We start from the raw sequence: 111,390 nt of genomic DNA, 5'->3' as shown, positions 1-111,390 counted from the left end.
GCATCATCACAACTTCAGTACTCATCACGTCAGCCAGAAAAATGCATGAGTTTCTCTTTTTATTTTGAGTTGGGATTGGATTTTGAGCTTTTACTTCCTAGCATCTGCTTGGGCTCCCTGAATCACTCTTCAAAGACTCTCTAGGACAGCAGTTCTCTGCCCTGTTTGTGATTTGAACCCAGAAGGCGTTTACAACCTGTGTGTGCAGCTACGTGAATGTTGCATCTACACTAGCAAACTGCTTGCAAGGAAAACGTTGCATTTTCCAGAGACCGCAGTCTTCCCTGGAAGCAGATAAGAAATAAACAGACTGAAAAATGGATAAAGCTGCTTACAGGCATTACTCCATGGTCTTTTCCTTGGTATTACCTTTAATTGCAAAGTTCTGGTAACTAACCTACTGAGTCTTTTCCTCTTGTGTCACACTTTTAAGCAGTCAGCAAGTAGGCTGGAGAGGGCAGACCTACACAAACACACTCTTGTACTGGGTCTTCTCTTGTCGTAGGTTCCATCTTTATTCTCTGGCCTGTGCTGGTTCTATGATGGCTAAGACATAGTAATTACTTTTTAATGTATATTTGGGGATGGAGCTGAGTCCAAAATACCTGAAATATTATGAGGACTATGTCTTCTTATGTTTGCTGCAGGTGGAGGGAGTTTCTTTGTTGCTTGCCCCCCTCTTGGAGAACACCAGAAGACTTTGTGTGTGCATGCAGTCGGCCATATGGAGAGCAGGTCTGCAGCAGAATCCAGATGCTTGAGCTGTTTGGCAACACAGTTTTAAGATACCAGAGACCATGAAGAGCATGCCGAGGGAGGAGGGTGGGCACTAAATCCAGTGACCTGGATTAGTAACTCTCTGCCAGCCCAACAGCTTCACCCAATCTCCCTCTGCACATTACTCAGTCACTCAACAAATTTACTTGTGACTGGTGACAGTGAGCAAAAAACTGTTGGGAAATCATTCAGGAAAGGAAGATAAAAACTCAGTAGCTGGCATCTTTATAGCATTTTCCCAGTCTGGATTTGCAGACAATATAACCTAGACCTCAGGCTGTTTGTGTGAAGTAAAAATATGCAGTTATGCCTATTTCATAGATAAGTTGATGGTAAAACTGATTTGTCAGGAAACAGGAGGAAGAGCTCGGAGGAGAACCTCCTCTGCCTGCTTCCTCTCTTCATTTTCAAGCTACACTGTTCTTACAGGAACATTTCTGTGAGGGAAAGGATTTTTCACTGCCAACAGCTATGCAAATATACTTTCAACACCATTCATTTGAAATCTTCTGGCAAAGTTTGTATCTCTATGCAAAGTCAGGGACTGGGAGATTAGGTCTCCAGCTGAATCTGAATGCTAAGATATTCAACAGTGTAGACATACAGTATAATGCACCAGTCAGTAATGAATGAGGAGAGAGCGCCAAAAAAAAGCGGGAATATGTTGTGAGGCAATGCCGCTTAAGTTTATGTACAGAGATATTTTTAATATCTTGGCCTGTCTTCAAGGCAGCTTCCTGCTGGGTCATATGTGGGCTTCCAGCTGTCACGTGAAATATGTTTGTCATTGCATTAGTCATATAGAAAAGGCACCCATTTGTTAGAAACTGAAAAACGGGCTTGGCAGCATGACTAATGTGCCTTTGCAGAAACTTCTGAAATACTCTGCAAGACAAGTGCTCATATGGTTCCTGAACTAAGGCCAGGGAAAGCAGAGAGTGATAAGCGAGGCTGTGAACTTTATACGATATTCAGAGATGGTCTCTGCTGTCAGTACTGGTGTCTGGGTGTTCTTTGCTAATGCTGGGGGTGCTAGTGAAAAAGCTGTGGAAACTTCTGGCTTAAATGCCAGTTTTTTTCTCCAGCTCAAGGCCATGGAAAAAGTCAGATTAATATTGGAGGCATAGAGTTGAATATTTGCTAATGAAACAGGCTTATATTTCTACTAGAACTGTGTACACTGCTAACAAGGATTTATGGTAGAGATTCCTGAATTAGTATTGATCAAGTTAGAATGGGTATCAGTAGCTCTTTGACCCCAATAATATGGGGATCCTCACTGGAATTAAACTTGCTTTGTAGCAGAATTTTTAAGGGAGATTCTTCATTTTTGCTTGAATGCAGTTATTAATTCAGTGTAATTTCACTTGTTTTCCACTCCTGCAAGATAAAATATCTTAAATTCTTTTGTGTAAATCTCCTCTTAACATAAGCTCATAATTATGCTGGTATTTTGAAAAAGTTCTGAACTAATTTGTACCAGGATTGCCAGTTAAGTATCTTTATAACAATCTTTCCCACGTGATCTTAGCAGCTGATATCAAAGTCCTAAGTAATAACACTTTATAGTTCTACAGCTGAATTTTCTTCTAAATTGCCATGTAGCTCTGAGGTTGTTAAATCACATCAAAGGGAAGAAAGACTGTCAGCTAGTCAAAATGATGCAGCATCTTACACATTTTTTACTGGTGTACAGCAGAGATCTGAGGGTGATACCATTTGAGAATATTGGAGAAAAAGCACTGATACTGCAACAGCATCATCAAAGATTTGGGGCTTGTCACTGTTCCTACCACAACAGCTGTTTCATTGCTTAATGCTTGAACTACTCCTGCTGAAAAGGTTGAGGGTTGTACATTAATATCATCATGACAAATAAGAGCACATTATGGCTCAGTGGGGAAGAGGAGGTGGGGAAAGTGAGTGCCTCCTTCTGCCCTTGGCTCTCCAAGCGTGCTGCCAGGTCACTGACTATGGCTGCTGTCCATTAAAGTGCAGAAAATGTGCAAGAGGTTGGAAAGAGGCTCAAAGTGCAACCAGAATGTCAATAATAATTCTGTTATACCCTCACCCCATCACAGCCAGGAGTCCTCCTAAAGTGCCAGCAACATCAGCTGGCATGAAATTCTGTACAGGAGCTGACTGAGGTGGTGCACAGCCATATTCCTCTTATTGTAAAGACTAGGGTTTGGGGGGGAAAAGTTACAACATTTTAAAAGAACCATGAGAGCATTGCCATTTTATATATATATATAATATATGTATATATTTGTGGTTCATTTTGTTTTTTTTCCATGTGGATGCTTATATAGAGTAGGTGCTGATGTTGTTGGTTCCACCTTTTCCCAGGATTTACTCCTGAACAGAGACTTATGGCTCTCTGAGAAGTGTACTTCATGGCAGTGGACATAGAGCACACTGGTTGTGCTGATGAGATGATTAGGTACAGGGAGATTGAATTACTTGCCCAAAGCCAGAAAATCTGTTACTTCTTGAATTGCTGCGATCATCTTCAGTCCTCTTGGAAATGTATTATTTTCCCTTCTCTTGGAAATGCATGTAGAAACATTACAACATTTTATCAGCTTTCCGGAGGTGAAATCACTGATCACTTATACCTGCCTAAAAAGCGATGCAGTTGCAGATGCTCAGAGTGGTTTCCTTACCTGTTTTATTCGTTTGTTGTGAAATTCCTACTGTGAATATTTGAGTCCTTGGATTTTTTTTATTTAGTACCTGAGATGAAGGACAATGAGACACTTTGATTTGAAAATCCATAACACAGCTGGAGCCAGGAGGTTCCACCCCCCTTTCCACCCACCACCACACAAGCCAAGTGCCCGGCTCTGCCAGCTCAATGTTGCTGGTGTCGCTCTTCCCAGTTCTGCAATGTACAAACACCCGGGTGACGTAGCAGGGCAGTGCTGTTTGAACAGTCTCTTCAGTCAAGGATTTTTCTCAAATAAATGGGATGGGAATTAATAGATATGCATGTGAGTTTGATATCACATAGCGTGAGGTGAATAGAAAATGCAGTCTGTTATGGCAGGAACATTTGGAACATATGAGGAGTGGCTAAAGTCACTTGGTTTGTTCAGGTTGGAGAAGAGGAGACTGAGGGGAGACTTCATTGTGGTTACAGCTTCCTCACAAGGGGAGAAGAGAGGCAGGCAAGAAGATGTGCCAGGGGAGGTTTAGGTTGGACATTAGGAGAAGGTTCTTCACCCAGAGGGTGGTGGAGCACTGGAACAGGCTCCCAGGGAGGTGACACGGCCCCAAGCCTGACAATGTTCAAAATGCAATTGGACAATGCCCTCAGACAAGCTTCTCTTTCACTTTGCAGGGTGGATGGAATTGGTAACATCCTGGGAGTGATCTGTGGAAGGAGAGGGGTAAGGGGATGTCCCTGCTTTTTTGTCTCACCTAAAAGATGTTATTTAAAATTCATCACCTACCTAAAGTCTCTCTCTCCACCTTTGCCTTTACTCCATACACTTGTGCCAGTCCTCTGACCCCTCTGCCACTGTAGCCATGGAGCAGTTCTCTCTGCCTGGGTGGACAGACAGTTGCCTCCTCCCATGAAGCAAATGCAATGTCTCATCCATCATGCACTGTGCAAAATTAAGACATCCCTCACTTTTCTTTCATTTATTTCATAATTTCCAGATTGCTTAATACCATCAGTCTGTGTTTTCATCTGACAGCACCTTCCATGCTCTGCTTTCTCAAAATCCCCTGTGAAATCCACCAATTTTGAACAAATTCTTCTTAAACAGTTCACTACTGGAGGAAAGGACTTGTACATTATTCCTAGGGAAGTGCTATCCCTTGTGGAGGCTCAAAGCATGTGGTTTGTGTATCAGACTTCCTAGAACAAGCTTTGAGAAGACCATTGTCCTGGTTTTGTTAAAAACAAGTTTCTCTTTCAGTGAATTTTGCCTGTCAGCTAAAGCCTTCATATTAAATGCATTTTCCTGGAGAACCAGACACATGTATTGGTAAACCTAGCAATGGAATGCAAACTTATTGATAAGCATGGATGGACATCTCGCGAGAGGGGGAACGAGAAACAAGTGACCAAGAAACTGACCAACTGCGTATAACATTCCATTCACGTGAATACTTCATATAAAAGTGCGAGATCACGAGGATCTCGTCCCTTTTCCCTTTTCTCCTTTTTCCTTATGGCTGACATTAGGAGAGGACCTTGCTAGTCATCCCTGCGAACTGAGGCCTAGTGAGAGACTGAATCCAGCTCCGGTTGGCTGCAGAGTCCAGTCCAGGACTTCGGGTGCCAGCTCTGCAGTTGCTGAGACTTTCAAGATTGGTTTTGTATATTTTGTATTATTTTCTCTATTCTTATTAGTAGCATTAGTAAAACATCTTTAATTTTTTCCAACTCTCTTCTCTCTGTCCTTCTTTCCCTCCCGATCGCCTGTCCGTAGTGGAAGGGGGAAGAGGGAGGGGCAAAAGGGGAAAGTGGGGGGGAGAGGGGGTTAACAATACATCTGCCAGGGTTTTATTGTCACCCCGCAATCTTAACCCTCAACAACCATCTAGGTGGAGACAAGGCACTTTCAGTCATGCTTTCATAGACATGGACCATGGTGATTCTTTACAAGCTGGACTAGTCACGATCTCTGTCAGTTCTTGGACATTGTGTCAAAGGGTGAGAGGAGTGACTTTGACCTTGAAGATCTTACTTATAATTCAAGATTTCTTTGGGCTGGATTTTTTCGGGCTGTTTCTCTTCACCTGTGTCATTGGGGGGCTAGGTTCTGGTGTTTCTAATGAGGCTGGTATCTGAGAGCTGGTGTATCTCCGAAACCTGGGGAAGAGGAGATGAAGGAGGAAGCTCCTTCGGCAAGGCAAGAAGGACAGTGAGACCTTAAGGACTCTACATCTCCAGGAGGACTCCTGGCAAGGGAGGCTGAATTGCTGCCTTGGGGATCGCTCCTCTTCCAGAAGCTCTGGCCTCACCACCATCGCGTGGTGGCCAGTCTTAGTGGGTCACACACAGCTGATGAGTACAGCAGTGAATGTCATTTGCCTTTGAGTCCTGGCCAGACACCAGGAATGAAGGACTGGGAACAACAGTAGCGGCGACGGTGTTTGCTTGGGTCTCATGTTACCTTGCTAAGTGCCTGTTGAGGCAAATGTCCCCGGAGTAGCTGTGTGCACGGATTTCTCCAGAGCTGGCTGGACCTAATGACACCTTCATGGGTCGAGGTGAAATCTCAAGCACCAAAAGATTCTTCTTTCAGATGGCTGCCTTCTGAATGGCTTCTGTTTGCAGAGAGATTCCAGCCACATGGAAAATGTGACTTCTCCCAGTATACCTCATCAAAAGGATCAGACGGTTATCAAAATGTTTGAATCTAGAATCAGCTTTGTGCTATATAAAGCAAACTAATATTTTGATAGAAGCATTGGTGTGAATGAAGCTTTAAAATATTTAAAAGTGTTAATATTTTGTTGCATAAGGAAGGGAGTTGTGTGGGTTTGTGGGGTTTTTTGTTGTTTTTTTTTCTTTTTTTTGTGTGTGGTTTTTTGTTTGTTTTGTTTTTTGTTTGTTTGTTTTGTTTTTTTATTTGTTTTGTTTGTGACTTTTTTGTTTGCTTGTTTGTTTTACAATCTCAGGTGGTTTCATGAGGAAGATTCCCTTTGAAGTGTCCAGCTCAGACAGAGAAGAGAGAAATTTTGCTTGGTCTTGCAACATTTCATGAGAAATACTGATTAGCCCTGACATATCAGTCATCCAGTGTGACATGCCAGCCAGTATGTATTTTCTTGCTGATATTGCACCAGCCGCTGCAGTATATAGAAAAATCCCACACAATACCCCTGGCCATGTGGTGGAAGGGAACGCATGGCAACACTTTCATGTTGGGAGTATAATGAGTTTCTTCGCTTTTCCTGGAAGCAGCTCCCAGAAAAGCAACATTAAACAGCAGTATCCAAGTAGCAGTCCTGAAAGCACCAGTGGCTGCTGCAGTGTGGGCTGGGGTGGCTTGGAAGGTCCCTGGTCCCTTCAGGAACCAGGAGGGTTTAGGCTTCTGGGCTGGCCCTCCTGGAGAGGACTGTGTCCTTGTCCCCCATGTCACTGACACAGCAGATTCCACACCTGGTCCAGCTGCTGGAGAGGTTCTGCAAGGACAGCAGCCAGGTGGGAGAGGTGGTAACATCACCTTTCCCTGCACTTGGCACATACAAGCTGTTGATGAACTGTTAATAACTTCTGCACAGTCACCAGGTGTGACAAGGAAGAGCTACTGAACAACCCGGTGTGTTTTAGCAGCTACATTGCTATCTCTCTAGATAATATTTTACTTCTGGTTTAAAATTTTTACTGTCCTTGCATGATGCTACACTGCAATAAACTGTTCTTTCCAGCACTGAAAGTGCTCAGGGAGAAACGTGTAAGAAATTATGGGAAGCAAGTTTCTAAAAATCCTTTAATTTTCAGTTCCTAGAAACTCTGAGCTCTGACAGTGAGCTGTGCTATACATCACTGACACATCAGCCCATTCAAACTGTGCACTTCAGTGAGAAAGAGGTTCTTGTGAAATGTGTGAGAGACTTAGTACTGGGGATTAAAGTCCTCACCTCCTCTGTGAAGCTGACCCATGGGGGCAGCAGCTGTGACATTTTCTTTTCACTTTGCTGATGATGTGCCTGGCTCTGATCTGAGGAAACCTCTTCAAGAGGAGTACAATTCAAGTCACGACTTGGCAAGCCCTTCACTGCATCGGGACTTTGGTTTCCAGGTTCACTCCTGGCAAAACTTGACCTCTCCGCTGTAGACGTGGCAGCCCTCTGGTGTGGGTCAGTTGTGCAAAAGTAGGCCATATGGCATTTTCTAGCGCTCTTGTTTCTCTTTGATTAGCAAGTGTCTCTCTGTGCTTTTCTCTTTTCTCTGCTGAGCTCACCACCCTGTGCTGGGTGTAAACTAGGAAGAAAAAAATTAAGTGCTGGACCAATTTCCTGGCAAAATCCATCTCCCCTGCAGGGTGAAACACTGGAGTATGGGCAGCAGCAATAGTGATTCCTGCTCTGCCAATGGACTCAGCAAGGAGCTGACATTGGAAAGAGGCTTGGGAGGCTGAGTCAAAAGTGAAGAGCCAGAGCTCCTCTGGGCATTGGGGAAACTATAGAATCACAGAATTGACTGGGTTGGAAAAGACCTCAGAGATCATCAAGTCCAGCCCTTGGTCCAACTTCAGTCCATTTACTAGATCATGGCACTAAGTGCCATGTCCAATCTCAGTTTAAAAACCTCCAGGGACAGTGAGTCCACCACCTCCCTGCAGCCTGAAAGAGAAGCAAATGCTTTGTACGTGGTTGAATTTATTTCTGGGCTTCACCACATGTATACACAGTAGGTAATAATTTGTGAGGGTCTGGGCAAAGGTTTAGGGTCAACTGAGTGGGCTAGAAAAGCCAAGGAAAATTCCTTGGCAAGGGCACAAGGAATTTTCCTTGCTGGGAAGGCGGTCTGCTCCATCAGAAGCAGGAAGGGTGCACTGGGATGAGGGAAAGAGGCATCTCAGTTCAAGAAGCACAGGGAACTGCTGGAGAGAGTCCAGTGCAGGGCAACAAAGATGATCAAGGGAGTGGAGCATCTCTCTTATGAGGAAAGGCTGAGGGAGCTGGGTCTCTTTAGTTTGGAGGAGACTGAGGGGTGACCTCATTAATGTTTATAAATATATAAAGGGTGAGTGTCAGGAGGATGGAGCCAGGCTCTTCTCAGTGGCAACCAATGGTAGGACAAGGGGTAATGGGTTCAAAATGGAACACAAGAGGTTCCACTTAAATTTGAGAAGAAACTTCTTCTCAGTGAGGGTGACAGAGCACTGGAACAGGCTGCCCATGGGGGTTGTGGAGTCTCCTTCTCTGGAGACACTTAAAACCTGCCTGGACACATTCCATCTAGGTGTTCCTGCTCCAGCAGGGGGATGGGACTAGATGATCTTTTGAGGTCCTTTCCAATCCCTGACATTCTGTGATTCTGTGATCTCATACAGAGCCACCTGCACCATGTCTCCATGGTGCAGGGCAAAGGTGTCCTCTGGCAAACAAGGGTGTAAGGCTGTCTTCTGCGGTTAATAAGTGCAGTGGGAAATGGCCCCATCACAGCTGGCATTACCCTGCAGGGCACTACCCCTCGTGATTTTCCAAGCAGAAAGGCATTGAGGACAGCAGCTCTGGCACAGCGTTGCTGGGCTTCACGGGATTACTTATTCACTGTGTTCCTGGAACAGCTCCAGGCTTCCTGTCTCTGCCTTGAGTGTACAAATTCATCCAGTATTCACAAGGTTCACAGTCCCCAGAGGCAAGACAAGACAGTAGGAAGGTGCTTCATATTCCAAATCACACTGTCTCCAAAGGACCTGCGGTGCTCTGGAAGGACTGAACTGATATCCTCTCTTCTTCTACCTCCCTAACGCTTAATCAGGGTAATTAAGGCAGCAGAATCAATCTGGATGGATTTCATTGCCGGGGCCATTGGAGGTAAGTACACGAAGGAGTGCTTGTTGATGAAAGCAGGTTGCTGTGTTTCTTTCTTGTTCAGCTAATGGGCAGGTCTCAATGGCAGAGCTGAGAGTTTTTCAATGGGGGCTGCTTGTTAAAAGTGGATTCTTCCTTATAAAGTGGAAAATGTCATCAGAGCAGATTCACAGAGCTACTGGAGAGGCAGAGCTGCAATTTTGTTGGCTGAGGTCATTGCTGCGCAATCTTCTGCAGCCTAATTGCCGCGGGACGGGACAAACTCTGATGGGAAGACACTAAGTGGAACGCGTTGCTGCAGATACAAACTGGCGAGTAATGGCCAGACAGCAAAGCTTTGCGTGTCTGGTGCCAGAAGGTCCTGGCAGACTATCGAGGTCACGACTCTGGGGGGCTGAGAATGTGATTTGTGAGACAGGAGGGGTAGAGGCATCGCTTTTTGTAGTGAGGACAGTCTGAATGAATGACCTTTGGCTTAGTTTAAGTTGCAGCTGTGGAGGTAATTTCAGTGCAGGCGAGCTGCGTGGCAGGCTTTGATCTGGGAGAAAGTAGGTTAGTTATATATAAAAAAAGTAAAAAGAGAAAAGTGTGATTTATTTCTAGACATTTTTAGGGCATTTACCACTCAAACCCAGCGTTGTTTTAAGCAACAAATTTTAGTCACTGGTCTCACTTTTTTTCTGAAATCTTCCCAGATTTAACAGAGTATCGAGTACCAAGACAAAAGCCTTGGAGTTGGCACTGCCAGAAAGGACAGGTAAACCTGCCAGAAGGTTGAGAAGCCCAGCCCAAGCCTGCATGTCAGATCTCACTTTGAGATCTTCTGACATTGGGCAGTTTCCCTCACCAGGAGCAGCCTGTGGTCCTGGTGCAAATGTGAATTCCCTGGGAAGAACCATGATGAGTTTTACACCCTTATTGCTCATCATGCAAAATGTGCAAGTGGGGTGAGGTTCTGGCATCTCAGCAGCATGCAGCCCTGGTGCCAGTTGCTCAAGGTGCTGGACTTCCCAGGGTGCTGGGGGATCCTGCTTGGAAAGGATCCTTCATGGGAGAGGGGAATCTAACCAGCCACTCCATGGCAGCTTTCCCTTCTCCTCCTCTTTCCTTTCTGACTTTAAAGTACCCAGTGGAGATGCTGAGGCTGGCAACAGGACATCCATCTCAGAAGGACTCATCAAACCTCCTCTGAGACCTCCTGTTAATGACTGACCTCATCTCAGCAGGGCAGCAACAGTTGTGTTTGCTCCTTGGACTTCTTTGCTTTTGCTGACACAGTTGTGGTTGAGCCAGTTAAGGATAAACTTCTTTTGCAAGGGAATGTGGAGAGCTGAAAACACAGTTTCAAAGTGGTCGTTCACCTCAGCCTTCATCTCCTGCTCCCATGCAAAGTCGTGATTTGTGTGGTGTCTTGTTGTCTGGGCGCCAGCATCATGTGCCCTGCCATGCAACGAGCATCTCCCATGGGTGCCCTGGAAACAGGCTGACCCTGGGAGGATGCAGGCTGGGGAGCTCCAGCTGGGGCCAAAAATGTCTTTGCTTGTTTTATTGGACTTCACTTGCCCCAGGGGGTCAGAGAGCAAGATTTTCCATCCCATCATCTGTGTCCAGGTTGGAGCTTTCTTAAGAGGGATAATGAATTTTTTCACTGGCAAACAGGAGTGTTTTCTGGGATGCTGTTCCCTGCTGGGAGCTTGCACATAGACATGTGCAAGGTACTTCGGCAGGGCTTCAAGGCCACGGTCCTTACCCCAACACGGAGTGGATTCCAAGGGTGGGACCCTTACAATTACCTGTGACAACTGGAGTAGTTTTGGTCCTGAGCTTATTTCATGGCATGTGTTTGTTAGAGCTGAAGCAGTTCTCACTTTCCCAAGGAGGCTGCAAACTCAGCTGAAGTGCATCAGACAACTCAACAGGCAGCATAAATAGTAACAGTTTCTGTTTAGTCAAATACGTTCTTGTGACCTTGATCTGTTTTCAGAGTGTTTTGCACAAAACATGGCTTAAGCGCCACAGAAAACCAGCAGAGTTGCTGCCCCTTTTGGATGACATGGAATGATCCAGCTTGGCTCAGGCACCTGCACAAGTATTGTGCATCTCCACTGAGCCATTGCTTCTGTGGCCATGGGACAAGCGTAGCATCTTCAGCCAGGGAAACAGTGATTTGCTGTGACCCCAGACGGAAAAATCTTGACAGAAACTTGCTCAGTGACCGTGGAGATTTTCAGTAACCACTAAACGGGGCTGAATGTTGTGGAAAGCAGATCTTCTATAAGGATGTCCTTCTTATGAATAAAGCTGAGCAGGAGATTGGATTAGACACCTTCCGAGGTCTCTTCCAACTTGAATTTTCCTGTGACCCCATGTATATTTCTAGCCCTGCTACTACAGCAGCCCAGGCCATGGCAGGGGATGATTTGACTCTTGTGCCACGTGTGGAGATTGGGGAATGGAAATCTGAGGTTTACCCAGCAGTGACAGAACAGCAGGATCTGCATGGGCTTCTCCTCATCTTACTGCAAGGTTACACACCAGACACATGCCACCCAAGGACAGATAAAATAGTCCTCCTATGGGGGGAACATGCTGTCTCCTTGTCCTTACAGCTAAAGCAGCTTCTGCTGGCCACTGCCAGGGCCATGTTACCAGATGGAGTTCAGATTGTTTAGGATATGGGGCACTTCTTATGTTCCCAGCTCTTCACAAAGTAAAGGTCTTTGGAAGTAGTTGTCTCCCCATCCAGTGCGCAGGCCATGATTCCTGCTTCTCCCTGGGTCTTTCAGCCAGGTGTTTGCCAACAGCTCAGAGCTGTTGCAGCCTGATGGGCTCCATATGGCTGCTGCTGGCTCTCTGCTGTTAACATTGCAGTGGCCACATTGCCAGGATCTCTCCTTTTTTGAATTGCCTGTTTGAAGAGATTGAGTGAAGAGACTGAGTATTCCAGTTTTGTCCTTGTACTCTGTATGTGTGTAGAGGATGCTGCAACCCCCGCACAATACCTGAGAATGTCTCCAATAAAGTAGGCATGAAAAATGCCTTGCTACAACCCAACAAACATGATTCACCTGGTTTTGCCCTTTACTTCCCTCACAGGGGGTGTGGTGTTACTCAGCAGGAGCCCCACAAGATCCTTCTCCCATATTTCATGCTATGCTATACATTGCTGGCCTTGTTCAATTCTGCTGTGCAAACAGGGCATGTGTGGGTCATGCTATCTTTGTCCCAGGCTATTTATACTGTGTGACATTGTGCAGAGCCCTTCTTCGTCAGCCTTTGGTGGACTTGGCTGAGCTCCTCAGCTCTGACAACTTAACTGCTTGGAGTGCTTTGACTCTTAAGGAGTACATTGCATGGCAGGCTGTGGTTGTTCAGAGGTTCAGAGTGGGAATAAAGTGGAAATGTTTGGTTCTTGGAGGACCTAAGGTGAGCAAGAGACTTTAGGACTGAGAAGCAATGTGAGGCAAAACTGCTTTATTTTGCCTATGTTGCTGCTGTTTCTGCATCTTAATGTGTGAACAGGGCACTTTGGAAGGGAGGACACTTCTTGTCAAGCACTGACCCAGATCAGCCTTGGTACCTGATATGCACAAAACAAGGCTTCTACCTTCCTGAGCAGGTGGAACAAGCCAGGACTTAGCTGTGCAAGGCACATGGTGCCCCTGAGTCACCACTGTCTGCTCAGCTTGCATTTGCTGCCCCTAAGGTTCAGAAGTCTGAAACCCATGCGATGCCAAATCCTCTTGGTTGGGACGGGTTCTTGGGCCAGGGGACCTGACCTCTGCGGTCAGCACAGTCACACTGACACTGACTTATGTGCTGCTCTTTGCTGGCTGGCGGGGCCCGTGTCTGCTGTCTGCCTCTGGCTGATGGCCGGGAATCTGTGACAGTGCAGGTGGCCCCGGGTGACCTTGTCCGTTGTCGCTCTCTGTTTGGACCAGAAGCATTGCTCCTTTGAGTTGTATTACCCTGTGTGATCACTCTAGCTGTCTCTCTTCCAACCTGATCTCATTTTGGTTTTGGAATTCTTGGCCCCTTTTTAATCTTCATTGCTATTTATCTGGTAACAGATTTGATAGAGGTTTTTACAGCAGAAACCTCATTTTTCTTCAAGCAAGAGGCTGCTGGTTCTTTTCTTCCGAGTAAAGCACCTTGAGATTGTCTCCTGGTGACTCACACCAGCAGCTGCTGCTTTTTCCAGAAGGCAGTAGAGCTTTCCAGAGCTCCCAAGCAGCCGTGTAATCACACGTGAACATGCCTAGTGAAATGCTCACAGTGACTAATACATTTTAAAGTACCTTTTGCCTGGCTCCCTGAAGGGCTTATCAATCACTTTTATGAACTTGGTCTTCATCTAAATAACTCACATGGATACAGCTCCATCATCCACCAGCCTGAGTTCCTCTCAGATGTCTTAAGCAGGTGATGTACTGGGAGGAAGTGAGCAAGTCAGCTCTCACCATCTGTTGTATCTGCCATCAGATGCATTTAGATTAGAGTTGAGAATGCAGTGGACAAGCAGGGACAGTGGGTGATCTATCTGTTACTTGGCCAAGAGAAGCCCATGTCTGAACTCTTTCACTCTCTGTATCTGCCATTAAGGCATTAACTTTGATTGCATTTCCAACTCCAGCAGCTTTTTTAAGGTTTCAAAGTGAGCTTGGGTGTCAACAGAGGATTGACAACCCCCTCCATCAGGCTGGACATGCTGTCACTGCCGCAGGCAGGGAGTCGCGGTCAGCTGGCGTGTGGGCCGTGCTGCTGAGCACGCTGGCTTTGTGCGTGGCCATCGCTAATCCCTCGCTGCCCCGTAATCCTGCTGAGCCGTGAGCGGCGGAGTGTGAGTGCTGCACCCCGGTGTCACAGCAGCCTGCCATGGCTCAAAGCAACCTTCATTTATGCTCCTCGCTTTGCTCTTGCAGCAGTCTGGTGCACGAAAGAGATGCACCTTAGAGGCTTAGTCCAGCACGGTGCTGTGGGCCCTAACGCCCAATGAATTCCTCACCCAAAGCTCTAGATGTGCTTTGTAAAGTGCAGCCAGCATGTGTCCGGTCCCTGGCGTGCAGGATGCAGCAGAAGTACCTCTCTAGTCCTCAATACTACAAGATTCAAGATTGCTGAGAGCCTGTAATGCCTGAGGACCACCTCTCTTTTGCAGATGTCCTTGTGACTGCTGCTTTTATTCCTTAATATTTCCAAAACAAACTTGGAGGCCCAAAATTGCTCCAGAGGCCCTCTTGTGTGAATGAGGATGCTCTGTACCTCATGTGAGGGTGCTTGGTCATAGTCCAAAGATATTTTACTGCTTCAGCTGAGAGAGAGAACAGTCTGATATCATACAAATCATCTTTTCAGCCTTCCTGCAGTGGTGCTCTCAGCGTTTCCCCAGCCCTGGCTTGTACTGGGGTGTTATTCCTCCTGATTAGTTTTCTGTGACACTTGGATTCCTCTCTGAGAGTGTCTTGGTCACAGAGAGAAATCACAGCATTCTGCTTTGTCATTCTTGGCTCAAACTTCATCGCTGGAGCTTGAAAAAGGCCTGGTGCCAAGCATGGCAGGGCTCCGAAGCTGCATTTTTCTGCTATTCCCTCAATGACTTGCCACAGTGGGGCAAAATGCTCTGTTGCAATGTGCCCTGTTAACCATCTCCAACACACTCTCTGTTTCAGGTGGTCTGAGCACAGCAGTCGGTTATCCGCTGGACACAGTGAAGGTACGGGATGGAGCTTTATTTCTTGACTACGGACTGAAAATGAGCAGGCTCTTTTGCTTTCCCCTCCCCCTTTCTATAAAACTAGTCCCATAGCAATGCTTTCATCTTTGTTAAAATCAACATATTTCACTGTATTTGATTGTGTTGTTTCTCATTTTTTAAAAAAATAAATAATTTGGTTGTGCTATTTTATGGCTAATTATCTGGTTTTCTCCTGTGGCTTTTTGTTTGTTTGTTTTGTTTTGTTTGAATCTAATATGTACATTTTGAAGTTGTCCCTATATTCCTAGGTGAGAATTCAGACCGAGAGGCATTACAATGGGATTTGGCACTGCATTCAGGAAACATACAGGACAGAAAAAGTAAGTGCCTCTCATCAGAGTTGCTGACATCAGTTATGGATGACTTGCTGCAGAGCAGCAGAGCTGTTGGCGGGGGAGGATGAGCAGCAGTTAGTTACACACAACCATTTGTTGGGAGAAAGGTCAGGACAAAATTTAGCTTTGCCAATGAACTGTAAGATGGGAATAAGTTTTGGCTCAACAATGTAGGGGCAGTGTTTTTGGGCAGATGCTTTCCATGCCATTTGCTTTACAAAAAGTTATTTTATCTCTGTTTCCAACTAGATTTGGGGATTTTACAAAGGTGTGTCTGCATCAGTCCTTGCAGTATCGGTGATTTCTTCTGTTTCGTTTGGCACGTACAAAAACTTCCTTTGTACCATCTGCAAGCTGCGATACGGGGCTGCGGATGCAAAACCATCCAAGCTGGATGTTTCTCTTGCTGGAGGTGCTGCCGGTGCGGCCCGGGTAGGTCAACAGCCGAAAGGGAAAACACAACAAGAGATATTGTTCACAGACACAGGAGCCTGAGAAAGCACTGAATGTTTTCTGTCTGGGAGGCCACGGGGGAGCCTGCACAAACCTGGTGGGTTTGTTTTCAGAGGGTTCACACTCTGCCCATGCTGCCCCCTCCCTTGTCGGCTCCGCCGTGTGGCCAAGCTCTGCCAGGCAGCTCATGCCAGATTTGGTTTAGAGTTCCAAAACACCTAAGAACTCATTATTAAGAATGACGTGGACATTGGCAGCAAACACAGAAAAAGGAAGAAAAACAACCTGAGCAGCAAACTTTCCAAGTGGCTCTGACGGTATATTTATATAAGAAAGACGTAACTCAGTGTGTCAGAGCTCAGGCTGGTGCTCTGACAGTGGCTGCACAAGCCCGGCACGGTGTTGCTGTAGCAATGGGCAGTACACAGTGTGGTCTCGCCAGGACTCGAAACTCAGCAGGGCATCACTAAGAAGTGATGTTGCATGGCAAATGTGCATGATCCCAGGACAGGGAAGTGAGGCTGAATCCAGGAGCACTTTCCAATCAGCAGATGGATTTCTGTCAGTATCTGCAGGAAACATGCACCCAGTCACAGACAATCCTCTTACAGAGCAGTCCAGATGGTCGGGTTTCTAGCTCCATTTAACACAGGTTAACATTTTTAAAGTGTTTATGGCCTTGGTTCCAAACACAGATAAATATAAGAGCCTTGATGTATGCTATCCTGTAGCTGAGAACATCCCCTTTCCATGCCCACCAGGTTTAAAAAGTTGTTACAAGTGCTTAATATACCCTGGTGATTTCTGCCTTGCCTTCCACTCCTCATAGTGCACCTCACACAGGTGTTCTGTGGCTGCTGGGTGGGATTTAGCACAGTCAGAGGGGACGAGGCTGGAACTTGCTGTCTTCAGGTAATATTATTGCCTGAAAGTGTGGGAGACAAGGAATTTGCAGGAGAAGGATCAAAACACCGTTTAAACATGAAAGGTTAAAATACCATCCTCTGATGTTACAGGTTTTGTTGATGACCCCTAGTGAAGTGGCTAAAGTTCGCATGCAGACTCAGAGGAACCCACATCCTTCCATTGCATCTCCCCAGCCTGTTTCCGAGCCCAAGTACCGAGGATCTCTGCACTGCCTGAAGGTGATTGCCAAGGAGGAAGGTTTTAGGGGTCTCTACAAGGGCTGCTCTGCATTACTCTGCAGGGATTGCTCCTCTTCTGCAATATATTTCCTTACCTATTCTGCTCTGTGCGACTGGCTCAAACCAGCTGGGAAAGATAAACCAGGTATGTATTGGAAAGCATCTGGCCTTATCTGCAAAAATGGCTTTCCCCCACACTGAGGGAAACCAGGCTCTTAGCAAACATCACCCAGCACCTGTGAAACCTCACCCAGATCTACTCCTCACATGGGGTGCTGTGTGTTTGCTTCCTGGTGTCACGGGGCCGTTTGTGCCCTCCTGGCATATGGATGCCAGCAGCCTGGGAGTGCGGGCTGTGCCAGCATGACCTGGTCCCTCAGCAGCTGCTCCTCTTCCCGTGGGAGGGGTGTTCATGGCACACTCTGGTGCCTGGTATGTGGAAATGAAATCCTCTTCATGCAGAAAAAGGATATGTAACTAGAAATGAAACACGAACGAGCCTTCCAGCAGCCATCACAGAGCATGGATCAGAGTCAGTCCAGAGCTTGAGAATAAATCCCAAGTGCAGAATGTAATGACACTTAAGTTTCCTGGTTGTGATTTGGCTCCAAAAAACAATTATCCACTTTGAGAAAAGACCAAATAGGTGACATTCAGCAAGAGCATCTTCCTGAGAATTATAAAAATAAGTAAATCCAGCTGGAGAAGGTGTGGGTGCTCTCAGGCTGCATCACATCTAGTTTGTGTGGTGTTAAATTAGATGCTGCCTCTGCACGAACCAGTATGGTATCTGCAAAAATGAGTATGCTGTGAAACGGAGAGACCATGCAGTTCGTGTGAGCTCACTGAAAACCTCACAACTGCAAGAGCTGGACAAAATAACAGCTGAAGGACATGAAAGTTAACCAAGTTAGCTAACAAATCTGAGACACCTGCAGTCATATCAGTGCAAGGCTCAAGTTAACTGCTCCTCCCTTCGCTCCTCCAGGTTTACTTGTTGTCCTACTTTCTGGTGGCTTTGCTGGAGTCCTGGCCTGGGGATTAGCTACGCCCATGGATGTCATTAAATCAAGGATGCAAACAGATGAATTAGACCAGCACAAGTACAAAGGTCTCATCCACTGTGCTACAGAAAGTGTGAGAAAGGAGGGTGCAAAAGTGCTTTTCAAAGGACTGGGGTTGAACTGCATTCGTGCCTTTCCTGTGAACATGGTGGTGTTTGTAACGTATGAAGCTGTGCTGAGAGTTACAGATCATTATACAAACAAAAAATAACTTGTGCCACTCTGTTCAAGGGTGTATTTTGTTTAGTTTATTTTGTTGTAACACAATATCCACAATTGCTGATCTCCTTTGATGGGCAGTGTAGGAGGCATAGACATTTCAGCACAAAACTGGTCGGCTGACAGCTTTGTTTTATTCTTATAGGATTACAAACTCATCAGGGAGTCTCAGATTTAGATACAACCTCCCTTTTATCTCATTAATATATTTAAACTGTAGCCACTGCTCAGGCCCTTGAAACACTGGGAAATATTTATGTTCTAAAAAGCTGATAGTGTCATCAGAATTTTTGGTAAAGGATTCATTTTGTTTTTTACTGGCACAGGAAATGATCTTCACAACCAAAGGAAGAGCTGGGGGGAGCTTGTGTAAGTTTTAACACTACCCAGTGCTATTTACACGTAATGCCTGTATTGCATTCCGTGAGTAACTGAACATATTTGTGCTTCAGGCTGCAACTTTTCCTTCCCAGCTGTCAACTATTTATTTTTCATAGAGGTACAAAGTTTCACCAACATGTCAGGTAAAAAAACCCACGCTCACACTGTTGCTTCAGAAGGAAAGTCCCTAAAGCCAGAAATACTTTAATTTGCTCATCCTGCCTCAAGAGCAGCATAAATGTTTTCTGTCTCCATCTTTAATCCCTGGACGGACATCTGGAGCAGACCAGATCCAGCCCCTGTCAGATTCTGTTGCAAAGGCGTTTTCTGGAGGTAAAGAGGAAGATTATATTTTTAAAGGAGTTCTTCAGGGTTGATGCCCATCTGGTCCACAGCCACTTTTACCAGTTGATAGCAAGGCCTTGACTACACTGATAATAATATTGCAGCAGACAGGACTTCTCAGCTATGCTGGACATATAAAAAAGGTTCTTGTATTTAAACGACAGGTGCTACTAGAAAAGAATAAAGGAGACCTCTTCCCCTCCAGAGAAATAGTGGTAAAAAGCTCCAGAACTGTCCTCCTGAAATCTAAGCCTTCAATTGGCTTTTAAAACATGTTCACAGCCATGCTATCAAACCATCATCGTAATTTTTCTCTCAGGAGTTCATCCAACTCTTGCAGTTGAATCACAAGGAAGGTTAAAAGACCAGGCAGGTGCAGAGTATGTCACCTTAAAGGGGAGTGAAATGAAAGACCCAATGCTGAACTGGATTCTCTCCCATAGTGCTTATGGCCTCAGCAACCTACCACCCATGGTTACATCTTGTGGCATCAGCATCAAAGCATTAAACTCCCTTTAGTCAGAAAGTCCTTATAACAGGAGATTTAATTAAGTCCTCAAGATCTGCCCTCATCTCTTTCTACAAGGGACACATTTGATCAAGTATTGTCCCAGCTGGGTAGTGATTTATCCTGGCTCTGCCTGGGTATTTTCTGGAATCAAAGTCCTTCATGCTGTGTTGTTCTCAGCCAACCTTGTTCTCAGGCATTACATCCTCTGAACAGACGCAGTGAAAAATGCCTGCAAATCAGACTAAACAACCATTTATCATTAGGCAGCATTGATACCATCCATGGTCAGCCCAACGTTTGAAAATAAAGTAGCTCAGCTGTCCTAATGGGCTCATACATATTCAGATGACTAAAAATGTCCCCTCCTGTGGATGTAACTGAAATACAACTGGTTTGAAGAAACAGAATTACAGATGAATTGCAAAAATGAGTGGGAACAACTGTGAAGCTAGTGGAGAGGCTGAGAACTGTAAGCCTTCAGGGTATTCAACACCATGTAAAAGTAGGTTCTCATGTGGCCTGAACAAATGCTACATGAGAGGCAAGCTGTATCTTCAGGCAGCTTATTTCAGGAAGGTAACTGCTTTGCAATCCAACCTGCTCTCAAGCCTTTACTGGAAATAGCATATACACAGTATGTGGGTGACAACCTGCCCTAGAGCCAGAAGCCACAGTGAATTCCAACTGATACAAACTACCAAGAGCTACAGGAATTGACTGAGTAAGTACTGTAAAGACAGGTACATAAATATGAACCAATTTTTGTTTAATGACATGACACATTGTATATATTAAGTACTTTACTACAAACATACCAGGCTGGGTGTTCGGCTTCTGGATTTTAGAACTTGATTGCTTTATTTTCTGGTTTCTTTGTATTACCTTGACCTTCAGCTACTCTGATAATCACAGAACTATTTATTCTGATGAATTAGCCCACTGAAGGCCAGCTAACAGAATAAGACACCACATTTGCTCTGCTGATATTGGATTTACATTGCTGTAGGGCCTACAGCTTGTTGTATAGATCATTCCTTTCAGTAACAAAGTTGGTGGCCTTGGGAAAAAAGTTTTCTTTAGAAGGCATATTCTGCTGCATGTTTTCATGTTGCTGATAATTCCTGTTTCCTCTGACAACATTCATCAATATCCTAATAGGCTTCAGCTTCCCTCTTGGTGACTGTGGAAGATCCATGTAAAGCTGCTCAGAACCTGTGCTCTTCAGATAGCAGCAATTGTGGAGTATCATGTTTCCACTTCAGTACTGGTCTTCACGCCAAACCTACTGAAACATCATTGTAAATGGGTCACATTGACCTTTCCCTATTTCTGGGCTGGCTGCTGGATTCTGGAAAATTCAACATCCAGTCTCACCTGAGGCCAGTTAATCTTCAGAAAACTGACCCTTATTAGCTTGCTTTGGAAGCAATCCAAAGTCTACCCGGACTGGGTAGAGTGGGTTACAGGGCACCTTGTGTCACTGCCTGAAAGGCACTGGACATCAGAACAAGGAGCAGCTCCATCAGATGACTAAATCAACACCTAAAAGGCTAAAAAGAGAGGTCAAAACCAGAATATGTGTAAATTAAGCCTTCTAAAAATAAAAAGAGGAAAATCAAATTAGTTTGATACAGACTTTTATCTACATTTTTTATTACAGCAAGATGAACAAAATGAAAACAAATTGAGGAAAACGTAATGAACGTTGCCTGATAACATTCTTACACATTTCACACATGCTTTTGAAGAGTGCCTTAACTTTTAAATACCTCTGGGACACGAATTGTAATTACAACAGATTTAGGAATTTGCCAAGACTCTGAGAAACTGTATCATTTCAGAGCATATTTGTAAGAAACTAACAGTACTTGATTAAGGTGCTTGCTCAGTAAACAAATACTGAATAATTTTGCTATCACTTTCCTTTCTAAATTTTCAAACCACACGTTAATTACTGTCCTATAAAATTACTCCATATGATGCTTAGTTAGAATAGAACATATCACTGCTTCTCCTATAGCATGTTTCCCCTTTCCTGAATAAATCAAATAAGTCCTGCAGGACAGATCTGCATTACGAGTTTGCAAAAGCCCTTTAAAAGTCAATTTAAGTCTTGTTTTTTATGTATAGCTTAAAGATGACAAAGAGTGAACTGCAAGAACAGCAAGGTCACCATTAAAGTCTACAGTAAGCAAGAATTAGTTTATTTACTACTGGATTTAAGACGTAATTTTTCTAAGAATTGCTCCACCACTTAAAACCAAAAGTTTTCTACTGATTGTTAAAGGCTTGTTGACGCTGAGATACTACGTCTGTGGGTTATAGAGATATAGACACAGCCACTGGTAAACATTTACTTTAATACACTTAAATCATTGGCGTTAGATTAGTGATGCCAGCTCACGTCAACCATAAAGAAAAAGGAAAAAGTTAAGCGTTGCTATTTCCAGCACAAGTTTGAAACACCTGCAACAGGACTCAACTTGCCTCGCATTTCAGTCTTTCCTTGGCACTTCACATGGCACCTGGCACACGGTGTTTCCATATCAGCAGCACGAGGTCACGGCCACGGGACACACACGCTGCGTCATGGACCTGCTGTGGCTGGGGAGGCAGTGGCACCGGCTCTGGGCAGCACAAACAGCCCCACACAGTCTCATGTACCAACGGGACGGTCCGAGGGCGACCCAAGTCCATGAGGAATCTCACCCTTGAAATGTCTCCCTCAACCCAAGTGTAACCAGCTGCTTTCAAAAGTTCACAGTCAAATTAAAAATTATTATTATTATTCTTTTAAACAATGCTACAGTCGATACATGTCCACTAGGCCCCACAGTACAGAATCTGTTAAAGTTTAAATCTTTCACACATCATTCAAGTGCCTTCTTTATATTTTTTAATGATTTGCAAAATACCACATATCAAGACCCACCTGTGCTATCAAAGGTGTTTTTATTTGATGTAGGTAAGACTATGTTTGGGCTAGCAACTTTCTATTCCCCATAAATACACGTCAGATCTAACAGTTTTCATTCAGCGCTGCACATATTGAAACGCATTAGCCGATAATTTGAGGTTTTTTTCCATAAATCATAGCATAGACACTGAAGTTCTTTTCAAGAAAGGAGATAATTAAATATCACGAGGTATTTTACAAAGTATAGTTTCTCACTGGAATACATCTTAAAATAAGTACCCTTAGTTTCAATGACCTGGTGCAGCAAACAGAACAGACAGTATCAGAAGTATCCCTGTGTGCAGCAGCAACTTTATTTTCACAGCATGATTTAACACTTGGCATTTTTTTTTCTAACTAGAAACTAAAATACGCATTCCTGCAACATCTTGCACCTGAGAATATAAAGGAAGTTTACAACCTTGTGATAACCTCCTCCCTCCAGAGGAGTCAGACCAGTTGAATATCCACAGAAACAAAAGGACAGTGAGATTTCTGAGACTTGCCCTTAGGTCAAAGAGGAAGACAACAGCAAAACCAGCTTGATATTCCTTCTCCTGTGTTACAGATTTCCATTCTTTCGGTATTGATCCCAGGGTTAAGTCACTGTGTAATCTGCTTTGTAACACTGATTATCTTTTTGTTCCCAGCATGTTCCCAGTAGCCCAAAGGGACATACAGTCTAGTAAACCAAAGTACACAGGACAAAAGAAAATAGAACAACTAGTTATTACTTTGAGATATGACCTCTCACCGACGTATCTAAAACAATTTACAAGTTAGGCTTTATCATTAAAATGGAAGTTTTATTTATATTTTCAACATGAAATACAATAAAATACAGTGTTATGCTGACAGACATGCTTTTCTGCAAGATTAGGCAATGCTGTCTTGTATATTCTGATTTTAAATAGATACGAGTCCTATTTTGAACTTTTCCTGTACTCTGACATTCATTGTAATTGACTCATTGAAAGCAATATTTATAAAGCACTGATTGCAGGCTGTACATAACTAGGGAGTGATGACATACAAGAGAAGACAACAATTCCTTGGTTTTGGTTTATCAAGTGGTAAGTTCCATACATATTTCTTCAAAATTCAAAAGCTAGCTTCCGTGGAGTCATAAATTGCTTCACTACTTCATCTGTAACCTGCTTCCGTCGCTCTTGATGAGCTGCTATCAAGGGCTGCAACGTTTCAATAAGAACCTTCTTCAGCTCCCCTGTGAGCAACTCCCCACTTGTGTATGCCTGTCAAGAAAGTGTTGATTGCTAAATATGGTGCTATATGGAAAAGGACTCAGAGACAAGCATTTCCTTAAAAGCCTGGCCCTAGGAAATACAGATTTGGATGTCTTAAAAATAAGCACACACCTTAGAAGCTCATGTGGTATCACACTGAAAATGTAACTTGCAAAATTGCTCGTTGCCTCTTAAAAGATTGAGGCAGTTGGGCAATTTCATTTGTGACAAGCTTGATGGACTGAAAAAGCCACATTCACAAGAACGTAACTGGGAAATCCTGTAATCATTTGCAGGAAACTGCAAATTTTCCTCCCCAGAATCCTCGTTCAAATAAATAGTCTCTCTAAGCTGTTTTTTGCAATGAAACGTACAAATTATTGTATTTTTCTCTCCTTGCATTTGGGTAAGAGATTAGATGTGATTAAAATAACCTTTTCACAGCAAAGACACTCAGCATCTCTGCTCACACTAGCAGTCATATTCACAACTGGTAACTCAGAGTTAGCAGCTGCCCAGCCCTGCTCATGGGTGGGAAAGAGTAGAAGATTGGAGGAGAGGCTGCAGCTGTTCCCAGGAGGGAAAAGCTGATAAACCAGCGTGACGTGGGTACAACCAAATACAGACACGACCTTCCCAAGAACACGTTTGCATGTTTGGGATTGATGACGGTCACGTAGCTGAAGGAGTGAAATGTCTTGCTACTGCCCCCAGAGACAGAAGTCTGCCAGATAGTTTTAAGGAAAATGCAACTTATATGAAGCAGTTTTCACTTGGAATCAGTGAATAATTTTCTCATAGCTATTGCATTTCTTGTGATGGTAGGAAAAAAACTCAAGAACAAGCTTTTGGCATGAGCTTTTTGAGTTTTGCAGAGTATTTAGGTACCATAAGGAACAGGCAGAGTGTATTATACAATTAAAACCAACACTAATGCTACAGTGGTCTCATTTGAAAAGTAGAGAAGATACTGTCCTACACAGTGTTGGAGATCCTTATCAAAATAAGAGATTTTTTTTTTTCTTTTTAAAAAAAGAAGAGATGATCTGTGAGAAAGAAAAACATTGAAACAAATACAGAGGTCTTAATATTGAAACTTGTAAGGGATGGAGAGTGCAGGAGTAACCACACAATTACCTTCCTGGAGAAGGTTCCCAGGAGGACTTAGTGCCAGCTTTTTCCTCATAGCAGGGAATTAATAATATTATCTTCAACTTGGCTACTCACCTGCTTCAGTTGTTCAAGCCTGTCATCATCTTCTAGGAAGAAAGTCAGGTACATAAAGGACACATCCACATCGCAGTTACCTCCATACTTCCTGTGCTCTTCAATGGTGTCTCTGCCTCCCGAGAAGGCATGCTTGTTAATCTGAAACAGCATCACGATTTTATTGTATAATTTCTACTAAATTCTGTTTCACTATATTGAAAACAGAGGTGTATCACAATCCTTTGAATTCTATATTAAAGGCAAGCTGAAGGGTGAGTGGGGCAAATTAATGCAAAGCCTCAGGACTGAAGCAGGGAGGCAAAAGGTGGTCATTAAAACCCAGCAGGGAAAAATGGCTCCATACATACTGCCCAGACTGCATAACCAGAACAAAAATGAAGCAAAAATTAAAAATAATGCACCCAAGATTCAGTCAAAAAAGTTTTAAGTCCCTTTTGGTGAAGCTGTTGTCTGTTGGACAGAATTTGTGCTTAAAGGAAACGTATTCCATGTAAGAAAAAAGATAATCATCCCAAAAAAGAATGGCATGGAAATTTTGAGGAAATCCTAGAGAGAACCCAGGCTCCTCTTGTTTTCAGAGAAAAGAAAAAGAAGAGAAAGCAAAGTTAAAGAATAAAAAATTCTGGCTAGAATAGCTAAAATTAGACAAGTGCCCAATTGTTCACTCTAAAAATTGAATACTTGCTGACTCACCACCTCTTTTTAAGCACAGCTTCCTATGGGGAGATGAACTGCACTGGTGAACACATCTACCTGCTCATCCCATTCCCAGTAAATTCAGCAGCCACCAGCCTATTTAAAAAATGTATACATGTGTAGAATTCTCAGAGGATATTAACCTTCCTACAAAGCTAAAGAAAATAAAATGCTGGGAAAAAAAAAAATTCTCAATCATTAGATGAGCTTTCATTTGGCTCTTGTGTCTTTTCAGATATCACCATCAACCAGTCAAGAGACACACATGCATATGATGTAGATTTTTTTTTTAGTTCTGGTATATAGGAACTGTTAAATGTTTGCAATTTCTGAACATTTTTATCTGTATAACTGTCCAGTGCTTTTTTGAATCTTTCTAATCACCACGTTACAGACAAATTGTGGCAATGAATTACATACAAAAATGATGCACTGATGAATATCTTCAGAAAATAAACTGCCATCTGTCACAATACATCTATTCTGATTTTATAGGACAGGCTGAATAGCTGTCTCACTATCTGTAAAACTAAGTTTTTACATAGTGTGCTGCACTTCCCTCACCTGTCTCCTTACTAGATTTTGAAAGCCTTTGTATGAATTTTTTTCCATGTTTGTCTTCTTACTAAGGTGAGAGGGACTAAATACGGTATGTCAGGTGAAGGCGCATTACTGTTTATACAAAACGTTTTCTATATGAGTCTAATTTTTACATATTCTGGCACCTATTTGTTGACTGAGGGTTTCCGTGATTTACCTATAATGATGCACTGGTCTATTCCCTGAATTAGTACAGACTTAGAATCTAAATAACAGTTTCTATGAAAACAAGTAAATAACCAAGCTGTAATATGGTGCTGATAGTTGAAATACGAACAGTTTATTAGAATGTTGCCATTCATCTCCCCGGATTTCCCAAAAGTTTCTCAGCCTTTCCCAATATCTAGCAATTTTTCATCTTCTATTACCTGTAAGTTTTGAAACTCATTACGTAGCAATGTATTAGTGATCCGAATAATGCTGTAAGCAGTAATTATTTTGTGTGGCAGCGGCTGTCCTTCATCCATCACCAGAAATCACCTCTCCTACTCTATTTTGTTACTTATTGGCCATAACAATATTTGTTCTTTCACTCAAGCTCTTCTAACCTAAAGTTTCTTTTTCTGATGGGCTTCAGAAGCTGAAACAAGTCTCAGTTTGTCTTCCATTTCTCAATACTTCACATGACGCTCAGAATTTTCTCCTATAGCTTTTAGAATTAGAATTATTTTGTTATTTTTCCAACTAGTTTAAGGATAGCAGAAATAAGACTTATTAACTGGACACAGGACTTCTTGGATCTCTTTGTAGATTACTAGCTACTTGCCAGGAAAAAATGGAAGAATATTACCAATATTACCACTAAGCATGCAACCTCTAGCCTGAAATTTTAAGACTTTTTTTTTTAGAAAAAGCAACTGTGCAACTGTCTGAAACTGGAATTAGTATAATCCAAACACATGAAGAACTCCGATTCACCAGACCAATACTGTTTAATCAGCTTCTACATAAGATAATGAATCACTATGAGATGACTGCAGAAGAATCTGACCTATACATGGTTTTGTCAATCATAAGAGAACTAATTCAAGGCCACCCAGCAGAAACAACATATGCATTTTTTTTTTCTTGCTTTGACAGATAGTTGTTTCATGTCTGGTTATCATGCCTATAAATCCTTTTCCAAAGACAGATTTTTCTTTATTTTTTTAATACCAAAACACAGGTGAACTTTTGTTGAATTAAATCATCTGACACTGGGGAAGAGGGATTTTCCTTTGTGCTGGAAGGGGTGCTAGGAATATACCCAGATAGGAGAAAATACCCCTTCTAAAAAACTTTCATGAAATTCAACATAACATTTGTGAATTGGAGGGAGGAGCACATGGCAGCAGTAGATCTCCAAGCAGCAGCAAAAGTCTGACCTGTGTTGTAACCGACACTGCAATGCTTGGTGCTCCTGGCATGGAGAGGCAGTCAAGAGAAAGAGCTGTTTATTTGATTTACATCATGGACTGTCAGATTTCAAAACTATGGTAACATAATATGTATTTTTAGAGCATCAGCCTCCAGAGGTTTTGTTCTTTCACCAATGCTCTGCAGATATCAGATAAACAAACACAGTGTTTTGTACACTATTCTAGCTAATATTTGTATTGTTAGACTAGCTGGCAAGGCAAAACATATTTGATAGTCTCGCTATATTTGCATGACTCAGTCAATTCCTGAAGGTGCTTTTCAATGAAAAATATGAAAAAAAGATGTAAATATGTTCAAAGAAAACATTTAAAAATTGCCATTGTAACTATGAGGACCACCACTCTTTGTTAAAAAAGCTTTGCACTCTCAGGTTTTGCAGGTTCTTACCTTTGTCTTGATTTGTTTGGGTGTATCGGTGAGGAAGATGGAGGAGTTCGGGTCACTAGCGCTCATTTTTGTCTGTGCTCCTTGCAGGGCTGGGAAGAAGACTGAGTGCATTAAGGCTGGTTTAGGCAACCCAATTCTAGGTGCTACATCTCGGGTCATTCTAAAATAAGGATCCTAGAAAAATATCAACAAAAGCACAGAATAAAGTTGAAAAATGTGAATTAAAAGCTGATTAATGCTGACTTGTTCATGCCTTAACAGGTGGTCTCAAAAAACAAACAAAACTCAAAACCAAACAAATCCAAACCACAAAATGTTCCAGAAGCTACTTCCAATCCAGTTAATCAAGAGAAACAAACAAACAAAATCCCTTTTTTCATTTCCATAGTTTTGCTGTACACTCTGATTCCCTCAATTAATAGGCATATTTGCAAAGATTTCAAATAGTTGTGAAAAATATGCTTAGTAGGCCTGGAGACAGATGCAGATTTAAGATGCAAACTTCTTCCCAAACCATTTAACGACCAGCATAGAATCTGAATTAAATAAATGATCAAGCTGGCAGTGCTGTGCTGCTGATTGGGCTTAAACCAACTGCAATAATATTACTACGTAATTTTGTGGCTGATGAATGTACTTACATCATCTTTCAGTGACTGTCCCTGTGGCTAAAAGAGCTAAAGATTCAGACAGTACAAAATCTGATTACTAGAAACAATGCTCATTCAAAGTAACGACACTACCACTGTAATTTGTAGCCGATGTTGTTCTTCCTTCCTCTCTATATAAATGTGAATTGTTAAGGTTCTGCAATCTTTCTGACAAATGCTTCTTTATTCTTACTGATAGAGCATTTTTCCTATGGTTCAACATAAATCTCTTGTGCTTCAAGTTAAGCTCATTACATCTTGTCCTAGTTACCATGGAGATGGTCAAAAGCTCCCTCCTACCTCCATGTCAGTAAACCTTTGCACAGATTTTACTGTCTTTGCTTTCATACACTCCAGCTCACTGTGAACTGGGTTGAGACCAAGACAGATCCAAGACTGGCAAGAATGAGTAACGCATGAATACATGATTGTTGGGTTAAGCCTTCATCATTTTTAGGACTCTGCACAACACTCTTTTATCTCTTCCAGCTTCTGCCCAAAAGAGGTGCTTGCAAGAATGTTTTACAGATGTTCTAATACCACCATGAAGCTCGAATGGTACATTACAAAAACAAATCCATGAAAACCAAGTTAAGTAAGATGATTTTCTTACCTGATCGATAGCACATGGGATAAGACACTGAATGTTCTCCTTGCCATTGAAGATCTGTGGAAATGATGAACTGAAGGATGGAGCAGCCTGAATAGCAGGAAAGCTGATCTTTCCTAGAAAACATGTTTGGAAATGCTGAGAAGCCAATATGAGCAATGATAAATAAAGGACACTTTTTGAAACATGTAAAATGCACAAGTGAATAATTCGGATACTCACTCAAAGACTAATACCTATCTTTATCAAGCACTGATGTCTTATCTGAGAGAACTTTTTTATCTTTACCTTCTATGATGTCAACAAAACTTCAAATAACACAGAAACTAAGGAAAAGTGGCAGGCTGTGATCGCAAAGGTTCCAGAAAAGGTTCATCAGTCCATACTTTTTCATCACTGAATTATCTACCCATCCCAGAAATACAACTGACTGTATCATCACTCTGAGGTGCTCATTTTTTCCCTCTTTGTGAGAGAATGACTACAGAACTACTTATCAGGCAAGTTCCCCTCTACAATCTTAGAATAATTGCTAAGATGCTTGCTGTACTCCTGAAGCATCTCAGATGTGTCTAGTTTTCTGTTTTAATCATGGGGTCACCAATCTCCTTCCCTGATCAAAACTCTCCCAGAACAGAAAGCAAATAGCAGCTTTTTCCAAACATGTAATGAAGCCCTTATCGCAACACCAATTTGTATTAGAGCGCTGTTAAGTCGGAAGTAGGAATCTGTTCATTGGTCACAGTGAAGGCTGAAAAGCTGTCACTGGCCCAATAAGTAGTCAAAGAATTATGTTAGTGCTCAGGAACACTAAGGTTTTAATGCCATCTTTGACACAATGGTTTTTTTTTGCTAATGCAACAGAAATTTGCAATTGCAGTAAAGTAAATGGAAGACAGAGTTACCCAGCACCTTGATAATCAGGCTTTTGAATGCTCCTTAACTTTTTCACATATGTATATGCATATGTGTATTAATATAACTTTCTGAAGAGAAAAGCTTCTATATAATTGTCTTAGAAATTTCTAGGAGGCATAGTTGACTATAGCTGCAATCACTACTAAAAAAAAAAGGCAAAAAACAAACCAAACAATCCAAAAGACTACTTCTCTATCCTGGGTACGTCAATGCTGGTGTTTTGTACTTTGCTGTTACTATGGCAAAAAAGGTAGATATCATGCAAGAAATTCCACTGTGAAGTGTTTGCTATCCTGAAGCAGCCACAATAACATCCTTTTACAATCAGCCTAGAAACAAGGATCTTCTTATAATTACTTAAATAGTGCTATAGAGAGTAAAAGCAAGCATCACTTCTAGTAACTCATATTGTTTCCTACCAATGCAATCACTGTCTGTAAAGCCAAAGATTCCTTTCACTTGGTTAAATGTCACATGCTTCTGAACTTTGACGATGTTTCTGTAGAATCCACTACTTGTCCTGTCACAAAGAAAGTGGAAAAATAAAAAAAGAAGTCAAGAGCAGAAAAGTAGTTAGAAACATTCACTCCAAAAGCTGAGAATGGCAAAAAACTGCAGGATTAAATCTCAACATTTTTGTCTTTTTATGGCCCATTGAGATGACAATTAGAGAATTATTTACAAAAAAGAACTTTATGTCTTGAAAGTTTAATTTATTCTTCCCTCCTCCCAATATTTACTGCAAACATTTTTTGTCACAATTAACTGTCTAAACCCAGAAATATTTTAATTTAGAAATGGTGCCGAAATGCCTCATGGAGCCTGAAGTTCACTTATCCTTATGCTTATCCATGAACTCAGACAACCTGAATGGATCCTGTCTTCCATATTCCAATCCTCCAAATTCTCATTTTCTACAGACTAAATTCACTGGCTGGACTTCTTCTGCCACCAAATAGAGCAGCAGCATTCCCAAAGCTAAAATAGCTCAGCAACTTCTTCCTTTTTTTATTTCTGCTGAAGAGACGAAGCAAAAGAAACAGCAGTTCTGACATGCCCTTGTTCAGCCACAGGGCAGATGTGTGTTAACGCAACTTTTCAAAGGCAGGAATGTCAGAGGAGTGAGGGGGGAAAAACTGTAGGCCCCACATTCTGAGGGCTGTATATTATACAGTGCATCTCTAAAACATACTGCCCCATCCAAGTCTTTAAGGAAGCTCATCACCCCACATGGAGGAACAAAGCTCACAACTTCAGTTCTGAACTGTGTCATGAAACTACTTCTTTCTGAGAAGGCACTTCCAACAGAAGTTTATTTTTCTTAAATCTTTGAACTCGAAGTTCAAGTAACAATCTTTCATGCTGCATTGCTAAACTGATCGACCACAATAAGTTGCTGAAATGCCTTTTGCTAACACAGATAAAGTGTAAACACATCTCAAAGATTTTGATACCATCTTAAATCAATCTGGAGATTTCTTGGTCACATAGGTATTTTTACAATTTAGCTACTTTAACATATTTTTTCATAATTTAAAATTTAAGCATCACACAAACAAGTATTTGTTCCTATGTTATACAGAAGAATGACAATAGGATAGGCGTAAAATGTTAGCTGAAAAATTAATAACTTTATATTTTAAGAGTTGCAAAACTTGTCTTGAAGCTTTCAGATCTAGATAGATTTATTAAAACGCTGCTGGCTGTCAAAGTTGGAGAGAAAATATAGACATTTTTCATTGCAATATCCTAAAAAGCTTTATACTTACCCCAAATAGTCTAAATCAGAAAATATAAAGGTTTTATTGACGTCAAAACCACATGCAATTATGTCTTTTGCGTTTTCTCTAGCATATTCATATGCCTTCTCAGTTGTCAGGTCCTTCCAAAGGTACTTCTCATCATCAGTTAACTGTATAACTAAAGGAACATCAAATACTTCTTGCAGCCACCTAATAAAAGCAGAAAGATTTTATCTCTAAGTAAGTTAAAATGAAGACATAAGTCACACAGCTAAAATATGTTTATACATTTAAACAAAAGGATGCAAAGAGATCTGTTTGTCTTTTCTTTGTATGCATATGCGGTTATGTTTACGTGAACAGAATAAACATTTCATACAGATTAAAATGGCAGCTGACCTGGAAACAAGACTCACACTTATTATTTCCTGTACGTATGACAGTGGTCACCATTTGCAATGGAAAGAGAATTCAAAGAGACTTTCAGAAAGACACTGAGGTGCTGGAGAGAGTTCAGAGGAGGGCGACAAGGCTGGTGAGGGGCCTGGAGCACAAGTCTGATGAGGAGCAGCTGAGGGAACCGGGGCTGTTCAGTCTGGAGAAAAGGAGGCTGAGGGGAGACCTTATCGCTGTCTGCAACTACCTGAAAGGGGGTTGTAACATGGAGGGTGTTGGTCTCTTCTCCCAAATAGCAAGTGATAGGTCAAGAGGAAATGGCCTCAAGTTGCACAAGGGGAGGTTTGGATTGGATATTAGAAAAAAATTATTCCCAGAAAGGGTTGTCAGACATTGGAACAGGCTGCCCAGGAAAGTGGTGGAGTCATCATCCCCGCAGGTGTTCAAAAGGTGTTTAGATGAGGTTCTTAGGGACATGGTTTAGTGCCAGAGTTAGGTTAGGTTATGGTTGGACTCGATGACCCTGTGGGTCTCTTCCAACCAGAACTATGATTCTATGATTCAGGTCTGAGTCCAATGTCTCTGTTTCCTGCTGCGGCAGGCACTGCAACATAGAGTCGCGTTACTGAGTCTCATCACAAACTTTTTTTAAGAACAAAAATTCTAAGGAGTGCCACAGGGCTAAGGGTGCAAGGAAGAGGGCTTTATGGTGGTGATGCAGGGATTATAACTTTGGTGAAAAGGTAAGATTCCATTGTTTAAATTCATTAATATTCACCTCAAATAAACAGAACTTCTTGCAATGTATCATTTTGGCAGTTACATAAACCACACCCAATATTTCCTTAGGAAAAAAATGTTTTGATTAAAAAAAATGGTAGAAATAACTTACTTTGTGAATATAAATGGGATAAGATGACCAACATGCATTGCCTGAGAGGATGGCCCTCTGCCTGTATAAAGGTAGAAGGACTTCTTCTTTTCATAAGCATCAAGGATTTGGTCCATATCTCTAAAGATAAAACAGAGAAAACATGATGCAACTCTTTAGGAAGAAACATGTACAGCTAAAAGATTCTATTCAAAATTTGAGTGCTTTTAAAGCCAAACCTATATATAAATAAAATATAGTATGTTAAGTATCCTAGAAATAAAAAGGTTTTGTTTGTTCATTTTTTAATTTAAGTGTCTCCTTCAGTCTCTCAGAAAACAACTCAAAGAAAAAAATAAATTAAAAACCAAAACAGAACAAAATGTACAACTTTTAAAATTACTTAATTGGATCATAATTTCTAAGACCCAGTAGCACAGAGCTTGGAATTATTTCCCAGACAGGTTCAAACAACCAGATTGGAATGGTCTCTGGTGGAGGTTGTGTCCTGAATCATGCTCAGGCACTTACTTGAAATGCGCTAGCTGCCTTAGTCCAAAATACCACACATGTTAACAATTCAACAGTGTAGATGACTGGCAAGCTGGTGCTTAAGATTATTCTCTAAGCCTTTTTTATGTAGCAATACAGAGGAATAGGTCCACAGGCCACATGGACCCTTGTTGAAATCACCACATGAGCCCTGGACCTCCCTCCCAGGCCAGTTACTCTGTTCAGCTACTACCACAGTATTGAAACAGAACCTGTACAAAGCAAAGACTTCCCACATTTCTTCAATTTGGGATTAGTGAGGACATATCAGAAACTGATACAAACCTAGTGTTTCAAATGTTGCTGTGGAAATCTGCAGTAGTTGCTAATTTCAGATGACACACTTGCTTTGCCTTGGTGGTCTTCTACTGGTCATAGGTTTCTTCCAGTAATGCTCACAGAAATCCTACCTAATCAGACCCTTTTGAATTTCAAAACACGAAAAAACTCACCTGTGAGAAAAAAAGATTCCTCTACGTAGAAAGCGGTGAGGTTTTTGCCCAATAGCTCTTTCTATTCGATTGATCAGATCTGTGTCAATTTTACTGCTGCCAAACCGAACTATAAAAATAAAACATAATTAAAAAAAAGCATAGCACAGATACAACCAGGTCTCAGATTTACCAAGAACATAGCAATTCAGCCTAGACTAAAAAGGACATCTCCTGGAAGTCTCAGGTAACACGTAAAATGACCAGATTTTCCAGATTCTTGCCAGGAGTCCCAGCGGTCACCTCTGACACCAACTCCATGACAGGAGGTCCAGTCTGCTCACAGCCTGTAGTATTGCTCCACCCATGACTGATTACTCCTGGATAATTTTTCCCTACCTTTTTTCCTCTTATTTCTCTTATGAGGTCATTAAAAACATTTCAGGCTCTCTGTCCACAAGGAATCTGCCTTCCTAAACAGCTTCTGACAAGGACAGTTTTAAAAATATTCCTATTGTGCTTTTGGTCTTCAGTGTTCTAGTCTGTACCAAAAGAGCTTTCAACTCACTGTACATAAAAAAGTCCTGGGAGCTGACATTTTCAAAAGCATCTTTGCATTTGCTGAAAAATTATTATTATGCACTTTTCCTCTTTGCCATTGCCATGTTGTATTTGCATACAGAAAACAAACATCCTACTATTTGTTACACAGTAACTTTAATGACCAGGCCAGTCTCAGAAACTCTTCAAATAGTCATGGCAACTGGGAGAGATTCCTGGGGCCTGGAGGAAAGTGAATGCCACTCCTACCTTGAAGATGGGCAAGAAGAAGGAACTGTGCAACTCCAGGCTGGCCAGCCTCACCCCAATCTCTGGGCATGTGATGGAGCTAATAATCCTGGAAACCATTCCCAAACACTATTAAAACTTGAAGGTAACTGGGAGCAGCGAGTACGGACTTACGAATGGGAAATCATGCAGACCAAATTAATAGCCTTCTACTACCAGCCTAGTAGAGTGAGTAGTAGAGTGAGTCTAGTAGAGTAGTAGTGAGGTGAGAACAGTGGATACTGTTTATCTCAACTTTGGTAAGGCTTTTGACGCCATCTCCCATCTCATAGATAACTGATGAAGTCTGGAATAGATAAGTGGACAGTAAGATGAGCTGAAAACTGGCTGAACTGCCAAGCTCAAAGAGTTGTGACCAGCAGCACAAAGTCCAGCTGAAGCCCAACATTATTTGTGTACACCAGGGGGCTGATACTGGGGCCAACACTGTTTAACATCTTCATGAATGATGTGGATGATGGGACACAGCACCCACACCAGGTTTGGATACCCCAGCTGGTTGTGTTGCCATTCAGAGGGACCTCAGCAGGCTGGAAAAATGGGCTGACAAGAATCTCATGAAGTTCAACAAAAAGGAATGCAAAGTCCTGAAGTGAGGGAGGAGTAACTGGTATAGGCAGGGGGGTAACTCGCTGGAGAGCAGCTTGACAGAGAAAGACCTTGGGGTCCTGGTAGACATGGAATTGAACGTAAGCAAGCAACGCACTTCTTTGGCATTGGAAGGTTAGCAGAAGTATGGGCTGCATTAGGAATAGTGCAGTCGGAATGTCGAGGAGGGTGACCTTCCACTCTGCCCAGCACTGATGAAACACAACCCGTAGCATTAGGTCCCGTTCTGGGTTCCAGTATGAGAAGGACATGGACATACTGAAGTGAATTCACCAAAGGACCATGAAGATGAAGGGCTTAGAGCATCTGTCATTCGAGGAGAGGTTGAGAGAGCTGGAATTGCTGAGCTTGGCAAAGAGAAGGCTCAGGAGGGATCTTATCAATGTGTATAAATATCCAAATAGGGGAGGTGAGGGAGAAGCAAAGACGACAGTACCAGACTTTTCTCAGTGATGCCCAGTGAAAGGACAAGAGGAACAGGCACAATTTGAAATAAAGGAAATTACATTTGAACATAAGAAAAGCCATCATATTGTGCAGATGGACAAATATTGGAACAGGCTGTCCAGGGAGGTCATGGGATCTCCATCCTTGGAGATACTAAAAATCCCACTGGACAAGGTCCTGAGCAACCTGCTCTATTGACTCTGCTTTAAGTAGGGGGTTTGCCCAGATGGTCTCCAAAGATCCTTGCCAACTTAAACCATTTTGTATTAACTGTAATATTCAGTTACCTGAAGGATCAGCATGGTTAACATACAAAACTCTCACTTGTAGCCCTGCTCCTTGCTCATGCTCAAACAAACAAACAAAAAATCCTCCAGGGGTGTTCACATATAGTACTTAGCTAACAGAACCTTTCTTCCCAGAATATCTTCAGGCTGTTTTGTTGTGTAACCATACACTTAAGTGCAGGTCTAGGACAACCATTTGAGAAGTATATCCCTTTCAATTACATAGTGCTTTTTGGTACTTTCATTTGGTCTGTGTTTGAGTAAACAAACACACTGGCAACCTACCCTGGTACAACTAGTAAATAAACAGATTACAGGTGGCAAAAAAATTTCCTTTACTGTAAGACCTATCAGATGTCAAGTTCTTGAACAATACTACTACTTATTTTTAAAAGGGGGAGGATGAGGAGGAAGTTTATCAACAACAAATAGTAATATTTTCACTTCCGGAAGTGGCTAGGCTAGTATTCTCCTCTGAAAAATTTCCAACGCATCACTTAGAACAAGCAAAATGACTCATCCACCAGTTTCCCCATTCTGCTAGCAGTGTAAATAAGTAAAAACCCTTCAGGCTAACCCACCCCTGTATGGTAGATCAAAAGGCCATACATATATACACATACACAAACCATTACTGGAAAAAAGAACATAGCTGTTAGGCTTTAGCATGGCTTTAGAAAATCTATTTACATTGAAGTCATGCTAGTCATTATCAGAAGATCTTGAGATCATGCCAACATAAGTACTGTACTCTTTCCACTTTTCTACAAGACTTAAAACTCCCCTCCCCCAGAAAATAAAAAACCTCCTCCATACCTCCTACACAAGTAACAAGATGAGAGATTTTGTCCATTGCTAGATTTTAACAATTCTCATTCTTCTTTTTCCCCCACCAACATATATCTTCCTTTGTTCAATCCTCCCTTTCCAACATTTTTTTTCTTCTATTAACCTCTGCAGACTAAGCCAATATGCACATACATTTGACACGATCTTATAAAAACATCCCACTGAATTGAAAGAACACTGACACTAGCAACTGATCTCTCAAAAGCAAATATATGGTTATTGACACAGAAGAGTACATGCTCTGCTGTGAGAAACAAGCTGCTAAGCAGACACCAACAATGTACAACAGTTGAAGAATCTTCACTGAGGTACTAAACGTGGATTGAAGATTTACAAGAATTTAGAAAAAGCAAAATAGTAAAAATTAATAAATAGTTCTCTCACCTATTTCTATGTTAGACCCAAGCAAGCTATAAAAAGTGGACTGCAAAACAAATAAGGAAATTAACTAACCCCTGTTTCTTAAATTACAAAACTTTGCAAGTTTTGTAACATTCTTGTAAAAATATTTTCCATTACACACACATTTCTAAAATAAGCTGCACCTTTTTCATCCCAACTAGAACATGGCTGTTTGATAGTGTCTTGTGAAGGAGTTACTACACTTAAAGATTTCTGCATTAGTTTTGGATCAACCCTGCTCTCCCTAATTTGGAACTCAAGGCAGCTGTGGGGAGATAGTATGAAGAGTCCTACAGCCTGGTCAGAATGCCCTGGGCTCCGGCTGTTCTGCATCACAGTCACAGAAGATGCAGATATTCACTCTCGGTATCTTCATTAATAGAACTTCTAGTAACAGCTCTTATGCCAAAAACTAAACTGCGAGTTAAACTTTTATTTTAAATTGAAAAGTTCTTTGCAAAGTATTTAAGTCTTCCATAGGAGATGCCTGCCTTGGACACTTTCAGTTTCTACATCAAATTATTTAACATGCAAATGCTAAAATTAGACATAAATTGAATTATACCTATGATGTTTTTATCAGGATTTGTTATGATTACTTGCTGGTGTTGTGGTTATTAGGATCATTTGACATAAATTTCTTAGTAGCAGTCAAGAAAGAGGTGTACCTATGAGTTTGTCATAATCCACGCCCTTAGCATTTGATGTCTGCACAGTCCAGGGGTCCACAAAATCCTCATCGCCTTCTTTAGTTGTACCATTGTTTATTAGTACAAGATCTCTTGGAGGCAAGCCTGCCTGATAATCTTGCCCTGTTGTTCCTTTATATGACAGTTTTAATGACAATAGCATCCTCACTGCTGCATCAATTTCATCCTGAACAAAGGGAAAAAAAAAAAAAAAAGAAAAAGAGCTGTTTGGTTTAACATACTTAAGATAAACAATTACATTAATGTCCCAACACTTAAAAATCCTGCACCCATGCTTTGACTTGAATTGCATTATTCATAAATTCTAAGTCTTTAGTTACATGTTTGCAGCATCACTGCCAACATTAAAAGAAAAGCAAATAACAGCTGACCGTTTCTAACTGGCAGAATTTAGAGCATCACCACAGTTAACATATTTAAAGCTCCTCTGTCTCACTTTTCAGTTTCTGTCTGAGGAAAAATATGCTTGCCTGCTTTTCACAGGTGTAACAAGCTTAAAGTACACATTTCTCAGATATATAAATATAATATAAATTAGTATCTAATTTACAATGCTATTAGTGGCTCACATTAAAGTAATTTATTCATTACAATTCATTGACAGACTTGAAGACAAATTAGAAGAAAAAGTTCTTTACAACTTTCATCGATATGACCTTTTCAGTACTAAACTATTGTAACATCTCATGCATGCAATAAATGATCAACACTTTGACTCGCAGTTTTCAAGGCTTAGTCTCACAGGCAACACACTAAGCCCAAATGAAAACATAGTGATGACAGAATAGGGAACTTGAAGTTATGGCAAATTACTAAATTAACTAAGGGAGATTAAGCAGGGACTGTCAGTACACTTACAGGAAGACATATTGGGAGACACATGGAGAAAAAGATTTTAATGAAGCATCTAAAACCGGGGAAGAATGCAAGTGATATAAATTTTACTTAAAAACCAAATTCCCTGCATCCTGTCACATAGCATGGCAACTAGCTGGACCAGATTTCTAAGCCTATGACTCTCTGTTCTTACTTCATGAGTAAAAACTTTGCTCTTCCTAGTGTCTACCTGGCTCCAGGTATGTTCCCAGTTCACAAAACTAGACATAAATATTTTTTAAAAAGATTTTTTTCTTACTGCAATACAAAATAAACCTCAGAACAACCATATTCTTCAGTACTCTTAAAGACAGACCTAACTTGAAAAGGGATGGGTTCAAAATGTGAAATGGAAATACCTTTGGTGCTTTTCCTGCTTTCAGTGCTCTGACTTTCTCTCCTTGTTCAGTTACTCTTTCAAACAGCTGAAGTGGACTCAGAGATTTCAAATCACAGTTCAGACTATCTGCCATTTTGCCAGACTTCAAAGGATCTGTTTATTTACAATTCAACTAAATTTAACGTCTTCCAATTCTCCAGCTTGCAGATTCAAAACAGAAGCAGCATCAAGGAGAACTGCAGGGCATAAAAATAGTGATTTATTCTTTTGTGTATATCTTGAAGATTAGATGAACAAAATACGAATATAAAAACGATACTTGCCCCATACCTAATTCTACTCATATCAAATTGATAAACGTGGACAATGACCTTCCGTTTCATACAGAAATGGACTGAGACTGACGAGTACCAAATACATTTAGAGATCACTCTTAATGTTGTTTGTCTATGTACTTAACACTAGATCACCTCCCAAAATCACACTTCTGACAAAATTAAAAGTAATTAAATATCTGCATGATTCAGAATATCTCAGAACAGTTGGCAGAGATTATCTGATTCCTGATTAATGATTTTGCTCTACTTGATACCCTGTCAAATTCGGAATCATTAAATTTTATAACTATCACAGGGAATTATATCTTAATATATGTACTTCAGCTCAAAAACATACAAGAAAAAAGCTTAGTCATGTTCTTTACTGCTTTCCTACAGAGGTTACAAAACACAATGACAATTAGTGAGAAATGCTGCTTTCTAAAGAACAATCAATCCTTGGGTAAGCAATAGGCTGTAAATTTAAGGAACTATTTGTTTCTGAGCAGTACTTAGGAAAAATAGCCCTAGGAGATGGCTTAAGATGACGAGAAAGCTGATGATAATAACAAAGCCATCTTCCTATGTGCAACATGTACTTTGATCACTAGAGCTTCATAGCACAGAGGGCACCTGTGCTTCCACAAATGGGCTTCTCTCCCAGGCTAACATCTATAATGTTGTATACATTAAGAATAACATCATCTGAAAGTTTCTTAGAAATCTATTAATTAACAGCAACTGAGGCTTTGGAAAACCACAACTGCATAGTTTACAGGACGCTAACACAGAAAGTACAGAAACATAAATAATGCTATTAAAATGCTAAGTAGGCATATACCGTCCATTTTCAAATGCATTAAAATAGTTCTCACCCTACATAAGAAATATCTTGATCTCTGTCCCATCAGTTATAATCTAAAATGCTATAAATAAGCTCTGCTGTACTTAATTTTAATGAATGCATTGAACACCTCTTGGTAATTTCCAAGACAGAAAATGCCTGTAAAAGGGACTGCATTAAATTAATTCATACTTCACAACATATGCCTCCCATAAAGATGGCACAGCAATTAATGGTATCCCAGCAATTCCTTCCTCCAGTTTTTCTAAAATAACCTGATAAATTGTCTTCAGTTAATCTCTGATCTAAAACCAGAATTTTATTTATTTCTAGGAAATCCAGTGAATCTGTTTTCAACCTGCCATGAGTGAAAAATAATTTCAACTACAAAGGCAGAATTTCTTATTTTAATAAATCCTTATTTAAAAAAAAAATTCATGCTCAGCAGCTCTTCGTACAAAATGATGAGGTCTTTAGAAGTACTTATGCTCTGAATAATTTTTTTTGGTAAAAATTCAAGCATCATGCTGTTTAAATATTCAGAACTGAGGATAAAAAGACATCAACTTGATTTGAGAAGAGAGTTTTAAAACCATTGTGGTTCTGATTATAGTAAGCTTGCCATATTTACACAGAAGAAAATAAGTGGTGAAAATGGGTAAGGAGGACACCATCTGTCAGAAAAACACAATTGTAAGTGAAACTGAATCTATATCAAATGAATCCATTTGGGATGAACACACCACAACAACAAGGTACACAGAGAAGCAGACAGAGAATTAGAAAATAATTTCATAAAACCTGAGGCTGTTAAAATGAGATAACAGTGCAGATCCTAATGACAAAAGTGAACTAAGGGTGAAGTAAATTTTCCATGAAAACTATCCTTGCAACTTGGTCAGGGTTGTGAAGTGCTGCCTCACAATCTGATGTGGTCGATTTATGCAACAACCCAAGCTATTGTGTAGCTTTTCTGCCAGAGGAAAGTGATGTCATCTTCATGCATAAGCTGATGCTTATTTTACATGCACTGTGTTCAGATGTGACAGTGATAAATGCAATGCAAGCTGAAAGAGTAAATGAGCTTCACGCTGAGTTGCAAACAATGCTGTGTTGGAAACGCAATATTCACCCCAAGCATCCTCTGTCACCCTGTGCCCATGTCCACGAAGAAGAACTCTGTGCCCACATAAAGTCCTATTGATCCGCAAAGGATTATGTTTCTCTGGAGAGACTCCTCAGCATATTATTGATCCACTGCTACACGTGGAGCGTGAATAGATTGAGATTACAAGATACACAACTGAAGTGAATCATAAAAGCTGTTACTAAGAACCATGTTCATTTGGCTCCCTTTTCTCAGCATTAAAGAAAGAAGAAACAAAAGCATATAATAATTGCATTAGCTGTTCAGCAGTATTTCAAAGCCTTCCTTCTACAAAATAATCAGCCTAATCACAACCTTGGTTATATTTACATAGTATATATTTAAACTGCCACAGTAAAAAAGATTCACCTGCCTAGAAAAATTCAGAAGGTTGCTTTGGTAACTTGCTAGTTACCAAAACATATCTATCATTGAGGCTTTATTAGTCAGACAGCTGCAATATTCCCAGATTTCAGCTTCAGTTAAATACCCTGAGAAAGCTGAGAAGTGTACACATCTACTTGCTAATTTAATTCACTTAGTCTACTAACACTGATACCATACTTAGATTACATATAATTGACTAAAAATAAGGCTGACTAATGTATTATCAGTAATACGGAAGTTTTTAGCCTAATCTTGATCCCTTCAAGCTTGACTATTTGCAGGTTGACAGTATTACTTTAAAGAGGTAATTTGAAACATATCAAACAATTCTTTGACATATTCCTACAACTTACTTTTATTCTTTTATTTAGATACTAATGTTTTCCTCTTTTTCATGGGCACAAGATATTTAACTGAAAAAAGTATATAGAGTAAATTCATATGTTCAAAATGTTTACGAAGATTAACACAAATCCTTTCTGTAGGAACATGCTAGTTACATTTACTGGCTTCAAATTTTACAAAATAGAAAAAGGTAAACAAGAATTACTCTGGTGTAGAATGAATTGTGTCTTGGTGTTTTAACTGCATTCCTGAATGTACATTCTTAGTGATAGACTGCTGAAATGTCACAGCCAAGACTGAGCACTCATACTGGGGAGCGGTGAAACAGCAAGACTTTTTAAAAAATTTGGAATATTATAGACTTAAACTGAGCAAAGAAGCCCAGATGAAGGTGCATTTTGTTAAGAAGCAGCAAAAGTAATCTAGTCACTGAAACATGAGATGAGGATACTACAATCATAGAATGCAAAAGGTATTAACTGCTACATAAAAATTATCGCTGTTTACCTCAATACTGTCCTTTTTTGCTTGTGGAATTTAAGCCAGGAATTCAGTAATAAGGCATGTAGGTCTTTATCTTTTGAAACGCACAAATGCAACTGTGAACTGCTTAAAACAAATAACTGGATATCCTGCATTTTATCAGGGCATTTTTTCTTGCCTTCTTATTGGTGTTAGGAAAACTAACAGCCCAAGGCACATTGGGTGCCATATGCAAACAGATGTGGAAGACAAAAATGATACATGGGAACTTGAGAACAGAGTATTAAGACATTTAGGACCAGAGTCTAAGATGAAGTTAAAAGCCAATAACTGTGTGCCTCTTCTATCTACAAAATGCATGGTAACTTGTAATGGGTACTGCTCCAGTGACTGTTTCAGAATATTAAATCATCATGAGACAAAGCTCAAAAATAATCCTTGACATAGGTATCAGAAGAAAATTGTGTTCTCCTTTCTTTCCAGCTGCATGACATACACAGATCGATGATTGTTTTCACTGTTTCCTATCTGCTTGGGTAAGTTAGAGACCTGAGAATCAAAGAACAGGGTTTCACAGTATGTTAAGAAGAGCTCTTTCATTACAAACATTGTGTGAATGTACATCAAGACTTCTAAAGCTAACACTAATACAAAAGCCGCCCCAAATTTTCACGAACAAATGAAATACGGTGAATTTACGTCTAAAACCACACACATTCCTGAAATATTCTTTGCTTCCTGGAAATAAAACAAAAAAATGAGAAGTGAAATTAAAGTAGACAGTATGCACACAGATGTAGGGTTAAACATGCCTTGAGGCGTACTCCAACATACGCTGCATTTTATAGCAGACCCACCTTCCTAGTCACGGTAATCATCAATTTATCTACAAAAATGCAATCGAAGTGTGCAAGATGGTTCCCTGAGACGACAACATGACCATTCAACCACTCTAACGTGAAGAAAGTCCAATATGAATATTTCCTGCACTACTGTTACACATAAAATTAACGAGGACACTGATGTTTCCAACCCCGGGGCCCCGCCGCACTCCCCGGGCAAGGCCGGGCAGAGCCACTCGCCAGCTCCCCCTGCCCGGGCTGGGCCGCACTGACCAGCGGCCGGGCCTGTCCCCGCACCACGTCCCGGGGAAAGCGCCTTACTCTCCCGACGCACTGGCCAGGGAGCCACGGGGCCTGCGGCCCCGTAGGGAGCGGAGGAAAAGCCCCCAAACGCCTGGAAAAGGGAGAGAAAGAACGTGCTCAGCAGGGACCCCCAGCTCCCCGCACCCACCACGGGGCGGCAATGGCCACCCAGTCAAACCCTCTCCCTCCCTCCCGCCCGCCCGCCGCGGTCTCTCCTCATTCCTGGCCCCTCTCGCCACAGCCCTGCCCGGCTGCCCCACCCTCCTCACCACTCCGCTGTCACTGCCATTGCATCACTCTGCAACCGGCACGGCGCTCACAACTCCCGGCTGGGAAACGCTTACCCCCGGAACCATTGCTTCCCACTGTCCTCCCTTCCTCCCTCCACAGACACCAGCCCACCGAAGCGCCCCCAGGCCGCCTGCAAGGCGGGAGAAAGAGCTCCTGCGCTCCCAGCGAGCCTTGACCTGACCTTGCCCGTCCCTGCGGGAGGACGGTGGCACACGGAACTGCTTGAGCGGGACGCCTTGTTTCCACCCGGCGCGCTTGTGAAGGAGGAGCCGCCGGGGGCCGGCGAGTGAGTTCCGGGCTGCGCTGCCGGCGGCGGCTGAGCCGCGCAGGTACCTGCGGAACGGGCGGGGTCGGGCGGCCCCGCTGCCGGGAGAGCGGTGGCGGCGGCGGCGGCAGCAGCGCCGAGGTGGAGGTGGCCCCGCGAATGGCATGGGTTGCCCGGGCGGGGAGTGCGATGTCCCCGCTGCCGGGGAAGGGGGAGGAAGCGGCCTCGGTGCCCGGGTCCTGCGGCGGGTCGGGTTTGGGGTCCCCTCGCTGTGGCGCTGGGAGCGGCCCGGAGGAGCGTGTGGAATCCCGGCGGGGCGGCCGGCAGCGCTGTCCTGGGCCGTGTCACAGCCCAGGTGACATTTACCGTCCCCGGGCGGGCGGGGGCGCTGTGCGGGCCGAGCCCGCGCTCTCTGCTTTAATGTGCTCGCGTAGAGCAGGCGTGTGAAAAGGAAATAAGAACTCTATAAACTTCCTTGTTAGCTTAGTACGTTGTAAACCCTACCGTTAATAAGTTCACAATTTAGTTACGGTGTGTTTCCAGCGAAGTACATTGTGTTTCCCCCCTCCACATTTTTCTGTAGTTAGGGCAGCGTAAGATGGTTCAGGGTGGTGTTTCTTTAAAAACTGTCTTAAGATGGCAGAGATACTTTGCTTTTGCAAACCCACTAATGCTTATAGGCGATGCATGTGATGGGGTGGCCAAATTTAATGGGACAGTTTCTTTCCAGTATCCCATGGGAAACTTTTTTAACCTGGTATGTGCAAGGCACCATCTCACCTACCCCTGATTTTTTTTTTTTGGTGTTAAAATGAAGTAAAGTAACTTTGAAAGTCCAACCCAATCTACTTGTGTGTCTCCATTTATAGTTCTCAGTCAGAGGTTGACTTCGTACAGTGATTGCTCTTTGAACACCAGGCATTTTGGCTGGGGCCTGTTTTCAGCACTGCAATAACAAATAGGAACCACTTGCTGCAATTGTTGTCCATCAAAGTTACCATTTATTTATTAAGAGGTTTCAATTTACTGCTAAAAACCTCGATTTCCTGTTTTGAAATTGAATTGTACGTTAAATTTTTCCTGAAATGCTACTTATTTTTTTCCTTGACGGTGTTTAAGTGAAATGCTGTGTTATTAAAAAAAGAAATGTCTTTGCCCTCAGTTTTTGTCACAGTTGTCATAAACTTCAGATGAAGGCAAAATGTCCTCTAGGGGGAGATATTGATACTTTTATCTGCTAAAATGTTAGTCTCCTTGTTCCAGTTAAATGTGTTGATCACCGATTTTGGAAAGGATCTGTGATGATGAATGTTTGTCTTGAAAGGAACCTGCCTTCTAGATCTGTACTTGGAAACTTCATTACAGAATACAGAGTGATGTAACACTTCTGTAAGTTAAATGAAATGTGCTTGTTTTAATTCAAGAAGATCTAATTCTGAAGTTAAGTGAGTAGTATTTATGAGTTCCAGTGTGCTACTCCTGCAGTAGTATTTGATAGGACCTACATTTGTGACATTTATTCTGCAAATGCTCACGTAGATACTGACTTTCACACAGCATTCTCATTTTAATCAATATACTTTTGAGAGCAGTTTCTTCACTGACCTAAAGCAAGAATTTCAGCCGCTGATCTGAAAGTGTTGTGTGTTAACTCACTGTAGCATGAGAAGTGCTAACAGCTGGGCAAGCAAACAATGCAGGAATAAAATGTCCCATTTAATCAATCTTGGCAATTGAAGGGTAGCAGTACTTTTTGACTATAAACAGCAGAGGCTGAAAGATTATTTTTGCCGACACATCAGTTGTTTGAACGTAGTTAACCTTATACTCCACATGCTCTGTCCAAATTGGTGGGATTGTTATGGTAGTGAGTTATTCAGCTTGTTATATATGCAGTCTCAGCACAAGATTTCTTTCTCACAAACACTTTGAAAAAGTTTATTATGCAGTAAACAAAGCATCTGTGCTCTTATTTTTCTGTAAGTAAATGCAAACCGTGCATTCAGGGTAGCTTCTGGCACAAGCCTGTTCTGTAAAACTAAAGGCTATGTGGAACTTGTTCTGTGGAAAGAGTTGGAAAATTTCCTCCTGCTGCAAGACTGCTGAATGGGTCAAAAATATATTTATTTTTTTAGTTGCCAGTTGAACCCCTTCATAATTCTTTCAAGTCATCTGTATTGTTAAGAAATAGATATTGTTAGACTGACTTCAAAATAGTTGTGGGATTTCTATTCTTGTTAATATACCTACCCAAACACTGCGTAATTAATTACCCTCTCTTGTGTTTGTGGGGAATTGCTACTGCAAGTAAGGTTAAAGTGATTTGCAGTACTTATGTTGCAAGTTTGTTTTCCTATTCATACTAATTTTCATTGTTTTGTGGTATGCAAATGCTTCTCTGCAGTACATTAAAAATGTATGCAAAGTGCTTGGAGACAAATGGTGTTGCATAATTGAATGTACAGATGTGTTATAATAGAAGAATAAATTCCATTAATAAACCGGAATTAAAGTTATGGATTTTGTTTAAGAAAAGCGTATTTGAATCCTTAAGTTACTCAAACTGTAGACTCTGAAATAAATTGTGCTTTGAATAATCAATTCTTTATTGTAGGTCGTTATTTGGAGGATTCCAGCACTGAGATTTCTGGAGTTTGCTGTGTCTAGCCATGAGTTCATCACTGGTTGCTTATGATGATTCAGACTCTGAGGCAGAAACTGAAAAGACTGAAGTCCCCAATACTTCCAGCAGACAATCAAGCCTTCTAAGTTCTTCTGTGGATCATGTTCAGTACTTTGCACCTGGTAGTTCGGGTACAAGACCTACCTATGAAATGCATCCTACTGAGAACACTGGCAGTTCTAGCACAAGCGCTGTTGGTGAAGATCCACCTGAGCATTATGCACAGAATAATAACACTGATTTGACATCTCCTTATTGTAGGAGAGCGTACTCTGGCCATACTGCGTTATGTGTGTCCTACAAAAACTATGAACAGACATCAAGCTTTTCAACAAACTCTGGAAACGGTGTTTCCCAGAAGAGAATACATAAAGACAGTACTGGTGCCATAAAAGGAATTAGACCATATATCCCTAAAAGGTTGCGTCAAGAAAACTGCAGCATGCCTGAAAAAAAAGAACCTGATCAGAGAGATAGCTCAGACTATGATGTTAATCTAGACATATCAGGAGACCAGACTTCGAGAAAGATCTCTGAATTAATTAAGCCATATTTGGGATCCAAATATAAATTAACTGAAGTTCCCAAAAGCTTAATATTTTACATGTCAAAACACAGTGGCCCTGTTAATGAAATCCAGTGGTGTCCTGTGCGAGAACAAAGCCACATGCTTCTCTCTGCTTCTATGGATAAAACAATCAAGGTAATGTAAAACGAGATGCTTTGTAGAGCAATCATTGATGTATAGCATCAATAAAATTTACTGCTCTCAATTACTTATCTTTCATTCTCTTAAGTTATAATAACTTCACTGGTTCTGTAGTCAGCATAACCTATCACACCATCAAAGTCTGAATCATTTGAACTGTGGGTAATTCTCCCTTCATCATCTTTCCAAAGCTTTTTTTACATCTTTGTCTTAAAGATTAAATGGAGGAAAAAATTACCTTTGTTTTTCTTTGCAAGTGTTCTTTAATATACTGAATATGTTAAATTTTGGCTGCTACTTGAAGAACAGACTTAGAAGGAAAAGGCTAAGGTATGCAAAACGTGCTGGTGGATGTTTTTGATGAGCAGCAATTTAAATTTGGATTGTACAAAATTTGTCTGAATTTGACTTTTTGTCTTAAACTGTCACACCATATGCTTAATGTTTGATAACTGTCCCAGAGCCTCTTATTACTAATGAGTGAAACTATGGATGTGTTAAATTTGGTAAAACAATCTAAAATGAAAGTTTGTCATTGCAATGTAAAATTATTTAAAAATGGAAATAATAGCCTGTCTGTTTTGTCTTCTAAGCAGAAAGAAAGATTAATTTGTTTTCTAAAGCAGGATTAATAGTCCCTGATTGGAAGCAGTCTTTAACAGTAAAGCTGTTTTTTGAAGGAATCCAATTGTTTTAAGTGCCACAAACCATGGAAATTCAATATAAATATTACGTGTCAATGTTGGCGAAGCTTCAGAGCGTGCTAATCTAAAACATTAATTATCATGGAACTGTTCCAGGGTATATTAAAACACACTCCCTTATTTTGGAAGGTGGCCCGTAGTGCAACACCTGTGAAGGGTTCTGGGGGTGGTTTGTCCCCGGTGCACTCGCAGTCTGTCGCGATAGGAGCAGCAGCGTCTCTGTCGTGGGCCTTTCCCGCGCGTCCGCCTCGGGCCGGCAGGGGGCGCGCTGCGATCGGGGATTGACTCCGTGTCACCAAAGTGATGTCACTAATTTCGCTGAGTTTCCAGAGTCACGAGTCCAGGCACCCCTAATGACTGTGACAGCAGTACTTTGTCTTCTGGGGATTTTTGGACTGTCTGCCGTTGCCTGAAGTTCTCCATGAAGGAAGTGATTGCAAATGCAGAGGCAGATGTACCTTTTTTTCCCCCAACCAATCCTGCACCTTCCCACAGCTTCCCTTTTCTGTTGTTTCTTCTAAAAACACCTGCTTGGAATTGCTAGTGCAAATCCAGGCAGTGGAAACCTGTTCTCTTTCCCTTTAATGGGAATATGCAGGCACTCGGGATGTTTGAATGACTCACTTTGAACATCTGATTCAGATAAAACGCAAAGCACAGTTAGGAGCCTAAAATCCCTGTATGATCAGAAAGAGCAGGCAATCCAAAGCCTCCAAACTCTGTACTTTCAGTGAATAACTGTGACTGAATATTTTAATGTATAAATATCTTGGATTCAGTCCTTACATGCAGCTTATACATTAAGACATCATTTGAAGAGCCCAATATTAGTGGAGATTTCTTAGAACTGAGGTTTCTGTCTAAGCAGATCTGACTGTGATAGTTTAAGTTGTGCTTAAATCAAAAGATCTATAGTTGTATGTAATTTTTGCAGTATTTAGCCAAACCATTTTGCAGCTGTTATCTGTTCTTATGTGCTTAAATATTTTCCTTCCAAATTTTTCATCACAAATAATTACCTTTCTGGGGAAGGATTTTTTTTTTTTTTTTTTAATTTCATGGCATGGAGAAGGAATAAATATTTGGCTTAGTTATCCTCATTTAGTGGGTTTTATTTCTTTAGTCCCATCTAAATTACTCTGACTAAATTGTCTGTGTCACACAGGAATATATCTAAAATGTATACGTAGAACTGATTATGTGGTTCCTTACTTTTTAACTGTGTGTATGTATCCTGTTTAAATCAGGGCAAAAGAAGAGTCTTCCTTTTATGTTCTCCAAGGTTAACCAATGTGCACTTTACCATCTTCTGTATGAATCAGTGTAAGTCATACTAAAATCTGCAAAAAATGAGTTGATGTTTTCAGTTTGTGTTGACTGAAGAACAGCTTAGTGTCAGGAAAGGTCATTTGAAGCAGTTTTTATAGATACCTTGTGTATTTAGGAAGAAATGCATAATTTCAGAGGTTTTTATATTTTTTACTAGAAGTATTTGCTCTTAATTTTTTTTCTGTGTGGATGCATTTTAAATAACCCAAACAGTTATCTACTGGTACTGTTGAAAAAAAACCCATCAGTTATCAGCTTAGTGGTGTAATTCTTTAGAGAATCCCTTCTACCAGCAGATGGGGCTCCCCAGCATCTTGGAAAGGGACAGTGACTAAACTCTGCCCCTAAAGACTGAAGGACTTCATTGTGTGCCTCCATGAGCATTAAGAGAAGACTGTTTCACACTATATTTTAAATCTGTTAGGAATGGGGAAAAAAGTGCTTAGATTTAGGCTTTAGTGTGTCTTTCACCCTCTATTTTCTTAGTATTTTGAGCTTCCCCTTTGGAAGGGGAGCTGATAATACTTCCAGCCTTGGTAGCGGGAGAAAGGGGCAGGAACCCTGATTCAAGTTAGGGAAGCTCATACCGTGGCACTGCTCTTCTTCACTATTACTGTATTACCAGTGGCTTATATTTCTAGTTTAACTGTATTTTAAGGATTGTGAAACATGTTTGTCTGAACTGATTCTATTTGTTTTCTTTGGGTAACACTTTTTCTCTGCCTTCTGTTTGAATAGCTACTGTAAGTGAAATTTAGGCTACTACTGCCATTTTTAGTTTTGCCTACTTAAACACTGAAATAGTGTTTATGATTTTAGTATCTTGTCTACTATTTTTTACATAAATGTTGAGATTCAGCACTGTTATTAAAGTTGTGTGGTTTCTGTAGTGTGGATATACAACACATTCACAGAACATCAGACCTTGTTTAGGTATTTCTGGTTTAGAACCCTGCATATAGAATCTGAAATCCCAGGTTAGCATTGAATACAGCTGTTTACCTTAGGTAGCAGGATAGATAAAAAGTTGTCTCTTGAAAGCCATGGTTACCAACTGCAGAAATAGCTATACAGCATTCACATTGTCAGTCTCTTTTATTTGGAAGACCTTGTAATTGCATAGAGCCACAGAGTTGTAAACATTTTCACTAGTTACTTATGCTTGACTTAGCTTTTTAACAATTCTTCATAACTTCAAGCCTCTCATACCATTATTCTGTATTTCCTATTTTGTCTTAAAATTAACTCAAGGTAACGTCTTTATATAATCATCTCTAAACTTTTAATTTTGTGTTCCTGGTTTTCTATTTAGAGCATCACAGCAGGTATTCTATTTGTTCCAAAGTATTTCTTCATTTTCAGCACTTTCACCCTCCACCAATGAACAAGATCAAGGCAAGAAAGTACTGTGATTCTTCGGTATACAAAATGTATATTAATAGCCCTTTGGGATGACTTGTATTGTGACACATTGTTGGAAGTTTTTCTTACGCATTTTTTTCCCTACTTGCCGAGTTGAACTGTATCTCCATTTAGTCATAGCTGAATCTATACAAGGAAAGTAGAAGTTTTAAAAATCAATTTAATAATGTCAGCCTGTTGAACAGAGGTCTTGCCTACTTCTCATGATTAAGAACACAAGGATAGCTGTAGGGGTTCAGACCAAGGCTCTGTTGAGCCCAGTGGTCAGTCTCTAGTAGTGTCTGTAAGCAGATGACCAGAGAAAGAACAAGTCAAAGGTGCCTTTAAGTCATCTTCCGATCTCTGCTTGTTTTCAATTCCAGGGATTTCTGAGCTCCAAAGCAGTTCATCTTTGTAACTTGCTGCATCAAGAGGTCTCTTCCAGATACTTGTCCAGTGTTGTGAGACTCTCTTGTGATCATTTAATCTAGAGTGGTGTATGACTCATACTGGTCAAATTTAATGTACACATTTTGCTTCCTGGAGTATATCAAGTACTTCAAGAAACACCATTTTTATTCATATTTTCAGAATATTTTCTTGTTTTGTGGTTATGTGTTTGTCAGGAGAAAGATAACATGGTAGATTCCAGGAATTTCTTATGGTTGATCATTTTGTATTTGACTGAAAGTGATGGAAAATGGTAGCCTCCGTTCATCCGTATAATGCGCATAGCAGCGATGGTAGCAATACAGATTCCATAGTTACTGCCCTTACCCTGCCTCTTCCTAGCAAACTAATGTTTCTGTTTTCAACCATTCTGTACACAATTTTCTTGAAATAGGCAGTGTTTCTTGTTGTTTGGTCACATACATGTCTGTTTATGAAGGAATGAATTGAAGCTGCCAGCATATCTCCTATAAACTCGTGCATAGCTGTCAGGTGGTGATAGCACTATCACTGCTAGGCTAGATTCAAACTGTTCCCTATGTGATATTGGGTAATGTGCTGCTGCTCCCAAGTATTGCAATTCTTAGATTAATTTTTAAAATCTAATTGTGGCAATGCTCCTTTAACTGTAGCTGATGCATAAGATGAGAATTGGGGGAGTCATCCTATTTAATATGTATATTCCACTTTAATTGAAATGTTTTAAAAAAAGACCTCTCTGATATTAGTACACTTTTACTACCGTATTTTAAAACTAACAAAAAGTTCTCATTACCTTGGAAGTGGCAAGGAGATGCTCATATTCTGGAGATTGTGTGCTGCCTACCGAGAAGTGTGAGAAAAGAACTGTCATTTTCTTGTTGAAGAGGCTATTGTTGAAGAGGCTACTAAATAGGCTACTCTGAAATACTGAAGCTGATTTTTCTTTACATGCCTTGTTCTGACCTTCCTGTGTCTATTTAGAGCTATGTGTATTTTTTTGCAAGGACTTTAAGTTTGCTGATTATTAAGACGGCAGCACACTTATTATTTAATAGATATATGCATAGTAATACCAGTTTCCTGAGTGCTGAAAGGGCTTCTTTATATGCCTTGACCTTTTTCTAACAAAATGGTTCCATAGGCTTCAATGAGAAGTGTCCTCCATAATGCTTGTTTTGTAAGAAAAGGAACATCATGCAAGAAGGAATGTGCTTGACCATCAGTGAAAGCTTCTGACTGTGCTTATGCATAGATGATAATAGGAGTCAGGATGTAATCGCCAGCTCTCACACCATTGTTCTGCAAAAGCCATTAGCACAAGTCAGCAAAGAACAGTTCACGAAGGTGGTGAATTTTAGTCTTTTCATCTGAAAAGTATGTGCGGGTAAGGGTTGTTCCACATTCAGTATGTTAATACCTAGATATGTTTAGAGATGACTGCTACATAGAGAGGTATTTTTTAAATTATTTTCTTGTTTCCAACAATGTTGTTGTCAAGGAAACAGAAATCCTTGTAATGCCTTTGTTAACTTTCTCACAATCCACAGCTGGAGATGACTTGTATAATTTTTATTATGTTCTCAGTAGTTGACACACTCTTGTGCCTGAAATGATTTTTTCAAAGAAATATGTTTCTTTGAGTATAAATGGCACCATCCTGATCTCTATATGGTTTGATAGGCCGTTGGTTTTGTTCCTTCTTCACTAACAAGAACTAAATTCAGTGCTGCTTTGGACTGGAATTTCTCTTAACACTTGTGTGAAAACTGACATTAAAAAAAAAAAAGTGGCAAAAATGCAGTGAACCTCTCAGCTTCTGGGGTAAGTTTTCAGTTCTGTAAGGGCATTAGTTTTTGTTTACATTTGGAAATGTCTGCTGAATTAGGATCTCCTTAAAGAATACTAGAGTAGTATTGCAAAGCATTTTGGGGGGAGGGGGAGGAGATGGATATTTTGTGACACAGCTAACATACCTATGTTTCCCGACAAAATTGGGAATAGTTTAAAGAAAAATTCAGAAATTAAAGTTCTCCCAATAGTGGTAAAGTTAATGGAGCCTGGCTGTATCCTGAAGCTAGCTGTAGATCCTTTTCAGTAGTCTCCTACTCTGGAGACATTCAAAACCTGCCTGGACACCTTCCTGTGTAGCCTCATCTGGGTGTTCCTACTCCAGTGGGGGGACTGGACTAGATGATCTTTTGAGGTCCCTTTCAATCCCTAACATTCTGTGATTCTGTGATTCTATGATTCTGTGATTCAGTTTCTGCTTCGGGACTTCTGCAGTGTCTTTCGCTTTTATTCAGCTGCTTAGCTTGATTAAATCTTGAGGGAAAAATACTGAGACCTCTGTGAAAGGTGGTTGACATTGACCAATAAGTACAAAGTGGCCACATGTGAGATGCACGGAGAACATGGCTGTTTTGGCAGTCTTATTTCACAAACCTCTCTGCAGAAATCCAGAAAGATGGAGAGTGACTTTTCTATATACTTACCAATGATGTGGAAGAAAGGATTCTATTTCCTCTTGTTACCTGAAAAGAGTTTTGGTTACTTGTGTCGTTACCTACAGAAATATCAAGAATATTGTTTATCTCATTTTTTTCTTAGAAAACCATCAGTCCCGAATGACTGAGTTCTGCCCTTCTGTTCTACTGAGAACTCTTCCAGCTCTTTACTCAGTGTCTCTGAAGTAACCTGTGGCAGAGAAATCACAGAATCACAGAATGTCAGGAATTGGAAGGGATCTCAATAGATCATCTAGTCCAATCTCCCTGCTGGAGCAGAAACACCTAGATGAGGTTACACAGGAATGTGTCCAGGTGGATTTTGAATGTCTCCAAAGTAGGAGACTCCAGAACCCCCTGGGGAGCCTGTTCCAGTGTTCTGTCACCCTCACTGAGAAGACATTTCTTCTCATATTTAAGTGGAACCTCTTGTGTTCCAGTTTGAACCCATTAGCCCTTGTCTTACTACTGGTTGCCACTGAGAAGAGCCTGACTCCATCCTCGTGACACTTACCCTTTATGTATTTATAAACATTAATGAGGTTGCCCCTCAGCCTCCTCCAAGCTCAAGAGACCCAGCTCCCTCAGCCTTTCCTCATAAGGGAGATGCTCCACTCCATCATCTTTGCTGCCTTGTGCTGGACTCTCTCCAGCAGTTCCCTGTCCTTCTTGAACTGGGGGGCCCAGAACTGGACACAAAATTCCAGATGTGGTCTCACCAGGACAGAGTAGAGGGGAAGGAGAACCTCTCTTGACCTACTAACCACCCCCCTTCTAATACACATCAGGATGCCATTGGCCTTCTTGGCCACAAGGGCACAGTGCTGGCTCATGGTCATACTGCTGTCCACCAGGACCCTGTCCTCCCCCCAGCACAGCCAGCCTACTAGGGAAGAAAAAATCAGGGCTAGAGCTGTCAATGAAATAGTGTATCTAATGAAGCTTAACTGATAATGTCATAAATGAAGCCCTCCAATTATGCATAGAACCTGTGTGGGCAGCTGGTGAGCAGTGTCACGTTAGACTGAGATGGGAGAAATGTGTGGTGCTGTTACTCCATTCTGGATGCTTCAGTAAGATTGCTGGTAAAAAAGTCAAGATTTTGATGCTTGGAAAACAATGAGCTAGAGTAGTTTTAACTTCTTAAGTGACAGTAATATATTATGGGAATATCTCTCATTTTTTTTTTTTTTTTACAGTTGAGAAATGCTGAAATTTTTACTGTTTAAAAATGTAAATAACACCAGTCTAACTTTGCTTCTTTTCTAGAAGTCTAGCTTTCTAGATGTATCTCATATACAGATATATATACATGTATATTTTAAATCTGCTAACAAAGCTACAAGGCATCTTACGACTTCAATTCCTTACCTCTCTTGGTCTGCCGATGTTGTCAAGGAAACAAATTTTTGAGAAGCTTTGCTCTACTATTTCAGGTTCTATAGAGAGATGACTTGTGTAAGATTCAGCCAGCATCAGGAGTAGAAACAATTTGCCTGACGTTCCTATTCTTTTCAGTATGTTCATGTCCTTGCTTTTTTAAAGCAAATTTTATTTTTAGCATGTGTCAAATAGCTGCATCTTTAAGGTCATAATATCAGTGAATCTATCAAAGATTTTTGACACTTGATCTTTAGATGAAGCCCGGTAGAAAGAATTTTAATGACATTTGCTCTATATTTATGCTATAAGGACAACTGTTAGTTATAGATTCCCTTTACATTAAAGGGGAAAGAAACATTAAAAATACCCTTGTTCTTTAGAGGACTTGCTTCGCTACTGTGAAACTAATGGCTTACCATGCTTTATCAAACGTCTCATGTTTCATTGCATTAATTGTCCCTTTTCGAAGAAAAAGCACTTTGTGGTCAGTCTGGAGCTGTGTTTGATGTCTTCCAGTATGCACATGGTTGACCTGCTGGTTGGGATATTAGGACTGAGCTTTATCTTCAATGTGCTTGTGGAGGCTTTTTATTTATTTATTAATGTAAACAAAACTGCTGATTTTCTTCTAGAACACATCTTAAAATGTAGTTGTAGAAAGTTCTACCTTTCTCAAATGTTTCAGTTGGGTAATTGATTAAAGATATTGGGCATGACAGATAGTAAAGATTACGTGTGCTTGTACATTATGCATGTGCCAACTGTGTAACACCTCTCTTCCTGAAGTCAGATTTTGGAATTGGTCCTGTTCTCTAGTCATCTCCTCTTTTTCCATATTATAATTTCCTCATTAAAATAACTTTTCTTATTCTGAACGTTGTGACTAGTGGCTGAGATTGTATATTGTTGTATGCTGAGGAAGGAGCACAGCTGGTTCTCTATGGAAAGGGTGGCAGTTAGAGATGCAGGTGGTTAGGGATGATATAGTCATTATAAACATGTTAAAGCTTGGCAGATATGTTGAAGCTACAGCTATGTTAACAATGCAAAAGAAATTAAAATTAATTAGGTAATTCAGTCTTACTCTGCTTGCTAGTATTGAAATAGTACTGGTTATGAATGTCCTGGTTGCCAGCAAAACACATAGCTGCTTGACATAAATTAATAGTTTATTTTCTTAAATACCTAGTTCTGCTCATGTTTCAGACTGGGTTATGTCACTGGCATCAGTGGGTTTAAGAGTGCATGTATATGTTCCATAGCCTAGGATTTTTCTTTGGTCAATTATTTATATTCCAAATGGCCTTGGGAATAATGAAAAAAACTAAGAATTGTGAAGAAAATGTTACTTACCCAGGCTCACTGAAAAATGAATGCAAGATCTATTAAAGGTTTTCAGATAGCTGTTCTAAATCACTAAGTGTATTCTGTTCCTCATACTTACATATTACTTCAAATCAGTGTGGGCAATAAGGCTGCAATAGCTACTTCTTAAAATAAGAAAGCTACCTGGTTACTGTTGGGGATGGCACAGAATTTGTCTTGTAACTACAACTGTTTGCTATTATTTCTAGAACTGTGGTAGCAACGTGTCACTCTGTGCTATTGCACAAGTACTGCCAGTTGTGCATCCCATGGATAATGTGCATGAACGAGGCAGCTTAAATTGCTCCTTTTTGTTTGTTGTGTTTGTGCTTATTTGTTTTATTGACTGTATGAATAGAAGAGATGGTTAGGTGATTTTATATATGTACATATATCAATATAACACTGTAAAGCACATGAATGGCCTTAACTGATTTACAATTTTGTATTAAAAATATGATAATATTGAGGTACAGTACAAATAGATATGTTTTGAACAGCCACTGTTTAGCTGAAGCTTAAGGAAAAAGAAAACCCAGCATCTTAGGAGTTGATCAGTGTTGGTTTTCTCCCTCCTCTTTTCAAAAATAAATTGTAGGTCAACAGCAAATAGATATACAGTGTTTCAGATGCTGGGAAGTGCAGTTACTAAGACTGTACTTATGTTCTGAATAGAACAGTGTTTCTTACTCTAGTAGTAGATTTTCAAAATCTGTGGGATGCAAGTATCTGTGGGATACATTTTTGTCCTTATATCTATCCAGTCGTTAGTTACCTGTAGTAATTAAGGATCCTTAAAACAGATTGCCTCCAAAGTGCTATAAGTCTGAAATTGAGGTGTTTAACATGAGAATCTCCCCTTTAACAGAATATAAATGTATGCGACTTGGGGAAGTGATTGATGCTAATGAATATGATACATAGAGGTGAAGGGAAAATCAGATTGTGTAATAAATGGCTATAGTAATTTAGCTAATCATCTTCTGGGAAGTTGCAGTACATTTGAAGTTCTTCTCTTTTGCCTGCTGGTTAGGTATTGATTAAGTGTTTTTTGGGCACAAATACTAACTACTAGTAACCCTACTGTGATTGTGCTTTTAGGTGTTCTGAACATTTTTATGTCATGAGTAACACACTGCTATTACACTATGAAGTTGATGAGAAACTGCCAAATTTATGCCTTATTATTCTTCTCCCACATAGGTTCAGCTGTAGAAAATTTAGTGTTTTTAAAGTAGTTCTTAATAGCTACCTGTCATTATATATTGGTTTCTCTTGAATTACTTGAATATGTGCATCAAACTGCTCTGCTTTAACCATGGCATCCCAAATATACCTAATACTGTCTATGAAGTAAGTAATTTAGCTGAAGTAAATGATGATGTATTCTTTTTCTCAAGCCAAATTTTAGTAAGCATAGTATACAACTGGAGCAAGGATTTAAGTGTCCTTGCCATACTCTGCTTCACCTTCTGCTAAATAATTATGATTTTTCATATTGTACAACAAACCATAGCTTAAAAATCACTAACTGATTTATTAGTACACTGTAACTTTCTTAATATTTCAGGAACTTACCATTTGAGGTACATCCACAGGGTTAGCCATATTACAATGATTAGTCACAGAACACTTAAAGGTTAACTGCAAAGTAGGTGTGAATTCTTCCCTTTATTTTGGTGTGTGTGGGACGTTACTTCTCTTGCACTGTCTGCCCAGCATGTGTGTACAATTTCTATTTTGTAGGCACAGAAAAACTAGTCACACTCATGACTTTTAGCTGGCTGAAAATGTGATCTGTATGAGGAGCTTCCTTAGAGTCAATGGTTTATGGGGAATTTGTGATTTGCATCAGGTGTGATTATCCCAGAATCTTTCTGCACAATAAAAACCACACTATGTTAAAAGGTGGCAATTGGTGGCAGAGACACTTCACTGTTGAGAAGGACAGACTCACTGGTAACCAATGATTTTAAGTATCCTCTACCAGATATATATACTTATTTACAAATCACCTTTTTGTGAGCTTTGCTTGTAATGTAAAGGTTGCCTGTCTTCTGAGTGTAAAGAATAATAAAATGTATGTATAGTTCTCTTTTTTATCTTTCTTTTGTTTTTTCTTCCCTTGGCATCTTGCCTTATTTTCCAGCATTTGGTAAGCAAGTAGTGGGAATTAGCTAAAAAAGATTGATTGGTACAGGGGACTAAAATATCAGATAAAGTCTCTGTATGAATCTTATTGTTTGGCCTGATTTGCCTCAATTGTTCCTGTAACTGTTATTTGATATTTTGGCTGAGAATTTCTGATGTTTCATTGGGACTGCCTAGTACAGAGGGTGTTAAATTCTAGGCTGCGTTAGTACAAAACTCTGCAATAATTCAGAGAATACTGATTTTGGATTTTAAAATGGTTTGAGAAGATAACATGGTTAATCTACATGTTCAGTAATGAAGTATATTATCTAATTCCTTCATACTATCTCTGTAGGGCAGATGGATTCATTTGAAAAACATATTTTAAAATGTCATTTTCTTCTTAATTTTTCTGTAAGTTCAGTGATGAGCATCAGAAACATATATGTTTATTCCCCTGAACTGTCAAAAGGCATTATCTTGTCATACTTACACAGAAATAAAATAGAACAATACTAACAACATAGTTTTGCCTCTTATTTATTCCTTCTATTCCCTGGTTGTGTTATTCTAAAAAGCAGTACCCCTCGGAGAGTGCCCAGCTGCTCTGGGGGGGGAATAAAATCTGCAGTGGCTTTGAGAACATGTACCGTAGCAGTTGGCTTTTAACTAATGACTCTTTGGCAGCCTGGCTTGCTTTAGCGCTAACCTTTCACGTTTGGTAATGTTGGTGTAACGTAACCTCCCCATGGCCCATTTTATTCTGCTGGCCACTTTATATGGAGAACATAAGTAGTTCTCATGAAACTTTTCAAAAGTGACTACTACTGAATTTTGGCTGTAAGAAAGTGTTTCAGCAGTATTTTTGGTGTTCTTACACAGAACAAAGAGAGGGACAAGAAAGATCTATACTGTTTTACTCCTCCACTGAATTTCTTTTTTTGGATAAGTGTATTTTTTTTTTTTTTCGGAAAGACGCCTTGAGCACTTGTTCCAACATCTGTGATTTTATTGACTAGTTTGGTTGAACATCACTTTTATCTGAACTTGTGTCTTTAGTAGGAGTTGAGCAACATGGTTGTAATTCTCACTGTTGTTCATCTCCAGAGACTTTCTAAACATTTTTTTTTTTTTTTCTTTCTCAGTTGATTTACAATTTAAGAAAACAGATACTGGGGAAGGGGTTGTTAAGTAGGTTTCTTTTCCCTAAGTTTCCTGAAGCAGGCTCAGTAATGGATTCCAGAAATTCTGAAATAATTAATTTATTTATAAGGTACAGCAGAGAAAGCAGCATGAGCTGGGTGCCTTCAGAAGGGGGACCTAGAATAAAGACAAGTTTGGGCAATATACCCTTAAAATATAAGATTCCCACCCCTTGCATGTCAATTAGGGACAATTATTAAAACAGAGTCTGGGGTCTTCCCATTCTTCATGGGATCCCTTAATTTTTTTCAGGTGGGCCATTTCTTATCTCTGTGGGTAGTTGTTTGTCTTTCACTGACTAGTGTAGACGTGAATCAAAGTCCTGACCTTCAGTTGCTATTTTCCATCTGCAGCTGGGGAAAAAGAATAAGTCATTGGCAATAAACAAAACATTCTTCTGTTTCTTGTCTTCTTTTAGGTGTTCTGTTCCATTCTTTTACTTACATCTAGGGATGTAGCTCCTGTTGATGATCAAAAGCTCCTTTATCTTTTGCTTAAACAAATTCTGGGGCCCTTTTTAGCTTAACAAGGCAATAAGTTCAGAAGTTCACAGCTTGCGGCCTAAGTTACTTATGCTAAACCAGGTCTTTATAAGCAATTTCTAAACAAGTTCTATAAGAAGCAGTAAAGCAAATAATTCCATAAGCTGAGGTAGTCTATTCACTAATAGTGAGTAAGGTCTCTCGAGGAGGTTCTTCCCAAACCTGGAACTGGGAGTCTGAGATGTTTGCGCTGTTTGGGGTCAAGTATTGTCCTTTCACTGATGACAAAAGGACCACCGCTTTTTTGGAAGATGATGTTCTCCTGAGTGAGGTCCAGTGAGCTGCTGTTATAAGCCAGCTACAGAGTGGGGAGTTTATGACTCCCAGCATGAAGCATCTCACCCCCTTCCCTGTTCTCCGGGCGGTTGGTGTTGCCAGCGCCTGCAGTGCGCCTTTGATGCCGAGCACTAAGGGTGCACTGACGCTGCCAAACAGTAGCTGGCTCTGTCTTTTAGACAAGGTCAGGAGTTTCTTGCCACTGTGCACTTTCAGAACATTTGATTTTTTTTTTTTCTTTTTTTAGAAAGATTTCACCTCATTTTTCTCTCCAAAGATAATTCATGACAAAACTCTCATCAGCAGAGGCTTTTCAGGGACAGCATAAAACAGCTAGTCAAACCAGGTTGAGAGATACAGACCAGTAGGACATCCTTACAGCATGTAATTATTCACACTGTTATTTTGACTGATTAAAACTCCTCTATGTCAAATAATCGGAGAGCAATAGAGTAAACTTCATCTACTGTACTTTAGAATGCTGCCTAACTGTTTTTTCTCCATCTTGGAGCACTTTAATCTCTTTTCTAGTGGAAAGAAGCTCTCTTTACGCTTAAAAGAATAATGGATAAAATACCAAGGCATGACAGTTTTGACACCCTGTTCTTGGGGTCAATTTTTTCCTATTTTCAGGGTTTATTTCTCCAAGAAGTCTTGATCAGGACTAAGAACAATGTTGATGATCAAAGTCTCCTTCCCTCTCTGGAGACTGTAATGGTTATAACTTTTTGCCCTCAACAGAATCGTGTCAACACTTTTTTTTTCCCCACATTTTTACATTATATATTGTATCTCATCCCTGTAATTTGGTTGAAATTTTCTTTTTGTAATGAATTTGACTTCACTGTAAACAAGATGGAAGGAATAGATGCACAGCAGCAGTACCCTTGGCTTGCTGATGAACACCTTTGAACGATATCCCTCATGTCAGTCTTGTCACCTTGTGTTCAATTAAGGAAGCTCAGTCATTTTTTTTGTTTCCATCTGATGGTAGGAGGAATTTATTTTTAAGTGTCTCTTCTGAGAAAACAAACAGAATTAGTGGTGCTTTTGTTTTTTTTACCTCAGCTTTTGCCTGAAGGAGAGCTTCTTAACAAAAGCCATGTACTTGCGTTTGAACACGTATCCCTATATTAGCAGGTAAGCAAAGGTATCCAATTTTCTTGAGCAACAAAATACTTGATTACAGGTCTAATGATAGTTTAAGAGGTGTTTTCAGATGTGCTGAAATCAAGGACTTGAAGCAGATGAACTTAATTATCTTTGTGAATATTCACAATCACATTATGTGCTTTAAATGTCACATTTGGAAATAGTGCCTCATTGCTAGTTAATTAACAATAATTACTCAAGGTAGTACTTATGTTTCTGGAATTTCTTACCTACTGTGAAAAATATACTTTGCTTCCACAGGTTTAGCAGTATAAAAATCAGATTTTACTGAACGCATTCTTAAAGTGCTACTGTTGCTTAGGCCCTCTGTACTTTTTACTTGTAGCACTGGAGAATCAGTTATTCCATTCCATTTGCTCTGCTACATCTGGGCAGTGTTTTTAACACCTGAACCATGCTCTCTATAATATATATATATATATATATATATATATATATATATATATATATTTTTAGAAAAAGCAAGGAGTTGAATTTTTTCTTCAGCAGAATGAGAGAAGCAGTAGCAAATTAGACTGGCAGTCTAGACCCATCATGAGGTGTTACAAAGGTGTCTTGACGTCTTCAGCTAAAGAAATATGGCTTATGATAATACTAGAAGGGTTTTTCAGTTATAGCACCTATGCTCAGTGTGTTTTTCTCTCTGTAAGGATGATATTTCTTCTCAAAGAGTATTACACAACCCAAGACAGCTTACACTGCAACCAAAAAAACCCCCTCATGTAACAGATCCTAGAAAATCCTCCCTGTGTTCTAGTTTCCAGCTTCCCTCTTCTTTCTTCTCTGCCTTTACTGTAGAAACTTAATTGATATATCAAAGGATTTTCTTGGGTTTTTTTTTCCCTTAAAAATAAATCTTTCTTCATCAATGATGGACTCCTTGTTTGCAGCAGCACACTTTACATGTACTTGTGTATGCATATGTTTGTATATATAAATATATATATATGAAGAGCTTAAAATTATCAGAAAACCTATATTGTCAATTACTTGTACTTAAAAACTGAATATTTACTTTGCCATCACACTTCATTCACCTATGTGAATGGGGTGCCCATTGAAATCCTATAATAATGCATAACTTATATTTCATAATCATGTTTTCCTGTAAAGTACATTAAATGCTTTGCAATAAAGTTTAAAATTTTTGACAGCACTTACAACATACTAAACAGATGTTTGAGTTCTCAGACATCAATTTAAAGCTAATTCAGAGAACAGCAAGAAAAGCTACTAAATTTTGGAACCAGTCATGAAGATTAATTAAACTAATTATCTGTGCTTTGTGCAGTGGGAGTGGAGATAACTGCAGGTACATGAAGGCATATCCAAGGAAGTGAAGAATACTGTTTGGAGTTATGTAATGACAATATTTTAGTGGCAACACAGATGGAGAAGCAGCTGAGTGATAGGAAGCTGAGATAATAATGTGAATCTGATTGTGGAAGGGTCTTCAATGTGTTCTGTGAAAATAGTGTTGGAAGCGGTAAACACTTCACTGTGGAAACTTCCCAATAATAATTTTTCAGTTGTAGAATGACTTGGAGAAAAAAAGGTTTTCACAACTAAAAGTTTGATTTATTTCAACATTTGGAGAACATCATAGACTCATTCTAACTTAATGGTAACGTTCTGAATGTCAGAAAGCTTTCGCCTGTATGTCTGCTATGTCAAATGGGTTGAAACAAGATAAGGCTTGTTGCTTACTTTTGTTTTCCACTGTTATACATGAAGGACTCTTCTTTTTCCTTTGGAAGGGCTGCTGAGAAAAATCTACTTTTGGGTATCTCCATACAGAGCCTGGCTTATCAAAAAAACTCGATATGCAGCTGCTGACATGGTGTTTATTTTAGAAATTGTTGGTTTTTATGTGCTTACATAGAAATTAAATGCTCCTGAAAAATATATTAAAAAATGGGTGCTAATCTCCTTAAATTTTTGTTAATATGCAGGAGCCTGTAATACTACTAGGATTTTCAAGTAACCCAAACCCAAAATATTTGCATTAGCTTTTAATTTCTAAATTATTCATTCTGTAGTTCTACAGCGATAGTGAAGTAAACGCAAGGAGATACTTCTAGCAGTGAAATAACACTTTCTCTAGGCATGTACCGCAGTGAGAAATTCTGAACCAAATTCTGCCTGATTTGTGGTCGTATCGCTTTAATGTTTATGTTGCTGTAGTGCTGAGGAGTGGAGTGCTCTGGGAACTGTGCTGGAAGTTTGGGTTTCTGAGCACGTTTTGGTGCCACGCTGCACAGAGCGATTGAGCCCCAGCTTGGAGCTGGTGTTGGTGGGATGCTCCTTGGGCATGAGCTTAACAGTGGGATGTCTCGTGGTACCACCATGCTGGCGTGATGGCCGAGTAGGTTTGCACTATCCAAATGTAATTGGCATCAGTCCCTACTGATAGAATAGAATATTTATGAGTTGTTTCTTGCTAAAATGAAACGTGTTCATCAGGCTTTGGAAAAAAAGCATGTAGGAGGGGCAGTGGTGTGTAATTTTATGAGTATCTAAATATTATATTTACCTAAATAATTAAAAATAACTTAATTAGGTCTGATGTAAATGCCAGGCAATGTTTGGGTCAGTATGTTCATATGTGCTCCTTGGTAACTCTGCCATTAATTCACAGTTTCAGTTCAACATCCAAAGCTAGCTTTTAACCTGGTGCTAGACCTTTAGCATGGAGTATCATTATTTCCATGTCTAGCTTCAAAGGTATGCTCTTATACCAGCTGCAGAATGAAAGTTAGTAATACTGTCTGCATAATATGACAAACCACAACAATTCTGCAACTTTGTTACTTAATTTCTAAACTATTTCCATAGAGTAATATAGTAGATACTTTTTAACTTTTACAATTCTGAGTATTTATAGTACTTTCCCTGGAACGTCTGAAACAGGATGTCTCACTTAAGCTGTACTCCTAGTTTAAATTTAAAAAACCAGTTACCTCTGGAAAGTAGCTTTGAAACACTTGGACTACAGTAATAATAATCCCTCTTTAAGGTACACCTTTTTGTATCTTTAATTACTGTCATTTTTCTCACCATATGATAGCTAGGTAAAGCAAATATGTAATTTTTAGATGCTTGTCAGCTTAAAGAAAAAAGTCATGTAAAAAAAATGAATATTAAGGCTTTGTTTAATGTTGTTAAATCTATTATTAAACAGGCCCTTGATGCATTAATAAAGAAAATGCTATTTATGAAAGTCATTTGGAGGATGTGAAAGAAATAGCTAGCTGTAGTTTCAAGGTTATTTTTTTAATCTTAAAACTGTTCTGATTTGTATTGACGAAAAATATAATCAAAGATCCATCGTTCAACTTCAGGTTGACTGTATCGCTGTACTACATTATAGGAATGTAAGCGAATATAGAAAACCCTCTGCTGACTAGATGTACATTAGATTTGCAAATTACATCCCAATGCCCTTTGGGATAAAGGCCTTCGTGAAATCATTGTCAATAACTTACTGTTCCATTGACTTATGTAATAAGTTGTTCTTTGTGGTTTCGCAGGGGAGAGATTAAATGTTATAAAGTACAAAGTACAGAAGCTCCGTAGGGCAATCTAAATGATGTTATAGGAATCAAACTATATTGCAAAGAAGAATATTAAATATATCTGCAATCTTCTGTTATTCGTCATATGAGTGCCGGGCCCCTTTCTGTCTATTAGATTGCATAGACATGCAAAGGAAAAATAACAAAAGCTAATCAGTTTTGTTTTATGTAAAGCTGTTAATATGTAGATACTTGAGTTCTACTGAAGGAAAAAAAAAAATCTGAATTTTCTAATGGTGCACGTTGACATTGTGTAAATTGCATGGAGAAGAGAAGCTGCTGTAATCACTTCACTTGAAAAGTGAATATACTTGAAAAGAGGATGACACAGCCAATGTTGTACATCTGTGCTAAAATTACTGTGAATTAATGAAGTCTCTGTTAACCTGAGACACTTGGTGTAAAGCTGGTGGGGGCTTTACCAACTGGGGAAACAAACCAAAACTGTACCCCTCTCTTTAGTGTGGAGACACATGGATGTGAAGAGGTGGAATCAGTGCAATGGTCTCAGTATGCTGGAGATAGATGTGGAAGTGAAATATTTTTGCCTGTAACATAGGGGAAGCTGGAAGGGAAGCTGGAGGGACTTCTGTAGGTCATAGGAAGCTTCCCAGTGGGCTCACCAGCCCCACAACTGTGCAGTGCCCTCCAGTGGGCCAAGCAGTGGTTATGGTGATGACTGTCCTGGGTGAAGAAAACTTATTTGTGGTGTGTGTTTAGAGGGAAATTGCAAATAAAATAAAATAAAATGAAAAAATAATAAAAAAACCAAGTTGTAATACAACTGGCTTGTTTCCTAGATAGCTACTGCAGAGCAGCATTGTCTCTGCTACATTTAAATGTCAGAAGTATGCAGAGGGAATACCTTTTGTGTGCACTGCTGCACAAATTAAAGAAAACTTGGGCTCTGTGGAAGATGGCCGTCCCCATCTGTGGTGCAAACTGTTTGCTTTGAGTCAGCAGGTCTTATAGGAGGCACTGAATATCTTGGGAGGCAAATGCGAACCTTTGAGAAGTCCTGAGGTCTTTGAGGCATCTGCCTCCTACACTTCCAGCTACTGGAGACACTCCTTCTGAGTGGCCAGGAAATGCAAACATCCATAATGTAATCATCACTTGTCTCTCACCATGTTATTAATTCTGTGATACTCTTCAGCTTCCAGGACTTAGCAGTATTTTTATCACACTTCAGCCACCCGGTGGAGACCCACCTGAGCAGGAATTCCTGTGACAGAGAGATTTGGACCTTGTGCTGGTCTTCCTAAGAGGTTGTCAATGAGCATTATGGAAGGCATATTTTTGCTCAGACTTGTCTGGAGGCTCTATAAGTTTTCATAGGAAGTACACACTTCCAATTCATGTGAAGTGATTCAATGTGTATGTTAGAAGGCACATACATACATAGCAGTTTGTTCCAGGGGAAGCAGAGACCAAACCATGTACCCAGAGACCTTTGTCACTTGGATCATAAACTTCCTGTATGTTTTCCCCATTGCTTTCCTTAGTCCTTAGAGAAACACAAAAGTCATCATAGGTCACTAATGGTACAAACAATTGCTATAAGCAGGATGTTTTCCACAAGAAAAATGGGAAAGATTCTCAGTCTGTGTGACCTTGGTATAACTTGAACAAGTGGAGGCTCCTATATTGTATATCTATCTTACTAAATAACATCTTACAGAGAAAAATCTTGAAAAGACCTCAACCAAAGTTTATCCCTATAGTTTTCACAGGCTGAGTATTTTTCAGAGGAGTTAAAAAATATCCAGCATAATTTTAAATAAGCTATCAAAATAAATTACCATTTTCAGCCCTCTCTAGTTGACCTGGCTGAACTGACTCTAGTACAAAGTTATCTCTGCTACAACTAAAGTTTAGCTTTATCCTCAGTGTCACTTAAATAATCAGTCTGCTGTTTGTATTTCTCAGACAGTATTTCATGCTGGGAAATGAAAAAAATCTGCTTTTACTTCAAGACTTTTACTGCAAGAACTTAAACAATGGGCTTGCAAACATCTTTTTTCTCTGCCACTGTTTTTGAACTCCTGCAGAATAAGGCTATTTCTGTGGAAATGAATCAAGCTGTTAAAGCTGATCTGCTGCCAGATGGCTCTGATAGTTCTTCCTCTGAAGGTAAAGATTACTCCAACCTGTTTGTATTTGTGTAATACAGCTTCAGTAAAACGGTACTACAAGCTATGGTGGGCAGTCTTAATTTAATTATTCATCTGACTATTAAAATGTGTAGCCAAAATCCAGTATCTCAAATGCATGTTACCGTGGATCCTACATCCCACATTGCCGTTCCCAGTGTCTCTAGATTAGTACAGTTTTCGGAGACTGCAGCTTCCCTGCCTTGTAGAGAGAGGCGCAAGTGCTGTGTGATGTGACCCATTTGTTTGCCTTCACTTGAGGTCCTGGTGCTGCAGAGTTGATGTGGAACCCAGTGGAGTGACCTGGTGCTGAGGATGCTGAGCTGGACTGAGGAGCTGGTGTCTTTGCCCCGGAGGTGTTTGCTGCCAGCGACACTGCTGTGCCACAAGTGTCTTCCTGGCCTGCAAAGGGCTTGTAGCCAGCAGGACTGTGTTTAAAGTGGTCTGATGTCAATGAAAAGTATTTTCCCACATCTTGTAACAGGGGGAAGGGGAAAGAATGCTTGCTCTTACCCCTATAGCAACTCTGTTCTTTTGGAATCTCTCCTTTTTAAGAACAAAAGAACTGGGAAAACTTCAGCTGTCTGCCAAAATAAAATGAAGGATCAGTGTATGTGGAGATCTTGATCTCACTACGTGAAGAATTTATGCTACAAACAGCTGCATGTTCTATTGCCTTTTAAAATGATACCTCCCTGGAGGTGTCTAAAAGGTGTATAGATGAGGTTTGTAGTGACATGGTTTAGTGCTAGATTTAGGTTATTGTTTGATTCAGTGATCCTTAGGCTTTCTTCCAACCAAAATGATTCTATGATTCTATATAAGACATTCTAACAAATATGTGGTTTTGCAGAAGGAATCAATGTGTTTTGAAAGTCTATCAGTGTAATTTCCCTGAAGTTTTTAAATGAGCAGGCAAGATAAAATGGTTTCAGGAGAAATTAGTTAATAATGATGTTTTGGTTTCAAGGAAGGAAACTAGAACTGTGAAGAGCTCACTTGGCAATGTAGAAAAAAATCCATGAAAGTAATGAAAATAAACATGTTAGTTTTCCCTCAACTTCAATGATGAAAAGAAATGTAGCCAATAAAAAAAATTCTAGAAACTGCACAATGATTGTGTTTTGAACAGATTTATACCATGGGTTCTTACCAACATATGAACTGAAGCGCTGCTATGAATTACCAGAAAGTAAACTGCTTTTTCACACCGCTCTGTGTACCTGCCCACCTTGATTATAGTTTAAACAAATAGTAAAATTTGATAGTTCTCTGGCTGTTCAACAAGCCTGCTCAATTTTCTGTTTATATCCCTCCCTGGTGTGTCAGTTATTCCTGTGGAGAAATTTAGATTCAGTCTAAGGAACACTGAATTGTGTTGGTGCTTCTCTTTGTTGCCTACTTCCCTGGAAGTATTTTTAAAGAGTGCGATCATCTTACTGAACTTGTTTTAATATTAATTTTATTTTTTTTCATTAGGGGTGGAACCAGTGCTGCTAGTACTGTTCAGTAAACAAGTGAGATATATAGCTCCTACTGTATTCAATTGGTTGAAACGGATATTGTCACTTTTAAAGCGTGACATATTCAAAACTGATAGCCCTCAGCCCTGTTTAAAAAGCAAAATTCTCTGCCACACACACTGTACATAAGTAAACTTTGTTTCCCTAGAACTCAAAGCTTGGTGCCATGTCTTGACTAGATGTTCCCTGGAAGTGCTATAAAACAATGAACTGGAGTCAGATGGTCCATGGTTGTGTTATGAAACCCGCTTTAAAAAACAGAAACATCCCCAAGCCCCTCAAACTAGAAACTGTAGATTGCTTTTATTTGCAAGTGAATATGTGAGTACTCCAGCATTTAAAAGTGCTCTGAAGTTTTATTTTACAAAGATGTATTTTAGAAAGATGTATTTTAAAAGACTACCTGAAATTTAAAAGCCTTTTGTTTAAATAGTGATCAAAGATGTTAGGAATTAAAGCAGATATTGATCCTTAAAGGATTATGACACAAAAAATAGAATGCTGTTTTAACTTATCCTTTATTGTGGTATTTAACATCAAACACATGCAACATATTATGGGATACTCTTTCATTTGTAGAATCTAGATCTCTCTGTATGCTATTTTATAATACTATTCTCACTATTCAAATTCATAACTGATTTTAAGCGCATAAGTGGTTCTAGTCACTCCAAGTATTGCTTAAACAGTGTATATATAGATGTTTAGTTCTTTGACCCTGAAATGTTTATTTTGAGTTGGCTGGGAAACATTTTTCGCTTCTAAATAGCATGGAATAATTTATTCTTCAAACAAGATACACCGGTTCCAATTCTTATCCCCCTCCCCACTTCAGCCTGTAATTATCAGAGTTGAAAAATCAACTACTGTTGAAGTAGTTTTCATTTATTTTGGGTGAGCAGTTCAAAGCTGAAGTACTTTTCCAACAAATGATAGGCCAAAGCTTGCACAGAAGCAATTATACTTCAATAATGTAATGATAGTAGTAATGTCTTAAGCCTGTGATTACTGGATCCGTGGGAACACATATTACTTCTAAGGGATCCGTAAAAAGGGATTAAGGAATGGCATTACTTGACAGGCATTTCAAGGTAGCTGCATAGCCTGTGTGTCCTCTGGGGGTTTCTTTCAGTTCTGGAAACTGAAACAGCTTGAAACTCACGTTTTTGGAGATGCTGTTGATTCTTGCCATTCCCTACCCAGTACCCTTTTAAAACGGTATTTGGTACCACAACGTCTGGTTGTTTTTCCCTGAGCGCCTCTCCCGAGCACTGCCCATGTCAGGTTCTGCCCTGCTCGTCTGTCAGGAGCCGTGGCTGATCCCTGGGGCTGTGCTGTGGTGTGTGGGTGGAGAGAGGAGACGATCCGTCAGCATTGCCTGTGCTGTGGGGTCACCACGCGTTGTGGCCCAGACAGCTCTGAAATATCTCCTGCCTTGGAAGTTATTCATCGTCACTTCACTGTGGCAGAGCCACGTCAGAATAACGGCTAGATCAGCCTTGTAATTGCAGCTTAACCCAAAATTTTGCAGGGGTGACTTATTCTGGTTTTGAGGGAAATGGTCTTTCTGGTGGTAAGTGAAGCAAAGGTTAGAGAATCTCTAGATTGAAAAGATAAGCTATTTTCAGTGTCGAAAGGTGAAGAATTACTGTGTATCTGATGAATGTAAAAATCATTCTGCAATATTTTTCGAGGCCCAGATGCTTATTAGATGGTCACAAATATATTTTCTAATTGTTCTTAACTGCATACTTATGCAGTATAGGCATGAAACTGCCGATGGTTAATCAGAAATCAATAGTGGTGTTAATATTCCCTCAGACAGGAGGGTCAGTTATAGTAGATGCTATACTATTGAGAGATTAAAATCCAAATTTTCAAAATCCATCTAAAGCTTAAAGTTTATTAACCCCTTATCCTCAACTTCCATTGGCATTAATGACTCTTTTAAGTGCCAACACATCTGGATATTGGACCACTTGGATCTTCATTCTTACATAAGCAAGCAAAAGGTTAATAAACCTTAAAATTGCAAATAAAAGAGCCAAAATCAGAATGATGTAGTTATTTTGAATTAGAATACATCTTTTTGGTGAAAATTGTGTTCCTGTCTTTAAAGTGATAGTATGACTTGTAATGAGGTAGCTTTACTGTTGAAGTTAAACATTATAATGCTCTTTTAATGGCATCTTAATGGCCTCTCTGAGGACTTGCACTGAAATAATTTTGCCTTCTCATAATTGCACTTCATAATGGACTATACCAGCACAATTTAACGTCTCCTTAATTTTTTCATTAGTTTGTTAAATATAACAAACCCTCTAAGTTACCATTCTGTCAAATATAGGAAGTATCAGATATTTTTGATTGTTTTGTTAGGTATATCTTCCACACTTAAATATTTATCTATCTCAGCAATAACGTAGCAACTGATTTTCATAAAATTCTAACTATATAGAGAAATAGCAGTAATGTGTATATTGAATTGATTTACTGTCCAAGAGGAGACTTTCTCATGATATACTCTTTATTTCATGTGTATGTGTGACTTAGAAGTTTGGCGTCATGAAGAATTATTACATATTATTACATATACCGTCCTTATGTTATTCTGCCCGTTCAGCTTTGTTATTTTTGTGAAGTCCAGGTGTTGAATGGAAATAGCTCACTATAAATCTGGCACAGCTTCAGCTCAACCGGCACAGCTACAGATAGGCCATAATAAAAAGAAGATTTTACAATTTGTTGCTGTGTCATGAAAGCACTCAGATATAACTGCTATTGAATAAGTTTGAAAATTCTAACTGTGTTTTCATGTAAATGACCTGGCAGGCCAAGATTTCATGCTGAGCTCGTTCGTACTTTGACAGTTTTATTTCAGTTCTCATCACAGAGATGTTAATTTTAGGTAAACATCCTCTATAAACTAATTCTAATCTGTAGCTTCAGTTTATAAAGGCAGCAGGGCCTATTTCTGAATAATTATGTAATACTCTAGCACTTATTAACTTTAATCGAGCATTTAAATATGTTATTAGTATTCTGATATTTCATGTTGCAACATCCGTGCATGTGTTATTTGTCAATGTTTAGCAGCATTTCCTCGGACACCAAATGTGTGTGTATGAGCTTCCAAACAACTGAAAGTGAACGATCTGAGGGTGACGTGAAACGCTGGAGGATTGAGCTTCTTTGGCCAGAAACTGCATAGAATTAGCAGGGGCAGAATATTGAAAACCAGCAAATGAAAATAATGTCTTGTCCCACCTATCCATTTTGTTTGTCTTTCTGTAATTCCAGGCATGAGTAACATCCAAGAAATAGGAATTCACTAGTGTCAATGTTTTCTTTACTTTTTCCGCTTCCGAATCAAGGGTATGAAAAAATGTTGTTTGCAGGTGAGATTAGTGTCCTGAGAAACATATAGCATGTGGGTTAAAACTTTAGCTTTTGGTACAATTGCATAGTGTAATTAGAAATTCTGTAATAGAGATGTCTATGAAATGTTTGTATCAGACTTTCTTAAGAGTTCTGTTTGCAAGTTTTAACTCCTATGGAGACTACATTCATTATTTATATTGGCAAAAACACAATCAGTTTGTATACTTTAAAATTATTTATGTTTTCAATTTTGATTGGCTGATTATATTTTCCTAGTGCCGCAAGTTACCTTTTGAAGTGTGGAGTCATTAAGGTGTATTTCCAGGAGTAGAGGACCAACAAACAGGCTTAGGTTAAGTGTAGTAGCTCTTGTTATTAAAGCTTTACTAAGAACATTCCCTTATTGTACATAATCAGATGGATAGCTCTTGCCATAGTGGTTTGGGGGTTTTGTTTTCTTTTTAGAGAATTCTATTTTACTTCTCTTGTCTCTACCCTTGCCAACTGAAAATGTCAATGTTTTATCTTATTCTATTAGTGTTTTCTTAAAACCTTTTTATAGGATGCTGCCAGCTCAAAGTATCCGTTTGGTTATGTTTTTATTTTCCTTAATGGCAAAAACCACCCAAATGAAGCTTCACAATTAACAATTATGGAGACTTCTTTGGGGAAAGGACTACTGAGTTTCTGTGAGAGGGAAGATTAAAATAAAAGACATGCACTGGCATGCTTAGTATGTTAATGCTGCCTCCTGAAGCTAAGTGTAGTGCTTGAACATAACTCAGCCTTTGCTGGTTTCACCAGAATTAAAGCTCGTTTACATATTTACAAATCAGTTTTCGTATCACCAACTGGTCACTAGTAGTACCACTAACTTGGTTAGCAGTATGGCACTGATATTATAACTTAAAATGCTTCTGCCTCAAACAAAACAAGCGCTGGCTTAAGGTCTAATGTATTGGTTGTTTGGGTTTTTTTTGTTTGTTTGTTTGTTTGGTTTTTTTTTTTTTTTGTTGTAAAAGAGAAGATTTTTGACCTCATTGGTTTGATGAATGTACTTGACATATTTTAATATTAAAATTTTTTATGAAAAAAAATGACTCGAGACCTTATGCTGGCTGTCTGAGCTAATTGAATTTATTGTATTTTGTTACTTTCCATTCTCTTTGTTTCTACAATAGTGAGGGTAGTCTAGTAATAAACTATCCAAATATAAACTCTTATTCAGATATTAGAGCAATAATGGAGATGACTGTTTTTTATTTGTCACTAGTTCTGTGCTTTGGATTGGTAAGATAATAGTGTTTTGAGTTGCATCTGCTGCAAGAAGAAAGCTAGTGGAAATCTGTAAGTGCTTGCTCAAATGACAGCGCTGATATATACTTCTTACACCATGTCTAGATTAGGAAGATGGATGTCATTTAAAATATGTTCCGTAGCACACTTTTAAATGTTCCTGGAGCAAGTGTTCAACACATCTGAAAATGTGTAAGCTTTATCTAACTTTGCAAAATCCTGCTGAAAACCTCTTTTTTGGGACGCTTGGTTTACCAATAAAGATAGTATGCCCCAAATGTCATCAGTCATAGTCTATATAACAATCTGAGCATGTACTTACATCCTTCATAATTGTATGAAAATTAACACTTACAAGTTATATGCTAAGCTAGACTCCAGCTCATAGTTAGTTTTTACAGTTTAACTACATGTTTAGACAGAAGAGTGCAAAGACAGTGATCTACTTTGAAATTCTCCTTTCAACATATTTTACATTCTACTAAAACCTTCTTGAATCTTCCTGTAGTTACTCTAGGAATTTATACATATTACAGTACCTGCCCATTCAAGATCAGAGTTTTTTCAGTCATGCAGTGGCTTGGAGAGGCTTAGGCACAGCTGCTGACTCTCATGCTTGCCTGTGTATTGTTTTTCAGCTATTTGTTGCTTTTTTTCTGGCTTTGTCTTGCCTCAGTTGTGTGAACAAAAGAATGTACCTGTGTGACTTATCCTGCTGCTGTTGGTTAGAGACACCCAACGGGCACTTTTAACTCTTGCAATCCTGCCCAAAGCTGCACCTTATCAAGTGTGGAATCTGAAGACGCGGCAGTAAATATCTTCTTGCGATTTTTCTGCGTGACTACTTCTGCCCTCTGGCCCACTGACTTTCAAATAACCTTTTAAACAACAGTTATAAGCCTGCTTTTCAAACTAGAAAAGACATGATGTTCTGTAGATAGTGTAGGCCTTCCTTCTTTACTGTATTTATTAGAACTTACAGTATTTAGATATTGATGAGATGAGAAAAGCAATATGATTCAGGGAGTACCATTCTCTTTAATCTGTGTGTGGTAGCAGACATGACATGTTCAGATTTCAGAGACAAATTCTGTTCTGCAGTTAAAAAAAATAGAAGAAAACAATTCAAGGTTTTTTTCTCCTTGAGACACACCAGGGAACAACGTTATTCCAAAGAGGGAAAGGAGAAGGGTCATGTCTCTTCAGGTTCACAAGTCTGTGGAGCAACCTGAACATGCTTTGAAAGGGAGCAGTATCTGTTCCAGTCAAATCACAGTAATTCTTCATGCTTCCTGTAACTCAGTACTGTCCCACATCATCCTTGAACAGGGCTGTTTCTTAAATGCCATCTTTGTATTTAGATAAACTGAGAAGTTGGGAAGGATTTCTTGCTGTCGTTCATGTAGTAGCAGCTATTGATGGACGAAGCTGGTAATTACAGAAGAACAGCACAACATGGTTAATTTGAGGGGGAAGAATTCTGTTATTTTAGTATGGATGTTATATTGAAATTAACTTGAATCGATCCGTTGAATTTTTTAATTTTGTTATGAATGCTTGAGAAATTAGTTTCTTGTTTAGTATTCTTGATTGGTTCCGCTGTTGTTCCTTTATGCATGCAAATTGAAAATGAGTACAACTTAATTCCTGATACTTGCTTCCAACCTCTAGTTTATCACAATTGAATCATTGTTCTTGGGTTCACTGTGAAATTGGTGACTGACTGAATAGATGCACCTCTTTCTAAAAGTAAGGCTGCTATATTTATTTTCCGCAATCTAATTTGCTGGGAGGCAAGTGCGTTATAGATAATCATAGAATGACAATGGAGGAGATGTGTTCAATTCCTAATTTATCAGTCTTCATATGCTAGATGAGTTCTCACATTACTTTGGTTACTCTGCTTATGTTGCTGTAACTTGTTTTTAGGAATGAGTGCCAGTTTGGATGGTCAGTAAGATAAAAGCCTTCATTTTGTGTCTTGTGAGCTGGTTGATATCATAGCAGAGCCTGGAACATCCTTCTGTGGCTGCTATTTAATTATGGAATGCTTGCCCTCTCCTGCTTTCCTTTGTGACTTACCAAGAGAGTTTTTATTATCTTCAACCCAAAGTACTTTATTTTCAAGTGCTGTTTTCCTGAAAGCTTTCAGTCAGAAAATAGGATCTGGAAACATATAATCTATAATAAATCTCATCTGTTAGATTGTTTAGTTGCTTATGTGCTTTGTGAACTTTTGATCTTGAGGGTGAGGAGGTCTGGTTATATTACCTAAAATGCTAGTTACAGTATTTTCACAATGTTCCTAAGCTATAAAGGAAAGCAAACAACTTCTAAAACCTTTATTTACAGATATTACAAAGAATGTAAAAGAGCAATTGAATTACAACATGCCTCAGATAAAGCAATCTATATAATTTTGTCACCTGGCTGTTTGCACCTGCCATTTTGGCCCCATATATTAATCCTAGCAGATAACTGTGTAATGAAAGCAGTTGATGGAAACAAAATGGAAAGGCAATGTCATAAATAGTGAAGTACAGAAAAGTAAGAACTAGTAATGAAGTATGAACCAGCTTGACACATTAAAGCCAATTTTAATAAAACTGGAAAAAATTAAAGAGTTCATGATACCTTAGTGCCAAAAAGGCATTGAAGAAAATCTTTGAAAATCACTAGCTAATTTCAAAGCTTTGAGTCTTGACTGTATATGCCTTTCAAATACTGGAGAATTCATTAGTTTATAATTGTAGATTTAGGGGAGGTAATACAGTAATGTGTACCTTTGTCCTAATAACAGTTGCATATTTCATTCTTTTGGAGATTCTTTATATAAGGAAACGATGGGCTGGTTACTGTTTATGATGTAAAACTGCTTGACTGTGTGGCAATAAGCAGTATTTTCAGAGTAGAGGGTTGAAATGTGTGCTTTTAACTTTTGAGCTCAGCAATTAAAATCACATCTGACGTCGCAAGATAAAAGAACAACCTCAGGTTTAATGAGAATCTAGTATTTCTTCTAGAAGTAACACTGAATGTCTGTAAAAGCTGAGTTTTGAAGTCAAGCAGCAACACTTAAAACAGTTGATCTCTTGGTAAAAATAATTGAATATAAATCTGTCTTCCTTTGCTGGATGCATGGTAGCACCTTGTCCTGTAATATTTAGTGTATATTTAAATGCTTCTGAAAGAGATATTTCATCCTGTGTATTTTTTAGTGAACTGTTCCCCCACCTGAGTAATTTATTATGTACTAAACATGTAAACCTTTATTCCATGTAAATCTATGAGTTAATTTTATAAGTCTTTACTTTAAAGATATTTATTGCTAGGTATGCTTAAAATTCAACAGCCTTTGGTGTTTAAAATACAACTTTCTCTGATGCTTAGTTTCTTAAAAACACTTATTTTGAAATTAAAGCTGTAGTTGTTACAACCATGACTTTTTAAATTATAGTGTTGTGGACTTGCAGCCTTAGACTGTTCTTGGATATGAACCCTTTTCCTGAGCTCGCACATAGATGCCATTCAGAAGAAAGAGCTTGGGATCTTCTTCTGGTAAAGAGTCTGCAATTCACGTTCTTTTGGCAGAGAAGGCATGATCAACAACTTCACTTGCTTGAAATAGGATGTTTTAATGACCATAATTCTAGGGGATTCTCTTGATCCCTGTTTTGTACCAGGCTCTGAAAAATATTTTCTTTTGGGAATGAAGTCCAGCGGCTATGTTGTATAGTTCTGTCTTCCTTGCAAAATTACCGTGCACTAAGCCAGTTGATTAGTGTCTGCTTGTTTATTATTTATCTTGTTAATTTAAAATAAGTGCTTTTTGGTTCAGGCATCATGTTGGATGCTCTTTGGGGATGCAGATTATTTCATTGACTCTGCTTGTTACACCTGTATAGTCTTTCAGTCTTATTGTTCCATCTGGTTTGAGCCAGCATATGGAAAAAGTGAAGAAAGAAACTGCAACTCTTAAGTGACTGCTGAATACCACTTATTGTAAATAGCAAGTAGATCTTCCCTTTTCCTGTGGAAGATGAATATTGAAACTTAAAACTCTGAAATTGTTCTGAGGATGCACTGCCCAGAATCCTCCTTGCAGCAGGGCACTTTCTAATATGTCAAAGTTACACTGAGCTAAATTCACCAGATGTGAAACTTGAAGGAAAATCCCAGGTAGGTCATATGGAAACACACCTAGGAATGAATGTGCTTGGGTGAAGCATTGCCAATGCACAGCAGGACAGGGTCTGCCATCCTGTTCCTTATTTGATGTCTCTTTCCATTAAGCTGTGAAGCCACAGCAGAAGTGGTGCCTCTAAGCATTATTTAAAAGCACATTTGTGGGCTCCAGTGAATTTGCATTGGGCTGTATCTTGATGGAGATCAGAACAGATGCCTTGTTTTGGGCATTAACTGTGGGATTTGGTAGCAGGGCCTGCAAGGGGTGGCCTGTGTGGGAGAAGGTCATGAGCTGCTCTGTGCTACTGCAGCTGCTGCTGGGGCCAGAGGACATGAGGACACATGTGAGGAAACTTGAGGATGCATGTGAGAGAAGGCTTTGCATGCACAGAAGGCATTGGGTGGACATTAAGAGATGTGCATTTGGAGAGAAGGAGCAGAGAAGCAGTAAGAAGCAAAGGGCAGGGGATGGAGAGAATAGGAAGCAAGAAAATGCAACAAGACACCTCTAGGCCCTGACCCCAGGCCCAGCGATGGCCATTGTCTCACAGAAGGGGTGTGAAAAGGACCAGGTGTAATGCCTGGTGAAAACAGGCAGCTGGGATAGGAGTAGGGAAGAAGTGCTGGACTGAAGTGGAGCCTGGGCGGGGAAGGTGCTCCCATAAGTGCTTGTTTAACTCTTGGTCTTTTTTTCTCAATATACCCGAATCAGTTATTAAAAATTTAATTAGCAATAAACTAAGTGAACTTCCTCAGTCAAGACTGCTTTGCTCACGCAGCTTGAATTCCAGAAGCATTGCAGCACTGCTGTTACCTGAGCAAAAAGAGCTGGTGGGAAACGTGGTGTTTGGGAACTTGTCTCTTGTGCGTGGTCATCCACAAGAGTCAATCACTTGTTCCATTTCACATAATGGAGGGAAACGTGCAGCTTCAGGTGTGTGCTTTTTCCATTTGTACAGCTTTTTTTTTTTTTAATTAAAAATCAAGCAGGAGCTCAGAAGTGGTGTTGAACTTGCTTTACTTCATCCTTCTTGTGAAAATTGAGTTTTCATACTTAATCACTAAAACATTACAGAAAAATATCTGAAGCATGTACCACCTGTTTTTCCTTTCATCTGGATTCATTCATTAGCTTCCTCATATTAAAAGCCCTCCAAGACACAATTAACCCTTTTTTAATACTGTGAAGCTTGAAATGATCATTAAAACTCATTAAAGCAGTGAAACTTGCTTTCAAAAGCAGTTTAATATTAAAATTTTCCTGATTTCTTTTCTTGTGGATAGGGTAGAATACTTGGGCCATGGCCGTCACAGTTCTGGTCTTAACTGACTACTCAAGTAATTAATGATAATTGGTTGCTTTGCATTGCAGAACTGTGCTTCATGCTAGAAGATGCTTTGGTGAAAAAATTTTCTGTGATGGAGTGTTGTCTTCTGAGTATGGACTATATAATAATGATATTGTCAGTGAGTCCTTTTTGTCCAGTAAGAAGAAAATATAACTGAAGATAACAATACATTACCAAAAGTCTTGCTTTTTTCTCCCCCTTTACATTCTGCTCTATATTGAATTGTGCTGTTGCCATGAGAAAGCAAACTTCTACTTATATTTTCTGATTTACTGGATTTTTTTTTCATTTTAACATCCTTTAAAATTCACAAACATGTAATCAATTTTATTTTGGTATTACCTTTAATGCTATTGTGTCAACAGGATGAAAATGACTAATCGCAAAGAGAAGTACTGTAAAGTAAAATGGTGACTTTAAAGCAATAAACTGCTTTGGGTTTAGTGGAACTGCAATAAAACTATCATCAAGCACTGTCAGAGTGTTGATTTATTTATACTGCTAATATTAGAAATAATAAAATGTAGGATATACTGGTATGGTTATAGCATTTGGTTTCCATTTTATTAGACAACTCAGCAGGTATTACATTGTATCATACAATCATAAGATACTTTAAAATCTTGCTTTTCCTGAAGCAGAATATTCATAGGGAAAATAATTCTGATATTTAGCCGTCTCTCACAAAAGTGAGCATAGTGGATATTTAGTTTTGTCATTTTTTGCTGGACTTCTAATATTATCTTAAAACTATGATAAAAAGAGCACCAAAGGATGTGCTTTTGATAATTTTGAACTATATTTGGTAACTGAAATTATAATTCAGACTAGTTCTGTTTTTTAAAACATTATTTGGAAACAACTGCCCTTCTCTTTTAAAGGGATTTAAAAATATGAGGACTATTTATGTTCTTAAAATATTAGCTGTTGTATACTTAAGAAAAATTGGATTACTAGTAGAACAGGATTTTCAGAAGTGCTCAACATCAACCTAATTCTGTCCAGAAGAAATTGAAAAATGAGAGGACTTAGACCAGTCTTTAGAAATCTCCATATATCTGTGTGATTATATTCTTATCTGCCTTCTCAGTGAATTAAGGTAAAATTCTACTTAAAACTGCAAACTGAGTGAGAAATATAATAGCCTACCTATGGGCAGATGTGAAAACTGCAATCTGCTGTCACTTGACGGAAAGCAAGATATGATCGAGACAAACATTTGGAAGAAAAATGATTTAAAGGGAAAATGTATTTAGATACATCCCTGCACAGAGGTAGGACAGCATTATGAATGGGAGACTGTAACTTGAATTGCCATTAAGAGCAATGTAGACATTTCAAGAAATAATACAACTCATTAAAATGTATTACTGATTTGTGCCTTGTTAATTAAATGCTCTAATGCTAATCAACTGTGCAATTATTTCAAACAGACTTTTACAGCTTAGCAGATACTTCAGAATGCAAACCTTTTTCAGCCACGATGATTTGGTGTAGCTCCTTACCAGTACATGGGAAAAAAAGAAGTGATTCTTTATAAAGTTGTTCTTATCCTTCTTTTTAAGGTATGGGATGCTGTAGATACAGGCTGCTGTTTGAAAACATACTCCTATCACTCCGGTGCTGTTCGAGCTGCCCTGTGGTCGTCTTGTGGAAGAAGCATCCTCAGTGGGGGCTTTGATTCCATGTTGCATTTAACAGATGTAGAAACAGGTAAAGTTCATGAAAGGGTGCATTATAGCCCTATCTTTATTGAGTACAGATAACTTTGGATCTCATTAACCTTATTCTTTCTCCCAAAAATATGGATGAAATCTAGAGAGAGAAGTTAGAATTCTTGAAACATGTCCTCACACAAAAGAAAATCTCAGCAATTAAGAGTATTTGGAGATATATATCTTTAACTTCATGATCACATGTAATTTCTTTTGTCAGATTCTGCACAAATGAACAGAATTAAACATGTATTTTTTAATGCTCTGTCATGATCATTCATTAAAGTGTTTGAAGAACCTCTTAAGGCTGACTTCAGTAACATTTATAAATATGATTAATTTAAACACAGGCTTGTACCTCATTCTCAATTGGGTTGATTTGTTGATTTTAAGTTTGTGCTTAGTTAATTAGGTCTTTTTTTTTCTTTTTCCCCTGAATAGGACCTCATTTAGGAGTATGACAACATAAATCCTGATATGAAACCTTGAGACTGAGCCTGTGTTGTTTTGTTGCAGTTGTGAATTTGATTTGGGATTTAATTATTGTGACCTTAACAACTAATCTCCTGGATGCTGTATCTCCTCATGTCTCCTTCACAAACTAAAGTACTTCTATCAGCTCTATTTCCTCTCCTCTTGATGTATGTTATCAGCATTCATATGGCAGCATTCAAGGAGGCTGTGTGTGTGTAAATGAAGGATTAGGCCTGAAAGAAGTACCTTGTAAAGTGAAGAGATGCAATTTTATTTTTTCCACTGAATTTATTTTTAAATGTTTAACTTCTGCAGAAGCATTGTTTTTCTTTTGTATATAAAAAAAAGAAAAAAAAAAGAAAAGAATTCCATACAAAAATTACAAGAACTTCTTGTCTAGGAGGGTTTTCTGTTATGTAAAAGAAACAAGTATGTTGCATGTGAGTATCTGGAGAGTAAAAGTCGTATTCAGATGGACTGGGAAAGTGGCCAAGGAAATTTGTGGGTATTGTTCACATGAAAAGAAGATTCTTTTCCATGCTCGAAGAATTTATTTTTCTCAACATTTGTCATACCAGGAGTATTTGAATTCAATGATGGCCGGAAGGGAGCAGTTGTAGTTTGGGAATGTAAAACATGTGACACAGTTATGGAATATTGATGTTTCAAGAATATTCAGGTTTTGTAATGGGAAAAAATGCTTTATATATCTGATGTAGTAGTAGATGAGGATAATACACCGAATTCTTAATTTTGTCGGGCTTCTTGTCTTTTTTATTTTTTTAAAAAAATTTTCAGTCTCATTGCAGCAACCTTCTCATTTCTAGTCTTCTGTATAACTAAATTTTACTAATCCAAGTGCATTTAATTTTGACTGTAGTGTTTATGAATGCTAAACAGAATGGCTACTGCCGTTAAAGGAATTTATAGCAGTAGAATAGATTTATGTGCCTGAGTCATTTGAAGAGACTACTGTGGGGAAAATTTCATTTTATAAAATCATAGATCAAAGTCCAAAGATTTGTACATTTAATCATATGCTTTAATTTCTAACATCACTTTAACTTAACTATCTGGTAATGGGATAGTAGTCTGGATTAAGTTGATTGTAGTGGTTTATTTGCAAAAAGGTATTTCTAGTGTTTTAGGCAATAACAGTAACGAATCAAATTTAGCAAGTTTCAAAACAAATAAGCTTATAAATGGTTCTTTCCTTACTGTCTTGTGAGTTATGTAGTGTTTCTAGCTAATTAAATTAACTGTATATGTAAAGGCAAAATGAATGTTTATAATCCTTGAAAATACCAGATATTCATTATTGCCTTATTTTGGGGATGTAGGATTCTTTGTAGCTCCTGTGAATGGCAGTTGTAATGTTGATGTTTAGACCCAACTTCTGGTGACACACACGTCATTTGGAAAAGTGTGATATGAATGACTGGAATTTTATTCTGATTTCCTATGCAGGCCAGTTTCTGATTTCCTTCCCTGTTGTAAAGTTACTCTTTTTTTTCCACACATCTCAGTCAATTCTTTTCAGAGAAACAGGACAAGCAGTTTGCCTCTAGAATCCAAATCAATTTTGTATAAAAAGCCTCATTTCCATTTGAAAAACACTAAGGCAGCTATAAGATTTTGATTTACATTAGTTCACTGAATCATTCATTCCTCCTCACTTCTTCATCAGTGCTGGGATGATTTCTTCTTTGATTAACTTCAGATAGATGTTAGAACTATTCCTTCACAGACGACTTTTAGATACATTTTTGGACTTTGGTCTTAATTACTTGCCATTGCTAGACTGAACTAACTACCAATGTGTTTAAATGCAGTAAATGCATGCTGGTGGGATTTTATAAATAAAAATGCTGTCTTTAAGGCTCTGTGCTACTGTCTTATGTATATGTTGTTCTGGTTTGATGTTTTTTCTAGTCATGTTTGCTAAATTCTAATCTCTCTTGTATTTCTTTTTAGAACAGATTTTATCTATTACACCTGTGTTATAAAAAATTGCTGCATGTCCTTCACCAAAAGAAACCTAAAAGGCTTATGAAAAGTTGAAGAAAGATTGGAAATGCAGCTGAGTACATGTGTGGTATTGAGATGCTCTTTTTTTGTTTTTTCATTTTGTGTTATTTTTCTGTTAGGAAAATAGGTTCTGCCATATTAAATCAAAATTGTAGTCTAGCTAATTGTTTGTTCTGGGTCTGATGACAGATAGTGATGAGATTCTTCAAAGGAATGTGCCAGCATTTTTGCAACAAACAGTACTAAAATAAATTCTCCATGGATTTTTTTTCTAAGCTTAGACTTAAGGTTGGGTAGGACATTGCACTTTTCATTTTCTGGAGTGATTTCCTTTTTTTTAATCTTTGTGATTGGAACAATATCAGAATAAAAGCAAACACTGCAGTCTCATCATAATGCAGAATTTTTGTTGTTGGCATAGAAATCCTGATGCAAAGGTAGAAGGCACAACCATCCATTCTCCTGTTTTACTCCATCAAACCTCTTTCCCTTGTCAAGTGTATTTAATGGAAGTTCTTATACACAAGAAGATCTTAGATGCTGCAAGTGGGAAAGATAAGCTGATAGGAACCTCATGAATTTCAATAAGTACAAATGCAAAGTCCTGCATCTGAAATAGAGTAATTCTGTGCACAGAATAGGCTGGTCCTAAACTGACTAGAAAGCAGCTTTTCAGAAAAGTACCTGGGAGTCCTGGTGCAGAATATGAAGGTCAACTTCATCACAGGCCAGATTAGCAAGTGTTGACCTAGTATGACTATGAGCCAGCACTGTGCCCTTGTGGCCAAGAAGGCCAATGGCATCCTGGGGTGTATTAGAAGGGGGGTGGTCAGTACGTCAAGAGAGGTTCTCCTTCCCCTCTACTGTGCCCTGGTGAGACCACATCTGGAATATTGTGTCCAGTTCTGGGCCTCCCAGTTCAAGAAGGACAAGGAACTGCTGGAGAGAGTCCAGCACAGGGCAACAAAGATGATGAAGGGAGTGGAGCATCTCCCTTATGAGGAAAGGCTGAGGGAGCTTGGAGGAGACTGAGGAGTGACCTCATTAATGTTTATAAATACATAAAGGGTGAGTGTCAGGAGGATGGAGCTAGGCTCTTCTCCGTGACAACCAATGGTAAAACAAGGGGCAGTGGGTTCAAACTGGAATACAAGAGGTTCCACTTAAATATGAGAAGAAATGTCTTCTCAGTGAGGGTAACAGAGCACTGGAACAGGCTGCCCAGGGCGGGTTGTGGAGTCTCCTTTTCTGGAGACATTCAAAACCCGCCTGGACACATTCCTGTGTAATCTCATCTAGGTGTTCCTGCTCCGGCAGGGAGATGAGACTAGATGATCTTTTGAGGTCACTTCAAATCCCTAACATTCTGTGATTCTGTGATACACAGAGAAGATGATGCCAGGCTCTTCACAGAGATGTGCAGTGAAAGAATAGGAGGCAAAGGGCAGGTCTAGGACCACAGGCAACTTTAAAGCTCAACTCAAGGGTCATCAGACACTAAAACAGGCTGCCCAGAGAGGCTGTGGAGTCTCTACTGGAGATACTTGGAACTCCAGTGGGCAGACCCCTAAGTAACCTGCTGCAGCCAGACCTGCTTTGAGTAGGGATTTGAACTAGATGATGCCTGGAGGGCCAACCTACATGATTTGTTGATGCTGTGATGAAGAAAAGGAAAAGAGAACAATTCAAATGACTGAGGTACAAGGAGTTCACTTGTCCTGGTTTGGTGAGAATAGATGCTATTGTACAAGTCTTCTTTTTCTAAATTCATTTTTATAGGTCACCATTTATTATCTTAAATGATCATCCATTGTCCTAACACCAGGAGGTCAAGCTAAGACTCTCCACAAACATGATTTTAGTGAAAACTGTTGTCCCTATTCTGCAGAGTGTGGGTCTGATCCAAAATATGCCTAAAATGTTTAAGGAACTCAAAGTTATTCACACATTATTCCCATGAGTGGTTCTATGGCTGCAGTTTGCAGGAGGCAAGTTCAGTACTGCAGTATGGGCTTTCATAAGTATCAGTAGACCCAAAAACTGCAGCTGAGCCGCCTGTAAAGATTTCTGGTTAATATTTTTTTCCTATTGTTCTATTTTATATACTTTATTGTTTTATGAAAATAAAGCTTTTTGAAAGGTTTCACAAATGTGATAATAATGCACCAGTCTGAACCAGTGAGACTCCTGTTTTTGTTCACCTTTACTTAACACCACACTCGCAGTCATCTTCTACTGGTGTAAGTTCAGACACTTTGTTATTTACAGAGGAGTAAGAAGTGTTATATGTAGAGAGCACTGAAAAAAATACTTCTTTTTAAAAAATTCTACGTCAAGTACATTTGACATTTAACTTCTATTACGTCCAGATGTAAAGGAGATGCTCTACCAACTTTAGAAGGGTAACTGCATTTTTAGAATGTATTTATAAATATTTTATTTTTGGAATTTATGTTTTATTCATCAGTGGATTTTTCATTAGTCACAAATGAATTGGTACAATAGCATAGGCAGAACAGTGGCTGGGTTTATACTATTTGCATATTGTAGATACTTTTCATTTCTTTAATATTATGACAGAGGGAAAGTTCCAAGAAATTTTGGCACATTTCCTATGTTGCCAAATGCTGCAATTGTATTTTAGTTCATGGACTGAATTTGATTTCAGATAAAACATCCTCAGGGTTATAACAGAGAATTTAAATTCCTCATTGCTTTGAAAGTTTTCACATTACCATGACCAGGATACTGAAATTAAGCAAAGTTCAGATTATATCTAATGTGGTCACTTAAGTATAGTTTAGGGGTTTTTTTTAACCTGTTTTATTTTACATTATTTTGAGAATTTCTTGATGGAAAGTTTATACCTCCAAGAGGATGGTGCAAATTTGCTTTTCTATATTCTTTTATATTCTAATTTGGTAGTCCTATAGATAGAACATTATTGTTAATGTATTTGTTCACATAGGAGTTTTAGTGCTCACATGTAAACACTGCTTTGGGATAGCTGTGACTTTCTTCTTCTATTCCTCCCCTTCTCTCCTAATACTGTGTAGATAGTGTGTTATTTTTAATATGCATGAAGGTTTTATGTGGCATGTCAAAAAAAAGCCCAGTTGATTGTGGTTTTTTTAATGCTTTTTTTTTCTTTTAAATCTATACGGGCATCTTTGATGTGAGGTCACAAGATTCCCTCCAAAATTCAGCAGTTTTAAGTAAAATGCTGGACATGGTTTAGTGGTCCCTTTCCAGCTAGGAGGTAACAGCATTTTACTTTTTATATTCACTAACATAAAGTCCTTGCAATAAGAAAAGAGAAAAATGCTTATTTTGGGGACATTTTCAAGGGTAAAATATACAATTATTTAATATTTTGAGCACCTTTGCATGCCAGAAACTTGTGACTGCACAGGGGAAAAAATAGAAAATACATCTAATCAGAAGAACTTTAGTTCTTGGAAAAATAATGAAGCAATTTGTAAGCATGGCAAGATAAAATGGATAAGTAACACCCAACATTGATTTGTTAAGAAGCAATTATATCTGATCAATCTAATTTCCTTCTCACTGTTGTGCATGAGAGAGATTGTAACTGTAATGAGATTTTCTTTAAATATATTATCTCATGTCTTTTTGTAAACACAGTAGGGAAATCTGTTCTGCTTAGCAAGATTACTCTCATGTCCTTGTAAGTCTTAGGCTTCACTTTTCTTTGCAGATTAGCATGAGGAAGTTAATGTTTTTGGATTGTGCAGGTAGGGGTGTGAACCTGAGGATCACTAAACACAGTTACAGAAGCATCCTGTGCTCAATAACTGTGCTGATGTTCTGTGAAAAATTCACAATGTTAAATAGCCTTTAAAATATCTGATTTCATAGTTGAGCAGTTTCACAGCAGGCTGCAGCATAAAGGAAAAGAAACATATGTTCAAGATCTTTTAAAATATATTTTTTTCATACTGTGTATGTTACTGGTGAGCCTTTAATGAATGAAGAATTGAATTAAAGCACTTGAGAATATCAAACACACTGCATAGATGTAGTAGATATTGTTAATGAAATTGCGAAGATTAAAGATGGAGAGAAACATTTGCTCTCCTCTTTGGAATAACAACCTCTTATACAGAAAAACGATAAGTGGTATGGATTTTGCCTCAATTAGCCAAATAGATTTCCAGAAGATGTAATTTTCTACATCCTATGAGTTAGTCAAGTCTTTGTTATGCTGCCTTTAGGAGCTAAAATACAACAAATACATACACAATAAAGTTATATACAAGCTTACTAATTTACAGCCATTGCACTCTATTATGAATAAGGGAGTCTTCTGCTCAAAGGACATCTTTTGCAACATATAAATTAAGGCCTGAAAAGTTGAATGTGTTTGATGTTAATAAACTGAGTAATTGCAGACAAAAATATGCAGAACTGTAAATATCAACCGCCAGGAGCGGGTTCTCCCCAAATCCCGCAGCTGAATTTCCTGAGCATGGGGCTGGGTTCTGTCACAGCATGGGAAGCAGCAAATTCTGCTCATAGGAGTAAATCACACTAAATAAAGTTTATACAGAAAGGGGCTAAGAGTTGAATTCATTGTTTTAACGTGCTGAACTGCATTAGCTACTTTGGCCCACATCGTCTTCCACAGTGATCTGTTCCATCCCTTAGGTGGATATTTTTCCTAAGTTTCCAAGGTTCTGAAAGATTTCTGGTGACAGAGGTTTCATAACTGTGCAGAGAGTGTGCCCCAGCACTTCAGCCCTGCTGTCCTAACAGCTAAAAGGGAAGGATTTAAGGGATATATCCATAGAAATGTTAGGAAAGTTCATTTTGCTGGGTTCAGGCATGTTTGTATGGCAAGCAGTTCAATTTAGAGTCTATGTATTGTGCATAAATTTAAATTCTAGAAATAGAAGGGTTTCCTTGCTGCACTGGTGTGATCCTGCCCTTTTGAATATGTTATCTAGTGCTTTGCTCCCATGCTCTTCTTTTCTACATCCCATTTCTAATTTTCTGTGACATGGCAGTAGAATCAAATTCATGTATGCATCTAATAATGCCAAACTCTTCAGAACGCTGTTTACTGAACTTCCAAAAAGAGACATTTGCTTGAATTTCACTTGAGGGAGTGAGAAAATGAGAGAGTTGTATTTCAAAATGTTGATTGGAGAGCCTGAGCTTTTAAGATTGATGTATCCTGGTTGATCCTCAGACCAGTCAAAAAGTGGCATGGTTAACATATGCATCAAGCAGGTTAAAGTGGGAAAAGGAAGGGGTTTAAAGAGTATAGTGGTGAATAAGTTCTTTGTGTTGATTTTATTTGTCATTACACTGTAATGTAGAATTCATAGAATTACACTGTCATGATCTCAGTGCTATGAGAGCTTTTTGATAAGTAACAGACTCTAGAAAACAAGAAAATGGCAAATGCAGTGCCTACTTCTATCTTAAACCAGGGGGAGATGGAGTAGGGAATTAGAGAATTTCAGATTCTGGAGAAAATATCGAGCAAATGATTGAATTACTTGGAAGTAGCTGGGGATGAGATTGAAAGATGGACTAATTAAGAACAAATGATGTTAAATCAATCTTCTTTCTGTGGAAAAGGTAACAGACCTTGTAGTTAGTAGACGGAATACATCTTGAATTTAGTGCAAATCTTTTTTGGTTGTGTCTTATGTGGCTTTCTTATGTCTTAGGCCAGAGCATTGTAGAAAATGTAATGACAAGAAAAATGTATGGATTATAGAAGAAGCAGTTTTCAGAAGTCTTCAGGAGGTAACACCAGGTCTCACTAAAGTCAGTTAACCAGTTAATGTGTGTTGGAAGGTTAGATGGTTAATTCCACTGTATCACTTATTTGTATGTGTAATGCGGTTTGGACAATACACTTTGTGGAGAACTATGACTGCCTTCATGTGTCCTTTGTCAGGCTGTTTGACAGGAATAGTACAGGTAGGCTGCAGTTTTGCTGCTTTCTGGCTGCAGTATGGTTAAAAACTTGATGATTGTACTCGCAGAGTGTTTATTAAACTAAGTACTAGTAGGAACCAAATTCCTTGGGAGCAAAGTGCTATTAAACTGACTGATGAGCCTCCATGGGCAAATTCGGTATTTTTCTCAAGTGCTGTGGACGAGAGCAAGGTACATGTGTTTGTGGCTTTTCTAACCCCTGAAAATGAAGCCTGGTAGTGGCATACGTGAGAGCAGTGTCTTGTTGCTCATATAACTGATGATTTTAATACTTTCTTCCTTCCTTGTGGAGTCGTTTTTCTTTCTGTACCTGTTGGAGTACTGAAAGCTTCCATGGTGTGAGATGGTCACTGTTGCACAAGACTTGTAGAGAGAATCTCTGCTGCCCTTGTGACTTTTTTCTCTTATTGGGGAAGAATGTTGTAGACTAAATTGAGTCTTTCAAACAGTAGTGACAGAGAGAGCCTTTAGGTCTTGCATGGGTAATCAGTGGAGAAACCATTAAAAAGAACAAAAACCCTCTACAAAAACCTGTTTTCACACAGAACAACACTCATCCCTCCCTGATGCTCCCTGCAATCTATTTTTCCTGACCCTGCTAGCTGGAAGAGCACGTCAGCAAGTGAAATCTCTCTCTTCTTTAAAAAATGAAGAAATAAATACTTTGACAAGTATTAGGTTCTTAACTGTGTGAGTTCAGCAGATGGGGAAAATGGAACTGATGACAGAATCAAGTAAATTGGCTCCAAATAATAAAATAAGCTTTAAAAATCTATATTAATGTTTTTCAGTATTGTTCACCTAAGTATTTATACCCATGACTGATGTTTTTAGCTCAAGTATTTTCTGTTTTTTAAGAAAGCCTATCTTAAGACAATTCTTACTTGCTGGGAATGTAAATTAATGAATATTTTAAGAAGCTTTTGTCAGGAGTATTTTAAGGGCTTTTTTTTTTTTTGTTGGTTTATTTATTTTTTATTTATTTAGACTTCTGCAGTGCCTTCTTCACTATGGCTTAAAGCAGTAACTTTATTTAATGTAGATCTTTATATGTGATATGTAGAATATAAAGCACAGTTGAAATCGTGAAACCAAGTAAATGTATTTATCTTTGTCCATGCTGCTCTTCCAAAAATGATATTTCAGTGAATATACATTTATATCATGAATTTGTAAGGATGAAAGGAAGCAGCGAACTGTGCAGAAGTCCTATAAATTAACCTAGCTGAATTCTATTGCCTTTGAAAATGTCGACAATCCAACTGATACTAACCACAGGATCCTGCAGAGATTAGTGTACACAATTAAATCCTGGGAACAGTGTATCCATGGGAACAGCTATTGCCTTCACATGGTGGTATGCAAATTATTTCCTACTTTCACGATAAAGTTTCACTCCTACCTTCACAGAAAGAGAAGTAAACAACTCAAGAGTTGTAGTATAGTTTGGGACATGGTATTTCTGTACAGAGAATATTTTGTTCCAGTTATTTTTATCCCACTGGAAGAAAGGCTATGACTTCTCTGTAGGGAAACATTCAACCATTAGATCTGTAGATTTAGTCCTGCATGCTGGCTGAACTGGGTCTCTGGTGGAGCTCCTCTCCTTAGTGTGGGAAACCAGTTGTTCTCCCCTCCCAGTAGGAAGCAGTCAGTAGTGCAGAGGCCCATAACCAGGAGCAATTTCGCACGGATAGAATTAGTGAGTTCAGTCTTGTATTTTCAGTAAATCAGAGTAGCCCCAGATGCTTTAAATGTGTTAATATAAACATATTCACCTTTGGCAACAACCTTGATGTTTTGGAAACCAGATTGAAATGAATAACGTTTTATTTTCTGCTCAAATTTAAGTTACCACTTTTCACTTTATTTTAGGAAAGCAGATATTTAGCAGCAAAAACGAATTTAGGATCAGTGCACTGAAGTTCCACCCTACAGAGTCAAATATTTTCATTTGTGGAGGCTTCAGCCCAGAAGTTAAAGCTTGGGATATAAGGACTTCTAAGGTAATGGAACTATTTTTTTCTCTTTCTCTTTTAGGATGTTTCCTAAGTTGGATGTGCTGTCCATTACTAAGCTGCTGGATGTACTGGTCATTGAATGCAATGTTATTCTGAAGTATTTTGCATTTGTCATTGATTGTGTTGCCATTTGTTGATATGAACCTCTGTAATGTTTTTGAAGGATGAAGGGGAACATTGTACACACACACACAAAGATTTTTTTGGTTTATGTAAATATGAGTAACATATGGTTACGGGTAAGAACAGTGCTGGCGTAAGGCAAGCTCTTCCTCATGCACAGAACAGCTCAAAGAGCAGCGCTGCCTGTGAAGTGAGTAGTGCTCTGTTTTCCTTTGAATTTCTATGTGGGTAGTTCCTACTCATTGTAGTTAGCCATCTGTTTGCTCTTGAGGGTGACAGAAGGGATCTGAAAAAGATAAGACTGCTTATCCAAACTCTGACTTAGGTGTGCTAAGAATAATATGTGAGAGATGTAGACAGATGCTTTTCAGGTATGAGGGGTCTCACAGGAAAGCTCTGAAATAGTTATGGAAGTTGCTTTATTAAGGAAACGCAGTATTATTGTGCAGTTAACAGTCTAATTCCTGTGCTGCGATTGTTCCTTTGGATTTGTCACTGATTTTTGAGAAAATGATTTAATCGTGTAGGTTCTGTACCACAGACCTCCCTCACACAAGTAAGTTCTTGAAAGAAAAACATTAGTAAGTACATACCAAGACTGCTAAGTCAGAAGCTACTCTGAAAATAAATTTATGGTGAGTTTACTGTGAATTACAGTGTCAGCTTGAAAACCTTTGTAAAAAGTCTGATGGGATTTATTCCATCCATCAAGCTTGTATGATGGCCAGTTTTCCTTGGTAAGGATATGAAGAGATACTCAAAGCACCATTCTATGAAGGAAGATGATTCTAGTTTTAGATTGCCAAAATTGTAAATACTTATGATAAAAAATACCTATGTAATTTTTTTTAAAGTTATGAGATTTTTCTGTAGTAACTCTTCCCTCCCTCTCCCAGTCCTGCACTGGTATACAGTATTCTGGTGTTGTCAATAAGTGATTTTGGTATACTGTCTTTAGGTGAATTATAGAACATGAAAATATGTATCACACAAATAGGAAGTAGAACCAGTTCAAAGGGTGTTCATCCCAGGTGATCAGATTGTAATTTTACAAAGCACTCCTGTTTTTCTGGCAGCGGACTGGAGAAGAAAGACTAATAGAAGTCTTCCCTCCTGAACAGTAGGATCAGTGGTTTCATAGCATGCAAATGAGATAGGGAATACAAGTGTTCTTTCTCAAGATTCTCATAAAAGTAGACCTTAATTATGGGGAAGGGGTGCAGTCTGTAATCAAACACTTAGCTGTCCTTTTTAACACAGAGAAGCCATTGTGTGTCATGGTAGGTTGAACTTCCTTTAAAAAGTACTTCAGGAATTAAATGGGTGTAATCATTGTAAGGCTTAAAGATTGTTGACTGTAGTGTCAAAATTTGAGTTATTTGGTCCTCGCTAAAGAGAAGATGGTAGACACAGGTGACAAAACATTCTTTCTGACATTTTCTGAATTGGTACAAGGGGCAATGTGCAATTTGTGAGGTATTGGCCTTTGTAAAACTCATTGTAAGAATGTGAAGGAGTAAAACCATACACACAAACTGTAGACTTCAACAGCCCACCCATCCATATCTTATGTCATTCTGATAAAACTACCAATACCCTGGGTAGAGATGATGTCCTGGTATATTTTAATTCTAGTAACTTATGTGTAAGCTACACATCTGGCAAAACTGAGACCACTTCTGGAATATTGTGTCCAGTTCTGGGCCCCTCAGTTCAAGAAGGACAGGGAACTGCTAGAGAGGGTCCAGCGTAGGGCAACAAAGATGATTAAGGGGGTGGAGCACTTCCCTTATGAAGAAAGGCTGAGGGAGCTGGGTCTCTTTAGTTTGGAGGAGACTGAGGGGTGACCTTATTAATGTTTATAAATATATAAAGGGTGAATGCCACGAGGATGGAGCCAGGCTCTTCTCGGTGGCAAACAATGATAGGACAAGGGGTAATGGGATCAAGCTGGAACACAAGAGGTTCCACTTAAATTTGAGAAAAAACTTCTTCTCAGTGGGAGTAACAGAGCACTGGAACAGGCTGCCCAGGGGGCTTGTGGAGTCTCCTTCTCTGGAAACATTCAAAACCCACCTGGACATGTTCCTGTGCGACCTCACCTAGGCATTCCTAGGGGGATTGGACTAGATGATCTTTTGAGGTCCCTTCCAATCCCAAACATACTGTGATACTGTGTAACTACAGAAGAAAACTACAGTTTTCAGTACTTTACCATTGCGCAGTTGTAAGAAACCATAGTTGTGCTTGGAATCACCTTTGTGTAGATTGCAGGGGATGATGTATAAGCTGCATCTGTGTCTGCATGCTGAGCCAGTAGTGAACACTTACGATGACAACATCAATGATTCATTTCCAGAAACCTTGAAAGCCATTTATGTCTATGTAGAAGTGAAACATGAATGCTTAACATTTTATTAATTTGACTAGACATTCACTCTAAAACAGCCCTTGTTTTCTGCTAACTAGGGAGTATATTATCATATGAGATTCAAACAGTATTTTATTGTATCTTTGTGCTTTAAATCCTATTTGTGGGGTTTTTTTTGCCACTGAGGTTACTAATCTAGTTACGATGCCTTTTTCAAATGGGTGCAATGAGGTATTTGTCTTTCCATGGGCCATACTCTGTCCGCTTTTAATACTGTTGCCAAAGTAGATGGTACTCAAGATTGTGACCAGGATGCTATGTAATAGCAGAATAATGCATTTTTATCTCAATGACTAATTGTACACTTATTTTTGTAATGCTGAGTCTCCAGCCTTGGAACCTGCCCGAAGAGCTATAGATCGCTGAGGGATGCACATGTGGTTGTCTCTGTACTTGCAGGACACTCCTGTGCTTAGAAAGATTATGTGTAAACTCTAGTTCAATATCCTGATGCTAATGAAGAGATAAGGAAAATTCCTACCACATTACAAGGAAATAATTCACTTTCTGAGACAGTAAGTGAATGAATGTGTATTCCGACAGGTAAAACAGGAAAGGGCAAGTGTAGAGTATTGCATCTTAGCAGGTACAACCCCAGGTACCAATATAAGTTGGGGAATGACCTCTTAGAGAAGGGGAAAGGGAACTGGGGGTCCTCGTGGACAGCAGCGTGGCCATGAGCCAGCACTGTGCCCTTGTGGCCAGGAAGGCCAATGGCATCCTGGGGTGTATTAGAAGGGGCCTGGTTAGTTAGTCGAGAGAGGTTCTCCTGCCCCTCTCCTCTGCCCTGGTGAGACCACACCTAGAAGATTGTGTCCAGTTCTGGGCCCCTCAGTTCAAGAAGGACAGGGAATGGCTGGAGAGAGTCCAGCACAGGGCAACAATGATGAAGGGAGTGGAGCATCTCCCTTACGAGGAAAGGCTGAGGGAGCTGGGTCTCTTGAGCTTGGAGGAGACTGAGGGGTGACCTCATTAATGTTTACGAATATATAAAAGGTGAGTGTCACGAGGATGGAGTCAGGCTCTTCTCAGTGACAACCAATGTTAAGACAGGGCGCAGTGAGTATAAACTGGAATACAAGAGGTTCCACTCAATTTGAGAAGAAACTTCTTCTCAGTGAGGGTGACAGAGCACTGTAACAGGCTGCCCAGGGAGGTTGTGGAGTCTCCTTCTCTGCAGACATTCAAAACCCGCCTGGACACCTTCCTGTGTAACCTCATCTAAGTGTTCCTGCTCTGGCAGGGGGATTGGACTACATGATCTCTTGAGGTCCCTTCCAATCCCTGACATTCTGTGATTTTGTGAAATTTTTAGGCTCAGTTAAATAAAAACCCCAGCCTGTTTCTTTTGTACACATCCTATATTGGGTTCTCTCTGGAATTTTTTAGATGCCATTATATGCTTTGTTCATTAGGAAACAATTACATTCATATAGAAATTCATCAGTTGGAAAACTAGCCAATTAAGTAGCTCTTGAGGAATATTAATTTTAATAGCAAGTAGTGCCTAATTACCTTAGAAAGTGGAAGGCGTGAGTTTACCCTTGTAACAGATACTGATCTTTTTTTGTTTGTTCGTTTGACATATTTGTTCATTTGAAAACCATAATTTTGTATGTAATGTGATTGTCTAAAGCAGCAGTGTGATGTACTCTCTTACTCTAAAAGATTTCCAAAAGGGGGAGAGAGTTTCTGTTATCCTTTGATTTTGTTTTTTTCCCTCTATCTGAGGTAGCTGTAACGCAGTGATGAGTGTAGACTGTTAGACAACTGCATTTATATTAGTTTTAGAATTTGAAGAACGGTGTGTGTGTACTGAGCGAATATGGAAGGTCATGGCTGAGTGGAGAAAAGGGGAAAAATATAAAACTCTTATTTAATTGCTTGTGGTTTCTTCTTGCAGAATGGCAAGTATCACCTATGCATCATTGCTGCAAAATAACATAGTTACATTTCAAACTCTCGGCCATACCACAGTATGTTGGTTAGGCATGAATCATCAATATCATCAGTATCTCATATCTGCTTCTCCCTGATCCGGGGGATTGTTGTGGTTTAACCCTGGCCAGCAGCTAAGCACCACGCATCTGCTCACTCCAACCCCCAGTGAGAGGGGAAAGAGAATCAGAAGAGTAAAAGTGAGAAAACTCATGGGTTTAGATAAAGACAGTTTAATAGATAAAGAAAAAGCTGTGCATACAAGCAAAACAAAACAAGGGATTCATTCACCAATTCCCATCGTCAGGCAGGTGTTCAGCCATCTCCAGGGCAGCAGGGCTCCATCACATGTAACTGTTACTTGGGAAGACAAACACCATTACTCTGAACATCCCCCACTTCCTTCTTCTTCCCCCCAAATATATACTGAGAATGACACCATATGGTATGGAATATCCTTTTGGCCAGTTCGGATCAGCTGTCCCGGCTGTGCCCGTTGCCAGCTTCTTGCGCACTTGCGGCCTTCTCACTGGAAAGTCCTTGACTTACTATAAATATCACTTAGCAACAACCAAAACGTCAGTGTATTATCAACATTCTTCTCATGTTAAATCCAAAACACAACACTATACCAGCTACTAGGAAGAAAATTAATACTATCCCAGCCAAAAGCAGGTTAGGAATTTCAATGGATTCTCCAGACATTGCTGCTTTCAGCTTATATTTTTATCTCTATTCACAAGAAAAAAAAACCCAGCCAGCTCTCTACCTTTTCCATCTTGCACAGTTATGAACATGTTCAAGATTGGATAAAGTGTCCTAGCCAATATTTTGAAATTTATCCTGTTCTAACAAGTGCCACTTGCTCTTAACAGAAATAGATGTCTGATGCCTTTTACCACCTTGTTTCAATTTTGATGCAAGCAACCCTAATATCTTTCAAGTGCTTTCATCCTAATTTATTACAAGATTTTCCTGTTTGCCTGTCATTCAGCTTGGAATGATGTGTGGGTGAACTAATGATTCTTTTTGTTCCCATCATCATACTCCTGATAGCCTTTTCAGGCTTTGCATCATATTTCATCAATAGAGTGAGCACCATAAATGAAGAGCTTGGATCTTGTTACTCATTGCACGTTGAAAACTCAATTTCATCATTCACTCGTAATTCAATTTCAGAGGTCATTCTTTAGGATGTACTCCTGTGTTTTAACAGGCTATCCACTTGCACATCTTAAATTTAACTATGTGAGGCAAAATGATAATTGTATATTAGGAAATGAGGGAATTTTTGTTGGAAATTCAGAAGAAAGCATTAAGCATCACAGAGATAGGTAGAATGACTAATAACAAAAATAATGTCCAATTACACATACATATGTGGTGGTTGAAGTGCATTGCTTTGTGCCAGTGTGCCACATTGGTGGTTTCTGCTGATGGAGAATGACACAGACTAGCTGATAGTGGTATTTTTCCAAATTAGTACTTCTGAAATCTCACTTTGATTATGATGGGCAACTAATTTTCCACAGGAGCATGAATTTATGAGCATAAATTACTAATATTTATTCATGTCTTGAATGTGGTATAAAAATTAGATTTCTGAATCCCAGAGACAATGTATGAAGATGAGTTTGAGGCAGCCTTTCAGCTACTAAAACACAGAGAAATGTACAATAGGCTGTTAATCAGAAAGGCAGATATAAAAAAAAAAAAGGAGAAATGTTGAAAGACATTTATTGCTAACCCTGTTCTGTTGTGCAAATAGGCAAAATTATTTCAAGTGTTGGATTTTTGCATTTGGTATTGAGCAGGCTAAAGAATGAACGAACAGTATGGGAGTTAAAATCTTCAAGATAAAGCTAAGCAATATACTTCAGAGGAATGAATGGATGGAACAGCTTGTTAACTGCTCAGTGAAATATAAAGTACATAGGCTTCTCAAAATTACAGAGAAAAGTAATCAAAGCCTGAAAGGAAAAGAAAAGAATAAAAGACGCAGTTGAATAGCATGTAGAGATTTATTATAGTGGTATTGCTTTCTGCCCAGTTTTGTCTCTAAGAGATTATTCTGAAAATCTTATATTGCTGTATAACAGATTGATTAAATTTAAAAAACATTTGGAGAATGTTTATAGAGACTTTATGAAAAGACCAGAAAACTTGGAAGTGAACCGCTGTGTTTAAAAAAAAAAATAAAAAATCTCTGCAATGTTGACCGAGGAGAGATCATCATATTGAACAGCCCCCATGGGATCTTTGGACCTCAGAGCTGAACCTAGAAAAAACATGTAAAATGCCCTGTAAAAATAATTGTGCAATAACACTGAGACCTTAAAGTAGTAATGTATTTTAGAAGTATTTTCTTTCTCTGAGCTGTGGACGAATTTCTTGAGAAGTTCAGCACAAGCCAGTTGAGTTACAAAGTCACTCTCTTCTTTGGCTGATCTACATTCACTTTTCAGACAGGAGACAATATGTGTTCCAACTACTTATTCTACCTGAAATTTTAATATTCCTTGAAATACCAAAGAGAACAAAGGATTGAGACTTGTATCCTCTAGCTAGTGTTCACAAAAGAAAATGTGACTACAGCTGATTTTTTTTCTTTTTAAATTGGGTTTCTAAGCTCCCACAGTTGTAATATCGAACGAGACTACAACTGTGACTGTCTTGTACTGTTAACACTTTTAAAGGAGTTCAGATTCCTTATACCATGAGTGAATTGTCAGACTGAATTGGAAGGATTTATTTACATTTGTCAGCAAGGTTTGCATAGTGTAAAGGGGGGATGCTATTAGCTCTGCTGAAAGGACATACAGTATTCAAGAACTTGCATCTGAATAGATTCATTTAAATTTTCTAAATGTATCCATATAATTATTTCTGAGTTTTTCATCTTTTACCTTTTTTTTTTCATTCTGCTTTGATTGATGAAACTCTTAATATTTTGTAAGTATTCAGGAACTCATTCTTTATCACACGCACACAGAAATGCAAGGAACTCTAAAGGCAGGGAGATTACTAACATTTTTTTGAACTCTGTTAAAAACAGAGGAATAATTTATGCAGCTCTTGGATGTACTCTGTTTTTGATCTCTTCTCTGTTGATGTTCGTGTGTTCTGTCTCATAAACCACCCAAGCCTGCTGGAGCTTTGGCAAGAGGTGTCTGCTGGGGCTGTCGGAGCAGCAAGTCCTGATGAAGCACCATCCAGTAATCTGGAGAGGGAATAAGTGGAAGGCCATAGGGCTGTGGCTCTGATCTTTAAGCAATACTTGAAAGTTCTTAGACCTTCATAGACGCAAATCCACCGCTTACGTTAAACAGAGGAAGGACATGGAGCAGTAGAGACTTGGTAGTATGACCTGACACAGCCACAGAACAGACTTTGAAGGAAAGATTAAAGATACAAGGATAAGTGAAATACTAACTAAAAAAAAAATCATAGAATCATGGAATCATTTCAGTTGGAAGAGACCCTCAGCCTCATCAAGTCCAACCATAACCTAACTCTAGCATTAAACCATATCCCTAACAACTTCATCTAAATGCCTTTTAAACACCTCCAGGGATGGTGACTCCACCACTTCCCTGGGCAGCCTGTTCCAGTGCCTGACAACCCTTTCCGGGAAGAATTTTTTCCTAATATCCAATCTGAACCTCTCCTGGCACAACTTGAGGACATTTCCTCTTGTCCTATCACCTGTTACTTGGGAGAAGACACCAACCCCCACCATGCTACAACCTCCTTTCAGGTAGTTGTAGGCAGTGATGAGGTCTCCCCTCAGCCTCCTTTTCTACAGGCTGAACAGCCTCAACTCCTTAAAATAGTCATAACAGTTAAGCAAAGGTAGACTGTGTGAAGCTTACTTGATGTTACTGTATGATTTCTTCCTTGGGCTTTGACAGAGCAATTCGAGAAGTTGGAGAAAGCATGGACTAACCTAAGTATCTGAAAATGGGAAAACTAACTAAAGGGGAGATTGTAAAAAAGGAAACTGACTGGGAGGAACTTAGTGAAGTGCTTCAGGAATGGCTTCAATTAGACACCACATTCAATATTTTCTTTTAGAAAAATGTTTGTTACAGAAAGTAGTGTGCTAGTGCAATCAACTGTAACAATAAAAAAGAATATAATACCATGTGGGAAAAGTAGGAGTGACCTATTAAAGATGGGATGGGTACCAATGAATGCAAAGGTCCAGCCTTTTGGGCTTAATAACAAAATTTTGTCAGTACATAAGATGATTTAAAAAAAAGACAAATACAAAGTCAGTCTATTGGAGTGATAGAAAAATTTAAGGAAAACTTAGATTTGAGGATTTACACAAAATTCCCATTTTTGAAACTGAGGTATTCTAAGTTGTAGAAAAAAAAGGACTAGGAAAATGGTAGAATCAGTTATTTTCAGCTTTTAAAATTAGTCTAGAAATGCACTGCAGAATTTTTATTATTAACGGAGGCCAAGGCAGGGTTATTTTTTTCCCATCTTGGTTCATTATTCTCGATTGAACGTTTAGCTACAAATTTGCAACTATCATCTATACCTTTATGCTTAAAAAGGAAAAAATGAAAGAGATGCTCTTTATGTTGTTAAGCTATTTCTCCATCCTTGAGTTTATAAAGAAATAAGCCTAAGCCATTAAAGCAGACTTAAAAATTTAATAAATTTGGAGTGCAAGTGCAGTGCATTTGTTTCCTTGGAAACATTCTATTGCAATTTCTTTCAGATGAGATGCAGTCTTTTTAAGTAGCATGTATTTAGAAGACCTAATGAATTTGACTCTAGATCGCATAAAAATATGAAAAAAGGCTGTAGAAATTGGTGGAGCTACTTGCACTTCTGGTTACTATAGAAACAGCCAATACATTGTCATGTACTGGTGGTATTAGAAAGAACAATGTAATTAAAATAAGATGATTTATTCAGCACTTTGGAAAATAAAAATTATTCTTCTCACAGTGTGTCAGAGGAATCCTTACTGAATCTATGGACAGAAAGTTCAAAGAGAAGTGGTGAGGGTGCATTTGTACTTGTGTAATGACGTTTGTTTTTAAATGTTAACATTCAGGGAACCTTTCTGAGTGCAAAGGCACATTTTATGTGTTTGTAACACATACGTGAGCAGTCCTGCTGTGTTTATTTGGAAACCTCACGCGGTAGCATCGCAAATGAGAATCATAGACCTGTCTGTGTGTACGAGCTCTCTGGGAGCAGCTGCTCCTGGAGAGGCTGAAATGGACCAGGAACACAAAGTGCCTCCTGGAGCATGAGCATTCGAATGAGAAGCTGTCAGAGAATAGCAGTTCCAGTTTCAGCCCATTTCTAGACAAATTTTACACTCCCAGCAGTGACCAGTACGCACTGAAAAAAACCAAGAGTGTGAAAGCACAGCAAACTTCTTTATCACAATTCCCAGCAATGGTTACCCAGGCCTTTCTGACTTACAGTTTGGGGACCTCCTGCACCGCACATACTGTCTGTGTCTTTCAGGGCTCTCTTTGAGGTTTCATGCTGTGGAATTGGTTATTCTTGATTTTCTTTTTTACATCTGCAACATGTAAGGAATCCATCAGCTTAAAAATGCCTTGTGTGAAGAAGGATCTTTCTGTGTTTCGAAGCTGCTTTCTGCTAGTTTGGAGCCTAAATTCTTATAATGTGAGAAACCATTCACATTCTCCATGCTGCTCATACTGTATTTCCAGTTCTTTCATATTCCCTTGGTAGTCTCATTTCTAGACTGAAAAGTTAGTTAGATTATTGCTCCTCATAGAAAAGCCATTCTGTAGCACAATGATCTTTGTTTTTTCCTTTATACAGATTTCACTTATCCTGTTTGAGATGAGATAATTTTAAACAAAAGTATCTAATGGGAAGATACTTATTTTCCAATAAATGGCTGATACTTTCCATCACAAGATTCTTCTCAAGCAATCTGAAAGTGACTTAAAAAACCACAATGTACATTTTTCATACCTAACAGCTTATAGGTAAACACTAGATTAAGCTCAATCACTTGTTCGTTGTAATCAGTCTCCCTTTCATTTTAATTACTCTCAGGACCTCTCAATAATCATGAGCTGTATCTGAAAACAGAGAAGTTACAAACAGGAAAAAACTGAAATTGAAAAGCAAACTATTTTTTTTTTTCAATAACCTAAAGAGAAATACACCAGTCTTATGTTCAAATACTTTGAAAGAACAGAAAACTGTAGCATGCTTGATCTTCCTGTCTATGATATTGTCATGTGTTTTGATTAAAACTGCCATTATATCTTTCAGATGGAGATCAGAGACATAAATTGAATTTGTCATGGGGTTGCGGTTTTATTGTGAGCGTGTAGCTAAAAATCAAGTAATAGTTATCTGCCTCAATACCTTACCCTAGAGAATAGATCAACACAAATGCCTTGCACTACAGTGGATAAAAATGCTTCTGTTTTGTGGAAAATAAGCTTTCAGTTGAAATGCACTTTTTATGACTAGTATAGGTGTAGTACTGTTTCACAGAAGAAACTTAGATCAGGCCCCTATAGCATTAATTACTCAATCTGCCAGTAGGAAGAAGCAGTTTCATGCCAAAGCACTCAATCCGAAAAGACAGGACAAGAAGTAGAAATAAAAAAATGGCCATTCTACAGGTTGGAAACCACAGCACTGGTTGACCAAGACTTTTTTTTTATGACCAACCGGATTGCCTGTAGTCCTGTTAGATTTCTTGTGAGACCTTATCTCCTAATGCTCAGGACAATGACTATAAAAGCACATTTCTTTCTCATCACTTACATAAAGCTTGAGGAGGTTTTAGGAGAGTGCAGTGCATGTGGGTTATGATTGACCAACACAGAGCTGGTGTGAGCAGCAGCTTCTGAATTGCTTCTGTGGAGGCTTTGAGCTTTCTTGACAGACTAAATACCAGGAACTGCATGTGCTTTATGCAGAGAAGTATTATAGAAAACCCATCTGAAATGTATATCTTGAATTCAGCATCACAGCATGCTTTTCAAATCACCAGAACCTTAAAAGTCTGTTTGAAACTGATTTAATTTGCTTAAATTACCTTTCTAGTTGAATGCCTGCAGCCATGAACTCTTGCCTTAGTGAAGAAGCTTTATTACTATGTTGGATTTTGTTGACACTAGAAACTATTACGCCTTCCTTTGAAATGATTTCTTTTATGTCCAGAAAATGCTTAGATTGAAGAAGTGGACTGTGGTTTTCCAATGCTAATGGGTGATAAATCTGCAAATAGAAAAAGAGCAAAAGCTGTTATTAACAAACTAAAGCCGCCAGGGTAGGGAAACTGGTGCCCAAGCAAGTTCCTCAGGCATGTCATGAATTAATTGTTCAAGGTAGAACAAAGCAGGTTTAATTATGAGTACTTTTCTGAGCAGGGGTGTTGCAATTAGTTATTTTTGAAAGCTATCTTTATGGGAGAATTTAAATACTATGTATATCAAGTTCCCAGCTGCTATTCAAAGTGTTAATTTATTGTCCTCTGAGTCAGTTCTTACTATGTGGTTTGAAGATTAAATGATATAGTTTTTCTGAGGTACATATCAAACATATAGAAAAAGATGGTCTTTTGTACCAGTTTTTATAAAGGCAGTTTCCTGTTGCAGAGCTAAGGTACACAGGTAATTTGGTTAGACAGTCTATTAAGTAACAGACAGTGAAATACATTTAATGATCAGCAGTGAAAATGTTTAAATTGACAGTGGCAGTTTATGTAAGAGCCCAACAGGATTTCAGCAAAAATTACAAGTATGTTCACATCACCAACTTTACAATCTCGTCTGTTTCCTTACTGAGAGCTGTATGTTGCTCCAAAGCCATGTTAAAAACAAGTCTCAAACCTAAACCTAACCACTTAACAGTGCTGGACACAATGTATGTATGGATATGTACACACATACATTTCACAAGGGATTTTTGGAATCTATGTCTGAGTGTGTTTCATCTTTAAAATTAGAAAACATCAAAGAATCAGTACTTTGAATGACCATTTCGGATTATCTTTTCTTGGTCTATATTTATCTTCTTTATTTCCTGGCAGCAATTGGGCTTTGTTTCTGCCTCTCTGTCCCTTTTTCTACACGTTTGTGCTTCTCCACTCTCTGATCTTCCCGACTCTCTGGGTGGGACTTGTCACTTCTGTGAAGGTGCCTGCTGCTAAGTAGCTGCCGCCTTCAGTCTGTCAGGATGGTAGAGCCTTTTGTGTCCCCTCCTCTCAATTTAACTTTATTTCAGTTCTGTATTTCTTGCAGTTGTCAGGTTTCTGTATGTTTTTCCATGTCTCATTCCAAACAGCTATTATGTTTTGTGGGCTTTTTTTAGTTTGGATTTAAAAAAAAAATATTTATTTTTAATTTTTACTCCTATAAAATAGCTTCATTTTCTACTTTACTAATGAACTACGGGCTTCCTTTTGTAACTATGTGAAGAAATAGCTATGCATAGTGATTTCTCCATAGGCAAAGTGGAAGCTATAAATATGCAAATTTCACTTTTGGCTTTACAAAGTTTAATTGCTTTGTATGTTATGCAGATTCCTAGGCTGGAAAATCTGATGAGAGCAAGTAACACATTTGTGTATTCACTATCTTAAAAATGCAGGCAGATTTCTGAAAAGTGTGCCAGTTTTTTTGAGTCTGCAAGTTTACATCTTGCTGATGTTATTACAGGGTGTGTAGGGTGCTTGAATGACCGAGATTCTTCCCTGAATGCAAACGTCGCATTTCTGAACTGTACATTTCACAGAGTCTGTGAAAAGCAATTGGAGCAGCTGCTGCTGCCGTCCTTCCACATGTCGAGATCACAGACAGCAGAGCTGAAAGGGACCTCAGGAGATCACCCTTTACTGTGAAGCAGGATCAACTAGTTCTCAACAGTTCCAAACAGATGCAGATTTTTGAGCTTAAGGCAAGAAATCAAGATGTTCTCATGTTATGTGTGGTATTTGAAATTCTTTTTCTTTTATTGGTTAAAGTAGAAAACAGAGTAATAATCCAGGTTATTTCACCGTGACACATTAAAGTTATTCCTTTAAAAATGTATGTGCTTATAGTGTCTGTAAAAGGTCTGGGCCCTGAGGTCAGTAGTCACATGTCATGTTAGGGCTATGAGGAAGGCACTAAAAGGCCTCACAAAGTTTAGAACCATTTCAGGATAGTACTTCAAGCACTCTCTATGCTCTCTTGGTTTTTCTAGTGAGGTTAGAGGAATGACTAACCTCTGAACACCCTATTAGAAGTGCAGGCTGCTGTGTTTTAGCTATCTTGGAGAGAGAGATTTAGATCTTAATAACTAGAAGTCTTCCAGTGTCCTAGTTTTAAGGATCACCATATTCAGAGAGAAGGAGTGCTTTGATCTGGCCACTTGCCTTGAAGTTTCTTTTCACTGGAGTCAAATCAGAGAAGAGGAAAGCAAAGGTATTGATTTGCAAAATTCAAAGCAGACAACATAGATGCAGAATTTCCCGAAGAAAGGTGGAAAGAAAGGAAATTCAAATTATTCATATATTCCTTAGAATAGTTCAAAATCCCTTACTTTTTAAGATCCAGCTCACAGGCTGTTAAAATATTCAGAATCCTGTGGCTGAGGACCTGCTCTGCATGGATTCAACCTACTTTCGTATAAGGCCTGAAAGAGGATCTAGATTTGGGAACTGCAGTGGTTTTAATTTGGGAGAAATTTAGGAACTTCGATATTTCCTTTTACATCACAAACTGCTTTAGAAATTGTTCATATGCATTAATTACATGATGGGAACTAGTCTATGTGGCCCAATATTTACTCTACATACTTCAAAGTACTGATGACTCTTTGTTTCCCTGCTGCCCTTCATTTTCACCAGTGATAGAAAAAGCCTCTGCTTCAGCAGAAGCAGCAGAGACTGGCTCCTGCCAGGACTGCCCGTAGGCAGGTGAGCCGGCAGGTGTTGGACTGAATCCCCATAGACAGAGGCAGCATCCTGGCTGAGTCCTTCAAGCATGGAGCTGTTTGACAGCAGTGCTCCTGTCACCTCCACCCCCCATCTCTGGCAGCACCTTAAAAGAGCAAATTCTGCTGGGGTTTCTTTTTTCAGGAGAGCATGTGAGACCGAGCCCTTAATGGGATTGAGGTGTCTTCTGCAGGGTGAGTGGGGCATTCTTCTGCTGGGGGAGTCCACGTTGACCCCGTAGGCAGTTTCTGACCAACTGTGCCAGCTTTGCTTCCTTGCCAAGCCATCCTGACGCTGGGGTCTCACTGCTTGCAAGTTAAGCAGTGACACATGGCAGTGTGGGACAGGGAGAGCCTTGAATTATCAAGTTTACTCGTCCCCAGCCATAAACAATTATATATAATGAAGTTTCGAATGATCAACAAGAATATTCACTTCCTGACGTGTCCTTTTCATACCTGTGAGTCCCAAATCGCCACTAACCTAATTCCTTTCACTGCCTCTGTAACTAACGGAAGAGTTTGAGAACAAAAAGACTGCGAACTCACACATCTGAAGTTTCCTGGAAGGAGGAAGAAGAGATCTTCAGAGTGTTCTGAGTTCATAAAATAGAAGGGAGTTTGTGTAGATCCAGCTCCACAACACTGTGTTGTCTAAAGCTCTTATTGGGTCTAACTTTAATTCTTTGGGAATTTATAACAGAATCTTATGTATATATAATTGTACAAACTGATGCTTTCTTTTATCTCATTTAATTTTCCTGTGTGTGGACTGTTTACATAAATTAACAAGCTATTTATTATACTAGTACTTCAACATTTAAAAATCAATTACTTTTTCACATTTTAAAATAATATATGATTTGTTGGAGATAGTTATTAATACAAAGAGAGAAAAATATATCTTATAATGTTATTCTAATCTGTCAAAAAATTACAAACTTTTTTATCCACTAGGTGTTAAGAGTGTACAAAGCTGCAGTACAACAGACATTGGATATACTCTTCCTCCCTGAAGGAAGAGAATTTCTTACAAGCACAGATGCAGTAAGCCGGGACTCAGCTGATCGTACCATTATTGCATGGGACTTCCAAAGTGCTGCGAAAATCTCCAATCAGATTTATCATGTAAGATTAACAACTAGCATTGTTTAGGTCATGAATTAGTACTTCATGCTTGTCAGTGTTGTAAAAAAAAAAAAGGCTTTTGATTTTCTGTAAGATCGTCGTGTGATGTATAAAATGCTCTTAAGTTGAGGGCTTCCTTTACTTTTATATTTTAAAACCAGTCATTCTTAAAAATAACCTTGAAGACTGGTAGTTGTGTTAAAAGTATTTACATTTCAGTGCTCATTCACTGACATCTAAGCTATAGTCAGGCAAGGCCACTGCAGTGTCATTCTAGCGTGCCAATGGTACATGGCAGTAGTTGCTATAATGCCATGTTTCTTTTCCCACACTTTTCCTCGAACAGCAAAATGATACATTTCTTGTCAGCTGCAATGAAGGCTATTGACAAATGGAGTTTAATATTCGCATAATAATAGCAACCTGGTACAGGCATATAGATATCTAGTAGAGCATAATCACAGAGGAAAAATTTACTTTTATCAGTGCAGGTGCAGTATTTCTCTCAGTAATCTATCCAGGCAAGATCTTTAATGGACTAAATTGTCTAGAAAAGCTGACAGCTTCAAAGGAGATTACCAAGGAAGTTAATAGATAATTCCAGCTCCCTGGGTCTTTTCTGAAAACCCAAGTCTAATATTCTATGTAATATAGTATGGCTGGATTGTATACAGATGCTTTCTGGCTGAAATTAATAGTTCTCTACTGACAAGAACATGTAGTTGATGATCTAATGGGATTGTTAGATGTTTAATTTTCACAGTTCTGTCTTTGTCCAGTATTGGATATATTAACATCTTGGATAGGCAATAGGGAAAAAAAGAACCCCAACCTATGAATATATGAAGTACAGACTAGTCAGGTTCAGTATAAAGGAGTAAAAGCCAAACAACTTTTTTCTCCTTATCCCCCACCAAACAAACAATCCATACAATCTACCTCCTCTGGACTACAGCATCTCTGAAATGCACAGTTTCCCCCTCTTCTGTGCTGTGAGTAAACAAAACTCGATTGTGATTTTGGAAACTCTGCTTCACTTTTATGAGTTTCACCTTTAAACCCTTCAAGATGGGAGAGAACCCTGAACTCTCCAAACAGATTAGATCCCAGCAAGACTTGATCTATTGCTTGCCTGCATTAACAAATGAATAATTAAGAGCTCTAAAAGAACCCATTGCTATGGTATACCCAGCACTACACAGTGCTCCTGCAGGTTGTGTTGTGCTTTCTGATCCCTTCCTCTTACACCGTTTCTGCCCAGAAGCAAGCAGGCTCCGCCATGGAGCACGCCCCTAACCAGGCACACAGCCTAATCCCGTTTTGGTTTCTGTGTCAAATACATTACAATACTCAGAACTTTTTTGCCAGTTAATCACTTCCAAACACATAACAAAAAGTCTGATGCTCTTCCCCATCTACCACATGGCCCGTGGTCTCCAGTGGTCACTGCCAGCCTGGTGTCCTTCACATGCAGATACATCCTACAGCCGAAACTCTCTTAGTTTGTATTCCTGGCATCAAAATTTGATACTGTGTCTTTGGGTTAGGCTGAAGCTAGAAGAGGTTTGGGCCTGGTGGAAACTTTGTGAGAGCAGTTGATTTCTGATGCAATCAATCACAATGCAGAGTTTTGAAAGTAATCTTAATTCAGTCTTAAATAGAAATACTAAAGCTAAGTGTTAGTAATTTTTGAAGATATTTAGCAATAGTCTACAAATCGCTGTCATAAGGAGCTTCTTACTTAGTAGGCTAGTAATGATCTTTTTTTTTTCTTCTTTCTTTTTATAAGGGTGAGGTGGGGGAAAGTCTCTGTATAAATGGGATGATTTCCATTCCTGTCGGTGTAGCCAGAACTGAGAGGACGGAGGATTTGAGAACTGTACCAAGTAGCATGGGAGGCACAGTTATTGCTGTAGAGGAAGGGATGTGGGAGAAGAGGATTCATTTTCACGTTGAAACTCTAGTTTTCTTTGGGCAGGAAGAGGATGACTGTGTACCATCAGGTTGGAATTACCTTTCTGCAGCTGTTCTGCAGTATAATTATGATTCAGAGGGAGATGGTGTTTTGGTCAGTATCTAGGAAATCAAAGTAGAGATTTGATTTGATATCTGCCTTGGTGTAAGATTTGCAGTGCATTGTAATGAGTTAAGTATCTTTCTTTATATAAGGTATTCAGTGGAGATGACTTATGTATACCTTACCTTTTATGGTGTTTCAAATATGTCAGAAGATAACCTGATTCCTTTGAACAAACCTGTTGTTTCATATAACAAAACTTTCTTTAAAATTATTTTCAGGAGCGTTACACATGCCCAAGTTTGACTCTGCACCCAAAAGAGTCTGTGTTTGTTGCTCAGACGAATGGGAACTATATGGCTTTGTTTTCTGCCCAACGACCTTATCGAATCAACAAAAAGAAAAGATATGAAGGCCACAAGGTATCCTTTTTCATCAGGACCCTAGTATCTAAGTTTGGAAGGAAGACAGATAGGAAAGTACCTGTGCTTTTTAATGTCTGCTAGTAGTCTTTGATTATAAATCAGTGATAGATATTAATTAGCTTAATTTGCTTTCCCATGTGCCAGTCTATTTTAACTCATATGTGCTCTAAAGAAAATAGTTATTAGAAGACTTTATGAATACTTAATAGCTTGATTAAATAAGTTTGTGTTGTAGCTGTGTCTTACTAAACACCTGGAGAAGTCCTTAGTGTATATTTATTTAAAGATATTATTTTTTTGGGGGTACTGTATGCATTTTCAGTAGATCACAATGAACTTTTCTAATCAGCACTGTTATTGATTTTCACAGGTGGAAGGATTTGCAGTGGGCTGTGAATTTTCTCCAGATGGAACACTTTTGGTGACAGGAAGTTCAGATGGCAAGGTGTTTTTCTATAACTATCATACTGCTAGGATTATTCGCACTTTGTCTGCACATAAAGAAGCCTGTGTGAGTGCAATATTTCACCCAGTCTTACCATCTCTCCTTGCAACGTGTAGCTGGGCTGGAGAAATCAAGATCTGGCAATAACAAGCAGGGTTACTTTTCAGGATGTCTCCTTTTCATCTGCCAAAGGCATAGGAAATAAACCACAGTATGCAATGTGAAATTTGGTTGTGATGTGTTGTAAGGAGGAGAGACTGTTGCCTTTTCTTCTGTGACCTCAAAGTGTATGCCTTTGCAAGGCAGTTCAGATGGTCTTGTGGTTTGCTGAACAAAGAAGTGGTCTTACTGTCTCCCTTGGCCCTGGTGACATATTTCTCCCCATTTTGTGTCAATCTGTTGGTGTTCATCTAGCCCCACTCTACTCTGAGTAGCTAAACTTGAAGAAAAATAGGGGGTTTTATGTAGCTTTTCAATGCAGCTTTCTTAAACCAGATTTTCAGTAGTTTAACTCCCTAACCTGATCACTGAAGGGTTAGACAACCAATAGTGTAATTGAAGGCAAAACAGGTTCTAGACACAAAAAGAAGGAAGACCGCTAAACAGGTGGGACTGATTCTTCTGGAAATGGGTCACTGTT

The 111,390-nt window shown here is 39.2% G+C and overlaps 3 protein-coding genes across 11 annotated transcripts; 2 read left to right on the top strand and 1 right to left on the bottom strand.

The window, feature by feature from the left end:
- Positions 1-9,260: 9,260 nt before the first annotated feature.
- On the top strand, positions 9,261-18,248 carry SLC25A47 (solute carrier family 25 member 47; the record flags this gene model as incomplete). Its single annotated transcript, XM_080346109.1, has 7 exons — positions 9,261-9,288; positions 14,955-14,998; positions 15,289-15,360; positions 15,625-15,807; positions 16,086-16,145; positions 16,845-17,118; positions 17,962-18,248. 7 exons carry the CDS (start codon positions 9,261-9,263, stop codon positions 18,246-18,248), a joined length of 948 nt encoding a protein of 315 aa, XP_080202235.1.
- A 3,748-nt stretch (positions 18,249-21,996) lies between these two features.
- On the bottom strand, positions 21,997-44,586 carry WARS1 (tryptophanyl-tRNA synthetase 1). Of its 5 annotated transcripts, XM_080345945.1 has the most exons (12): positions 44,502-44,521; positions 39,895-39,964; positions 39,584-39,800; positions 38,307-38,514; positions 34,217-34,325; positions 33,234-33,353; positions 31,973-32,155; positions 30,623-30,723; positions 29,289-29,401; positions 28,026-28,199; positions 24,921-25,061; positions 21,997-23,702 (listed from the first exon to the last, which is right to left on the bottom strand). In XM_080345945.1, the coding sequence occupies exons 3-12, from the start codon at positions 39,695-39,697 to the stop codon at positions 23,544-23,546; spliced, it is 1,422 nt and encodes a 473-aa protein (XP_080202071.1). In that variant the 5' UTR covers positions 39,698-39,800; positions 39,895-39,964; positions 44,502-44,521; the 3' UTR covers positions 21,997-23,543. The 5 variants fall into 5 exon arrangements, with proteins under 5 accessions (XP_080202071.1, XP_080202074.1, XP_080202072.1 ...); XM_080345948.1 differs by lacking the exons at positions 39,895-39,964; positions 44,502-44,521 and adding an exon at positions 44,577-44,586; XM_080345946.1 differs by lacking the exon at positions 39,895-39,964 and having other exon boundaries at positions 44,502-44,533.
- A 200-nt stretch (positions 44,587-44,786) lies between these two features.
- Positions 44,787-110,897, top strand: WDR25 (WD repeat domain 25; the record flags this gene model as incomplete). 5 transcript variants are annotated; one of them, XM_080346078.1, is made up of 8 exons in its annotated part: positions 44,789-44,852; positions 46,052-46,177; positions 47,403-48,174; positions 81,653-81,800; positions 92,153-92,283; positions 107,693-107,863; positions 110,162-110,302; positions 110,676-110,897. In XM_080346078.1, the coding sequence occupies exons 3-8, from the start codon at positions 47,458-47,460 to the stop codon at positions 110,895-110,897; spliced, it is 1,530 nt and encodes a 509-aa protein (XP_080202204.1). In that variant the 5' UTR covers positions 44,789-44,852; positions 46,052-46,177; positions 47,403-47,457. The 5 variants fall into 5 exon arrangements, with proteins under 5 accessions (XP_080202207.1, XP_080202204.1, XP_080202205.1 ...); XM_080346079.1 differs by having other exon boundaries at positions 44,796-44,852; positions 46,113-46,177; XM_080346077.1 differs by having other exon boundaries at positions 44,845-44,935.
- Between the last annotated feature and the right edge of the window lie 493 nt (positions 110,898-111,390).

Source organism: Nesoenas mayeri (genome assembly GCF_963082525.1).
Source record: "Nesoenas mayeri genome assembly, chromosome: 5".
Lineage (NCBI taxonomy): Eukaryota > Metazoa > Chordata > Aves > Columbiformes > Columbidae > Nesoenas > Nesoenas mayeri.
This window is presented reverse-complemented; position numbering and strand designations above follow the sequence as displayed.

What these genes read in the sequence shown, in the direction of transcription:
- WARS1 (XM_080345944.1), bottom strand. Translation starts at nt 38,640, where the DNA reads ATGCAATTCAAGTCAAAGCATGGGTGCAGGATTTTTAAGTGTTGGGAC. An exon ending in GGAATCTTTTTTTCTCACAG is followed by an intron (nt 33,354 to 34,216) that starts GTGAGTTTTTTC and finishes TTTTATCTTTAG; the next exon opens with AGATATGGACCAAATCCTTG. An exon ending in ATCCCATTTATATTCACAAA is followed by an intron (nt 32,156 to 33,233) that starts GTAAGTTATTTC and finishes TGCTTTTATTAG; the next exon opens with GTGGCTGCAAGAAGTATTTG.